Source organism: Chroicocephalus ridibundus, chromosome 5 (genome assembly GCF_963924245.1).
Source record: "Chroicocephalus ridibundus chromosome 5, bChrRid1.1, whole genome shotgun sequence".
Taxonomy (NCBI): Eukaryota; Metazoa; Chordata; class Aves; order Charadriiformes; family Laridae; genus Chroicocephalus; species Chroicocephalus ridibundus.
In genome coordinates, this window is record NC_086288.1 from 45559626 (window position 1) to 45703804 (window position 144179).

The window sequence follows — 144179 nt, forward strand, 5'->3', positions numbered from 1 at the left end:
AGATCTCAGGATACAGCTTGGAGAGAGTAATTTTCATGGTGGGATGCTGCATCTCGCACTCTGGTGATTTTTATTTGTCCTAGAGGAGGTGGCACCCCAGAGCCTCTGATACAAAGTGAGTGCCCCTGTGTCCCTCCGTTTACGTTCAGATGGGGCCCAGTTGTGTATTAATGTACTTGATTTATCAACAAGATTCATTCTTATGTTAAACTATTTCTTCAATAAAGCGAAAGGCTGGGAGACACTGTTTCAGGAGACTGCAAGACCAGCTAGGGATTAAAAACTGATTGAATAGATGTCCTTCCTGCCTTTGCTTGGGTGGAAGCAGTTTCTCCTCCATGTTTTGGGCTGAGAGGCCAGTGCTGATGAACCATGAGAAGAATAAATGCCAGTGCCAAGGATAAGGAATGCCTGGCAAGGTATGTTTATGAGCCTTCCAGCTCCTCCTTGTGTGATCTGGAGAGTGTATCATCATCTGAAGAGCACCTCTGGCAATGACACCTCTTGCAGTAACCGAGTAGAACTGCTTGAAAATTCCTTCAAATGTGCTTGAAAAAAATGGCTACAAATAAAATTGATGAAAAAGGCAAAGTTAACAAGAAAAATCTTTGAAAATTAACTTGGGGTGAATGAATAAAGGTAATGCAACAAGCCTGTCCTGATGTGCACTGCTTAAACCTGTGGCAAAGCATCCAGGGTAAAACTAACTTTCTGTGTGGAGAGGCAGACTGGTTCTCAGTGGAGCCTTAAGGTAATTACCTGTAACAGTCGCTATGGAAAGAAACAATTCTGATTGCACAGTGTCAGAAATACATCACATAAAGGGTATTTCTATGGAAGAATCTCTCAGAACTGGGGTTTTCCTATTCCAGCAATGTAATCCGGACCAAAAAGGTCCGGTTAGGACAAGGCAAGCAGGACTGTGGTGAACGGGGAACCATCTGTGTGCTGTATTCAGGCTGCTGCTCAGTTAAGTGAGAGAATTCTCCGTTGACCCAAATAGGCTTCCTGAAAAGAAACTTATTTATTTTTAAAATGAGTTCTAGTTTTAGTCACTGAAGCATATGTGTGCAAGGTTTGTTTCCCTCAAAGCGTTCTCTGTTTGTGTGGGCAAGTATTTGCTGGGACATATGTTTCTTCGATAAACTGTAAGCCCAATGGCAGCCACACCAACTTCCAGCGTGTCCTGAAGAGGAGCTGGGCACAGAGTCAGGAAATGTGCACCCTTCACAGATCATCAGGGTTTGGGATCCCCTGAACTGTGTGGGTTTGGACAGAAGGCTTCGGATAATTTGTTCTGGCTTTGAGGCTTTACCCAGTTCAGCAGCGCTTGGTGCCACTACACAAATGTAGCAGTACGTGTGTCTTCTGCAGCGTTGGGCAGGGGCGTTACGAGCCACGGTGCATCGAGGCCAACGGCTCGCTTCTGAGAGTGATGCTCCATGCTTTGGTGTCACTGGGGCTGGCACTTGAGTCCTCAGAGGAGGCTTTGCTGGGAGGCTTTGTAGCGTGAGGGTTGTTGACTTGTGCTTTAATTGTGTGTCCTCCAGCTTAGCCGGAGCATTCTCCCCGAGTCTGAGCAGCCCCTGAACTGTGCAGATGTGTGTCAGTAGGCACAGACGTTAGTAACTGGCAAGGTTTTGTCGTGACCTTGGGAAAGGTGCCTTCTGGAACGAGAAAAAAACATTTTTTTTCCTTAGATATATAAATCCTGTTCTTTTTTTAAAGTCAAGGAAACAAAATGTAGCCATCATCATAGTTTTAAACAGAGTTTTTCCAAAAATAAAAGTTTTCAGGATGAAGAAGACCCGTGTTTAGCTGTTGCCTTATCTCTCTGCATTTCCTTAATCCATCTGGCTGGCTGCTGGCCAGGGGTTCATGCAAGGAGTGAAGAATGTGTCTGTTTTGGCATCTGCGAAGTCTGCATCCTCTCTTTGTGCTGTCCTACGAAGCATCTGGGGTGGGAGTCACGTTGCTTAACTGCAGCTATTTCGAAGTGGGATGTCCAGTTGATAAATTAGTTGCAGAGGGTTCTTCTAGAGACAAAAAAGAGAGGGGAAAGGGGCAGAGAGAGGGGGGAAAAAAAAAACCTCTCCAGAGGGTGAGTCAGTGCATCCCAAGATAGATGTCTGGAGATGAGGCACTGTCTCTGAGTCTCCAACCACAGCTAAGCTGTGCTGATTCCCTGCTGTTGTGTGGAGGTGGGATGCCTTCCTGGCTGCTGGAAAGCTGGAAAGGACTGCAGTACATTGATTTATGATGTTTTTCTCCCGTTTTATCTCAGAAGCAAACCCCTTTTCATGACATTACTGAGTTGAGAGAAGTTGTGCTGCGGGAAGGGAGCGCAGCGTGCTTGAGTTGAAGAGAACAAAAGATAAAAGATCTGTCCAGCTTCAATCATCCAGCTTTTACCAGGGCTTAACCTCAAGGAGTCAGAGTTGATTTCCCAGCAGCCCGATCTATTGCAAAGTGGAAGCAGAGGAGAAAACCAAATCCTTTGGGCATATGAGGCCATGACCCAGGAAAAGCCAAAGGGTTTTGCTTTCTCCTGTGACTTCTTTATCCTGGGACAGCCAAGAAAAGCTGCTATGCTGGTAATCAGGGCTTCAAAGCTCCTTTTTCTGCTTTGTGCAGACAATATGACGATGGTGTCTGGTTTTGCCAAATAGGGATCTATGTCAGTACCCAGTCAGTCAATATGCCTCAAGACACATTAAGAACTGAATGTCCCAGGACCCTGGCTTTTAATAATGGGTCTTCTCTCCATGGCTTGTTTCTCTGTGTGCCATTCAGCCTTGGGTCCTGGTGTACACACCACGAGCGAGGGGTGTTGTCCGGCTCTCACCACCCAGTTCCACGGACCTGCTTTTGCCTGGAGAGGTTGAGCATTTCTCACCGAAACCTACAGTGTTCCTGCTGCCAGCGCAACATGCCGTGGTGTTGCTCTCCCTTGGGCAACCCCGCAGAACTTGCAGCGCCAACAGCTGCTGGACACAAACAGTTGGACGTGCAAACTGGCAGCTCTGGTCGAAGAGGGGTGCGCAGGCAGCGGTTTGGGAGCCCTCAAGGGGATGGGGAGGGCTGGTCCTGCCCCAAGTTGCAGCACGATTCCTCTCTTTGCTGGGGCTTTGCTCTGCCTGAGAACTGGAAACCTGTGCGTGGGCAGGTTGGTGAAGGAGGAGAGGTGAGGGACGGCGCTGAAGGCTGCACTGAAGCTTCGCGCCTCCTGGCCTGGTGGTGCTTTTCATGCTCCCTTCTTATGGGGGCTTCAAGCTAATGTCTCCCTTCTCCACCAGAAAAATCATGCAGGGCAATCCCACTTCGCTCCTTCACTCCTCTGCCTCCGTCACCAGCAGTCCATCCTTTAAAACGAGGCTTGTGTTTCTCTCAGAGGCACTAAATTTAGCAATTGCTTACTCAGAGGCACTTAAAATTAGCCGCAAAGGCCACCTTGAGCATGAGGTGACCCCCCGTCCCTCACCCTGCTCTCTCCTCTTCAAAACCTGCAGCGTCCTCTCTCCTGCTGCGTCAACCACACGCTCATCGGTAGGACGAAGGTTGGTAGAAAGCAGACACGGGTGCTGTGATGGTATGAGGTACCCAATTACCCAGAAGTAATTAGAGAGAGCTCCTCCTGGCTAGCTGGGTTGGGAAAGCAGAGGGTGGGGAGGGCAGGAGGTGGCAGAGGTGTCTCCAAAGCCCCATGGGCGATGGTGCCAGGGGGGTCCCCAGCTGCCCATTTCCTGACTAAGTGGCCTCCAGTTGTCCATGCTGCCACGCAGGGAGGGGACCATCTGGACTGCATCTCCACCAGCATGTTTAATGCTCCCAGCACCACGTTTTGGCACAGGGCTGTGAATGTTTGCAGTGTTTAACCCTTTCCACCTCGCCCCGCGGGAATGGTCCAGGACCCACACTGGTCTCTGAACTCTACTAGTGGGCACAAGCCAGGCTGTACCGGGGGATGCTAATGGCACAGTGCTGCAAAGAATGGCGTTTGGTGGCCAGGCAATTTCCCTGGTGCTGATTTATTATTTGCAGTAGCAAACACAGACCCAAAGCAGAAAAGGACTGTGACCTCCTGAGAGATAGTGAGGACACGTAGCAGGAATTAGGAGAGGGGACAAGAAGGAACAGCAGCGGCTTGGGCTGTCCCTCTGTGTCTGACCAAACCATGTCACTGCCTTGGCTTGTCCGTATTACTCTGATTTTGCTGCTGCTCAGGGCTCGCTGCAGTTGTCGTCTCCTCTTTCTCAGCCCAAACATCCCCCTCTTACAGAGGCTTTTTTCTGTGTGGGGATGCAAAGCTGGAAAAAAACCACCAACAAAACCACCCAGTTTTCTGCTGGGTGCCCTCAGGACTGATCTGCTCAAAGTTCAGCGTGTTAATGCCTGCAGGCTTTGTTTGCCTCATCTGCAGTGACTAACATCCCTGAGCACATCAAACCGGCTTCTCCAGCACCTTGGTGCTGTGGGGTGAAGGGAAGAAGCTCTGGGTGTCCACACCAATGTTAGAGTCACCTCGGAGTTATGAAATGCATGCCTGAAAGATGGACGATCTCAGCAAAACAAAAGTGCTTGCAATGAGTGGATGGTGATGGTTAAGTGATGAAAAAAAAGTGGGTCCTGGCCCTGCGCTTGGTGGGGCTAGGTATTTTCTCCTCCTGTGGCCGTCCCTGGGGTGAGACCACTGACTTCTCCGTGGGATGGGCACTGGGGGACCTTCTGCAAACTGAACGCAATCTGGGGAAAGGTGTTTTTATGCTGCCATCTTGTGGCATTAAAAACCTTGTCTAGAAATATTAGAAATATATGCTGTAAGAAATATGTGCATACATACGCACGTACATGTGAAAGAGGTGGGAGCCCAGAAGGGGGAGCACAGGCACGGTCTGGGGAGCAGGTCGTTTTTCGGTGAGTTTTGTTTCCAGTCACTGGGGCTAAAGAGCTCCATAGCCTGAGATGCCCTGGGGTCTCAGACGTCTCTGAGGGGCTGGCGGGAGCTGTGGAGGTAAGCTGTGGGCTTGTCCAGTTTGGGAAAAAGGAGGCTGAGGGGGGACCTCATGGCTCTCTATAGTCTCCTGAGGAGGGGAAGTGGAGAGGGAGGTGCTGAGCTCTTCTCCCTGGTATACAGCAATAGGACACCTGGGAACGGTTCAAAGTTGCACCAGCAGAGGTTTAGACTGGACATTAGGAAGCATTTCTTTACCACAAGGGTGGTCAAACACTGGAAAAGCCTTCCTAGAGAGGTTGTCGATGTCTCAAGCCTGTCAGTGTTTAAGAGGCATTTGGGCAATGCCCTTAACAACATGCTTTATTTGGTCAGCCCTGGAGTGGTCAGGCAGTTGGACTAGATGATCGTTGTAAGTCCCTTACAACTGAAATAGTCTAATCTCATCATCTTTTAATTCAGTGTCAGACGACATCTCAAGAAAGTTAAGGCTCGAATTAAGTCGGCTGGCTTCAGTTGTGCCATGCTGATTTGTGGCCATTGAAGAGGCGGTCCTCAGTTTCTGACATCAGAATACTCAAGATACTTAAGCAATTCTGGAGAGGTGGGTTCTCTATGCTGGGTGTAAGGCCTCAGCCGAGTTGTAGAGTACCAAATTTGAACTCCATGCTCTGCCTGCACCTGTGAATTTTCTGATGCAAAAGGGGCATGGAGACTGTTGGAATAACTTAAACTGTACCACACTTTGAATAAGCAAAAGGGACGTACAGAAAGAACTACTACAAAAGATACCTTTTTCTATTTCCCTGAAGTTGTTTTTGGAAACTTATGAAGTCGAATTACCTGAGTTTAAACTACTTAAGTTGCATCTCAGTAGAAACTGTAACTGCAACATTAGAAAGACGGGAGAAGCTGGATGACCTCCCATCTCTCAGAGCCTGTGTGTGCGCATACATGTGTGAGGTGTTGGCCATGCTGCAGGCTCCTGGGAGCCCTAGTGCCAGTTACTTGGTGTCTCGGGCAATGGCAGTCCACCTGCTCCCTATCTGCTTGGCCCACGGGAGCTTCAAGGTCAACATCATTGCATGACTGTAGCAGCTGGCACGTGAGCCTCTGCCTCCTCCAGGGTCTTCAGGTGTCCCCTTGTAGAAATAACAGTAATTAATCAGGTCCTGTATGAGTGTCCAACAGGGGTGTGATGAATATTGAGGATTTCCGCAAGTTACAGGGACATCTGACAGCTCAGCACCTTCCAGGATCTCCCTCCCTCCTCCCACCCTCTTCACCTGTTGGCCTACAAGGAAAGCTGGTCACATGTAGTCATGGGCTGGTGACCATGTGGACTGGCCTCCCTTCTCATGAGCAGGTACTGGTGGCATCTCAGTAGAGGGACGGGCCACAAGGGCTATGCAACTGGCAGGAAACTGGCCCGAGCAAAGGATTTGAATCCCAGCAACGCCAACTTTGTCCAATGCAAAAAAAATCCTTTGTGAAGGATTCCAACCTAAACCATTCTGTGATCCCATTCTATGAAGCACTGGGAGACATTTCCTAACCCTAGTTAGCCTGGCGGCTTCACAGCAGGCTGTTTTGCTTTGGGTATCTGTAAGATAAGTGATGTGAGTGTGAAAGCAGCAATAAAACAAGCAATTATGTTCAGAATAGAAGCAACAGCGTCGGTTTTCTCACGGGCAGCATGGCCTCAGCCAGGGTGGCTGCCAGCGGGCAATTTGCGAGGCATTTGGCAAATGAGCATTGCCTAATGGAAAGGCAATAGCACAGGCAGTGATTCAGGGGCTGGAGAAGTTGATTTATAAGAGGAGAGATTTAAAAAAAAAAAAAATGACCAGAGCTAAATATGTCGTGTTTGGCTGGGCAGCGGGCGAGGGCTGAGCTGGTGGGATGCCAGGAACGTGGGAGGATTTGGCAGAGGCGCAGGGGAGGATTTGTGGCCGTCATGGGTGGCGTGGTTGGGTGCAGGGGATGACAGCAGAGCAAGGAGAGAGGGCATGCAACCATCCTGCCCATGGGAACGTGGATGTGCCAATGTCTGCACTAGTGCTGTGCTAAAACTCACCAGCTGAGGGCCTTAAATGTCCAGAAAACGTCAGTACAGGGACACAGTACAAAACCTCTCCTTCCCTGCCCTGACTCACTTCATTTCAAATGCAGCTGGAAACCCTAAAATTACCCGTTTTTACAGGTAAGCACGCTTCAAAGTCCAAACTGGTGCTTTCTCCCGGACCTGGGGATGTTCAGACCATCTTGATAACACTTGGACTTGCTTGTGCTCATTAATATGCCCAGAAATCATGGCTTATTCCTGGTCACACTGCTGCTTCCCAGGTGAATGTGTTGGTTTTTTACCTGCTTTTGTGATGACAACCATTGTGCTCCTGCACGGTAAGAAGAGAAGAGATTTAGGCAAGCCAGGAACTGTGCTCCTCTCCAGTCCTACACTTCTGTCCTCTCTCATCTGGACAATACCTGCCTGCTCCTTGCTAACCTGAGCGTATATGAATGTCCACCAGTCATAGAGGGACGTCTGTTAGTTGAGTCAGTGACCTTGTGCTACCTCGCTCATGTTCCTGGACGCTGCAGTGCACAAGGGGGAGGCAGCAGTTGACCCTCACAGCTGTCGTGTAGGACCAAGCAAGGGGTATTTTGGCCTCAGGGCAGAGACGTGGCCGCGCTGTATCTTGGTTCGATTTGCAGTCACAAATAGGACCATGATCAAGGACCTTGTTTTTGGCTGTCCTCCTTTGTCACTGGTTTGTCACAACATTTGTTGGGTGTCACCACTCACAGCTTAGCAGGAGAATGCGTCTCGTCCTGGGTTCTCTGCTCCTGGATCACTTTCTGCTTTTAGTGAAGTTTCTTCTGAGGGGCCATGGTCCAGGAGGGTGGACTTGCTGCTAAGCTTGGCAGTGAATTTCTTTTGATGTGTCCCTGAGATGGTCCATGGACACTTGGAGTGCTCTGCAAGCAGAGCCAGAGTCTGAGCTGAACCTGTTGGCATAAGGATAGACCCAGGCCCCTGTTTTGAGGATACCTATTTTGGGATGGACACCTCAGAGGCTGATTTTAGCCTGTCAGAGCAATTACCTATTGCCCACCAATAGGTGGGCAACCAATAGGTGTTTGTCCACCGTTTTCATTATGGGAGGGCTCTGGCACTCATCTGCACACAAACAGGAACACTTGGTGCACCGTCTCCCCCCTCTCCCAAGCAGAGCATGCCTTTTGGATCTTAAAAATGACCCCCCCAACAAATAAACTAAAGTTTGATCCCTCCAATTCCTGTTGCCCTTGCAATTAAAACACCCACCCGATTCCCACACAGCAGCCTTCTGATGGGACTGCTGGGAAGGGCTAGGTGATTTTCCACAGCCATTTCATGATGCCGAGCCCACGGAAACCTTTCTGCTATGACTTTTAAACAGCGAAAAACTTTGCTGTCCCCAAAGAATAGGAATATCAAGCTGCCTGCTGACACAATCGACTCTAAATGGGCCAGGCTTTCAGCACAATCAGCACGGAGGAATGACAGCTTTTTCCTGTAATACCTTTTCAGGCAAGTATTAATTTTAGGCCGACTGTCTCCGCTGCCTGAATCATGTCTGGAGACAACGCCGTCAGTGTATTGTGCGTGGCCCTCTTAGCAAGGGACGGCTCCTCTAGTAAAGCCCACTTCTGTCCCGCATCCCACAGGACCACATTTTCAGATGGAAAAGCTGTATTTGAAATACTGCGCAAAGCCCCACTTCATGCAAAGCAGTGCTAAGGTGTCCCCCGCTCTCAGATAATCTGCACACAAATGAGAAGCAGCCGGGTAGGGAGAGAGCTGGAATAGATAACAGCAGATCAGAGGTGGGTGGAAAGGGTGGATTTGGATAAAATGCCCCTTAAATTATCTGGACCCGTATGCAGTTGTCACTGCAGCTGAGTTACAGTTTTACTTGCTTGGACTGAAAACTCTTGGTAAATATATATTTATAAACATCTATTTATATATAATTTTAAATACGTTTTTAGATATATAAAATTGCGACGACCCTAATTCCCAGGGCTTTCCTAAGCAGAGGGTGCCCATGCGGTGGACTTTGTAAAGTGGCTGCATGACCTTGAACTCGCCAGACGAGCTCCGAACTCATTTTCCAGCAGAATCCCTTCCCAAAGCTTGCTCTAGCCCTGCACTCTCCACCCTCCTTCCTATTCCCTTCAGCCTGTGCACAGTGTAATGTCCTTGCTATGCGGTAGCGTCACTGCAGCCACGCCTGTTGTCCAGGACAAATACTTCCACTGGGAAATGCAAGAGTGGGAGAGAAGGAGCTTTGCTGAGCCAAGCGAGGCTCATCGCCGCTCGTCCCCTCCCTGAGGACAGCTGAGACACGTTCTTCTCGACCTAAAGCGACCCATCTCAATTGATCCTGGTTTGGGGTAGGCTCCCTTTTGCTGGAGGATTTGGTTCAGGATGGATGCGGCCAATCCACAGACCAGTCCTTCCAGGGGACACAGAAAGGGCTTCCTCAGTGGGTAAGGAGAAAGGGAGAGCAAATAACAAGAAAATCTAGAGGGAAAGGGGAAAGGATGTGATTTTGGAATAGATATCTCCAAGAGACAGGAGCTCTGAAGGCAGTCCCAAGCATGCTAGTTGCTGGATGAAATGCTGTTTTTCATCACCCTGAAAGTGGTTGATATAAAGGCAGATGTTTTTGCACTGCATTTCAGTGAGAAATTCGCAACCTCTTCCTTTGACCTGAAGGTAGATGGCCATGTCTTCTGATGATTTCTCTTTTGTGGCATGTTCCTGACCCAGTGCTGGATGCAGTTTAGCCCTTTAGCTTAAGAAGACCAGTCTGTGGAGGCAGTTGTTTATCGAAAAGTGGGATGGCACCCAAAGTTGCCTTGTGATTTTAGTAAAAAAATATGTGCGTGCCCATCTTTGTCCTGCTGCTGCATCCCAACGTAGCTTGCAAGGTGCGCAGCGCCCAGTCTTCTGATGGGCAACTGGATCAGGCCCTTCCTGCAAATGCTGTGGAGAGTAGCACACCGCGGGTAGGGCTGTGCAGATGGGATGTCTTCCTTGCCGTCAGTCCCGTGTTCGCTTTCTGTCGGGGTCCTGAGAGCAGAGCTGACCTGAGCGTCAGGCAGAGCTTGCAGGAGCAGGGGATGGCGCGGAGTTACTGTGAATGAATATCCACGTGGCTTTTGTCTGCTGGGCTGTACCTAAGGCAGAGCCTAACCGTGCTCAAAATACATAGGACTATTGATCTGAGCAGGAAAATATCAAGCCTGCAAGTGTGGAAGTCACAAGGAAGAGAGGGTTGCTAAATACATTGAAACAGTATCTGGATTCAGGGATTTTTACTTTGGCATGTGGGTCTTATGGCACAGCAGGTAGCTGACCTGCACACCACCAGGGCAGAAAAGACTGCTGTCCCTGCTCCCTTCTCCCCGTGCCACCTACCGCCGTGCTCTCGCCCCTCGATTAGGTGTGGGCTGCTTTGGCCCATGTGGAGAGAGGAGAAACTCTGACCAGGGTGCAGAAGAAGAGAAGAGAGGGGTGAGGTTGCGTTAGGTGGAAAACCTCTGGAAGGGCACCGGCTGAAATTAATTTTTTTGGAGAGCAGATGGGTTTTAGGAGGTTTCCAGCAGCTCCCTCCCCTGATGGCTGCTCTCTGCCCAGTGCTGAACTGCCCCTGTGCTGTGGACAAACTTATGTGGATGCTTCTCTAATGTAACACAAAGTGCTTGACAATGGGTAAAGCACTCATGTTTTGGTAACTTAAAAAAAAAAAAAGAAGCAAAGTTAAGCAGGAAAAATTATATTTTACACTGGAATGCTGGGATGCAAGTCAAAGAATCCAAGGCCTTGTCCAAAGACCATTAATGATAAGGGAAAGACTCAGGATGACTTCAGGATATTGAGGGTAGCAGGTTGTCAATAGCTCCGCATCATATAAACACTTAGGAGCTAATTCAATGATTATCTGCCTTCTGCAATACGGCACTATTTCCATCTCCAATTCTGATTTTGCTATGTACTTCCCATACTTCCCTTGTTACATGCTCTTTCTGGCTTACCTGGCGCTTTGTATTTGCTGGGCAGAATTCCGTTGACCCAAGGATGCAGAATGGGAATTATTTATAGGAGTTTTTAAAGCCAAGCCCCAGATACAGGAATAGTTTCATTACAGAAGCTCACAGTAAAGCACGGGGTCCTGTTTCCATAAGCCACATAGAACATGTGAACCATATATAAACTGAGCGGTTCCTCTGATACTGGGAGTCCCTCTGTGGAAACTGAGAAGAATAACTGGAGAACATGTATGTCTCAAATCCAAATAAATGTGTGAGTGCGGTGCATGCTGGGGGTGAAGGGGGTATAAAATTGCCAGGCACTGTGACTCCTCTGACCCTCCCTGGGCTTCAGTAGAAAGGGAGGTGGCTGAGAAGGAAGACAACTCTCAAAACGGTGCTTGCAATCTCTTTTTGATCTCCCTATGAAGCATTATTAGCTGAAACGTCACCCATGCTAATATTTCTGCATGGTTTCCAGAGATGAGCTGGCTCACACTTGGGTCTCTCTGCTTGATACACCTTGCAGTTTTAGTTTTAGGGTTAAAAGCAGGTGAAATGGGCATGTCAGGTATCTGCCCTGTGGACCTGCCTGCACACCATCAGAGAGAAACCCAGCCATGAACCGCAAACATCCACAGCTTGTCTCAGGAGGCCTTTTCTGGTGGTCCGGATTGTCCGGGCAGACATTTTTAAGCAATGTAAATAGACTTCATTAACTTACCAAGGAAAAGAAGCAAGGACTGGGATATAGGGCAGGTTACATTTATATTCAAAAAGCCGTAAGGTGAGATTGGGAGAATTAGAGGTCATCCCTCCTTACACACGTCCTGGGGAAATTAGTTTGAATTTATATTTAGAGGCAGGATAATGAAGTTTCAGAGAGACAGCTCACGACAGGAGAGTGCAGACCCAGCAGCTTGCGGAGAAGAAAGGTCTCACAGAGGGATTGTGACTCAATGACCGTGCCAGGAAAACAGTGGATGAAGGAGACTTGGTAGACATGGTGCATTTAGATACCCAGAAGGTCTTTAGCAAGGTCAAACTAAAGAGCCTCCTGAGGGAGCTAAGGGGTCACGGGATGATTGGGAAACTATTGTCGTGGCTCCACAGCTGTCCTAGGAGAGAGCAAAGAGGAGGATTAAATGGTCAATTATGGCAGAAGGTCACAGCTCAGTGCTTAGTCCCAGGCGTGCAGTGCTGGTTAATGTGCTGATACCTGGCTTGCAGATAGAGGCAGATGAATCCACTGATGACACAGAACTAATTTAGGCAGTCAAAAGCAGGCAGGAACTTCACAGACACCTAAACAAGCCGAGGGAATTAGCATCACCAGAGCAGGGGCAATTAAGCATTGATAAAATACAAACTAACACAGAAGAGAGAAGAAATTAGGCAAACCCTGAGCTGGACAGGATTTTCAGATAACCCGTGCCTGGTCGAGAGTGACACCGCTGTATGAGGACAGACCAATGCAAACCTCTTTTCAGTCTGTAATTGCAGGCAAGAAAGCAAACAAAACAGTATATTTTATAAATACCGAGATGCTGACTAATACTGATAGCGCCTTCATGTAAAAATCAATGTGTAGTCCTCAAAAAATGTATGGCAAAGTCACTCAGATGGTGGTAACTGGGATCCAGGACCTTGAGACAACTGAGTCGTTGGGAGAGACTAAAAAGCCTTTGCATTATTTACAACACAAATAAGGGGGTTATTTTGCAAAAGCGTATGAAATAATAGAGCCTGTGCAATGTCGCAGGATGCAGAAGTCCATAGGTGTGCTGGGACTTGCTGTCCTGCTGGTTCAAAATGAAAACAACTCCTTGGATTAGGTTACCCGGCCAGCTCTCTTTCCAGAGGAGGCTAACGAGCACGGTGGTGAGTCTGCGTTGCCCTCCCGCAGTACCATCAATATAGCCCCTCACTGGGCCATGGCACGGCAGGACCTGCTCCCACTGTCAAAAAGAGGTGTTGTTTTTTTTTTTTTTTAATCTCACATCCCTTCCTTTCAGTGCTTGGCATCTAAAAATGTCAGATGGACATTGACAGCGGCAAGCCCTCTGGAGCCCCGTGTCTCCCTGGTACAGGCTGTTTGCTTCTGGGAGCTGCAAAGCCATAGAAGTGCTGCTATTCTGACCAAATGCAGTTTTTATGTGCCTGATCATAAGCACTGGCTGTTTTCCAGAAAGTCAAAACCTCTTGAAACAGCAACCATATGATAAATTTGACAGCTTCTCTGCGTAATTTGAGCCATTCGTGGAGGGTCAAAGATACTTCAGGAGAAGTATCCTGGACTAGCATCTTTGACTACTCCTGGACTTCAGGGGAGCAGACTTTGGCCTCTTCAGGGATCTGCTTGGTAGAGTACCATGGGATAAAGCCCTGGAGGGAAGAGGGGCCCAAGAAAGCTGGTTAATATTCAAGGATCACCTCCTCTAAGCTCAGAAGCGATGCATCCCAACAGAGAGAAAATGGGGCAAAAACACCAGGAGGCCTGCATGGATGAACAAGGAGCTCCTAGACAAACTCAAATTCAAAAAGAAGGCCTACAGAGTGTGGAAGCAAGGACAGGTAGCCTGGAAGGAATACAGAGAAATTGTCCAAGCAGCCAGAGATCAGGTTAGAAAAGCTAAAGCCCACATATAATTAAATTTGGCCAGGGATGTCAAGGGCAACAAGAAAAGCATCTAAGGTATGTTGGTGACAAAAGGAAGACTAGACAAAATGTGGGCCCTCTCCGGAAAAAAATGGGAGACCCAGAATATGGAGAAGGCTGAGGTACTCAATGACTTTTTTGCTTCAGTCTTCAACAGCAAGGGCTCTAACCATGCCGCCCAAGTCACAAAAGGCAAAGGCAGGTTCCAGGAGAATGAGGAACTGCCCACTGTAGGAAAAGATCAGGTTCAAGGCCATCTAAGGAACCTGAAGGTGCACACGTCCATGGGACCTGATGAGATCCTCTGATCTACCTGATGAGATGGAACCTGAGGGAAATGGCCGATGAAGTTGATAAGCCACATATTTGAGAAGTCGTGTCAGTCTGGTGAAGTTTCCACTGACTGGAAAAGGGGAAGCATGACCCCCACTTTCAAAAAGGAGAAAAAGGAAGACCCCCATCTTTGCTGGAGACATGGACAGTGGGTTTGAGTGCACCCTCAGCAAGTTTGCTGATGCCACCAAGCTGCGTGGTGCCATTGACACGCTGGAGGGAAGGGATGCCATCCAGAGGGACCTGGACAGGCTTGAGAGGTGGACCTGTGTAAACCTCATGAAGTTCGACCAGGCCAAGTGCAGAGTCCTGCTCTGGGTTTCAGGGCAATCCCAAGCAGAAATACAGGCTGGGCAGAGAATGGATTGACATCAGCCCTGAGGAGAAGGACTTGGGGGTGTTGGTTGATGAGAAGCTCAACATGAGTTGTCAATGTGCGCTTTCAGCCCAGAAAGCCAACTGCATCCTGGGCTGCATCAAAAGAAGCATGGCCAGGAGGCTGAGGGAGGTGATTATGTCCCTCTACTCTGCTCTTGTTGGGACCCCGTGTGGAGTACTGCATCCATCTCTGGGACCCCCAACATAAGGACATGAACCTGTTGAACGAGTCCAGAGGAGGGCCATGAAGATGATCAGAAGGGTGGAGCACCTCTCCTAGGAGGAAAGGCTGAGAGAGTTGGGGTTGTTCAGCCTGGAGAAGAGAATGCTCCAGGGAGACCTTATAGCAGCCTTCCAGTACCTAAACGGGTGCTGCATTTTGGCCCTTTATTGAACTACAACTATTTTAGATCAGAGCAACAGCCTTTCAGTAATTGCAACAATAGTCTTCTTAGCTCAGAGTCATTAAGAAGGAGGATATAGAGAAGCGGAAGGCTATGAGAAATGAAGTTTTGCATCTCAGCAGTGAGAGGCAATCAGTGTCACACCAGTTGCAGGCGACCAGGGACAAAGAAGATGGAGGTATGGACCCACGTGAGCCAACCTCTGCCTTTATACAGCTGAGCAGATATCTCTGCTTGCTCTGCTTGAAAGCAATGCTTTCCAAAGAGAAAATAATGTGAAGTTATGGAGAACAAAAAAGGGAGAGAAAAACAAGTTTTTCTGAATAGCTGTGTACATACATAGAGAGTATGAAAGCACTTTTATCATAAACTTCAATTACAATAAATAGACCATTTTACGTATTCATTGGGGAGATCTGATGAAGACGTATTAGCATAAAAGTGACTCAGTCTATTTATGTCTGGATGCTCTGAGTGCACCCCATTTATTTTCCACTTTTAATGACAAATTTCACTCTCAGTCATCAGCAATTTTTTGTAGCTGATGATATTTACATGCCTTTTGTTTTGGAGTGAGTTGAGAGAAATCCAAGCGAGACTGTCATTTTTGGTTAAATTCCTCCGTTCTCTGGGCAAATGCTGTCTGTGAAAACAAATGGTGGTGGGTCCTGTCTCCCAGACCTTGCTGAGCTCAGAAATGTCGTCTATGGGAGATGTTGGCTGTCACCCATGTAGGGTGTCCTGGAGAAGCCAGTCATAACCAGCTCCTGCTGTGCACCACTGATTCCTCTTCTCTTTCCTGATACCTGCCTTGGTGAGACTCAAACAGTAAATACTGGGGTGTCAGGGTGTGAACGTCCTTCCCTTGGACATACATTGATTGACCTCGGTGCCCTTTTTGTCACTGGTCCTTCTGATGACAGAACAGAAGTAATGAAGAACTATAACCAGTCAGAACAAAGCTGGGTGATGAAAAGTTAGGTCATTAATGATTTACAAGCAACCTCGGGGTGCAGGGTGTGCCGACCTTAAGAGCACATCTGAAATGAAACAACAGGGACTGTGTTTTCCCCTTGATATAAGTAAATCAAAACCAGCAGGGACGAAGAGCATTTTTACTTTTTTATGCTGTTTTTAATATTCTGGATGGCAGCCAATGTTTTTCAATGAAGTGTCTTTAAAAAAACGTGCCCAACCAACTCTGAGGCTGTTTGAGGGGTGTACGTATGGCTGCTCTGCAGCCTGATAAGAGCTGTTTCTTCAGAGGCTATTCAGAGCCTCTAATCGTGCCCTCCTGTTGCTTCTCTCCAGAACAAAATGACCGCTGTAAAACTCTGGGCTCTGCATGTCACAGAAAAAAGGATGGCATTTCTCACTGGAGCCTCAGAGGAATTTAGCCCAACACAAATGGTAGCCTACAGAAAAAGCATCTCCTAAAGGGGAGAGCTGGAAGCCTTACACATATGTGATCTATTATCCACAGAATCACAGGCTTGAGGAATAAACAAGGTTGGAGGTCTCTATTTCAGGCTCTTGTTTTCAACACTGGGCCAACCTCACTGTTGCTCAGGGTCTTGTTCAGTCTAGTTTCAAATATCTCCAAGGATGGAGGCTTCACAGCCTTTCTGAATCCCTGGTCCAGGGCTGCACTGTATTCAGAGGAAATATTTTTTTCTGTGTATCTAGTGGGAATTTCCCTTGTTGAACTTTTTGAGTCCATTGCATCTGAGGGGAGCCTGGTTCTGTTCTTCTCTGAAACCCTATTAGAGCAGTGCAACGAGATGCCCACCTAAACCCTTCTTTTCTCCAGGCTGAATGAACCCAGCTCCATCAGCCTTTTCTTGCATGCATGCTCCGAACTCCTGATGACTGTCGTGGCTTCCTCTGGACTTGCTTGTCCGGGTCCCTTTGCACAGCAGCCTGGCCTTCCAGCAAATCGACAACCCTCCCAAAACTGGTGGATCCCAGAGGCGTTGCCTAGGGATCTGCTGATGCATCAGGGTCAATGCCCAGATGCCTCCCCTGGGTAGGGAAGCAGAACAGTTGTTTAACTTTTTGTTTCTTTTCCTTGATTAATTATTTAGGGCCTATGCAAATGCAAAGGTGATTTTTTTTTTCTTTTTCCTTTTTTTCCTCCTTTTCTTTTTCAACTAGTGATGGTATTCTGCCTGCTCTGTTTGGTCTAAGACTCTCAAAGCAAGAGGTTCATCCAGCTCCTCTTTCAGCCTCTCTCACAGTGAGCTGCAGAGCAGGAAGCCTTTTTCTCCTTTGTCCTGCACTCAGCTGAGAGATTCCAATTTCATTTGAAGATATTTCCAAATCCTTTTTCAGTTATTTTGGTACCTGATCCCTCCATTAGATATTACCTCTTGAAGAGACCTAGGGGTTGGAATATTTTTAAGCTACATTAGGTATTTGTAACCTAGTGCAATTATGGATTTTGGTTTTTTCATATTTACCTAAATTATTAATGGGAATAAGCTAGTTCATGCAAAACCTGAGTTGTATCTGTTCACTGCCCATAACTTTTTTTTTTTCTTGTGCTGCTAGCAGTATTTTTAGGAATACATTGGCACAAGCACTATTTTCTTCTCTAAAATAAATACGTGACACTTTTACTTTGCAGTTGCCTGTCACATTGACTTTTGCTATTAGGCTGTCCATTGCTCCCATGGAAAAAAGTATTTGATCTACTGAAGTTGGCATGTGACGCACACTGTACACAGTGTCCATAAGCTAATGGCCTTTGCAAATTCCTCTCCAGTGATATCACCCATCATTCTTCCTCTTCTCTTTCCCATATAGTCAATATTGCCTTCTTTTACGAAGGTTTCATAGTGTTTACAGTCTTGTGTGCAATATCCAGCCTTCTATCCTGAAGCACTTCCTAGCTCTCTCTAAGCTCTCATGGGATGAGGTAAAAGGTCTTCTGGTTTAATAACTGGTGGAATAAACAGAGAAGAAGCAAAAAAAACCCGATTAAACAGTCATTTCTTACAGTGGAGGAAGGCTATTAGAATTTCCTTAAGGTAGTGCTCGGTGTCATAATAGTCACTGTATTCCAAAAAGGTCTCGGAAAAGGTGTAAATAGGCTGGTGACAGTTTGCTGACAATCCTTCATTATTCAGGGTAGCCAAAGCTAATGCTAAATATGAATATTTGCGGAAGAGATGTCATGATATTGGATTAGCAGGTGGTGAATTTAATACTGATGAATGCAAAATAATGTAGATGAGGAAAAATCTATGCATAAGTGGTGATGCACTCAAAAGTAGTCATTAGCATTCAGGAAAGAGATACTGAATCTTTGTGAATAACTGAAATGGGAACCCCAGCTCTGTGCTCAGCAGTGGTCAAAAAGGCCAATAAAATGTTAGAAAGTACTAGGAAAAGAATTGAGAATAATTAAAAATATTGTGCGAAGTACATGATGAAGTTACGAACTTAATGATATCCCTGGTGGCACTACAACGGAAATAGTCAGGTTAACTTCAGACACACACTTTCAGAAAGGATGTGATGGACCTAGAAAAGGTCAAGGGAAGGAGAGCATTAAGAGGTCTGGAGAAACTTCATATTCAGATACGCTAAATAGGATAAGATTCCTTCATTTGAAAAGAGATGGTGAGGATGGACATGACGGTCTATAAACTGCGTATTAATTACACCCATTTACAGACAGCAGGTAGTGAACAGTTATTCCTCTCATGACAGAGTTGAAAATGGGGAAGCACTGGGCAGCCCACCCACAAAGAACAGAAGTTATTGCCACAGGGTAAATTGGACACCGAACATAGAGGTGGCATAAAAAAGGGATCAGACAAATTCACTGACCTGAGGCCCATTGTTGACCAATTCTTTACATGGCCTGAGTGTCAAAATTCAATTCCTTGGCTTAAAGAGAGGACAGAGAGAGAGAGAGACCTCTCAGGCTGCCAGTCAGTTTCCTTTCTCTGCTAATAAATCCTTCCAAACTAAATACCTAAATGAAAAGAGTAAAAAAAGAACTTGCCTGGCCAATTTCCACCAGCTAAAAATAGCTGCAGGGGCCCTTGATAGAAAAATATAATGTAAAGAAAATGGACACTAAAAATAAAGTAAGAAATAAACAAATTACTCAGAGGCAAGGAGAGGAGAGGAGAGGAGAGGAGAGGAGAGGAGAGGAGAGGAGAGGAGAGGAGAGGAGAGGAGAGGAGAGGAGAGGAGAGGAGAGGAGAGGAGAGGAGAGGAGAGGAGAGGAGAGGAGAGATTTCCATCCGGGTTCCTTTGGGTCAGTGGCAGATGCCTCAGCAAAGTATATTTTCTCCTTTCAGTAAAACAGGTGCAGCTTTTGGGCAATATTTTGAGCTCAGAAGGACTTGCCAAGTCAGGCAGAAAAACGTTTCTTTTTAAGGCCAGACAGCATATTTTGGTAATTTAGCCTGACCTCCTGTATAAGCAGGGCAGAAGAGCAAATTTTTACATCAAGCCCATTACTTCTCCCCGAGACAGAGCATGCGTTATAAAATAATTCCCTCTTTTCCTCTCTCCTAAATTTTTCATTTCAAGAACCTTTCATATTTTTGAGAAAATACACTCCAGTTGCTAATTACTCCCTGTGATCACTTTGTTTTTAATTTTAATTTGCTTAACTTTGGCTGCCTGCCAGTGGATTTAGTAGTCCTTTCCTGTTGAATGAAAGCGTCCTGCTTACCCCGATCCCAAGAGGTCACTGCTGTAGATGTGGGCTGTGGCTGAAGCATGTACGACTCTCGGGAATAGCACTGTGCCAGAGGAAGGACAACCATTTAGAGGCTAATAGGAGAACGTGGAGACTAGAAAGAAAAGCTAAACCATGTCTACTAGTAAATTAATCAGTGGGACAATGTTAATTCCTTTTACAGGCAGTTTGTTGGCACAGTTGTTCATCCTTGCTCAGTTTTAAAAGGGGGAAGTAAGGGGTAATGTCCATAGTGCAATCAGCAATAGGTGGCCAATTCACAAAACTTGAAAAAACCTTTTTCTAATTTCTAGGGGTAGGATAGGGGAGAGAACATATGGAACAGTATAGAATATGGAACGATATGACTCATAGGAACCTCAGAAAGCTAAAATTGTCCCACCACCTGCAGCAGGATCCGTCCTATCTAAAATGCTACGTAAGACAAATATTTGCCCAAAATGCGGTGATGGAGAATCCACATCCTTTCTGGGCAAATGATTTCAGTAACGGAATATTAGAAAACTCATTATTGATTTCTGCATCACCCACCTGGTGATTCAGCAGCTGCACTCACCATGCTGACTTTTGCGTAGTAGCTTCTGTCTCAGGAGGACATGGGACACAGCCTGGGTATGAAGTTAGCCACCGACAGAAGAGTGCTTTTGCCAAGAAAGCACAAAAAAGTATTTGAAGGACAAAAGATATACACATTTATATGTGTACCTCTGTATATCTCTGTAGACATATCTATTTATACACATATTTGAATACATACTTATATAAAAACATATTTATACACTCTCAAAAGCTCCATATCCTAAAGCTTTGAGAAGTAACATCTAAACTTACAAGCCTAAAACAGGTTAGAAATGAAAGTGCCACAGCAATCAAAGTTAAATTGGATTTGTACTGTGAATCATCTGTGGAAGACTGTAGTAATAAACATGCATAAAACAATGGCAATTTACTCACAGATTAACATTAATGTTGTCAAGTTAGCAAACCTTTTAAATCTATAAAACTGCCTTGCCGTGATAAAAACAGGGTCACCCAAGGGCATTCCCTTTTTCCAGTAATTTGTTGAGAAATTCCAATCTGTGTCAAGGCAACTTGTGAATGACGAATAGCTTTTGGGATAACTCAATGTGGCTATAGTTTCGCCTTGCATGGTCAAAGCAGTGTGTACTGGGCTTTGAGCTTTTTTGTGTCTTTTTTTTTGTGTTCCTGCTGGGTTTCCGTATCTGAAACACCTTCTGTGAAACTCTGGAAATGGAAACTCTCCATTTCACAAGGAGAAAGGCCCTTGCAATAGTATTCCTCTTCTGACCGTGCCACCTGAAGCCTCCTGGGCATAGATGAGGCTAGGCTTTGGGACCTTCTCTTTCCAAAAACACCCTCCTGCCACAAGAGAACTCAAATTTCTGATCCATGTGTTATGTTATCAGGCTTTATTGCAACTATAGATCTGCTGGGAGGCAGCAGTGGGGTTTGGACAGGCAACGCTGTGTCTCTGAGCAGTGCTGCTGCTACTTAATTATGGTCAGATTTCAATGAGGTTTCAGAATCAACTACAGCCCTTAGGGAATTTTGTTTTCCATCCATAAGGTAGCAGCTGCAGAGGAAAGAATAGTAAAACATTCATCACAGGAGCTGGATTGGGCCTTGATGGTTTTTTTGGTGAAATGTCCAAATGATTTTCTTAAGGTCTAAGTGAGATTTTTAACATTGAACATTTATCATATATATTTTTAGCAGCTGGACCGATTGTGGGCAGATTCTTTGTCTTGCTTCAGTCTTTTTGAAGGTAAAGGAGAGAAGTGCAGAAAGCCCGGCGGTTTCCAAACTGTGCGAAATGTCCTGCTTGAGGCTGTGTTGTGAAAATGAAATTGGAGAGTTGCGCATAATAAATGGTAGAACATGTTTCCAGAAAAAGCATAAAAGTTATTTTTGATGCCTACATCCTACCCTCCAAACCCCAAGACATCTATTATCCACCAGCACTGCACGCAGGAGATCTTTAAAGTTGGCTAAGTTTGGTTTATTGAACTGAATGGAATTAATTTTGCTCTAAATCTTTTTTTTTGGCTTCATGAGACTTCAAGATGGGTTACTATCTCTGACTTGTCCTTCCCACCCTCTTGGCAGGACTCTGTCTCCCAGGATACCGTGGGGACTGGGTGGTGTGGTTCACCCTGCAAGTCAAGCCTTCATCTGACTTTCGATGATACGTTCAACCACAGTGAATACCCTGTGTCCTTTTTCCCCTAGGGAAAAGAGGGGATCAGACCTTCACTCTCTGTCTGCTCTTTGCCTGATATTTACTTCTGCTCACAGCTTACAGATCAGGACCTTCTGCCATGTTGCTGAGTCAATATTGCACAACAGGTTTTCTGTCCTATTTCCTGGCCATGTACCTATCTTGGATAGCCTAGGATGGCTCAAAAGGCACGATATATCTATATTCAGGCAACAATTTTTTTTTTTCTCTAAATCTCCATAATGGAGTTTAAACACCTGGTTTATACATGGAAACCTTATTGAAAAGGAGATGTCTTAATCTGTGATCTGAATCCCACTAGGAATTTACCTAGGAAAAGCAAACCTACTTGTCAGTGGCCTTAATGTCACTGTGCACGATGTGTGTCTCCATGGAGGGACATTTAGAGGTATGAAAGTGGAAAAGAAATTGAAACCTTTGCACAAGATGGCTGAATTTTCTTGGGAAATCCCTGAGCAACTCCTGGGCCCAGCTACTAGCCTGTCCTCTGTGGAAAAAGTCAGTCTATTGAGGAGATGTTTTTCAATTTCTGAGTGGTGTTCAGTAACAGAAATTTCCCTGCAGGAACTGGCACACAGCGATGGCAAAATGGTATGATCTCGTTGATTTAATGTGCATTGGAGACTAACCTTGAGCTTTCTGTGTATTTTCTCATTTTAGCCTATGGGCAGAGAAATGAATGATGTACCTGTGGCATGGATGGGCTACCCAGCATGCAGATGAAGGGCACATACAAAGGGCCATACCAGTTCAGAGTCTTGGTCCTTCTACCTGAGTTCCCGCTGTCTGATGATGGAAACTTTGGGAGGGATAGAAGGAAAGAAAAAGCCTACAGTGAAAAATGCCTTGAAATATTCTCCCAGCTGACAGCAATTGCTGCCTCGGGGACTTCCCAGCTCAGAGATTATATAAATGTTTCCAACAACCCTTGATGGACTTTTCTGTCATGAAGGCATCTAATTGCTGTTCTAACCCCTATAGACTTTTGGCAGATGCAATATCTTGTGGTGACGAGTCCCACCATTTAAATATGCGCCATCTGCAGAATTACCTTGCTTTACTCATTTTGATAATGGGTTTGATGTCATTTAGTTCATGTATTATGAGAAAAACAGAGAACAGTCATCCACTGTTCGTCTTCTCCCTGACAGTCCTGATTTTATAGACCTCCATTGTGTTCTTCCTCAGTCATCTCTGTTTTCCAGGAAAGTGCCCTTTGATTTAATTGTTCTTTGGATGGAAACTATCCCATGTCTTTGGTAACTTTTGTCAGCCTTTTCTTAACCCTTTCTAAGTCCTTTCTATTCTTTTTGAGCTGGGCTTATCAAAAAATCAGACAGCAGTCAAATTACAGATACATCATAGATTTATTCAGAGGTGCAAACATATTTTCAAGGTTATTCTCCACCTATTCTAGTCTCCATCTGTTTTCCAAAATTACCTAAAATGCAGTTTTTGCCTGTGACTGCTATGAAGTATTGATCCAATGTTTTCAAATTATGTTCCCTTTTGATTTTCTGGTTTGCCTTTCCCTTTCCTATCTCAGATATATATTTTATATATATATATATATATATGTCTCATATATCCCAACAGGTGATCCTCCACAAAGCTTCAGCAGGCCCACAAACCCAGGGCCACCTGGGCTTGACCAGTGGTGTGTCAACCCTGGGGTGAAGGATGGGGTGAGGGAAAGAGAGCTGTGGGACTTAAATAGGCAAAACAGCTGGGCAGGATAGAGGAAAGAAAGCACAGACTTTGTAGGGTGAGATGATGTGTTGACTGTGAGGCCAGCCAGGTCCAAAGAAAGCTACTGGAGGAAGCAAAAGGAGACCCAGATGAGATGACATGAGAAAGCAGAAGCTGCGTAGGGGTGTCCAGACATCCCCCAAAATGGGGATGAAGAAACAGAAGAGTCAAATTTATCCAGGTGCTACCGATCACCTTTGCCTTCTAAAGGAGTGATTAGCTTTTTGCAGTGTCTCTGGGCTACCTTCTTTAGCTACCATGTGTCACCAAGGTATATTGCCTTACCCAGGCTATTTGTTAGGCTGGAGAGGGATCTGGAAGAAAGTATACTTAACTTTGTGGAGCCTGGGTGATCAGGCAGAGATCACAGGGCCTTGTGTACTCAATTGCTTTCTCTAGCCTCAGAAAGGGTGCTAAATTAAGAAGCCTTCCCCAAAAGTATACTGATGGTCCGAAGCGACTGCACTTTAGATCATGGCCAGCAGTAGGAAGGTGAGTTGCAAATCACCTGCCCCACTGGTTGCCCACCGGAGCAGAAGAAAGCCTATTCTGCAGCCGGAGCTTGCTACAAGGGCCGTAGCGTGGGAAAGGGACGCCAAGGGTTCAGGTGAGACAAAGGAACCAAACTCCTCCCAGGAGCAAAATGCCCCAGAACTCTTCCCCTTCTGAGTGGATCCACTCTGCCTGAGCAATGCCCAACCGGCTCATGGAAACTGCGAGGTGTCATAACGTGGATTTGGGTGGGCAGGAGGAACAGATTTGGGGATGCATGGGGCAAAGGAGAGAAGGAGGCACTGGCAGTTGTGCAGGTCACATACGAGCCCCACGAGGCTGCATTAATAGATGCACTGTCTTTTACTGGGTGCTGTGAGGTGAGCCAGGCGAGCAACAACCCGGGCTTTGACAGGCACTAGGACAGTGTAGCCCTGGCCCTTGACCTTGTCTGTGTAGCTCAGGGCACACAATGTTCTTAATGGATTAAACTTGGGACGAGGAAGGATGCCAAAAGCAACATGCCCAGACCAGCCTTGTGGCTCTGAAGGCTCATTCAGTCTGTGTGGCCATGGCATGGGTCTTTCTTATCATACCCTTGGGGAAGTCAACAGGAAAGCACCTAATGCTTTCTTCCTGGCATTTGAGCAGGACAGCAGCCTGACTTGACAGTCATATAGAAAGGAAAAACATCACTTTTAACAAGTATTAGCAGTATCAGTCAAGAGCATCCTTTTCTGCAGGCTTGCCAGGGGACACACCGTCCAAACCCTTCCCCAGCATCAGTCTGACTCAACCGCACACAAGCATTAGCAAAACGCATGGTAAAGTCATGACAATCTTCCCCTGGAGCTGTTGAGTTGCACTTGGTGGCTGCTCACTTTGCTTCTGCTGGGAGCCGTCCCTGAAGGACAGACAGCCTTGGGCAGTGTTTGGTCATTTGCTTTGCAAATAACTATTTCTGGGATAGTTGTTGTTGGATGTTTTCAGAGGTCTGTTTCTCCCCTCACTGCATTTCAGACTCTGATGTATGATCTTGCACTAGTGTCCCAAAGGTGAGGCAGGTGTTTTTTCTTCTTTTCCATTTTCCCCTTTGAGCTTTCCAGCTTAGAGTCATCATCCCATGATACCCACCCCTGAGACACCACTGCCCAGCATCTAGAAGTGCCATCAGGCTGCATTTCTCGAAATGGAGTATCTGGAGTGAGACAGGAGCATGAGAAAGCCTATTTCCATTTCAACATGTTTACAGGTTTTGCAACTGATGCTAGAATTTAAACTTTAGAAGAAAAATGAAAATTTTCCGGAGAAATCTTCAATGAGCTGAAATGTCAATTTTCATTAAAAAAAAACCCTGCTCTGATGGAAATTCTTTGACCAGAGCATGTTCCTGACCACCAACCACACAACAGCCTTCCCTCCTCCTGCCCTCCTCCACTCCTGTGGGTCATGACTGCATCCGGATTCCTCCTGCTCCAGGGAGCATCTCAGAGAAGACACGTCTGGTACGACCCCTTCATCCCTGCATGGCACAAAGCTGAAAGTCCCCTTCTGACTTGTTTTTATCATAAATTCTTGCAAGTGGGAGCAATTATCCTTGTGAAATTACAAAAAAAGTCTTTGAGAAAAAAAAAAAGAGATATGATAATTTGCAGGTTTTCCTTCCTCCCTCCCTCATCCCCTGCAACCCCTGTTTTAAAATTCAGACACGGCAACAATACACAACAATGTTTTAGACAGGCTTGTGCATGTATTTGGTACAAACAAACAAAAATATGTGCATTTTGTTTCATAGAGCTTACATCAATCTGACAGAACTTGAATCACAAAACAGAAATACTCTGGCTAATAAATACATCTGGGGATGAAAAATAAAAATCTATACATAAAAATTTCCAATGTCTGCTAAAGAAAATGTACACTTATATACACACTGTAAACAATAGTAATGCAACCCAATTGCAGTCCAGCTCAGACTGACAGAGACCTTCTTTCCCCCTTAAATAGGACTCGTGAGAGTCTACTGACATAAAAGCTGCTGTTGGCCATCCTGCACGCTCGGTTCGTCGAAGCAGCAATGAGGTGAGAGCTGCTGCAAAACCAAGGTACGGGTGCTTTGGGAAATGGCCTGCTCGGCACATTTGGAGAAATGGGGCCATACCCTCAGCTGGTCACATCCTTGTGAGTCCAGAGAAGTCAGTGGGATCAGGCCAAATCTACCTCCTGAAGGTCTGAGCCCGTTTTTCCAAACTTGTGGGAGCTTGGAGGTTAAGAGAATCAGAGGGAAATGCACAATTTTAGGTACTCAGGTCATATTTCATGCAACATTGTCCTTCCTTCCCTGACAGCAAAAGCAGCTCTGTCTACTCTAAATGAAGTTCTACACCAACAGCCTCAGAGTCCGGTCCTGGCGTTGCTTCTTCTGATGCAAGGTGCTAAATGAAACAGGGGCCCTGGCTTAGGTGAGAAACAAGTATTTTGCCTGAATGCAGCACAGAAGAGCTCAAGGCTTTCCTACAACACCTTCTAAGGTATCTCTCGGGGACTGATCCAATGCAGTAGGTAAATGAGCCAGAGTTTGGGCATTTCTCTGTGTATATGCAGATGTGTGATTAAACTGACTTTATCATCATTTGCTCCCTGTAGGTCTGTAAAGAATCGGGATGGAGAGGCAGTAAACCTCCAGACTAATCTTTCTTTCCATTCCAGATGCTTTCAAGGGGCTGGAGACTGTAAATGTAAATATTTCAAAATTGGAAAAAAAGAAAGAAGTATATTTAAAAGGTCAGCTAGAAGTGTAACCAATACTTTCAACTCATTTGTGGGAATGAACTGCTTGCCAGCAATTGCTAAAAGCCCCGGCAAAGTCTCCATTTATAGGAAAATGTCTGCCATTTTGGAGATGACATTTATATATATATATAAATGTAGCAAAATGTGTATGTGTGTCTGTCTGTAAGGTGATGGATGCACCTATTACTATGTGCTATGAATGTCTGGAGAGACATTAGAAAAATCTGCTCCTGAGCATCAGAGAACATTTAATGGCAAATGTCCATCTTACCCCTTGACTAGACTTTCACTTCTGATGATGTCTGTATCACCTTGTCCTAAACCGTGCCACCAAATTGCTTCTATTAGACCTGCAAAGCCGTGTCACCAGGGGCCAAAAATGCAGGTCTGTGTGCCTTTACTCAGTGCCACTAACAGTGGCATGTGTGCACATGCATCTTAAGAGGTGGGTGGAAGGTGGGAGGAGCAATGCTTTCACCTTGACCTTCCAGGCATTTCTGCTCTTCAGTGATTGCCCTCTCTCTGATGCCTTCTCTGCTACGTCCCCAGTGCCAGCAGTGTGCTCTCCTATCAGGATCCCAAAACTGCCCAGGAATCCAGTGGCAGCTGCAGTCCTTACATTGCAAAATGACTTCCTGTGTCACCCCATCATGACAGTAGGGTCTCACTTTCCTTGAAGGCCAAAAGAAATGGGGGAAAAAAATGATGTGTTTCCCTACAGATGTTCCCAAGGGTTATTGGGACCTTGCTTTGGTAGGGTTGAACCTCTAGAGCTGGCAACCTCTGGCTCATTTTGCAGACACTGGTGAACATGCAGGCAGTACTGAGTCTGGGTTCAGTGTTAAGTGCAACAGTGCCCATGTGCTTTGGTGGGATTTGCAGATGGGAGGAAAATATTTGGGCAAAATCTGCAGGTCTTTGTGCAGTAATTTGTCCAGTTCTCATTGAATAAAGGGCAGATGGGTGCTAAGGGTGTTGAGATAGGGCCAACTCCAGATATCATGTCTCAGTATGCACTGCACAAAAAAAGAAAAAATAAAGGAAGTCCAAGTTTTTCTCTGTTTCAATTTCCTTTCAAGCAAATGAACAGCAGAAAGAAAGATGACATTCTCTTTGCTACACCTATGAGTCTTTAATCTCCTTTGATATCCACCCTATCTAGCTAGGGATTAGCTAGATGGGATGGAGGCATGTTCATGAAAGACTGCTAATGGGTTTGGGGGATGGTGCTGATGTGAATGAGTTTCCATCCAGGACGTGTTCAGTGTCATGTCTCCACTCCTCAATTTCATGTTCCTGTTCTTTACTCACATGGCTTGAGACACTGCACCTCAGATCCAGACTTCGCCTCCATCACCTACGTGTGTTCTGCCTCTGCCCACAGCTTAATCTAATATCAATTTGTGGCTCATTGCCTATCTGAAATTTGATAAAACCAGTGCCTGCAGTACATCGCCAAGCAGAGCTTGGGTGACCATTTTTCTGAGTTGCAAAGCACGGTTTGTGTCAGCCTGACCGAGGTGGGCCTGTCATGGCTCACACCTCCCTGCGGTCCCCAGAGGAGGCCACAGTGCCCTCCTGAGGGGAGCTTACATGCTGGGGCTGTGCGAAGGGGAAAAAAACCTGCTTATTGACATTGCTTTTGACCATGCTAGAGGACATATCCAAAGGCAATTGTTGATAGCCACCACAGGCTTTGATGTTTCAGGTATGTGGGAAACCACTTGGGAGAAGAGTCATGGGCGTGATCCTGACTCGGGTGGAGATCTGTCTACACAAGGGAGCTCCAACTGCACATCAGCTCTGTTTTAGCGTTGACTCTCCGAGTAGTAGAAACAGGCCCCAAACTCAGCCATCCCACCTTTCCTGAGCCACAGCCCAGGTTGACTATGGACCTGAGTGAAGCCCCTAGGATGCATCTTTATTCCATGTTGTTTGAGAGATACAACAACAAGAGCGAGAAAGGGACAGAAAAGGCTGGGGATTACCAACACCAAAAGGAGTTGCTTTCTCTCTGTATCACAGAGGGATGTGCACCAGAGCAAGGTGGGTTGCAAATGTTTCACTGAGAAGTGAAATGAGAAATGCATCACAGGTTGGAATTAGAGACAAGAGACCTGCACACCCATTGGCATCAGTGTATACATCTGGACTGCTCCTCAGGCCTAACACCAGGTTACATACAAGGTCACTGCAGACATGATGGCTGAGAGCCAGGATCCTCCCTCCCTGCTTGGGAATACCACAGTCTGCTCACCCTCCAAAGCAAAGGCCTCAGCTGGAGGTCTTGCCCAGCCCTGTAGACTTACAAGCTCCCAACCCATTATCTAAAGGATCAGCTGCCGCCTACTGCTCAGCAGCATCCTTTCTGGGTGCTGCCTCTGGATGGAAACATGATCACATGTACTAAGGCAGGGTTGGCATCTTTTGGGGTTTGACCTTTCCATTAGATTTTGTGGTGGTGTTCTTAAGGCAAAGGAGGCATCCTGGTTTCTCTTAATTGCACAGCTTCTTCCAAAGTAAAAGATAACCATCCATTGGAGGAAACAGCCCTTCTTCTAAGGCCATATCCACCGCACATCTTCCCCTCCTGCTGTGGCTCATAAAAATGGGGTATGCCATTGGTTCTTTTTTGAGGAACCCATAATCCCAAAGAACAGGCTGACCTCTGCATGGGGGATGCTTGTATAACCTTTGGGCAACTGCATTTTATACCTGATTGCTGCTTCCAGTCTGCCTGACAGACCCACAGATGGTATCCCTTCAAGTTTCTGCTAGATACCTCTAAAGAAACCATCGACAGATGTCCCAGTGGATTCAAATATCTGTTTCTCGCAGCCCACAGCAGTCTGCTAAATCATAGGTTTGATAGTCGATGGTTTCTGCAAAGTCATGAGGGATCCCAATAGAGACAGACTCCACCTCTGTTTTGTAGGTGGCTGTCACCCCGCCTTTGCTGGAGCCACCCCGGATTTTATTAGAAAGGCTGTTCATCTTCTCCTTCAGCTGTGTGGATGCTGGTTTCTGGAAAGGAGTGAGCATTTTCCAGCCCTTGAAGCTGAGTGTTCGCCTCTTACTGGGTGTCTCCTGCAAGGAGGAGTTAAATATGAACGAGCTGTTCAGGGTGTTAATCCTGGGCCTCAGGTCCGTCTCAGGGTCTTGCACTGAGCTGTTAATGGAGGCCCCTCGCCAATGATGGTCGTAGACGCGCCAGATGGGCCGTCTTCTCCGGTGGCACTGGCACTTGAGCAGCCTGATGAAAGCTCGCTTGAACTCTTTGCTGGAGCATGGGTAGATGATGGGGTTCACGCAGCTGTTGAAGTATCCCAGCCAGAAGATGACCTTGAAGACAATTTCAGAGGGCTTCAGAGATGGGAAGAAAGAACCTTGGAAGAAAGTAAAAGAAATATGGTTAGAGGAAGGGGAAGGGTATGACAGTGCACGGTAGCAAGGGTGGTGGTCAGCCCAGTCTGGAAGAAGTGACATCTGCAGAAAAGGCCGAAGGTATCATTCTGCTTTTAGGTCCTTGGCTAGTTGCCCAGAGAGGTGGTAGATGCCCCATCCCCGGAAACATTCAAGCTCAGGTTGGAGGGGGCTTTGAACAACCTGTTCTAGTTGAAGATGTTCCTGCTTATTGCAGCAATGTTGAAGTAGACGACCTTTAAAAGTCCCTTCCAACCCAAACTATTCTTTGATTCTATGTTTTGCAGAGATCTGTTCTTGGTGCCTGCTTCTTCCTACATGTTGCACTGTGCCATTCCCCCTGCAACGTAAAAGGTTGGGTACATCCCTGTCACCTGCATTAATGGAAAAGTAACACCCCTTTGCCTCCTACACTCGCATATTTTGGATTATCAGCGTCACACACCCTCTGTTCAAATTTGGCAGTGATGCTAAGGCGGACACTTCAAGTGGACTCAGACAATATCCACTACGCCAAACTTGGACCTGCTGCTTGAAAAAGCTGTTTTGTCTACCCTAACCCCTATTTACACTTTCATGCTGGAGGTTCCCGGTGGTTTTTTTTGTGAAGCTGGAGATTATTTTACAGCCAGAAGATGTCAGTGTTGCTCCCACATGGCCCCATCACTTAGCATTCCCCACTCGGATCTGAAATAACTTTCTGACCCAGCCTTAATTTCTTTTAATTTTAGCTCTGAATGACAAATTGTGCTGCCATGTGACTGAGCGTTAATTTGTATTTTAGTAAATAACATTAGCTCTGGATATCATTATTATTTTTGCTGTGCTCAAAAGCCTGGTGTCAAAACAGTAAAACAAGTGCCAGGAGCCGGGAATCTGGGACTGACACTATATAAGATCTCCCCAGGCTATTTGCTGGAGAAAACCCATCATCCAGGAAACTCAGAGCACTGGTTCCAGCAAAGCTTTTTTACACTCATCCCTAAAAAGTGCAGAAATTACAGCCAGACTCAGCATTAGGTACATGGGCTACTCCATCATGGGAACATGGGAAAAGACAGACAGATCTCAGCATTTTCTGATGGTGAGGCAGGAAAAGCACAGATGCAGCTTAAATATCTGCTGAAGGTCAACTCAAGTTGGAGGGCTGGAGTACATGCTGTCTGTCAATATGTGCTGAAGGAGGCATTGAATAAGGACAATAAGCAGGACTGACATCTCTGAGCTGGAAAGACCGGAGGCCTTGATGGAAATGAATGGCATTTGCAGTTTAATGAGCAGCCACTGGTGTTGTAGCCTGTGGTTTTGAACAGAGCAATAACACCGGGGTTAGGTTTTGTAGAGGTTGTTTTTGATTAAAGATGTTTATTCTTTCTGTGACAGTGGTGAGCTTTATATGTTGGCGCTAAGCTGCTTGAGTCACCACATCTAACCACAGCAGAAACACCAGCCCCTAAGTGTATAGCCAGGAGCTTTCAAACACCTCGGTGGTGATGGGGACAATCCCCCTTTGCATTGCATGTAGCATCTCCGTTCATGGCTTTGGCCTTCCCCTTTTCTCGCACTGCCCTCAACCCACCACCCTGGACCTACAGGCACCGTACGACGCTTTGGGTAATGTGGACCAGCAGTGTCTTTCCAAGCCCGGCATCGATTCCTCTCCTCAATCTCAGGTCTTGGCAATAGCGGATAGGTCTGTTTTCCTGCCCAGACCCCCCCGCCCTCCATCCTGCCCGGGGACCAGCCTCTACACAGAGCCCTGTGCTCTCTGCAATGCCATCTCTGGCCCTCAGTCCTAAGACATTGTGTTGTCCCTGCTTGACCCTGCCATGGCTCAGTGTGAACATTTGGGGCCAAGACAGGTGAAGGACTTCATTAAGCGTGAAATCCTGCTCATTCCCTTGCAGGGAGAGGTTTCCTGCCTCAGTTTCCCCACTGGAGAAAGGGGCTAATTGCCATAAACTCTTTCAGTAGTGTTGCTGTGAACGCTGGTTGCAGGGTGCACTGGGTTCTTGGAGGAGCTGCAGCTTTATGTAGCATTTTTTAACTTTAAGAGAGAGAAAAAGAACACAAAAAGCTATGGTAACAAAGCAAATAAAAGAAGGGTCTATTCAGAAATGAGACTGGTAATTACTGCTTGAGCCAGGCTACTTAAGAGATTGGTGCTTGCTTAAACAGCCTCATGGTTGTTAAAATAATAACTTACATCTAGTGTTTAGCGGTTCATTGCACAATGCAGTTTCTGTACTACATGCTTTGTCTTTTGCATCCAGACAAAAAATACAAATTGAAAAGAAAAAAAAGCTATGAATTCTCTGAATTTCAACTTTGGCTGTTTTTCACCCGCTAGAACCTTGTGTACATCTGAAGACAAGGGGCTCATTACCATCCTCATTACCATGCAAATAAGCGTGCCCCTTAGAAGAGACGTGTACTGAGTGCATCCATAGTTTCCTCATTTGATCACACTGGGATGAACAGAACTAGTCAGGGAGTTCCCAGAACAGATCTTTGGCTGGTAACTTTCTACATGCTGGAGCATCAGACTCTCTTGATAGGCACTGGGAGGCTGCACGTAAGGAAGAGTTGCGGAGTCTTATTTAGGGAATGAGTAAAGAATGGAAGAAATTAGCTCTTGCTTTCATACATTTTGAGAAAGGGAGGGTTTTGGGACTGGGCTTTGTAACAGTTACTATATAGGAGCATAGATGTTGTTAAGATGCGTGGAAGACAGTACTGGGTAATGGACGCTTGAGGAGGTCAGGGAACACAGTTGGATGTGCACAAGGTCCACAGACAGAAAATGGGAGTAAAATATCAGGCACAGCAACCCAGACTGATGCACCAGCACTTTAGCCCGATATCTCAGTGTAAGAGCAATTTTTGATGATCTGGCCCCAAAAGCATCAAAGCCAGAACAGGGCAATATCAAAGAAAAAGAAGCCCAAGTACTGTAGGACTTGTGTCACAGTACAAGTTTGTAAAACCTGGCCTTGTTTCAAAGAGGAGCTCCTTCTACTCACTCAAAATCAGCCCTTTGGACAACTCTTTTGGGCATCCAGCTCAACGCTTTATGGCAAAGCTCTGTGTACTTTCCGAAGGAGGAGGTGCTGACATCCCCCTTGGGGACATCCACCTGTGGCGTGGTCTTGGTGTGGTGAGCACTGACATTATGTGCAGTATATGTGCTGGGGTCCAGCAACCCCCTGCCATGCTGGAGCACCTGGGACCCCAGAGCCCTCACAGGGAGAGGACAATGGAGACTGGCTTGCCCTTGCTGTGCTTGAACAGGACTGCTGCTTTTGGGGGTAGCGCTCCCAGCAGGGAAGTCTCCATACAACCTAACCAAATCATAGAATCATAGAATCATGGAATTATAGAATGATTTGGGTTGGAAAGGACCTTAAAGGTCATCTAGTTCTAACCTCCCCTGCCATAGACAGGGTCACCTTCCACTAGACCAGGTTGCTCAAAGCCACATCCAACCCAGCCTTGAACACTTCCAGGGCTGAGGCATCCACAACTTCTCTGGGCAACGTGTTCCACTCTTACTGTCTGACCACCCTCAGAGTAAGGGTGAAAAAGTAGAAGAGTACATCCACATGTGAAACACAGAGACAGCCTGGGGAGTAGGGACAGACCTCTGAGGTGCCCCTTCTCTACACTGACTGCCTGCCCAGTGATGCTCGATCTTCTGGTGGATGGAGGAGCCTGGTTGTATCTCAATGGAGGATGCTCCCAGGTAGGGTGGGATGCAGAGCCTTGTCTTTCATATTTCCCACTGCCCTGTTGAGAACGCTCCATGTTGGCTTATGGAGATCTTGCTGAGGACTTTGTCTTTTCGTAATAAATAAAAATGTTATAATAATACTGCTGGGGGCTTGAAAGTCTGTTTGGGGCCTTTATACTTTTTGTCATTTTATAAAAGGTCATTCCACATATTGCAAAGTCTGAATTCCAGTGATAGAGCTACGTCTGAGCAAGGGCTGCAGATCCTATTGTCACTCTAGATAATTATCTTCAGGATCATTAAGAAATTAAGAAAGCTGCAGCTGAACTCAGGGAAAGCCTGGCGGCACCGTGCAAACTGACTGGACTCACAGACTAAACATGATCTGAAGATTGAATTTCATTTTTTTGGTGGTGCAAAAGTTGAGCCAATAAAGTATGTGCTCTGAAGTGAAAGCAAAAAAGTAATTTATTTGCTGTTCTTACAGCATGTGTGTATGTGTGTGTGTGCAGGACATGTATATCTGTTTGTATGCTGTGTTTGTGCTTACATGTTTTTTTTTTTCATAGTTTATGTCACCCTGCTCATATCTGGGGAAAAGCCATATATGTACAAATCTCTGAAGCCATTGGCATTCTCCCCAACACTGTGACACCCTGTGTTCAGTGGCTAGTGGATGCAATCTCCCCTCCACATATCCAAACACATATTCTATGTTTTTTAGGTTTTTTTGGGCTAGCACAATCTCATGATTTTTCCTTGTCTGCAATTCTCCACCCTGCCCTCCCCATGACTCACTTGAAGGTGATATCACTGGATTGTTTGGAGAGTTGCTGGTTCCAGTGTTCAGCGCTCAAAAAAACAAAGCAAAACAAGAAAAAAGACAAATGCACAAATGAAAATGGACCCAGTCCAATCTAAATCTGGCCCCAGCTCCCAGTACGCAGCCAGAATCTGTGAGCAGTTGGCAAGGGCATCTTTGTTTTAAAAGGGCCCTGCTTTACAGCATGTCCTGAATAGTCTGTGGCACAAAAATGCTGCAGACGTGATAGCAGGTGGGAAAAACAGAGTGCCAAATTCATGGCCCAGTGCTGTCCTACCATGAACGGGAAATGCGAGGACCAGCGGGATTGCTCACACAGACAAGGAGCCTCACTGTTCCTTGGTGTGGGCTTTGTATGAGGAATGACCCTGGACAAAAATAGCGTATGGAGAGTTGGACCTTGCAGGTGTTGATGGAATACCATGCAGAAGATAAACAGGGAGATATTATTCACTGCCTTTTCTATAAACGTCATCACAGGAGATGGAGGTTACTTCACAGGTGGTAGGTTAAATGCAAAGAAGAGGAGATGGTTCATCTCACGGCATGTTGCTCAGCTGTGGATGACCCTGCAGCAGGAGGAGGCTGTGGATGCTAAAAAATGATTAGCCAAACTCATGGAAAAGAAAAAATGTACCGAGGTGCAAACCACTCTGTTCTTAAGTTAGGAAGCTCCAGAAATCCATATATAGGATTAGGCCTGTGGTGGGGACTGATGTCCCATCACCTGAGCTTCTCACGAATGTGGCCTCAAAGGTCAAGAGGGGGTCTGAGGACTCCCTCAGGATGTATCAGAGCAGCAAGTCAAGAGAATTGCAGCTGATATAGGAAAAACCCTGACATAGGATGCACTGTAGCTGTCGAAGCTCATTGTGGGCTCTCCTGGCCAAAGAAAGAGTCAGTCTCTTCCTTCTTTTTTTCTGGCTCTCACAAAGTAAATTAATTAAATCTTGTCCAAAGTAATCATGAGCTGTCACTTTCTGTTCATTACCCAGCTTGCATCTCTCCTTGCCAGCTCCTTCCCAGGCCCCCATGATGAATAACCTCCCTGATGCAGCTGCCAAACTATGGGAGAACGGGATGGAAATCAGCAAGGATTCCTGCCTTTGTGTGGGACTGCGAGTCTCAGCTTCCGACCAGTCTTTCCTGACCTCCTCCATCTGCTCCCAACCACCTCCACTGGGCATCTGCAAGAATATCAGGGTCTCTAGAGGGTTAACACCTCCTTGCAGTTGGCGGCGTGTGTTGGAGTGCTGAGGGAGTTCACTGCCCTCCTAGGATGGATCCAAGAGCTGCTTGGCGTAGGGAGGAGGACAGCGTGTTCGCAGTGACTCCAGTGTTTTCCCTGGAGGACGATGGCGTTGGGATATCGGGTGGAATTCCTCAGGCCTGTGAGCCTTCCAGCTGACCCCATAAACAATGTCGCAAAAAAGCGACAGCTTCTGTCACGCCAATGAAAGCCCCAATGATCTGCCTGTGTGCCTCTCTGCGCGTAGGCATGCCTGCTCGCTCCAGCTTCTGCACCCTGATCTAGCCATGAAGAAAAGCAGGGAGAAGCCCCTGGCCATGCCAAATCCCATGGTGGGGTGTGCATATCTGGCATGCGGGGTCCCCATGGGGAGGGAGTGCAGTCTGTGATGTGGTGGGCCTCAGGGAAGCATGGTTTAGTCTGGGCGTGGTGGGTCAGTTGCAAAGGCAGGAGAGACTAGCCTGGGGGGGGTCAAGGACTCTGAAAAACACCAACACTCTCAAGCAGGATCTCCAAGTTGAGGTCTGAGTGTAGTTTGCCTGTCAGCAAGAGAAGGATAATGCAGCAGAGCCTTGTTCTGATCATTTATTGGTCTAATTCATGGTCCTCAAGCCTGCCCCCTAATCTCTAGGCAGTATGGTCCCAGTGATGTCTCCAAAAGCTTCCCTCTAAGTTGCAGCACATCAGTAGGACTTTAACTGAAATTGCCCTTCATTCCCCTCAAAGCTCACGTTGGAGCTTTTCTGAAAGCAATCCCGTGAATCTGGACCACTGATAGGAGTCATTGCCATGAGGATGTTTCTGAGGCATCAAATTTCCTTAAAATTGTGCATCTCTTTTGTGAATCACCTAACTGAATTTAGATATCTGAGCCGATGCCTGGGCTCCTCTTACAGTAAATGGTTTAGTCGGTAGACTGTGGTGAGAATGGAGTGACCCATCTCATCCTAAGTGTAAGCCTTTACTGGGCAGGTAGATCACAGTAGGTCTCAGATGATTGGACCCAGACTCCTGTCCCTTGGGCAACCACATCATGAGCATCCAAGGTTACTCCTGATGCATTTCACTCTTAATGTCACTGGCATCTGGTGATCTCCTCCTCTCCTAGGAGGAGTTGCCAAAACTTCCCATGCATCGGTTTCTCTCCTATGCAGGATAGGACTTTTGTCACTGGAAGAATTTCACCAGTGAGCATCCCATAGTGGTGAAGGGTGACACAGTGAAGAATCACACAGGTACATCTACACTGTTACCTAATAGAAAGCTAACAAGTAATTCCAAGTCTTGTATTGTGCACAGTGCTAATTTGCTTAGCATGGTCCAGTTAGACCTCTCCAGTTAAGTTTGGTCCAGGAAAGAGTTCACTTGAGAGACCATTCCTAAAAGGCTGGAAGGACTTGACTGTGCAGTCCTCCAGCAGGCTCTACATCCTTAATTACTTCCATATGCCCTCATACCACATCACAGGGCATGCAATGCAAAGCATGTGTTTCAGACTGAAGATACATTTTGGTGGGCTGCCACACAACACCCCCTGCTCTTCCAGAGATTCACAACTCCACAAGACAGTAATTATGTTGTAGGACCACTGGGGCACTGCATGGGGCCCAAGAGAGGCTTTGTGACAGGTCCAATAAAGTACTTAGTCTGCTCTAGTCTGCTCTACAGCCCTTGCTCTGGGGTTTTGTGACCATAAACTGTGGCGTTATTTTTCCTATCTTTTTTTTTTTTTTAGCACTATAGTTGACCTCTAATAGTTAGTTTCGTTCCTCAGCAATTCATAGCAAAACTTGTCGTTTGCTGGATACCATTGGGAATATGCTTATGTGATACTATTCTAGACAGGTGAGGAGGCCCAAAGAAGGTTCAATATGCCAGGTTTCTTGGGAGGGCACTGACCTTTCATTTGGGGACACACAGCTGAAAGCAGCAGCAGCAAATCCCCTGAAGCTCATTACATTCATTGCATTCTCCTTCCAAGGACCTGGATGTCCCATGCTAACACATGTACAAAGCTTCACTGTCCTGAACTGAATGTAAAAATTTTTCACGATGAGAACAATCAGCCATTGGAATAATCTCCCCAGGGAGGTGATAGATTCCCCATCATTGGACACTTTTAAGATTCAGCTGGACAAAGTAAGGGGCATCTTGTCTAGACTCTACTTTTGCCAAGAAAGGTTGGACCAGATGATCCTTGAGATACCTTCCAACCTGGTATTCTATGATTCTGTGATTCTTTGAGTTTTTCCCTGCTTCTTCATTTTTAACAGGAGCTCTGTGGACCTTTTTCCAAGCCTCAGGTCTTTTTTCATCTGGCTTCTAGTACAGACTCCCTTAAAGGTAATATTTTTGCAGCGTTTCTTATGCTTGAGAAAGATAGATGTGTACCCAACTGCCTATTCCTTTACGATTCACAGATAATAGCCTGACTCCAGCCTCAAAGAGGACTTAAAAACAAATCTGAAAATTTTGAGCCTCAGTAAAAGGACATAAATAAAATTATGAAAAAATAAAAGTCTAGAAGATTGCCCAATCTGGCAAATCCAAAGGGAGGTATCAGGAAGATTCTTTATTTGCCAGATGCACATGAAGAAAAAAAAGTATAAAAATGTCTCCTGAGAGAAGGAAAAGTCAGGAAAAGTCAGGGTAACTGAGTTGCATGTCAAGAGCTCTTGTCTTGCTGTCTGAGCAGGAAGAGGTCTGGAATCCACGTGCTGACGTTAGAGTGAGCGCGGCAGAGACCAGGGCGAAAGTCTTGCCTGGATAGTTCAGCAAAGGAAATGCACTTGGGGCAGTTTTGAAAAGAAAATTTCCATCTGGCTGAGGATCTGAATGAACACAATGGCCTTGCGGGGTTGCTAGGTTCCCTCCAGGGCAATGCCAAAATCAGCGTGTCATTCAGAGAGGAGCACTCCCGTGGCTCTCCATTCTGCAAACGCGGGAGCGTCCTGAGCATGAAGGTCTTGCTGCATCTGCGCCTGGGAGTCTCTTCTCTGCACGATGGCATCTCGGGCACACTTCTGGGTGACACAGCCAGTATGACCAGCCCTCGGGCAAGGGGAGCATGTATGGACAAGCTGACTAGCTGCCATCTGCAGCAGGAGTAAGCCATAGGTAGAGTGTGTCATGGGCAAAAATCCAACCATAGGCATAGGTCACAAATAATAACAAGGAAAGATTATGCTTATTCAAGTCCTGTGTGAGCTTACCAGTGTCTCAAACAGTACAATGGCAAACCATGAAAGTTCTTGGCCTTGGATAACTTTGTCCTTAACTGCTGGCTCGCATAATGCTCTCTTTTGGTGGACTGTAACTCTTTGCAGTAGGAGGCTATGTCCTTAGCTTCTTAATGTTTGCATTGCTGTCTCACTGGTGTGACTTGGTTGGTTAAACGTAGGAGGCTAGAGCCATTTTAGACACCCCAACGTATCTTAGTCTACTGCTAATGTTTCAAAAGGGTGTGGGTCCTCTGTAAATTGTCTCATATCAGCCAGATCTGTGCAGGTGCTTCAGAGACCTTGGGGTGGTTCAGATGGCACTAGAGACTGGTGTTTAGGCTACTGAATTGAGCCCTGGATGTCTGGCTTTTCATCTAGCACAAATCCAGCTCAGCAAAATTAATCTCATACGACTGGTGATAAACTACCTTGGGCTTTGACCTATCCATCTCCCAAGCAAACCTGTGCTATGCCAAGTCAGTGTCAGGGCCACAAAGACCTTTTGTGCACAGAGGAGCAAGGGAGATCCGGCTACTACTAACTTCTTGCTTTGGAGTCGTGTGGCAGTTGGTTTGGGAGCGCAGTAGGTCACTCCCACGACAACCAAAAGTCTTCCTCTTCTCGCTCTGTGACTTGAAGAGTTGCCTCAAGTGATCCTTTTTTAAGAGATATAAGCAGAAGCTACCCAGCAACACAGGACTTCTCTATCACCAGTGACTGCTGCAGGTTTTTATTGCCTTCGTGATGGGCTGCAGGATTAGTCAAGAAAGTAAATTCTCACATGGGATTTCTCAGGAGTGGAGGCAAAATTCAACGTGGGGTTGGTTAGGAATATAGCCTTCACATCCCTGTCTGTCCAAAGCCCCCTGTAAAAGGAGGTATATGGGTTATGGGGAAATTTCTGCTTCTTTGAGGTCCCAACCAGCTTCCATTGGCAAGACTCTGGAGGGTCAGCTGAAGATTCTCCACAATAATCTACTTGAGAAAACCCTAGGTATTATGACAAGAGAAGCAATGACAAACTTGCCAGAAAGGTGGGTAAGTTAGTAGAAACATTGCTGTGATTTATCCCTGTGACATCTCCTTTGACGCATATATTTCACGGGATGTCATCAAAGCTTTTTTTGCAAGAAAATAGCAAAAATGTTTCTTCAGCCTTTGCCACAAAGAGGTCTCTGCGTCTGTATCTATAAATAGTGAATGGACATAGCACAGGGCTTTAGACTTCTCCAACTGTTCTGAACTAAAAACTGTTAATGCTCATCATTTTTCACAGACTGGTTGGCTCCCTTAAACTCTGGTTTTCCATGAGCCATTTACCAAGCCTTCATGGACCATTCAGATCTGCAGACTACAGTTTGGGAACCACTGTTCTAGACTACTGGTTCTTGCATTTATTGGCAGACACAATGGCACTTTGCGGTGAACACTCCAACTGGCTGCTTCTGTGCAACTTCTTTTAATAGCTTCCTTAAACTTCTCATTGCAAGTAACTGATGTTCCTCTGTGGCTATTGCAAACAGAAGCCTGGCTTCAACTCACCTCCAGGATAAAATGTCCCTTTCTATCAAGCTGTCTCCTCCATTCTGGTCAGAAACATTGAGAACATGTATTTTTTTTCCAACTAAAGAGTGAGCTTGGGAAATCCTGTAGAAAAGGAGTGGAGGGGAATGATTCTCAAGCAAGTCATCCAAGTCTTGGAAAAACCACTGTGTTTGCTGGGTCGGACCCAAGACTACTCTTTGTTTTTCCAACTCAGAAGTTCTTTTCTCTGCATTTGGTTTTCTAAGAATGTGAACTCACCCGCCCCGTCCTGTTTACAAGCTTGTAAATATGTAGATCAGATTTGGCTACAGGGTAGGCCTTGGAGGGGCTGAATCCTGCTGGGAACACATGGCATTTTATGTACAGTGAGGCCAGATCTGAGCTGCACAAAGGAAAAAGGCAATTTTTCATTGGGCCAAACCCAGGAAAAAGTTCTTCTTCAGAACAAAGTGCGTGAGTCCTGACTTTATTTTATAGCGTGGGGTCAGCAGAACTCAACTTGGGTGGGTGAGCACCACCAGGACCCAAACAGAGATAAGTCCATTGATCTAGAAGGATGCTACAGTGGAAGGTTTACTTAAGCCAGTTGCTGGCAAAGCTGGTGGCCCTGAGTCTGGAGAACTTGCTAGTGGCGGGATGCCAGCGTTTGGAAAACACACTATCAAGCGGAGGTGTGGGAGCTTCCTCAGCGCATTTCCACCGTGCCAGTCCCAGGGACATTCTGTTTATATCAGAATTGGGCAGACAGCACGTCACCGGCCGCGGAGCCTGGCACCGCGACGCTCGTAGCCCATGCCCCCCTGCCGGTGTCGCTGGCTGTGAAGGACGCTGAACAGAGAGCCGCAGCGCTGGATCCTGTGGCGATGTGACGTCGCGGAGGAAAGGGTGGGTAAGAAAGGATGGGGGAGTTTGATATTTTCAGCTCTGATGAAAAATCAGGACTGGCTTTGCAAGGTCAGGAGGGGTTATTCAGACCAGCCAGCTAACTTCTTGTTTCTTTTCAGGCTTGGAGGGGAAAATCCTCCAACGCCTGCCCTGTTTCCGCAGGCAGCTCCAAGGCACGGCCCTTCTGGCTTTAGCAGAGTTTCTCATCGCCTGCCTTCTCTTTCTTTTTTTTTCCAATTTTTGTTTTTTTCAACAAGAAGGGAAACTTAAAAAAAAAAGTAAATCATATTTCCTTCTTCTCCCCCAACCCGGAATTATTCAAGGGAGATAGCAAAGAGCTGCTCTGTCTCTCCCCATTCCTGAAAACCAGCTTTCAGCTGATACCAAGCTCTAAAAACATCGCACTTCAAAAGGAGACATTTTCCCCCTCTCAGAAAACAATGGGTCAGTGTAACGGGGCTCCAAAAATATAACAGGAATGGTGAGATAACAACATCCTCATTGCTCCCGACAGTTCCCAAAGCCCTTAACTTGAAGGGATAAAGTCTCCTGTTTAATGCTTCATCGGTTGCCTGCAAAGGATCTCGGTCCTTTCCCCTGTCCTCCACTGGGGAGGGCCATGTCATCCGTCTGATGTGACCAGCTGTACATCTCTTATCTGGTTATTTGGCAGTGATGCACTTAAGCCATAGCTCTGCGGGTACAGCAAACAAAGCACAGGGTAAGGGACTGGATTTTGATCGAGGGGCACACAGGCTTTTAGCCTGGACCCTGGCATTACTTTGGCATGGACACGGTGCATTGGGTAGTGGAGCCAAGGTACGTACCTGCACGCGTATCCTTCTTTGGGAGGATTTAGTTGTGGCAATGCCAGGCACATGGCTAGCAAATTGACCCCGATGCCTTTCATTTGCTAGCATGAATGTGATGGGGGACCACACTTTGTGCTAGGTGCTATACAAACACAGACTGGTGGGAAAACCAGTCCCCGAAGGAGGCCTTTGCTACCTGACACTGGGCAGAGGTTTCCTGCATGCCCACAGCACAGACAAGGTTTGTACCCCAGGATTTTTGAACCAGCAATACGTCTGGCAGGGTGGATGGGAGACACTGCCTGGGTTGCACCGTGTCAGGGGAGGAGGGAGCTTGCAATGCCCAGACTAGAGCAGTCTCCAGCAGTGTGATACAACCATGCACAATGGTGTCAGGACCTGTCAGTGGGAAGGGGTGACAAGCCCAGAAAACCCAAACTATTGATATTTTTTGTTGCCTGAGCGTTCCACCTAGATGTCATGGATGAATGGAAAGTGAAATGACACAAGAGGCAAAAACTGGCTGCCTGGTTGTCTTAGCCACAGAGCTGAGCCTGGGACAAGCACGAAGAAATGGTGGGAAGGACCAAGAAATGTAGCAGCAGAGCAACCATCATATCACGGAGGTTTACTTAAAGCTTTACAGCCACATGGAGTTTTAAGGAGACGTTTCAAGAGAGAGAATGCAAGAAACTTGCTGCATTGCCTGGTTTAAATGCATGCACAGGGCAATGGGATCTCTGCTGAGAAAAGATGTGCGTCTCAAAGTGCCTCATTATGGTGATGAGGCTCATTCTCCACTGACATGCTTCCTGCTCCATCTCTGCCCTATCTCTATTTCTTTTTTTAATCTCTGATCCTAAAGGGAAAGGACGGAAATTTGCATTCAATTTTCATGGCAATTTGAGTACATCCCACGAGGTATCTGCCTGCCTCTCTCTCGCCTTTTCATTAGATAAACAAGACTTTTTGCCTCCTGTGCTCTTTACTCACTGCTCGGAAGTAATAGCCATGGGATCTCGGATGCACCCCCTGTTTTAATGCAGCCTTGATTCCAAATTAAGTTTTGGATATGCTAATTTTGCATATTCACTTCTCATTCCAGGGACGTGACCCTAAATGGACTTTCTACCTCTCCTTAGGAAAGTGCTGTTTCTGAGGACAGCCCTTGTCAAGACCAGTGTCATCCCAGGTAATTATTATCTCCTCTTCTTCCATCATCACCGACTAGCTTCTGACTTGCCAGCTCCCTCTTAGGAGACCTTGATGGGTCCTCATGTCAAGGCAACACAAAAACCACACCATGTAAAACTTGCTTTGCTTGTGCATTTCCACCAGTGGTGTTGTCTAAAGGTGAGGTGCCTGGGTGCCCAAAAAGGTGCTCCCAGTGGGTCCCCAGAATGTCTCAGTCAGCAGGTCTGCAAACACGTGCTCAGTATTATCTTGTGCAATGAATCTATGGCTGGGTAAAGAGCCTCTATGTTTGCCGTGAGACAGGACCCAGCTTCCCTACAAATGCACATTCCCCTATTAATTGCCTCCAAATATTCAAAATGCTGAAAAGAGCAATTTCTCTGGCAGCTGAAACCATCTGTCTCAGACAACACCAGTGATGTGCTCCTTCAAGACTATCAACTTGTTTGTACCTAGAGACAAAAATATCTTATAATACTGAGTGAACCTAAGATATCTGACGACCCCTAACATAAATGTTATGGCACAGATTTAAAGGTAGCTACACATTGAACTCTCATTGAACTCATGGGCATTAAGCATGAAAGTATCTTCTGAACATGAGGGTTCCCAGTATCAAACCCAGTATGGCATACATTAGCAATACTGTCAGTGCTGGACCAGTATTCGTGCCTGCCCTGAATAGTAGCACATGGGAACATTTTGGTGAAATCATTCTTTAGAGGAATATCATAGAATCATTTAGGTTAGAAAAGATCCTTAAGATCATCAAGTCCAAGTGTAAACCTAACACTGCCAAGTCCATCACTAAACCACGTCCCTAAACACCATGTCAACACATCTTTTAAATACCTCCAGGGATGTCTTTCCTTCCAGTAACAGTTGATGACTTGCTCTTACAGCTACCTCCCTGACAGAAAGGCTGTCAAGGCTGTTGGCAAAAAGGCATGCGTGATCCACCTCGGAGCAGTGTTTCACAGAGCTTTAGTAATAATAAAGCCAAGAACAAGAACAGATGAACCAGAGCAAGGAAGACTGAAAAACTGAGGTTGCTCATATGGAAATTCATGTCCCAACACAGTACCGAAAAGAAGCCAAAGAGACAGAAAATGCTCTGAGGAGCTCTACGAGACAACACAAAAGTCTGGAAAACTTGATTTAGAGCATGATATTAAAGGATCTCGATCTATTGGGATTGTTTAAGAGAAACTGAAGCAACTCGCTTATGCACTGCAGTGAAATACAGGAGAACCTTTTCTGATAGCAAAACCATGTTTAATCTAGCCAAGAATGGTAGAAAAAATTAATAGCTTGAATTTATAGCTAGATCGATTTACCCTAGAAAGAAAGCGGTCATTTTTAATAGCAAGGATCTAAAGCAACTGGAGAAAGCATAACTAGAGACATGGGTTCTCCATTATTTGCAGTCCTGAGTTAATGCTGAGTGTCTTTCTAAGGAGAAAACTGTTTCTGAGTATTGTGAGAGGGGAAGAGATTATCGAACGCGGTGTTTAGGGTTGCAGTCATCTGTAAATCACAGCAGATAATTGGAGCAGTCCCTTCTAGCCTTGCAAACTACAACTGCTATTAGCAAACTCTGTTCCAAAATGTGGTAGGTCCTAAATATAGAAGAGTTGTAAAAATTGCCATGTCACAAGGGGTCTGCAGACAAGATAAATGCAAGAACTGTTTGGGAAACAGTTGATATGGTCCAGAAACTGCTTTAATTGAGAAGAGCAGTGGACCTTTATTCCCTGCTGCAAGATCTTTCTCCGGGTTTGTCACATGTATGCTATGATGTATACATTTCTATGCATTTGCTTTTAATTAGAGGGACTGACAATGAGTCAAGCATCTGTGTCAAGGGGTTTAATTGAGTATAATAAAGGTTTCGCTTGTTGGGGATCATGTCAACATTTAATTAATTACAATGAGCTACAATGTTGGTATTTGAGACCAGTTAGTCTCTCTGCACTCCCACATCCAGAGCTAATATCCTTTGGTGTCCTGGTAATTACCCAGAGCAAACAAAGCTGGGAAGAAATAAGCATCGCAGAGGGCTTTCTGGTCCCTCCCCTCAAAGCAAGCTGCTGCCTCTTGCTGGCACAGGTGGCAAGGTCTGCAAGGACCTGTGGATGCCATGAGCAGAGACCTGAGCCAACTGTGAACAGTCGTTCAGGTCCCAGCAGCGTTAAAGCTGCATTTTTTGTGCTGCTGAAGAAATCAACATGTGACACGCTAATACTGCTTTATAGCTCTGGGGACAGCTGGTGGGAGCAGCCTGGAGTGTCCTTGTGCTGTGCTGCTTGGCGCCTGCCTGTCCTGCCCTGTATTTATGGGGCCCACAGCCCACCTGTGAATGGTTCTAAGGACTCCCCAAGGAGCTGGAAGAGCAGATGTATCGATGTAAAACTCCATGAAAAATAGCTTTTCTAATAACAGACCTTTCTCCTGACCTGTGAGCTTTCCTCCCTCAGTCCAGCAGAAAATGTAAAACCAAGATCAGGAGAACAACCAAAATGGCTTATTAAAAAAAATATCTCCCTTCTCCTTCTTACACCTAGTGCTTTCTCTGCGGAGACTGTCCTAAGGCCCCCATCAAAATATCCCCTGCTCCCTGTGAAGGCAAGCAAACAGCCTCTGCCAGTGACTCTCTCCTGTGCTTCCCTCTCGACAGTTGCGTCTGACTCTTGCAGGGACAGGTGCCAAAGGACACACTCTCATTCCTGGCCATGCCCAAATGAGGAAAATCAAACCCAGGGCAGCCCTGCCTGCAAGCATTTGGCAAACTCTGCCATTTGCTCAGTGGCACTGGAGTCCTGCACAGCATCAGCACTAGGAGTCGGGAGGCTTTGCATCCCAGCACTCCCATCACCCTGCATTGCTTCTTCTTTTGGAATTGGGTAGGTGACCGCCTTGTTTCTCCATCCCCTCTACCTGATTCCTCTCCCTAAGGTGTTTCCACCTTATTTCCTTGGCTTTTTGCTAAGGTTTCCACCTTATTTCCTTGGCTGCTTATGGCCTTTTCCTTTGCCATGCCCCTGCCACCCATAAGGAGTGAGGTTGACATCTGCTGAGAACTTCAGAAATGGAGTTTAGCCATGCCAGAAACCAGCCGAAGTCTTCGAGGTAAGCCACGGGGACAAAAGGAAGTGATGGGATGGCATCACAGCTGCTCTCATATTTTCCAGGGAATATACTAGTTTCCCTCAAGAAGGATGTCTCAGCTCCATGAAGACAGGTCAGGGAGAAAGCAAGGAAGGTCTCCTCAAATGTCTCTCAGGGTGAGTGCATCTGTCCTTTTCATGCCTGCCCATATAGACCCATGCAAAAGGAGGTTGTTACAGTGGCTTTTTTTCCACCTTAGCTGAGTCCTTTGACTCCAGGTGTCAGACCCCTTGTAGGAGATATGGGCTTTCTCATAAAAAGATCTCAAATGCCATGACTGTAGCACAGAAGCATCTGGGATATTACTTTATCCTATCTGCAGATGTGAGTCATCAGTAATCACCACCTTGCTTCTGTCTTTGACATGTCCCTTTATCTCCTGCTGGTCCAGAGGAGATGGTGCTGGTCTCCTTGGTGACTTAGTTGGGGCGAATGTCACCTGGACCTCTTGCTGCAAGGTGCTTTGGGAAATCCTTGAGGCGTGGTACTTTGAGAACCTGACTGCTCTTCTGACTCAGACTGGGTAGCTACAGCTGGTCCGATCTCCAAAATGAAATTAATATTAAGAAAATCATAATTAAAAAAAATCTCTGGTGAATTGGGCAGGATGCTTTTTGAGATATAGAAGAGATAGGCTGAAAGCCTGAACGTGAATGTGGAAGAGCAGTGGCTGGGACCTGAGACTCTTCTGTCCCTGGGAAGCATGGCAGCATAAGACTATGAGAGAAAAGGATGGCTCTTTTTCAGCAAATATCTTGAAAACCACTGCAGGCCAACAAACACATTTTCCTTGGTGCTAGATCTCCAGCTGGAGCTGCAGTGCTGGGGTTACCATGGATGGCTGGGAAGTGGAGTACATGAGGCTGTGAAAAATCACACCTGTGTCTCAACACTCCGCCTTTCTGTCAGTCACATCTGCAGGTCCAGCCAGCACTCCAGCTCTCTCTCTCACCGCTGTGCCCCTGTTTTGGGAGGAGCAGACTGCTGTGCTGAGGAGCCAGCTGCAGCTCTAAGAAGCTTTGCTGAGCCGGGACTGGCCTTGTGTCGTTACCGCCTGCCAAGAAATCACTGCGGATGAGTGCCTTAATAAATATAATTTATTCTAAACGTACCTTGAATGCTGAGCTCTCTGTTGGGCTAAGCCTGATGACACACAAAGTGACCTCCTGGCATTTATCTCCAGAGGAACGCAGATAAATCCCCTGATCCTAGCTCTTCCAATACTGTATATGCCGATGGATGCTGTCTCCCAATTATCCTTCAGATCACATAGTATCACTTGGATACCCTGGTCTTTTCAGCGTATGCATCTGATTTCCAGAGTGTATGACCCAAGACAGCAGGGAACAGGGTGTTAATTACCGTTTGCAGCCAGACAACTCCTTTGCTGTTTAAAAAAAAAAATTGCTTTTCTAACTGAACCAAGCTCTACTAAAAATCTTGGTGTACATGTGTGTGTGTGTGTTGGGGTGTGTGCATGAAGAAAAAGGTGTTTGGGCTGCTGTTCCTGTATATGGGGCCCAAAACACAAAAACTATATGAGGCTTGGCACTTCTGCCTTCAACCTTGTATATCTGGAAGTGAGCACCCCTGAGTGTTTTTTGATCCTCCCAATACACTTGGAAGGCCCAAATCGCTCCACTCCACAGATGAATTTTCAATGAAAGTAGGGCTTATTTGGTTCCAAAACTGCACACAACATCTGTGGTTGCCCAATGTCAAAAGGGTCTTTTCAATGTCTTTTCAGGTGTAATTTTTTTCTACTGTCCTCCAAGCTTGAAAACTCAGATTAGCTCCACTGTGCTTGCCCTGGCCTGATAACCTCTTTAATACCTTTTAGAAGTAACTACAAAACATCAATACACTGCCATTACTAATACCATTAAGTCCATGTCTGAGCAGAAAAGTAGCTCCTTGCAAGGCATGGAGTTAAGTCTGGACTGATCCTGGATCCAAGCAAACCTATTTCAGCTTTGTTGACACATCTCTCCACACAACATCTTGCGATGGACGGTCTATAGATGAAGAAATAGATAACCAGGACTGTGCTAAGGTGCATCGGTAGTAGAAGAGACAATAGCAACAGCAAAACAAACTAGATTGCAGAAAGGGAGTTAGGGGCCCTCGTGTACCACCATAACTCCCGTGAAGATAAAAGGTCTGCTTGTAATAGGCATTTCAAGCTGTTAGGTTGCTCAGGTTGTTTCTGAAAAAGTGCAGTCCCCAAAACTTTGCTGTTTCTCTAGACTTCTACCATGAAATTCTCTCATAGACCTGAACAGCAGCTCAGAGCAACCACAAGTTTCATTGCAGGCTCACCGGGCAGTAGGAACGTTGTCCCATTAGGGCAGTCAGATCGTTCCCCCAGCTGTTTGCTAATAGGGATGGAGACAGGGGTGGACTCCTCTTGAATTCAGCTGGATTTCATCCCCTTTGTGCTAGCAAAGCAAGCATGAAGGAGCCAAAGATCAGTATTTGCACAGCAAGTAAGCTGTTCAGCAGATGTGCCCTTACTCCATGCTTAGGGCAAAACATAGACAGATGGAAAGATTGACACTTCAGAGCTCTGCTTCAGTAAAGAAATAGAAATGTCAGCTCAAGAGTCCTTCCTTGATATTGGCACATCCATTTAAAACAAGGATAGGCTCAATGGATCCCAGCTACCTCTGGAGGTGATGGATCCCATAGCAAAGAGCCGGAGAATCAAGAGACCTGCACAATGTTCACCTAGGTGCACACATGAAGTCAAGTTTCACTTGAAGGTGGAGCTGGTTGAATAAATACAGACAACGATATGGAGGGAGCAGACAAAATATTTGCACAATACTAGAATTTGTTAGTCTTCGTTGTTGGACTGAACCAAACTGTTTGAAAAGAAGGAGGTCTGTCAAATGACGGAGACGAAGCATAAGAGAGATGGTTTCAATAAGCCAGAACAGCTGGGACCCATAATATTAGGGGTCTTCAAGGGTAGGATTCATCTCACAAATTGACACATAAATTTAGTCATTTGCATGTGAGCGAAAGGCTCAATTCCAATGCCCATGCAGAGGTGCCTCATGCTGTTTGGCATGACACAGGACATCCAAAACTTTCACACAGGACTGGCAACTGTGGCACAGGACCTACAGGAGATCTGCCACTTTCTGCAGTAGAAATTGGAGGCTAGTTGGGACATCCCAGTACATCTTCAGTGGAAACAGCATGACGCCCCATACCTCCTTGCACAGTGATGAGAGTTTAGGTACCTCCCTCCCTCCCTCCCTCCCATGTAAATGCCTGGATGTGTACACCTGTCTTCTAGAGCATTAGTATGCCAGCCAGTTTGCCCCGGTTGCATATTCATTGAAAATATTAAGCTTGCGTAGGAATATCCCCACCACTGGAACAGACACTTCCATGAAAGCAAAAACTGGACAACTTTGGCCTGTGCAACCAACACAAGGCACGGTGAGGGAGAGGAACATCCCAAGGTCCGCTGCCAACAGGTGGCTTGCACACAGCCACCCTGTTTTGAAGGCTAAGGGAGTTCATTAGCTGAGATAAAGGCTGTCATCTGCCAGCTGACCTCAGAGTCTGGGAACTTTCCAGGCACTTAGTTTACTGGTATAGACGCAGCTTACTTGACTGAAATTTGGAGACATAGGTGGGCATCAACTGTCTACTGATATGGGCCTAACATACTGGAACAAAAGGCCAATAGTGGAATAGATGAAGTATAACAAAATAGGTCAATTATAACTTTACAGATTTGTATGGCTCTCCAGTTGCATCTGATTTTAGAGACACAGTATGAGTTTGGAAGGGATCTGTGGAGGTATTTGGTCCAACCACTACTAAAAACATGGTCAACTAGGTTTTCTCTGCAGACAGCAAAGAGCCTGGCGTTGGTGCCCATCTCTCCTATTGGGTTCCAAGCATCTGGTCAGAAATTTGGAGATTTTTCTAAGCCACTAAATCAACCAAGGCAGACCATGCCGTGGTTGAGGGTGGCAAAATTCCAGCATCACATGAATGACGGTATATTTTTAACAAGTGACAATAGTCACCAGTTGTGCCAAAAAATAGTATCAAATCAGGCTTTAATCTGTTTTAGAGATAAATAATTACTTCTGAATAACAGATACTGTTTTCATGCATTTAACCTATATATGAGATAACGTGCACTCCTTTGAAAGTTCCGCTGCTTGGAAACATCTGCTGGCAAACCATACTCTCAGCCAACTCATGCCATAAGACAATAAATCAGCTCAGCTTCAGGGAAAGGGTGCCGATGTGTGTGCTCTGTGGAAGGGAGTCCGAGGATAAAGAAAGCCGTTTAAAAAAGAATGGGGCAATGGAGCTATTGGGAAAGAGGAGGCAAATTTTGCAAAGACTGACGTTAATTATCAGGAGTTGGATTTAGGGTCAATTTATGTCCCAGAGTTTATACTTGCACTGATGTTGGATGATAGAACCTTTTCCTCAACAATAACCCATATGGAACAGACTGCAGATACTGCCTGAATTACGCGAAGCAGCATGAGCAGACCTGCACGCCAGAACCAGTTTCATAGCACCAGGGCAACCAGAAATTCCCATGCAGTAGAAATACTCTTCCACATACTCGTTATATAGCCTAGATCCAGTTTCTCTGACCTGAGGTCAAGGGATGGACTAGATCATCTCTTAAGGCAATTTCCACCCCCAAGAATCTATATTTCTACAAAGCCAGTGGCACAAATCCCCATGATTTTAGTGGGACAAGATGGAATTGCTAAGACTCAGTTTTTGTTTGGGAACAGAACTATCTGCAAATACAGATGCCTGGTTTGTGGGAAATTTCAGTGTTTCTTTGTTTTCTTTCAGAATGCAATAAAAAAATTAATGAAACTTTCCGAGGAACTATAAATTAAAAAAAATTAATTCTAAGAACCTCCAGTGCACGCTGTTGTCTAAAAGGGATGTATCCCTGGAAACCTGACAACTACCAGCTGATGTGGAAACACTTGTTAATCCATGGAGACAGTCATGCCAACAGTCAATGACCACAAGATGAATCTCCAACATGGGGCAGTCTCCCCCTTCTCAAGCCTCCCCAGCCACAGGGTACAGAAAATGCAAAGTCCTTGGCCAGCTACATTCCCTGGGCTTTCCTTGGGCTGAGCAACACAGGAGATCAGTCAATGGAAGTCCCGTCGTCCTTGGAATTTATGAATCTGAGAATCTGGAGTGTCTTAAAGTCCCCAGAATTAACATACTTGTAGCGGGAAGTCTTGAAGCATGAGAAAACCCTTTCTGGAGCCAGCATGCTCAGGGCTTCCAGGTTACTTTTGTTGGATCCAGGAGTCGACCATGGGCTAGCACAGAGCTGCCAAGGTTTTCACTCTGCTGGTTGCTTGGTAAGAAATCCGTGGAAATTTGGCACAAACGGGCTCTGCCTTGGAGCTATGACTAGTGATTGAAGTAGAGGTTGTTAAACGTGGAACTTTTCCGCTTGGTTTTCCAACTGGCGTTTTCCAATGAAATCCTCCTTCGCTGGCCAGTGTCCGGACCCACTACTTGGGAATCTTGTGAGTTCAGCATTTGCTTAAATGGTTTGCTTACTTTGGGCCACTGCACCCAGAATGGCAAGTGCTTTGCAGATGTGCAGGAGGCTGAATCAATGCCCCAAGCATTACAATGAGAAGGTCAAATGAGACTGATTTGCATTTGCTGCTGACTCTGGAGTGACACTGGAGAGCACACGGACTTCTGGCATGGCTGAATACATGAAAGAGGAGGGGGGAGGTTGCACAGATGGGTCTTTTCTCCATCCCTGTTTTAACCTCTGGCTAATGGTTTTCTTTTCTTGTTTCTCACTCCTCATTCTTCACTTCTGTAACAAACCATCTCTCAGCAATTTAATGCAAAAAGATCCCAATCAATCACCTGCAGGCAGCTGAACTGCCAATTTTGTACCTGGAATAGCCATTTTCAGGTTTGCAAATGCAAATACACACAGGTCTGCATGACAGTGTTTGTGCTTTGCAGCAGCATAGATGCCATCAGAATTTCAGCGAAGGCCAATACTTCCACCCCTAGCCATGCTGGATTGGGCACAAAATTAAGCTGCTGATTTGGAAGTACGGAAGTGATACAAGCAATGGGAAACAGAGGTCTCTTATTCTTTTGATAGCTGATGAGAATGGAGGACAAAATGTTTCTACTCAGACAATTTCACTTTCTGTTTGAAGAAATTCATTCCAGTTACTGGAGAAGATCAAAACATGCCTTGACAAATCGATGCTGACTTTCAAATTGTCCTGGGGGTGGATTTCCTGTTTGAGCTCTGTAATAAGGTAACTTTTGCTCCTCTGCAAAATCAAAGCACAGAGACATTCTGCTGAGTTGCAGAATACCCTACACTGACCCTACGGAGGAGGCAGGGAAGGAAGCATGGCAGTTCCTCTAAGCCACAGTTTCCAGAAGACTCCCAGTCACTGTTGTGTCTGTTATGACTGTTATGTCACATAACATCACAGAATCATACCATGGTTGGAAGGGACCTTTAAAGATTATCTAGTTCAAACACCCTGTCATGGGCAGGGACACCTTTCACTGGCTCAAAGCCCTGTCCAACCTCATCTGGAACACTTCCAGGGAGGAGGAATCCACAACTTCTCTGGGCAACCTGTTCCAGTGTCTCACCATCCTCATCATCATCATAAAAATTTTTTTCCTTATGTCCATTCTCAACCCATCCTCTTTTAGTTTAAAACTGTTTAAAACTGTCACTACAGGCCTTGGTAAAAAGTCTCTCTCCACCTTTCTTATAAGCCTCCTTTAAGTATTGAAAGGCTGCAATAAGGTCTTCTGGAGCCTTCTCTTCTCCAGGCTGAACAACCCCAACACTCTCAGACCCTCTCCATTGCAGAGGTGTTCCAGCCCTCTGACCATCTTTGTGGTCCTCCTCTGGACCCCCTGTAAAAGGTCCACGTCTTTCTTGTGTTAGGGACCCCAGAGCTGAACACAATACTCCAGGTGGGATCTCACCCAGAGTGGAACAGAGGGAGAGAATCACCTCCCTCGATCTGCTGGCCGTACTGCTTTTGATTCAGGCCAGGATACGCTTGGCCTTCTGGCCTACGAGCACACATCACCAGCTCATGTCCAATTTTTTCATCCACCAGTACCCCTAAGTCCTTCTCCACAGGGCTGCTCTCAATCCCTTCATCCCCCAGCCTGTACTGACATTCTGTCCTGCCCTTGCACTAGGCTATTTAAACAAGAAGAGGAAGAAGTTGGGTGAGATATTTCCGTGGGTGCTGGGTGACAAATCAGTCCAGATTCCACTGATAGACTGTCCTCCAGGAAGGGGGAGCATTGGACCAGGGGGGAGATTGCTTCCCAGAGGACACCACGGGGAGAAGGTGGTCTCTGCCCTCGTTACATTCTGGGACATTTGTGCTCCTTTGTTCATTCTTTTTGACCTCCCTTGGCTTGGCTCCCCCAGAGACTTCCCTGAGGAATAAAGAGGCCTGGTATGAATTAGCTGCATGAGACAGCTGGTTATAATCTCCTCTTTGATGTCCTGGCATGGAGAAATCCCTGGATGCTCCCTTTGAGAGAGAGGAAACTGTCCAATTTATGAAGTGGCCGTGCAGACTGTGAGGAATCCCTTGCTACTTAGCCTGGGAACCTCCATGGTCACGAATCTGTCCTTGCTTCTCATCTCCCGTGTCACAAGTATCCCAGCTGTGGTGCATGTGAAGAGGTGTGGGTGATACCATCTATGCCCAGAGCCTCGAAGAGGTATTCTGAGGTTACACTGGGAAGAATTTGGCTCCATGGCTGAGCCTGACCTGTTGCCTGGCCCTTGATATTGCTCCCACCGCCAAGTGCACTGACAACTTGCAGGCCAACAATGTTGAACTGACCCTTCCTGCCTGGATTTTGGAATAGCTCAAGGGTAATTGTTTTTTAAGGGCTGGGTGACATCCTTTGTCACTCTCTGCCACTGCTAACATCCATGACTTTCCTTTGAAAGAGGTCACTTGCTCCCCTAAAATGGCTTTTGGGATATACAGAGCAACAAACGTGCATTTCAGGACTTGTTCTGCAAAGGGAAACTAAAAAATTGGTACAACTGAGAAATATCATGGTTCCATGGCAAGAACATGTGTCTGCTTCATTATTCAGCCTTGTTAATCATTTTATACACGCAGATTCCCAAGAGCTTTCCAGGCTGTGCCAGGATATCTCTCCTGACACTATTCTCATGCAGCCTGCCAGAAAAAAAGACGCCTGATGATATCAGGGCAAAAATTTATTGGTTGCCTCTTTCATTCACTGAAAAGCATACAGATTGGAGGAGACAAATACAAATTTTCATGTAGGGCAAACTTGTCAAATTATTTTGGCCAAAGCAGATGAGGGAGAAAGAGGGTATTTGAAAAACAAATGCAAAGTTTTAATGTTGAAGCTTTTCTAAGCAAAACTTTTCTTCTGGGGCAGGGAGGAACAGGCATGTCAAAGTACTTTGTATCAGAATTTGCTTACATTTAAGTTTACAAACCAAACCAAACCTAATCAAAACACAACAGGAAATAGGACACCACGGGTCAATTTGAAAAACAGAGTTTAATTTTCTTTTGTTGACCCAAGAATTCTCTCTATTCCTTCACTAGATCCTAAACCTGCTGTTAAAGGACCATTATCAGCCTTCTGGCTCTCCCTTGGGTGATTCAACAACCTCATTATCCAACTTTTCACTGAAAACTTACACATTTTAATGCTTAATATTCTTCCGTGCATCTGCTGTGGATCACCACTTGTGATAGTCCCACAACCTAATGGTGGCCAGAGGTCAACAATTTGCACAGTTAAGCTCACAAAACCAAGGCAATAAAGTCTTTAGAGTGAGGAATTACCATTTTGCTATGGGAATTCCAGCTCCTACATGCATGCTTCTGGATGTAACTACAGTACAAACAGATTTTATTAGTAGGAATAACAAATAATGAATTGTCCACAAATGATCACATTCTTTCATTCTCTGTCATTTTGGGGGGTTGTTTTTTTTTTTTCTTTTCTTTTCTGTTTGCTAATGGCAATAAACGATTCAGTTTGCTTTTCATTTGTAGGCCTTTTCTGTATGGTTTTCCCATGCATCAAAAAACATATGAAAATATCTGTGTAGAGGGATGCTTTTTGCTCCTTATGAGTATTTGGGGTAATAGAGGCACAGCTACCGCTTAGCTCTGGTGTTAGCCTTGCTGGTTTCTGCCAAAATCTGCAGGATTCAAACTCCTGCAATAGTGTTCTGTTTTGTGTAGGGAATGACATGGAGCGACGTGCAATAATGATAACCCAGGAGAGGATGAAATCAAGGGAAAACTTGCTAGCGGTGAAACATTTCTGAGTGACCAGTCTGGCACCAGCAGAGTTGATTAAAAGAGGCATTTAGAGTGGTGAAGGATCCAGCCTTGTGAAGGATGGAAGGAAACAAGCTCTGGGTACAAGGTTCTCTGCTGGTATCAGGGTGACAACAGTGGTGACTCCAGTGCAGACACCTAAACTCAGTGTCTTACTTTGCAGCGCCATTAAAAATGCTCCCAGGTGAATAACGACAGGACTTCAGGTCTGAAGCTGCGGCAGGGGAGGTTTAGATTAGAGATTAGGAAGAATTACTTTACTGAAAGAGTGGCCAGGCACTGGAACAGCCTGCCCAGGGAGGTGGTTGAGTCACCATCCCTAGAGGTATTTAAGAAACGTCTAGATGTGGCACTTCAGGGCATGCTCTAGTGACAGAGATTGTAGGGGTGGGTTTTTTTGTGTGTATGGTTGAACTTGATGATCTCAAAGGTCCCTTCCAGCCATGAAGATTCTATGATTCTATGATCGCCTGGGTATGTGACAGACCGCTGAATAGGATTTTTTCCAGGATTAAGTGATAGAAGTGTCCATTACTATGACAAGGGGAGGAGGGAGAAATGCAAAGCCTCCTGCCTGAGGCACTAGGAGGGGCTTGCAAAGAGAGGTGGGTCCCAAGGGACATTTTGGGGAGCGTAGATGGGAGAGGATGGGACAGCACGGCTAAGCATAAACAAAGAGGTTTCTACGTTTTTCATCCAAGGGGGGGTTTCTAACCTTGAGATCCTTTGCTCCTGTGACTGGTGCAAAGGCGTTTTATTTTTCTTGGGTACTGAGTGCTAAGAACTGGTGGAGGTATGATGCATGATCACCAGTGTTGAAGAGATCCTGCTTTATTGCAGTCCAGGCTATTTTACAATGCCTGCCCACCCGAGAACCTTATTGATGGAGCATTTGATGGAAAAAGAGTGGGGAAACCAGGTTCTGACGCCAACTATGGCTGGCCCAGTCCCTCTGTCTCTCTCTTCACAAGCAAAGTGATTTCTCATGGATGGTGACACTTTTTTCACATGCATATGGTAGAATTGCCTCCTCGATGATTGCAGTTTGGAATAAAATAAATTCTCCTTGGTCCCCTGTGAGCTACTTTATCCTTGAAATGCAGGCTGGAGAAGAAGGGTAAGAGTCAGCCATTTGGAAGTGACAAGAAATAAATAGGGAGAAAGAAAAATGGACTTTCCCAGATCATTTTTTCTGAGGTGCTTGACCCAGTCACCATGGTGACCATAAGCAAGTGTTGGAGAGGCAGGATGATTCACATCTGGCAGTGGAGCAGCATTTCCTAATCCACATTTCAGTACTGGCTGATGGGTACCTTGCAGCTGCGAGGTGTGCCCCCTCCAGTGACCTGGGGAGGTATTTCTAGCTGAGTTTGGAAGGAGGGTCTTTGGAGACACCCTTTATGAAGCAAAATGGCAGTGAAAAAGATGGGCTTATGAAATAAAACCTCTGGTACAATCCTGAGCATGCGCTTGGACATTGGCAGGTATCATCCATTTATTTTTTTAGACACTCTTCCTTGGAGATGTCTGTGTCGTGACTCAAAAGAGTCCAAACCCAGTGCTGACTTAACAGCCAGAGCACCAAGCTGCATGGGTTGCATGTTGGCAATCACAGGGGACATCCACCAACACAGTGCAGGTTGTTGCCTTTTCCACCTCTTTTCCAGGCGGGAGGTGTGATCTGCCACTACTGTTGCTAACAGGGGCATCAGGATTACCACAAAGGATTGCTTACCCAGACACGCATTTGCCTGTTGCATCTTCAAGAGCGTAAAGTACAGGCTGGTCTCCCAAAGCATCCAAACCACCAGTGATCTTCTAAAGGGGCAAAAATTCAGATGGACCAGTGGAGGAATATGGATGATAAAGGCAAAAGGGAATTCATTAGGTGGGACGAATTTTCGTTTGTTCAATGCAGCAAAAGGGGGCTACAGGGGAAGAAGACCTCTGACCACCTGACTACCAGAAGGGTGAAAGCCAAGGAAAGAACATAACTACTTAAGGACGAAGATGATATGGACACAAAACTAAATGTTTGCAAATGAGGCATGGATGTGATCCCACTGCAAACAAGAAAGTTTCTAGGAGTTGGATGCAATAAGATCCAAAATGGCCTCCCCAAAGGCACAGGCAGCAGAGGGTCAGGGACTGGGACACACGTGAAGCTCAAGTGATTTTGAAGATAATGCAACATGGTAATCTGCAGTGGCAGCCACTCCTCTCTTGAAATGGTGACAGCTGCCCATGGTATTTGCACACCAGAGCCAGAGGGCCAGAGGGGTACAGATAGGAGGAGAAACAGGGAGAGGAAGAAGAAGATGAAGAGCTACAAAGGAATAAGGCGCTTGAGGGATTGCCAATGCACTTGGTGGGATGGCTGATGCCATCACATTTCTGGCTATGTTGCTCTCCAATGGCTTGTCTGAGTTCTGCTGTGAGTCACCCAGTTCTGCTTTGAGCAGTAAATGCACGGTTTTGGAGCAAATTATTTTTGTTCCATACATTAGGCCACTAATTTAATCACCTGTGGTTTCTCTAAGTGCATGCTGATGGGTGTGCAGTGAGAGTACACAGAGAGAAGGAACAGACCTTTTCCAGCTGAACGTGTGGAATAAACCCTGACAGGCTGACGGCTACATTCAATGTAAACAATCTCTACTTAGCTCCCTACCCTTGCTGACTTTGACTCAAACAGCCTCAGACACTGGGAAAGTTATGGTTTGTATGTAAATACTTTTCCTTGCCCTGTCATTGCGGCAGAAAAATGAAAACACCCACGTCCTGATTCCCCTGACCTTTGGGGGAAGTTCATGGATCCGTACTGTAGGAAAGCCATAGCCACGCTGCCTGCTGGGGTCATCAAGAGATGCTAATTAAACCCAGGAAGAGCCTGCACATCACATGTGTCATGCTGTGTGTTTCTGAGCTTGTTCTCACATCTCAGCATTAGCAGGTGGGCAAAGCTGTGATGGGACAAGTTTTGTGCACACCACCATGCTATCCAGCCATACTACCACTAAATCGCCTAAATGGAGAGGTCAAACCCACCACTGGCAGGTAACTCCATGTTTTCCATCTATTTGGCCAGCTGGGTCCTACTTGCCAGGATAGATGTGCAAAGTGATGGAACCTGCAGGAGAAACAGACAGATCACCCCAGTAAAGTCACTTGGATGGCTTCTGTGTCTCTACCAGTCAGCAAAGATTAAGCCCTTCCTTCAAAGACTTTTCTATATATTTCCTACTAATCCTGTATTGAAGCATTAGGTGTGTTTTTTAATGCTTGACAGTGATGTAAAGGAAGCCAGATTGATTCCACAAAGACCATCTGAGAAAGCAGCAGTGACCCCTTTATTTATATTTTCAGGACACCGCTTCAGAATTAGCCTCTGGAAGGGTGCATCTGAGGGGAAGGTAACGACACACCAAGATACCAGGCTTCAGGGCACAACCTACAGTCCAGTTTATGGGAAAGAGAAAGAAATGTTTGTGTGGGCAGGTTACCAGAAGTATTTTCTATGAGGATGTCTGTTTTTCTTTTGAATTTCTTGGGAAAGTAATCCAGGGTGCAATCCAGGTCATCCTAAAGTAGACACAGAGGTTGCCTACGTCTCATACCACTGGCGGTAAATGCCCTGGGATGTTCCTCCTGGTATCTGGATGTCCCTCTACCTAGAAGCTTCTCTAGGTCCTGCCTCGCAACCAAAAGCCCCACATGATTGCTTCATCTACCTTGGGGGATCTTGGAAAGCACTGGGCATCTCTTAGGGAAGTAAACTGCACTCAAAGTCTGGTTAGCAATCTAGCTCTCTAAACATGGACAATACTGGGAGCTGAGACATCCAGCTCATGGCAGACACCTCCCCATAGACAATTCTACATAGAAGTTTTCATTTGTGAGTCCCGTCCTATCCCTAACCTCTTTGCCTACCTGCAAACCATAAATAATGAGATGTCTCAGTTATCAGAGAGGCATGGATGAGAAGGGAAGCACTGGTAAGGAGGCATTCAGGGCAGGGGACTCAGGGAGGAAGGGCAATGGTCACGGAGGTGATCAGATACAATGCAAATGGGGCCCTTCTCCTTGGTTGCTTTTCTAGGCTAGCAGAAGATACCTGCCAATACTTAGACCACTATTTCCTACTGCTTTGCCCGCATGCCGGAAAAAATGCAGTCTGCCTGCACACAGATAACACTGGATGCTCTCCTGCCTCCCACATCCATCTGGATCCATCACTTTGATCTCCTCTGGGCTAGAAATAACTTTACTGTTTGTACAGCACCTGACACAAGAGGGGCTGAAGCCTATGACTAACGGGCTTGTGCATCATTAGGATATCAAATAGACCAGCCTGCGGAGCCCCCTGAAATGCTGTAACCCTGTAGTATCACTGGAAGTGAAACACAGTGTGATTAATCCCAAATAACTCTGCTTTTGCAAGGCAGAAGAGAGGGAGATATGGAATATCTGGAAACCTCTGTGCTTTGCTCCTTCCTCCCCTGTCTCTGCATGCTCTCTGAATAAGGAATACGCAGAAAGCAAACCCTGTGACGTGAAGTCATTCTGTTTTGCTTCCCCAAGTCCCCAGCCTGAGTGCAATAATGAGGGAGGCAGACAAGCCCATGGCTGGCCGCCAGCTTGACTTCACAACGCATCCTCACAGCTTTCCAGATAATTCCTATGGAAGGGACCCTGGGAACAAAAATAGCCCATGGCTGAAAAACTTTTCTGGTGCAGTTTGACAAGTCTCTCCTACAGGACTTGGCTTTAAAGGCGGAGGTTCAAGAGCTGGCAGCTGCTCCGAACCCAAGGCCTCCGCTGTCTGTGCTCAGACTAGGTTGGTGAGCAGCTGACAGTGTCTTCACTGTTGTGTTGCGCATGTATGTGTGCCCCATGCCCTTCCAAATTGCGTTTCTGAAATCACTTGTGGGGTGGAAATACACACGCCACGTTCCCCGCCTGGGACACAGGTGAGAGGGATCTCACCTAGGGCAAGAAAAAGCACCACTGCCAGCTTCACCTGGTGGACCTAGGGGCTTGAAAGTGGCTCTGAGTCCCTGGCTTTTGGGGCCAGTGCCCTCCACGATCCCCATCATTACCCATGGGCTGTTTCTCAGCGATCTATGAGGCTGGTCTGAGGAAATCTGCAGCTGGAAAACAGCCAGGGATGAGACGTGGCATAAGCCTGCTGTGCTGGTTGCCTCCTCCTCTCGGCCCATCCTGAGTTGGCAATGCCTAGCTCCGGACCATCCTCCTGCTGCAGAGAGGATTCGCATCCCTTTCCTGGTCACGTTGCCCTAATCCACTCTTGGCTTATTGCCACAAGAAAGGAGCACCATGCCGTGACGATATCCCCATTCTCTATACTAGAAATCTGTTTTAGGTTAGGATACAAATTTCTTCTGAACAAGTTTCTTTCTTTTTTAGCTTTCCCACATTTTAAAAGCTTTCACAAAGGTCTTGTCAATGGCAGAAGGCCTGGACCCAGCTCCAGCATAAGCCCTCCAGCAAAGGCTGGGGCAACCTTCTTTCATAGCGGGGGCTATCCCTTGCTTAGTGTTCGCATGATTGATCCTTGCATGGAAGATCTCTTGCAGGGCTTCCATATGTATTTTTTTTCTCCATCATGGACATCTTTTGGAGGATTTGCAGCCTGGATCTTGTCTTGTGCTTTTTCAGCCCTTGCAATCTTGCATGGCAACAGTCTTGCATGGCAATGCAGCCAGCAGTTGTTTAATTCAGGAGATCAGGCGGGATAACTTCTGTGATTTGCTCTAGCCTTTATCTCACTGGGGGAAACGCACATCCCATTAACTGTGATAAATAAACAAACTGCTGAACAGAAGAGGGGCAGGTCTGATTCCAGATCCTGAACTCGAGTGGCACCAGCCACCTCATGTTCATACTGCTCCGGGCATGTTTCTTTGGCAGATTTGTATTGTAAAGAGTTGACAGGGGCCAGTCCAATACTTGCTATCTCCCGCTGGTCCTGCTTTACTGAGCGCCATCAAGGTACCCACTGTGAGCAATGGGAAAGGCAGCTTGGACTTGTCTGGGGCAGGGATTTCTCCCTGCAGGAATCCCTTGCAAATGTTTTGGGGTTGGTTTTTTTTTTTTTCAGCTACTGGAGGGGGTAAATATAAAAGTTGCATTTCAGGGGCCTTAATGACTGAGTTGTGAATTGCCTTGGGTTGGAAATTTCCCAGGAGGAGGAAATGCCCTCTCTTTAGTGAGCTGGCAGTTGGTTTTCTGCCACTGGACCTGGTGGTTCTCTGGCTCAGCTCCAAATGCGTTAGCTAAGGAGCCCTCTTAGAGAAAGGCTATTCATTAGGAGTAGCTAAAAAGCCATATCCTGTTCCAGCCACTCCAGTAAATCCATCCTTGGGCTAATCTCACCCATAAATTATGGTGCAGGGAGAAGTACAGTCTTCTGTTTCCATGTGACAGCACCGAAACAGGGAAAGCAGGACAGGCAGAAGTGGCTGGTGCATTAGCAGTACTGGAGAGCTACCAAGTGACCAGAGGTGTGTAAGTGGTTTCTCAGTTTCCCGAGCCAAAAATGATGATGAGCAGTGTTGAAACAGACGGGTGGTCTCCCTCCCTGATGATTTTTGTGTGTGTTCCCCGTCTTCTTATTTAGTCATTTGAACTATGGAGCTGGCACCACTGGGATAAGGTTGTCCCCAGCGCACATTGGGTGGGAACGTGTGAATGCTACCTCTGTCACTCAGGCAGGTTTCCTTATCAGCCCAAACAGCAGATAGTCAATGCAACAAATCAATACCCACCAGAGACTTCATTTTTGCACTGTGGTGGCTGGAATTTGCTTAGGAAGAAGGAGGAGGATGATCATATTTGGGGATGTTTGTTCAGGTACAGGCGCAAAGGGCTGAGAGATCTCTGGATGGAAAGTGCTCATAAAGGCAAAGCCTTCAGACGGAAGAGCTCATCACTCAGTGTTCCTAACAACATTTTAAAGGAAATATTTACAGCAAATAAGAATGGCAATTAACTGCCAAATCAGAAAGCAGGTCTCCTGTGAAAGCAGCCAGGTGCTGAACTTTAATGCTGAAGCTATTCCTCATGAACTACCCTCGCTCCCAAATCTCCAAACCCTTTCAGCCACACCAAATCAAGAGCAGGTGGGTAAACAAAAACACCACCATAAAATACATTTGCCTTTGGAAACACTCTTGTGAATTTGAGCATTAGGAGAGAGAGGGGATGGTTCTATTTTGGGGCTCAGCAAACCCTCTGTTGTGGGGTCACCTCAGGGAACCTCGAAGCCCTGCCACCTCAGAGCTGCTAGAGACAAGAAAGGCTCCCAGTCGAGCCTTCCTGGCACCTTGTTAGCCTCACCGCACCCCAAGCCTCCTGCTTTTCCTCCTTATCTCTTACCATGCCTTCCAGATCTCCAACTCCTTTCCTTGCCCCTCATCACAGATCTTGCATAGAAACAATCTACAATGGATGAGGGGCTCCACCATAGCTACAGGGAACCGGCTTTCTCCAACCCCATGGTCACATTCAAGAGGTCCTTTGTGAGGGAACGGTGAGACATACTCCCCGGAGAAGACCTTGCCCGCAGGGAGTTACCACCCAACAGGTGCTATACGGTAACTCGTTGGGACACATATGGATGGGCCCCATATGTGAGGTCTTCCTGAAAGACAGGACACTTGGATTACCTAAATCCTTCTTTGACAGATTGCCAACAACTGGTATGTTACTGTAGACCCCTTTGCATTAAAAACAGCTCAAAACAGTAATTAAGTCTTAGAGCCACTGAGATACCTTGTGAAATCCAGAGAAGACCCTGTGTCGATGTGGATGTGCAAGTCCCCTCCAAAGAGGACTAGCCCTGAGTTATGCGGATGTCAAGCACTCTGCACTACTTTGCTGGGGAAAGTGCAGGGTTTGCTTCCTGAAATGGGTGCATTTATCTAGAGAATATAGCCATAGTGATAATCTTGGTTGTGGAATAATTACTAAATTGGCCAAGAATACAAAAGTACGGCATTGTTCACACATTAAGGAAAGTCATAAAATCAAGACGCTTCTGAGGTAGAATACAGCCACAGCCAGCGTACGAAGAATGCAACATCTGCGATTCCCTGTACAAGGTTGTTTACAAAACTACACGAGCGATGGAATGGAATGCGATTGTTCCATGGCCTTCCCTTGTGATGAATAGCAGATATGGGAACGAGATGGTACTACGGAACAGATAAGCTGCCTACTTGCTTACTACAAAACAGATAAGTGACCTACACGCTACCTGAGCCAACATTTCATCAAATTTTGATGAAATGCTGTCCTTTGTGCGAACTTTGCTCATTACAATGTACCAAAACACACCTCCATCCCGGAGGCTACCCGCCCCCAAGGTACGACCACTCCTCCTTGAGTACACCAATCATAATAAAAGTATTTATGACTAAAGTCACTCAAACTCCACTGTGAAGATAAAAAGAAATAGTATAAAAATAGCCCGAGAGCGGGGGGATATCAGGGAAGACACCATCGTGAACAAGTCGAGGAGAACTCCATCACTGACTTCCAGGACCAGTCGACGGGCTGAGCCTTTCTTCCCCCCCATAGGGACGCCTTTGGCTAAGACTTAGATTATACCGAGTACTTCCTCGGGGAACTTAGAAAACTCTCTAGAGAATCTCTCTCCTACATTTATAGCCAGGCTGTATTGTTTATAACTTTGTCGCGCGTTTTGTATATGTAACACCACTTTCATTTGCACGTGCTTTGCAGACAGCGTATTTATCACCGGCAATCCTAAGAACCTATATATCTGTTGTTTAAATAAACTGCACTGTTTAAGTAGCTAGTCGTTTCGGTTTCTCACTGAACGCGACCAAAGACTCGAGAGTGGCCGTGCTAGTTCAGGAGCACGACGAGACTGAAGGTGCAGTCCACTATTAGTGTATCCAAATCGTAATAGTTTAATACATATTAAATGCGATTGGACTGATAGTGCTGAATTGGGCATCACTCAGAATTTAAACCTCGCCGCACCTGGCCACCCACCTCTGTGAGGAGTGTTAGAACGCAAGGGGGTTTATCTTCTGCCAAAACCGCTTTGCGCCTTTTCTCGCAACATTGGTGTAGCACTTGCTGTGAAGAACGAAAAAACAACACCCTGAACTGATAACAGCAGTTACCCTCCTCTAGGGCCTGGCCCATCAGCAAAAGTCACTGATGCCTGCACCACCATTTAACAGCCAACGTACAAAAGAAGAAAACACCATCTATCCTCAGAAGAGCTCTTTTGGGTTGAGGCAACAGATCTGCCTTGATCTGCAAATGACAATCTCAGGGTTATGAGACCACACTTAGCCATGCCTCATTATCACATGACAAGGAAAGGAGGTAATTAGTTCACAACATAGAGCAGAAAACCAGATTCACAAAGTGTAGTTAGTACCAGGCTTTCCTGGGAAAAGGTCTGCTCAGAGAACAAAGCTGATTCACAATCTCAAGAGAGCCCACTCAATACAAGAAGGGCCAAGTTACCTTGTAAGGAATGATGGATGAAAAAAACCGCTTTGTACCCTCAAAGCTAGATACCTTAGGAGAACTTTGGAATTTTGTGTGTAAAAAGAATAAGGAGATAGAACAACTTGGGCTGGTCAAAAAAGTCTAAACATCTATTAATTGGAAAACTGTACTTTTCACTAACTATGTTTCATGCCAAAAGCTCTTTACAGCCTTGTTTTGCCCAAACACCAAGCAAAAACCCCCTGAAATATTTCTACTGTCAATGATAATATCGCTTTTCTGAGACTTGCTTTTCTATTACTACTTGTCTGGAGGATGGTATAACCCGTGATACAACCCAGGCTAGTACCTCCATCTTGGCTAAGTGGGAGACAGTGGGGTATACCAGGAAATGTAGATGAATTAGAAGGATCACCATGTAAAGTATAAAGGCAGGAGACATACAAAATATGTACCCAATGATGTCATGCATCATATAGAGATATCCAGGGATGGAGCTGCGGTTTCCTGAATTGAATTTATGTGGAAAGAGAAATATCAAAGAAAATCCCTGTTTTCTCAGGCTGCTCCTCTCCTCATCAGCCACTTGAATTTGGGACTTGATATTAAGAAGTGGATGTTGCTGCAGGCACCACTCAAAATCCCACCAGTGTCCATGGAAAGGTGATTGCTGAAAATGGGGTGCGTAAACCACAGTCTTTGCAACTGCTGATTCTGGGCTTCAGCTGTTGTAAAGATGTATTTTCTCATACAGAGGAAAAAAAAAATATTTTAAAAGATTTTCACATTCTTTGCTTTGCAATGGGGTTACGTGTTAAAAATTGTCTTGTTTAATTCTACCACTATGGTGAACACTGATTTCTACTGAACACACAAAAAAGTAACTTGCAGACAAGTTATACTGTATCCTGTATAATAAAACTGCTAAATGAACACTAAGGAAATTGCAAAGTTAAGGACTCAAAAGATCAACAAGGTTGAAGTGAAAATCACATTTGCAAAACTCTGGTTTCTTACATTTACAGAGTTTAATTTCTGGATCTATGCTCTATTGTGCCTTCAGTGTCCCTGCCATACCAGTTGCAAGGAAAAGTGGGTGCTCAACTGAGTGATAGCTTGGTTGAGCTATTCTGTGTCTCCTCACTGGTCAGTATGTGGTTCCACACTTTACAAAGTCACCCTGCTCAGCTCCGCTCTGATGACAGACAGAACTGTTTGCTTCTTCATGGATATCTGAAAGTACTTAGCTCAGTTAAGTCCAAACATTTTGCAAACATGTATCTTTTTCTTTTCACAAGTCTCCAAGGAGAAAAAGTTGTTTTAGAGCCATTTTACCACCCCATCTACAAAGCAATGCCAAAATATGTCTGTATTTTGAGTGTGGATTCCTGAGCCCTTGCTGATATGGAGCACTTCACATCCTTAAAGCATAAGTCCTATCAGCTCCAGCTGAAAGTGTGTCAGACTTTGGCAAAACTGGTCCCAAATTTGGCTTCACAGTGAGATTCATCTCAGCTAGTTTAGATGTGTACTGTGCATCTTGGAGCTAGGGATCTTTGGCCTCCCTCAGAGGCACTGAGGAGACACTGGGGCTTTTGGGCTGTGACTCATCTGACCAGTTTAGATAGCAATATTAGAATGAGAAGAACTGCAGCCTCGAAAAAAATTATTTTTCATTGTTCGTTACATAGAAAGCTGAAAAGCAATTAGCCGAAGTCCGTATACTGTTGGCGTCCAATGTCAGGGACTGTCTTGACTTTGGGGAAGACGGGAACAGTGTGGGAATGAGCAGTACAGGCTGCTGCAGAGGAGCAGAAATGCCCATCAGACACTATCAGGTCATTGCTCTTAAACGCCCTTCCTCAGCAAGCTCCCGTCTTCCTAAACTGCTCATCCTTGACAACACCTCAGAAACTTGCCGCCTTCTCAGATGCCTGTAACTTCACAGAAGTTGGCCATATTGGGCCAGCTTTACCTAATTCCTTGTGATATAAAGCACCCTCCCAACCCCAACAGAGTGAAATGTCAAGTTTTTGCTCTGACTCATGGTACTGCGAGAGCTTTTTAAACTCAAGGCTGTCCTCATAACATTTCTTATAGGAACTGAACGCTGTGTTTTTTCCCGTCATCTTTCTCAGATATGGCTATCTCGTTTTGTCTCACATTTGTCAGAACACAAAGACATGGCATGGAAAACTTTACCTACTAGATAATGTTTGGCACCAGAAACTGGGACTTTATTCCAGAAGGGTACCGTAATGTTAACAGGTAGTATCAGCTCTTCCTAGAATACAGCACAGTAATCATACCAAGTAAAAGTCCTGATTGATCGATCGATCGGAAGGTAATTCAGGCTGCTTTCCCAAGGAAATATACTCATTTTCCGAAGAGCCTTGAGCAAAAGTGCCACATGTACTAACTAAAGTGAGCACACATCTAATTAAAACCCTACAGGTAGCATGAAGCTTTTACGTTGCTAGTTACTAACATGACACAGTTGCTAGTACCTAGTTTGTGATGTTTGTTGTGGCAAAATCAATTAAAAACAAGTTGCTAGCAAGAGATTAAACAACCACCTTGCATGTTCATACGAAAGAGCATCCCCACCTTTCCGCCCAGTCTTTGCTACATCTCATTAACCAGATTATCAGAATTAATGCGCAAATATTTATCCACATATGAATTAATGAAGATAGATCTGTCTAATTAAAAGCTCCTTCCCAGAATAACCAGGACAAAGTTTTGTGTGTGCAACTACAATAAAACCATCAGACGCAGCTTAATATAGATGTATTTAATGTTATATGGCATATTTTGGTATTGGTTCCAAAACTCCTGTTGGGAGATTTTATAACATTTTGCCCACTGAATCACAGTACTTTTAAATTTTTCAGGATCTATTTTTTTCCTGTTTCTGGTACATCCATTATAGCAACTGCCTCCAGATGCGTCAAGCCACTGCAATATAAAAACAGACATTTGGCTTTAAATAGTTTTATTTGGTGGTGTGGTGGGTGGACTGGAAGCAGAGTAATCCCATACATAGGTCATGGGAGATCTGGGTCCTATTCCCAGTCACTTCACTGAATCACTGCATTGCTTTGCCCAGGCAGAGGCAAAGCATATGTTCAAACTTGGGTGCCCAAGTCACTATTTGAGGTCCTGAACACACCATCTCTTGTGACACCAAAAACTGTACTAAACCCCTCCATCCGCCTCTGTCCATTTACACAGGATAATGGGTAGGAAGGGAACCACACACACTTGTTTGGGGTCCAAATAATAATTTCTTGCTGGCTATTTCCAAACACACATGGACTGTTTCCCTGTTGTTCTGCACTCTGGTGGCTTCTGCACTAGGGCACACGGAATGAACCAACACCGTCAAATGCTTTAGCTACATAATTTACTCACAGGCTTGTGAGTAGGCCTACTTGTAATTCTCTCCTGTGTCCTTCTGCAGGATGTCAACATATTCTCCCTGGAGAGAAACCCAGCTCACAGGCTGCTATTCCACTATATTATCTTTAAACAGACACAACCAGTGCAGATGACTCCCAGCCAGGTCCCCTGAGCCGGGATTATTCGTCCAGTGCTATCCCAGTGGGCTGTATACCCCCGTGTACACTCCCTTCTATCATGCTGCAGAAATGACATTCTGGTAGGCTGCAACATAGCCCTAATGTAATTTCAGACACTCTGAACTGGAAAAAAAAAAAAGAAAAGAAGCCGAAGTCACATTTGAGGGCAACTTAAGCAACAGTATATTTCGCTTGGGAAAGCAATGGATTTGCCCACACTGCAATGCTTTAAATTTAGTCTTGAAAAACAGGTCAAGAATGGTTTAGGGCCAAGAGATCTTTCCCTGAGAAAGGGAGATGGGCTGGAAGACCCATCCATCCCCTATGATTTAATGAATTTATACTAATTTGGCACAAGCCCATTTGATGGAAACATCCTGTGGTACAAAGCAGATTAGAAGAATCTTGCCTCTTGTCTGGATGATGTCCAATAAATCAAATCGAAGCCTGGTATCTAGCATGTTTTGAGACCGGATCTGTGTCTTTGCTGGCATTTTTAAGGAATGTATGGTTCCTGTGGACCAGGATCAACAGGGGACGTGTGGCAGATGGAATAGCTCATTGCAATTGCTCTTGTTCCAATTTGATTTGATGCTCTGGGCCATAGCTAATTATTTCAAAGCAGTTGCCCATTCCTTTTTCCATGACAATTCCACCATGACTTAGAAAATTCCAGGAGATACAAGAGACTGCCCTAACAATCAAAGTAATTGAATTGTCTATCTTTCATCCTCCTCCTTTTAAATCATGCTTTTGATCAGGTCCTCCTGTGCAAAACAAAACTAAATAAGTTTCGTTTTCTGTGGAATTGCGTGTCGTGGTGGATTTTTAATGAGCATTTTGTGGTGTCTAACCAGAGGCTGAGCTCACTCTGCAACCTTCCCTCTGTGGAGGACAGTGCAGAAGTTCCCACTCCTTTACCTATCTGCCCATTTTTATGGGAACTTGATATATTGAGGACTTTTAGCACTTTCTCAAATGTGACTGAGATTGATGAAACAGTCCAACAGGTGGTGGGGAAAGGCTTACATACACACAATCAGAGTGATGACATAGGCCCTTTTTTTCTTAGGAAACCATGCTAAATGCTAACCAGGATAGAATTAGATTCTCCTTTTCTACCTGAAAAGACTTCGACTCATCTGAAATGTGCTTCTACCTACATGGTCTTCCTCATCGTTTATTTTACAAGTGACAGTTAGTGAAGCCTGAGCCCTGCTATGCCTCTGTGAGCCCATCTTCTGCAAAATGATTTGTGAAAGGACTTCTGCCCTGTGAAAAACAGCACCTACAAAAATATTTCTGTTTTGTCTCGAAGGAGACCTTTCTGAGCCTTGTTTGTGTAGCAGCTGCCTTTCCTTCAGGATGCAGGTAAAAAAGCCGGTACACTATTTTCTTGAATCATACTTGGAAAAGAGTACCAACTTCCACTGGAAAGACAGGCAAGTCACCACTCCAAGGCAAGCATAAGACCATGAATATGGAGGGGTTTGCTTACGCTGAGGGATCTCTCAAGTATTTCCTTGTCTGGGTAACCTGCCTCTTGTGGAGGGACAGGGTGACGGGAGCCTTAGGTTGTGGCCTTCACACTTGTGTGGTACTAGCTATGGGTGCTGTTGTGCCTTTCTCACGCTGTCCTTGATTTCTAAGCAAATCCAAAGAATAACAGACATGTCAGCCCACCACCCAGACTAGACTATGCTTCTTAAAAAATAAGGGCCATTAAGGAGTGTAAATTGCCATCCTGGGTACGGGGTAGTGCATTCTTGATCCCAAGGGATGGTTATTTTCTCTCGGATACTTCTGGGGTGATGATGGAGAAGGTCTTTGCCTCCACTCCTGAGATGGTCCCATTTAGGGTCCCACACTGTCTTTACACACTCCCCAGCCACTGAAAAGTGGCTCCATCTCTCCTCCTATTCTTACTTACTTCCTACTGAGTCAGGTTTGAGAAAGCAGGTAACTATCTATAGGTGTTTTATAGGGCATTCTGGTTCCTTGACCCATTGCATAGGTGCCTTAATGCAAGGACAAATCCAGTACCTAAATTTTAGCCGGATTTTCCATTAGCAGAAGAGCCAGTGAAGCCTCTATGCTTGAGTGTCTTAAGAAAGAATTTCTGTGTTGATTTTCCAGTGTCAAATAAAGGCTTGTACCAACACAGGATTGAGCTTTCCCTCAGCCGGGTATCTTGCTTCCATTAGATTCAAAAACATCCAGATTAGATACATCCTACCTGCAGTGCAGACACCATCAGCTGGTTAGTTGCCTCTGGCTACTTCAAGCAGCCAGAATCAAGGGAGAAGAAGAGGCAGATTGACACCACAATTCATCTCATCCTAAGGAGGATGTCCAAAATAGGCCAGATGAGTCACACCTTCAGGCACTTGCCTTGGAAAGCTAAAGAGAGCTTTGGGTGAATACGACTGGTCTGGTATCGGTGTAAACGTTGCTCAGAGAGGGAGTTGGACCTTCAGAGGTCCCGGTCCCTTCCAACTAGCACCTCCGTGATGCTATGACTAGCTGAGATGAAGGCACAGATGTCTGAGACAACCAAAGGGAGATGAATCCTATACTACAAAACACCCTTAAACTCCTGCCCCACATCTGTGAGAAGCCTCCAGTTATGTTCTCTTGATAGGTCTTTGCTAAGGGAAGAGGCACCCTGGCATAAACCACACAACCACCACTCCCGATCCCCAGACAAAGCAGCTCAGTAGAGCTCTACTGCACACCCGGCAAAAAATACAACCCACACAAGAGTTCTGTGGGTAATTAGGATTTCATCTCTTGTTGAACAGCCAGCTGCTTAAAGAGTCTCATTAGCCATGCAGACTGTTAATTGTGTTAAAACTCCTGGTGATGGCATCCTGTGCTTGGGGACATGTATCACAAACCCAAGCAAGCTAAATTACTCAGTTGATAAATAGGCTGTGGAGGTACTGAGGAGTTTGAGCTGATTTAAAGAAGTATCTTTGTAGGTGATTCAAGCATGGAGAAATGGCAGGCAACATTCAGCACATAAATAGGTTCTGTTATTTAACATTATTGGTTATTTCAGCTTCTGAACACCGATGGGATAAATATTACTCCTTTTTAACTAAGCTGGAAACTATTCGGCAGAAAGATGCAAAGACGCGTGCAGACTCACACAGACACCGATGACAGGGCTGATACAGAAGTTTCTGATTGCTAAGTCCATGCTAAGCAGAGCTGGGAGTCTTTTTTCAGTTTACAAATTTACTTATCCCTTAAAAGTATAATCAGACAACAGTCAGACAACAGTGTAAGTCACTCAATGGCAACTTCTTGCAAATTCATGTCAAATAGAAAAAAAATAAGTCAAAACATTCCAATATTTTCAGAATATAATAGATCACTTATTCATTTTAATGTGACAGTTCATTTTGAAATGCATCTGAGTACTCATTTTTTAAAAAACTTCCTCCTTTCTTAAATTGAAATAATATGTTTCACTTCAACTGAAAGTGATTTTTGTTTCTCACTGGTGTTTCATTTTCATTTAGAACGTGTATCAATATCATTTCCAGTTGGCCACAAATGATTTCATGTAAGTTTGTCTAACAAGCCAATAAAAAAGCCTTTCTACCTAACCATTTAGAATCTTCTTTTCAAGGAGAGTTGGCCCCAGCATGTTTCAATTTGTGGATTTACTGTGAACTTTGCTGATTTCTCTGAGTTTCAGACCTGCCTCCTGAGCTGTAAAATCAGAGATTATTCCTTGCAGAAATTTCTGTTCTCCTTCTAGGTAGCATTGAATGATTCTCAGATTTGAATAGGAAATTGCAATTAATAAAAGGGGGGTGAAATCAAAGGCAGTGTATTTTGTAGTCGTAAAATAAATGAACTTTTGCTGTGTTTATACTATATGTATAATACAGCAGGAAGTAAAGATCAAAACTATGTTTATAAAGAACTCGGCAAGTTACGTGCTTGGAGGAAGCAAATGGGTTCATGGGACGTACTTAAAGAATGAAGTTTGGATTTTTAGCTGGTGTAAATCAGCATCTCCTTTGACTTCAGTGCAACGGTAATGATTTACATCAGTGAGAAACTGGTTCACGAGTTTCAAGGAAGGACAGATATGGTAAAGCAAAATAAAATATTTTTTCTACTGAAAAGTATTTGCCTGATGTTTGTTCTCTATTTCCAAGTACTGGGAATAACTGAGAGGAACAGGATTCGGATTACCAGCTTTATTAGCTGTAAGGTATAAAGGTGTGAATGAGGTTCAGAGTTGGTTCCTGCCCTTCTGACCGGCCAAGGAGGTGAGTGTCACGCTAGGGCTGCCCAGAGAGCTCAGCCTTCGGGTACTGGCATCTCCCTGAGCCCCATGATCCCCAAACTATTTATTCGCAGGCTACAAAAATCCCCCAACACACCTCATCAATAAAATGGAAACTGAGGCACAGTCAGATGGGATAATTCATCTCAGGTCTTGCAGTGAGAGAAGTTCACAGCAGCCTTATGGCTCCCTGCCTGAGCTATACCATGAACCCCCATGCTCACATAGGTTGAAAACTCTTCACAGCCGCAATTTCACTCCTACAGAGAGCTGCAATAAACTCACCAAATGCCACCCTCACCCAGAGAGAGAAACTGAAGCAGAGAGGTACAAGACAGCAGCATGGTGAGACCAGGCACCCATACCTTGATCCACCACCCTAGGGACACCTCTGCTCCGGAGGCACCATTGATCCTGGTGAATTATCCCCCTGGAGGGCAGATGGGGATTGTTTGGCCGCAATTAGGTGTCTAATAGCCTTGGGCTCCAGCTGTCCCCAGGGGGACAGCCACAATGCTGGAGGCAGATCAGAACCTCAGCAGGTGAAAATTAATCTTGTGGTCACGATGCTATTTCCATTGACTTTTTTAAAAATCCTGAGAAAAAGTGCAGAACTAGCTATATGTTTCCCTGGCTGCAGGGTTACTTGGACACAAGTCCCTGGGGGACTGTGGGACATGCAGGTGCCACCGAGCAGATGGAGTGACAGACCTCTCTGCTTTGCTAAGCTCTGCGCAAAGGCCATCCTCTATATTCATAAGTTATTTAAATTTCTTCGCCCTCCCCACCACTCCCAGGTTTGTACACCACTCCAGAAGGTTAATCTGATCCCCTGAACCGGGTGCCTGATGAGGTGGTGATGAAGAGGCGCGTTCCTGCACTTTATGGGCTGTAGGTAGCACTGGTGCTGAAAGGGGACGTCATTTTGGACATCACACTTCTCCGGAGGGCTGTGTGCCTGCTCGGCCTCCTCTGTACGTAGAGGTCTACGTGCTTTTCAGACGGGCAAACAACTTGCCAAAACTTCAGAGCACGAAACCTGTCAGACAACACCAAAGGAGCACCCGGTGACACGGGCACCATGGCAGGGCCAGGAGCTGTGGGCACGACTCCTGCAGGAGGTGGATCAGACCCAGGAAATCACCTAGGACCATCACCCTTGTAGGTAAGACCTGGTCCTGCTCCAGGTCCCTGCACAATATTGTCATCCTGGGAAGTCAGTGAGACTTACGCTTCAGACTCTGACATGCTCCTTGGGGAGATCAGACCTCACTGATCTCCAACATCGTCACCAGTTCAAAACAGAGGTGAGAGCCCTGGGCCCACAAAGGCAGATCCAGGTGCCCTCCCCAAAATCAGAAGGAAGGGAGGCTGGGGGCAGGGACTGCAAAGCTGTTTGGAGACCACTGTGCCACAGTTACAGCCTGTTTGAAACAGAGCTGCTTCCTCCTCAGCCTGAACTTCATTAATTAAGCCGCTGAATGCAGAATAAATTAATTAAACCAATTATTATGCTGCTATTTTATTCATTTGCTATTTACTTTGATTGATTATATGACTCTGATTAATAAATATTGTATAAGTGTTAATTAATTGAATTAATTCCTTGCTGGTTTATTCACCTACCAGTTACCTATCCCTCACCTCATGACCTGCATGAGTTGTGTCCTGAAAGTTTTTCCCAAGGAGCAGGTTCCTGGGGGCTCAGACACGGGCAGTGGGGCTGACATAGGGGACAGGGTCACTTACCAAAAGGCAGGACAAAGAAGAATGGGAACCAGCAGAGGATGAAAACACCCACGACAATGGCGAGAGTCTTGGCTGCTTTTTTCTCACGGGAGAACTTGAGGAGCCGCACGGAGAGGGAGCTCCTGAAGTTGTGCCCCTTGCTCCGGGTGCTGGAGAGAGGCTCCTCCAGCACGCTGCGGCAGTGGATGCGCAGTACCACCTCCATGGATTTATTCCTCTCCTTCTTGACCCCTGCCTCCAAGCTCCGGGTGGTCCGCCTGGCCACCACGTAGATCCTGAAGTACATCACCAGGATGACCATGAGGGGCAGGTAGAAGGAGAAGAGGGAGGAGAACAGGGCATAGCCCGGCTCCTCCGTGATGCTACAGATGCTCTCATCCGGTGGTGGCGGCTCCTTCCATCCCAGTAGCGGCCCAATGGAGATTACCATGGAGGAGAGCCAGACCACCACGAGGATGACCCCAGCCTTCCTCTCAGTCATGATTGTGGGGTACTTGAGGGAGTATTTGACGCCGATATACCTGTCCACAGAGATGATGCACAGGCTCATGATGGAGGCAGAGCAGCACAGCACGTCCACCGCTGCCCAGATGTTGCAGAAGATGCGCCCAAACACCCAGAAGCCCAGCACTTCCAAGGTGGCCGAGAAGGGCAGCACGGTGGTGCTGAGCAGCAGGTCGGCGATGGCCAGGTTGACGATGAAGTAGTTGGTGACCGTCTGCAAGTGCCGGTTGCAAGCCACCGAGAGGATGACGAGGATGTTCCCCACGATGGCCGAGAGGATGAAGACAGCCAGGAAGACCCCGACGCCCACTGCCTGCACGTCCAAGGCGAAAGTCAGCGTGGTGCCGTTGCCCTCGAGGGTGTCCTCACCTTGCAGCCCCCAGGACCGGTTGGCACCGCTCTGGCTGCCCTGTCCCGTCTGGTTCCCACTCAAGCTGCCATTGCTCAGATCAGGGAAAGTCATTGTAGAAAAAGTCCGGGCTCCATGGAGGGCGAGGAGAAAGCGATGCCGAGGCGCAGCCCCCCCGGCATGATCCCCGCAGCCCCCTCCAAGGCTCGCTCAGCACCTCGCTCTCCCCCCGACCCCGGGGCAAGGCTCGGTCCCCCCGGCCGGGGTGGAGGGGTGGAGGGCAGGCGGGATGCGCTGCTCCTCGCCCCCCGCCTTAGCCCGCTTCACGCCGGCCGGCCTCGCTTCCCCCCTCCCCGCCACCGGCTCTGGCCGCCGCTCAGCCCCGCCGCCGGCCCGCCCGGGGGGGCAGCGAGGTCGGTGCCCCCCCGCTGCCCTCGCATGCTCCGGGGGGCTGCGCTGGGCAGCGGCCGGCAGCACTCGGCGGCTCCGCTCGCCTTCCCGCTCGCCGGGAAGAGCTCCGGCGGGGGCGAGGGGAGGGAGGGAGGGAGGGGAAGGGTGGGCCGGGCCGGGCCGGGGGCGGGGGGGCGGCTGTCGGGAGCCCCGCGCGTCAGGTGCCGCCGGAGGAGGAGGAGGAGGAGAAGAGGGAGGAGGAGGAGGAGGAGGAGGAGGAGGCGGCGGCGGCTGTGGGACGAGGCGAGCCCGGGGCAGGGGGAAGCCGGTAGCAGCGCCGGGCCCTCGCAGACCCTACGCGGGGTGGCGAGACCACTGCTGGGGGCAGGCACGTACTTGGGGGGCAGAGATCCGCTCGGGGGGCGGGGGGAGGCACTGCTGTGGGGCCCAGGAACCGACGGAGAGGCCAGGAACACACTTGAGGGGTACGCACCCGCTACGGCCACTACGGGGGCGATGTCACTCCCTGGGATGGGCAGGCACCCACTCGGGGTGGGGGGGGGCGACACGCAGCACTGGGGTGCAAACACCCCTGCGGGGGGGGGGGGGCAGGTACCCCGAGGGTGCAGCCGTCCCGCCGCGGCGCCGCCCGCCGCCGCCAGGGGGCAGCAGCGCGCAGGGTTTGCCCGGCGGGTCCCGTCCCCCCCCGCCCCGCCCCGCCCCGGGGGTCCTGGCGCCGCGCTGCTGGGGGGCTGCACCTCCTCATTGGAGACAACAGGCACCCGCACCCCGCCTCTGCAAGGCTGTCAAGTCCACCCCCTAGTCCCGGCATCCCACCAGGAGGGATGCTCTGCAAGGCTGGCAGGTCTCCTCCAGCCCCAGCGTCCCACCCAAAAGGGTGCTCTGCAAGACTGGCAGGTCCCCCCCCCCCAGCCCCAGCATCCCACCAGGAGGGATACTCCTCAAGGCTGGCAGGTCTCCTCTAGCCCCAGTGTCCCACCAAGAAGGGTGCTCTGCAAGGCTGGCAGGTCTCCTTTCTTGCCCCGCATCCAGGGCTTCCCAAGGCAAGCATCCTTCCCAAGCCAACCCTGGTCCTCCCGTCCTGCCTCTCCAGCCCGGGCATGCTGCCTGTGCTGCAAGCATGGGCTGCCCCTCGCTAGTTCCTTGCAAAAGCAGAAGGGACAATCAACGTCTCGCATCCAGCGACAGTGTGTGATGGGCAGCTCCATGTCTGTGACAACCCTGCCGCAATACTTGGAAACGGCAGCTTGTGATTAAAACATATAGGCACATATTTCTGGCTAATTTAAATAGGGTTGTTTCTTTTTTCCCACTGATAAAAGCAGATCCTGTTTACACTGGTTTCCTCCCAGTGACCCTACTCTCCTGCCTCCATACATTGTGATGGGGACTGACCCCAGTGTTGAACGGGGGCTCTCCCTCAGCTCGTTTCTGCTGTACACAGGAAATATTTCCTTGGAGTGTGTTTATCCATGATTTTTCAACTTTTCTTTCTTAAAAAAATACTTTAAAGGGCAGACCAAGTGGACAGTGAGGTGATTTAACTGTTGTGCTGTCAGAGCATGGGACATCTGTTGATTCATTGGATCTGAGAGTGGTCAAAAATATAACAGTGCATTTATTCTGTTATTTTCCTTGATAATCATTGCAGGAAATTACATATTTTTTTCATCTTCCTTCTTTCTTTCATGCATTTTTCTCTTCCTTAAGATTTCTCCGTCCTTCCTAGGAGGGACCCTGCTGAGAACAAGCAAAGTAGAGCAACTGGAAAACACAAGCAAACAGGAGCAAATACTGTACAAGGAAAATGTTCAAAAGGTTTTTTTTCCTTAAAAAAATCCACCCAACAAGCCCTTTATTTTTTTAATGTGAATTAAAAAAAAAAAAAAAAAGCTCAAACAACCAACACTTGAGGTCAAATTACTCATTTTCTTTATGTTTTGATGAAAACATGTCAACCACCAAAATGAAGTTCTGGGATGCTAAACAGCATGGGATGATCTCAACCCATGGAATTTTGTGGCTGTATCTTTGCAGCTACGCAGATTGCCATCTAGATAAATATATCTCATCTAATCTATCCAGTGACATGCAGAGATAAAAAAAAACACGTGCCTTTCTCCAAAGTTAAGACTGGACTGAGCTTCTCATGGGTTTTAACCACCTTTTTGATCAGAAAAGAGAGGTTTCTCCTAAATGATGTGATACCAAATGCTGCTAGGTTGAAGATTGCCTCTACCCTGCTTCTTGCCCTCCTTGGGTGAACTCTCCTCCTCCCTGCTCTCAGGAAGCCAAAGGCAACTTGCCCACATTGCTGACAGGCTGGAGCTGTCATGGATGGCAGGGTTTGATGGGGTGCAGGGATGGGATAGCTGAGCTGAAGGTGCAGCTTTTGGTGAGGGTAAGGCTGGAGCTGCCGCCTCATGTGCTGCTCAGGACTGATGGACCTGCCCCAACCATGAGTAAAACCTTTGGGGTTGCACTGATGCCTTTCCCCTCCTGAGCAGGGCAGGGAGAGAGCACGTCCCATACCGTCACCACAGCTCAGCAAGTGAACATCGACTTACTAAGATCTAGTTACCTCATTGCTTTCCATCTGTCTCCTTGTTTCAGTCTAAACCACGGTTATTACAGTTAATTTAAATTAATGAGGAACAGGTTTATACTAACGTACTTAAACCCAAATAAAAGTGTTTGGGGAGGTCTGCCTGGAACAACTGAAGGGCTTGAAGTAGACACACACGGAGATCCCTGAGCACCTGGGACCTTGACAATCTGTTGGGCTTGAGCTGTAAGGAGGTATGGCTCCTTCCTCTCTTGATGTGTTATATCTCTTTCCTCCTTCTGTTTTTTAGCCTTTTTTACCCTTTTGGAGCAGAGTTTATCCTAGGACTTGGGTAGTGCCATATAGTGGTATGAACAAGGCTATTTAAGTAAAAAGAAAGTCACGCACACCTGAAGAAGAGTGTTTGTCACACTGTGATTACATGTTACACCTGAGTCTTGGAAAGGCAATTTTTCGGTGAAAAAAACCACAGCTTAAAGGATTTTGGTCAACATTTGCATGTACTCCAGGTTTATACAAGGCTCACGAAGGACAGTCTCATGCCCTGGGCGCACCCTTTGCTCTGCAAAGCTGCAGTGCAGCTGCCTGCAGCATCTCCCACATCCTGATCTGGCTTGTATCAGGAATAGCGTGGCCAGCAGGAGCAGGGAAGCGATACCGTGCCTCTGTACTCGGCACTGGTGAGGCCTCACCTCGAGTGCTGTGTTCAGTTCTGGGCCCCTCTGCACAAGAGGGACATTGAAGTGCTGGAGCGTGTCCAGAGGAGAGCTACCAGGCTGGTGAGGGGTCTGGAGACCAGGTCATGTGAGGAGAGGCTGAGGGAGCTGGGCATGTTTAGCTTGGAGAAGAGGAGGCTGAGGGGAGACCTCATTGCCCTCTACAACTACCTGAAAGGAGGTGGTAGAGAGGTGGGTGTTGGCCTCTTCTCCCAGGTGAATAACGACAGGACCAGAGGAAATGGTCTGAAGCTGCGGCAGGGGAGGTTTAGATTAGATATTAGGAAGAACTACTTTACTGCAAGAGTGGTCAGGCACTGGAACAGCCTGCCCAGGGAGGGGGTTGAGTCACCATCCCTAAAGGTGTTTAAGAAACGTCTAGATGTGGTGCTTCAGGGCATGCTCTAGTGACAGAGATTGTAGGTTCTTTGGTTGGACTCGATGATCTTAAGGGTCGTTTCCAACCATGAAGATTCTGTGATTCTGAGCTGGGAAAGATGGATCTTGTTCACATTCAAAGCAGAATAGCGCTGAAATGATAATATTTAAGTGATTGTAAAGAAGGGCTTGCCTTGCCGTGGGCAGGTGATTCAACAGCCCTCTTGGGAAGATGGGATTCGTCTTTGCTGCATGTCCCTCTGAGGCTGTATCCAGCTGGAGGTCAGTTAGCTCTGCTGGCTCGTATGTCCAGCTGACCCCTGGTCTTCAAGCATGTTAAAAATATGCTAGAAGTGATTGCAAGAGACCTGTCCTTTGCAGCACCCAACATGGGTCTCTTGAGAAATTCCAATACGGACAGTAATTGGGAGAGGTAATGGGCAAAACATAGACTGGACATCACCAGAGAGCATTTGCGGGGAGTTTTTCTTTTAATTGTGGTTAAGGGATGAAGGGTGGAGTGTGTGTAAATTGTCCACCTTTGTTGGTGTTGTGATGGTGTTATTTTGACTTTGGTGTGGGGAATTCTTTTTTTGTCGATGCATGTGGAGTTTGTGAAGATTGTGTGATGAATGTATGTTTTAATGATAGTGTTGTACTGTTGCAACTTTATTTGGATTCTGTGAAAAATCAGGCTACACTTTGAATTGTTTTATGTCTTAATTAATGAGGCAAGAAGAATAAAGAGAGGAAATAGCTTGTATTAGCTGACTGCTAAAGGTAGGGGAAAAGAAAATCAGACAATTCTCTTGTGAGACCTACCTGCCCAGAGATGTGTTATACCTTCCCTTTCCCCTTGTCTTCCCAGTCCCCGGAAACATCCCAGCCACTATCACATCAACACCGTTACTACATTTACTACGTTTGCCAGTTTTTACCTTTGCGTGTGAATGTGTCTACTTTGGATTTGGTTTGTTTTTTAACTGTTTGCTACCCTACTGCAGATCTGGTGGCCATCAGTGGTACTCAGACCACACGTGGGAGGGACAGTGGTGATCTGGCCCAAGCCCCTTTTACTGAAGATGGAGTTGCCTCTTCGAAACCTACGCTTCATGGTGGCTTTCTCCTCCTGCAGTAGACTGCAATGCCTCCCTATCCTCTCAGTTAGAAAATCTCCCCTGGTCTAGCCAAAACTTTCTTTGCTGTTACTTCATGGCTTGTTGCCAGCTAGCGCAGAGATTAATTTATTACTTTCCTCTTATGGGTTTTAATTTAATTTTGGGACAACTGAATAGAAAAAGGTAAAATAAAGGGAAAAAGAAAAAAAAAAGCAGGAAAGGAAAAGGGTTGCCAAACACATTAACTCCTTATTTCTGACCACTCCCTTACTGCAATGAAGGTGCTTTTACAGAGCCTGGCTGTGATTGACAGTGAAGACCCTCAGAGGCAGAAATCATTTTGACTTCCTGGGTGCAAGAGCTGACACAGCAAGAGGAGGAGCGAGGCTGAAGCTAACAGGAGTCCCTCTGAACTCAAAACGAGAGGTGCCATAAAACAAGGTGGCAAAGCATCTTTCAGGCCATCAGCACTCAGTGCCTGTTGACATGAACGGGCTACAGGCATTTCAAGAGGAGCAAACCTCCACCCCAAACCTCAGATACAGCCTAATACACTGGACAGGAGCCAAGGAAAGAGGCCGGATTTTTTGTGTGCAAGGAGCCCAGCTCTTGCCGGCACGCACAAGGAGTGCCATGCTGATATCTGGGCAGCCAAGGCAGGTGGGATGGGTACATAGAACAAGCAGATAAGTGTGGTTTATAGGGCTGGTTGGACATGTTTGTTATTTCAGTGGGAATGTTGATGTGTTCAAAATGACGCATTCCTCAGGGATGTTCTTTTTTTGTCTTTTGCTCTGTTAAGAGCCATATAAGAAAATACTTCAATACCAAACAGAACATTTTAGTACTGCATTTCAAAACACTTTTTTTCAGGAGGGAATGAGCAAAACATAAGGCAAATTACTTCAGAAATTACTAACAGAATTAGCATTTAGCAGAACAATCACTAATGATTATGTAAAAAGAGCAGATGCCGATGTATAGCATAAAACAAATAATAGCATAAAAGATAAATCACAGCATAACAAAATTTTAAATAAAAATGCTACAAAAGGTCAAAATTGCAACAAAGGGTTTCTCTATTATCACAGAAAAATATTTTTGTTGGCAGTTTTGTTTCTTTGAGAAATTTCACTTCCCCCAAATGTCAGCAATTATTTGCCATTACTGTATTTCGTCCTATCAGTTAGACTATCAGCCTGAAATGGCAGGTACGATTAGAGCCTTGAACAAAAGCCCCTCTGATTTGTGAAAGTCTGCTTCTGAAGATTGACTCTTTTGTTTATAAATAAAAGTCCTGAGAAGCAGCTTTTGGAAAAGGATACCAAACTAGGACTTGGCCCACAAAGAGAAGTTGTCATGATGTTGTTCCATCCCGGCAACCATAAGATAACCATAAAACTTGAGAAAATCGTTTTCCCAACAGCTGCTATTTAAATAAACAGAGGATATAGGAGCTGGATAGAAAAATGGAGTTGTCCGCAGCACTAGGAGGAGGGGAGGGTTAGCAAAGAGGGTCCCGGGTATTTGGCTTGAGGACTTCCCTTTGGCACTCAGGAGCAGGGGATACTTGCAGGGCCTGAGGGTCTTTGGGCTGGGAGACCACATGGTGTCCAGCATGGTGCATGGCATGTGAAGGCACCTCCAAGCTTTGTCCTTCTATAGACCTGTCCATGTGTCATCTTGGAAAGGAGGGCATGACAGGATATGGGCAAAGGGGACGGCAGCGAAGGAGGAGGGACAAAGCAATGTGGCCACAAGGAGAGAAGAACACAGGGAAGAGGGTGGCACTAGGTGGCTGTGGGGTTGCACCCTTGGCAGAAGAGGGGCAAAAAGGTGAGTTGACCTACATGTGTTAGTCAAGGCCAGGAGTGTGCTTTAGAAGCAAGATAATGATCTGGATTTCAACAAAACCCAACAGCCTAAAACCTTTCTAGTAAATTAGTTTGCATGATGCATAAATATAAATATAAAGAAATATATACTATTTCTATAAATTGAATTGAAGTTACTTATTCCAGTGCACAGGGACCTCCCAGGCGTCAACCCTCTAATTTAGCACAAGTAAATACAAACAAATATAAATACATGGCATGAAAATGTGTGGTATAGGCTCAGAGTAAAATTAAACTCTGCAAACTAGGTGCTGTTCCTCAACTTTGCCTTCAGTTAGAAATAACCAGAGTTACTTTAGCAGCTACCCCATGCCAGATTAGAAAGATTTGGGTTCAATGTGTGTAAAGTTTTGTTTTGTTTTGTTCTGTTCTGTTCTATTCTGTTGGTTTTTTTGTTTGTTTTTTTTTTTGTGTGTGTGCTTGTTTTAATAAGCCACCTAAAGTATTAGAGGATGAGGAATAAATGTTGAAGTAATTTATTTCTGTGTCATTAAGCAAGTTCACCCCCTGACTGGCTTCCTCACCTCATGTTCACCTCAAGGTAGGAGTCAATAAAATGTGTGCTTGAAGCCAGCTACCTGTGGGCAAGGACACGTGACCTGAGGGTGGCTCAGCGTGACAGTTTCACCTGGAAGAAAATCTCTCTTGCACTAATATCTTCAGTTGCCAGCTTTGTTTCTCTCCTCTTTGCTGGTGGTGTTTTTTCCGTTTCCTTTTCAATTTAACGCCGTGCATATTACAGAGACCAAATTTTAAACAGTGGAAGTCGAGCTTGTACTTAGGTAAAAGCACACAAGTGTCTTGTCTGCATGAAATGTTTGCAAAGCAAAGTGGTGTGGGGGGAAAAACACCAATGCATCATTCTTTTTCTTGCTTTTAGTGCCAACAGCGAGTGGCAATGCCTAACGGAGGCTTGTTCCTGTAGTCTCTCTCCGTACAAATAAGGGCATTTACCAGCCCTCTGGGAACAAATCCTGACACCTTTCCCCCACAGAAATAATGGCACCATCCTGTTTTACATCTTCTGAGAAATTTGGCCCAATATACCAAAATGCTGTCCAGCTGGCTTTTTTCTTCATCCAGCTCGAACAAAATCCCTCCTGACAGAGGTTTGTCTTGCCAGTTCTGGTGGCACGCAACACCAGCCAGCCTGGGCTGTGTTTGCTTACCCAGTGCTCCTACTCCAAACGCGGCTGCTTCAGGAACTCCTGTGGTGCCTGGGAGCGTGCAAAGGCTGGACTGAGCTTGGTCGCCTCTCTGCTTCAAAATCTTAAAGACCTCTTTGGGTCTATAGCACATGTAATTAGGGTCTGAGGGAGTTACAGCTCTTCTGGATGCCTCACTTTTTCCTTCTGTTAAAATGTAATCCATTGCAAAATGGAAGCCACTGGCAGCACTGAAAGCAGGAGAAGGACATCTCCTTATCCATGTTTCAACACCTCGTTGATCAGCTCCGCCTTCCCCGACCTCCCCATGAAAGGTCAGAAATGCATCTCTGGGTCTTTTTGCTTGGAACCTCACGTGGTTCAGCTCGGCTCCTCCCAATCCCCCCGTTAAACCAACAAAGAGCGTCCCCATGAGTGACGTTAACCCACCAGTTTCCTAGTCTGGGAATATTATTTCCAATAAAGAGGTCACACATGTACAATTATCCAAAGTTATTAAAAGAAGAGGAGAATAATATCTCTAGCTGCTGGCCCAAGTATTGCAACCTGATGCAACCTGCAGAGTTAAAAGTGCTGATGAATTTAGCAACATGCCTAGCGATGGGCATCTAAAAGCATTCACCAGATGTTTGCTTTCAGCATGACACATGTAAGATAGGCTTGTTCTCTTCCCCCTGGCTCTAAAGTGACTGCATGACTGCATTCTGATTTAGAGGCCAGAAGCGAACACCAGCTTCGTCATGGCCAGTAAAAGTGAGAAAACATTGCTGATAGCTCTCTAGTTCGGAGGTGAACCAGGTCAGAGTAGTCCCATTAAGGCCAGTTTTGCTAAAGCAATGACCTTACTGCAACAGCTAGGCTATTTGGATGAAAGCATTGGTTTCTTATTACTTGTTACCAAGTGATTCTGTGGTGCTTTGTCATTGCAGACAGTGAACTTGGCCTTCCAGGGCAGGGCTTTCTTATAGCAAGCACAGACAGGTTGGAGAATGGGCAATGATAGATAAAAATATGCCTGGGACTCCAGAGCTTGAAATAGCAATTTCTTTGTGAGCATAAGCAGGTGTATTTACCAGGTGAATGCTATCCAAGGATGTAACACATACGATGCCCTTGCTAAGTTTAAAAGAGATCCCCTTGTGCGGCTTAAATGAGATACCTTGAGTCAGACTTCCCCGTTGTCCACTGTAAGGATGCCTCTTTAGATGTGAAATGGTTCAGAGCTGCAGTTTCCCTGTTTCTGCAAATGACCTTCCGTAGGGTTTGGAAGTCTTCCATGTGGTTCCTAAAGCCTATGGAAGTTCAGCAACGTTACCAGTGGCTGTGACACCTGGCTGCTGTAGAGAAGGGGAGGTAGTCATCTCCTCTTCTATGACACTCCAAGGTGCTTTAGACAACACTGCTAGATGAACTTTTTATCAGGGTATTTCTGAAGCTGAAACTTTTCAAGAAAACCACCTGCAGCATACAACCTATTTCCTGATCTTCCAGGGAGGAGAGTGGGAGATCCAAATCCCAAATGCAAGAACAGGTCTCAGTTCCCACTGTTGAAGGTCCAGCCTCATTTCCTGAGCGTGTCTTTCAAATTGCACATCCCAACTGGAAGAAAGAGGTTAGAGATAGATTTCAAAAATATTTTACATATTATCCCGCAGTTAAAGACAAAGAAACAGAGGTATTAACCAAAATCCTTTGGGGAAAGGAGCCAAATTTTCTGTCTCCACTGTTAGATTTCCTGGATCACCATGGTCCCTGGTGAGCCAGGCTCAGTTGCCTCACAGGGCTGCAGGTTGCAAAGGCTGGGAGAGTTGAAGTTCAGTCTGAGGACATCTCGGCAATGTTCAGTGTGCAAACAGCCACCATTTTACAGAGACTGTTTTTGCCTGGGGCTATCCCACGTACCTCCCCCCTTTTTCTTATGTGAACATTTCCTTGGAAGTCAGAGAGTCTTCTTGTGGAGACACTGGGAGAGGGTGAGTGTCACACAACATGCCAGCAACATGCCGGGTGTCAAAATAAATACCTCAAGGGCACTTGGTAAGGTCATGCTTTCTTCTGGTGATAAATCCACGGGGTCTGTATGGGTTACTACCTCTCAGGAGAAATCCAGGTCTGACATGCAAATCAGGAACAAACTCCCAGAAGGTACTATCCAAATCAATCGTTCTGATCTTGGCCATTAGGGATCTTGAAATCTAATGAGTCAATCAGACAGAAGACATGACTCCCAAAGACTCATGGAAATTACTTTGGAGAAGACAATGAATAATCTTCTTGCGTCAGCTAGCTAAAGAGCTAAATCAGGTCAAGGAAGATCAGTCCTTATTAAAACTATCATCATTATTTTTAGTAGGGACTAGAATATAAATATACAGAGAGGAAAAGAAGAAAAATACACTTCCAGAAAAGTGCGTGTTATGAGCAGCTTGACAGTCAATAGGAGAAAATGGTACAGATTAGAGGCAGCAATGTGGAAAGTGAGGCAGAGAGAAATTAGTAAGGCCACATTAAAAAATGATAGGAACCCAATGCAAATTTTTTTCCAGCTCTGTTCCAGGAAGGAAACAGTATTTACTGTTTGCTCTGCAGTGTTTGGATAAAGAAGCATTCATAAAATCCAAAAATATGTCTTTGCTGTAAAAGTTACATTGCAACACTGTTAGATAGGGGAAGCCTGGAACAGTTTTGAAGTCTGCAGCTGCTTCCAGCTTCTGGTTTGGAGCAGTGGCTGATTGCAGGCCACAGTGCAGGAGCGAAAAGGAAAGTGCAGTAATCTAATACAGATGTTTCAGCAGTGAGTGAATCCTTGGTTTTGACAGCAGTTCTCTGGCATTCAGGAAATCACTGTGGTTAGAGATTAATGATTTCTACTGCTTGGCTTTCCTTCCAGGATGGGGGAAAAGAAAACATAAAAATTGAATGCAGAAGTTATTGAAAGCTGAGAGGCGGTCTTAGAGTTTGTTTTTTCTCCCCACATTTAAACCCATATTTGCTGGAGAAAGTGTGAGAAGCTAATGTTTGCCTTAGGTTGTATTTGTTTGTGAAGAACATAACAGCCAATTACTGGAGCCAACAAAGACCAGAGATCAGGTCCTCACCATCCAGGGGTGCCTCTTAAATCCAAATAATTCCATGTAATGGGAGTACCTTAAGATAGCAGTGAGGGCTCAGGAGAAAGGGTGAACGTGAGCAAAACTAGCGCGAAAGCTAATAGTTTGTTGAATCCTGGGAAAATAATTTGTCTAGGAGAGCTCTTAGCACCCATTCTGTATTTTCAGAATGAGCATGCATGAAAATCCCTTTGTATAACAGCGACCCACCTCCGATCACATCTTAATTTATGAAATGGCTGGGATTAGTACTGTACTAGTGAGAAATTGTGGATTTTCCCGCACAATGGCTACGCCTTGACAGTGATGGCCGTGGCACAGCTACCAGATTACGAATATCTGAGGGTGGATATCCTCTTGGCAGCTTAGCTGTTAAAGCCAAATGCAGCAAAAATTGGCAAGAAATTAACTAGAAGGGAAAAGGGCTGCTAAGGATATCAAACACAGAGATATCACCTCTGCTTGTGGTTGGAGGAGGAGTAATACACCTATATAGCCTAGACGGTCTATAGGTGTATTACTACCTACCTGCTGTGCTGTTATGCTCTTTCCTAGGCTGCTTGCTACTCTCAGAGAAAAGACTCTAGACCTTTTTCTTGTCTGAGCAAGGCCACTCTTCATGTTCATACTGGGGAAACAGGAGGAGTGAGGCCATTGCATAAGAAGATATACTAACCTCTTCCCCCAAGGATTTCCCATGAAAACAGAATCAAGAAATAGTTGGAGATAAACCAAAGATAACAACAATTTGCCATAGGCTAAGCAGCAGCACTCTGGTGACACTAAGAACAGACTTCTGGTCTCCTGAGTTTCCAACAGACTTCATCTTCTTCTTATTGCATTGATGCAATGAAACTTAAAACATATGAAACTGTTAAAGAAGGGAGCTGATGGCATGGTTTAGTGTAAAATACCCTTTGTGTTCATAGTCCATGTAATTGTTTTTTGAATATGTCCAGGGACATTGTCTAAGTCTTTAAAAGTAACTAGATGGATTCAGATTGAGAAAACCTCCTTGGCTTCATGGAGGCAAAGCTAATTTTGGCATTTTTTACAGCATGCTGGAAGAGCTGAAGCAGAATGTGGTGAGGATAGTGTGATACATTCAGCTGAAGCAATGCCTTCATGTGTCAGCTGTGGGGACTGCAGAAATGATCTCCTTTCACACTAGACACCTAAAAACGCAGTGAGCTCTTGAGGTTGTGACAGATACTTCCATAAACACCTAGGATTTCTATAAAACAGCCCAAAGCTCAATAGAGTAAAACAAAAAGCACCACAAAAATTTGCAGTGGAAAAGAAGACACAGAACATTATGACACTGCATAAATCCTTAATACTTGGATTTTCCCACATCTCAAATATTATGTTTAAGTTTGGCACCCTTGTCTCAAAGGAGATATGAGAGAACTACAGAGGAGGGCAACAAATCCATGCAGCTTTTAGCAACAGTTTTTCAATGACGTCTGATTAAATAGGATAGGACTCCTCAGTTTGGGAAAGAGATGCTCAAAGGTGGGGTTCAAAAATCCAATGGAATGGAGGTGGTGGAGAAGAACCAACTATTCCTCATGTCTCCTGAAGTAAGAACTAGGGGCCATTGTATGAAACTGGTACATGTCAGATCAAAAAAAGACAAGAGAGGGTGGCCATTTACGCAACCAGCTTCCTTGCCAGAGGATGTTGTAGTGTAGGAAGTTTATATGGTTCCTGACAGAGTTTGTACAAGGATCTGAAGAAATAGATTCCAAAATGAGAAAATTGCACCAGATTCAGGAAATCTTCTTAGCTGGATGCAACGGTAGACAGGGGGAATGCGCAAGGCAAGCATCATGTTTTCATGCCTTATTCTGACTCTCCCCTACTCTGTACAAGGCTGACAGAAACGTGGGCTCCTTTCACAATTTTAAAGCCAGCTCCAGGAACATCACCAACAGAGTCCTTCCCAACCAAAGGGACACCTTTGTGCCTCACTAACCTGTGCTGCCCCATCCATCCCCCAAAGAATAGTCTAGGGCAAGAGTGATGTATTCAGTGCTCAGATGCAGTGGGTGCCAGCACCGGCAGGAAGGGAGGCGGACCTGACATCGTACTGGTGCCACTCATGACCCCATGACAGGCTCAGTGGGTGCTCAGGTCTCTATGGCAAGCTGAAGGACATGGGGAGGATCTGGTACACTGCTGGGAAGTGGCCTTCAAGATCTGTTACAAGACTAAGACAAAGGGTTTAAAGCTCTTATCTGAAATTTGCCTTGGTTGTCTTCCCTTTTCTGGCTGTAAGTGTTGCATTTTCCCAAAATGACTGGTTCAGGATCACCAGACTGGTTAATGACCTGGAACAATTTCATAAGATATGAACCTGAACTGGAATTCAGACAAGAAACATAAATGGTTCAACTACCTGATTAGGAGATGAGCTTAAGCCAATTTGCAAGCAAAAACAAGGTCTGTGGGATTTAAGTCAATTCTTATTGTGGTCATCATCTCAGGACATGAAACGTAAGACAGATGAATCTCCATGTGGTTGGCAAAGATTAGAAAATATGTTGTTTCCTTCTCATATGATATACTTAATTCCTAAGTATCTGCTGGACAGCTTGAGTGAATTCTTTGCAGTGCTGACTTTCCCAAAGCAGTGTTACATCCTTCAAAACAATGTACTCAAAGCAACATGTTCCTATTAAGAAAAACTACACAGCTGAGATATTTGCTTAATTGGAGCTTCTCTGCAGAAACTAGGTCAGCTCCACAGTAGCAAATCACAGTGATGGTCATTTAATTGAGATACGTAGACAAAGCAGGGAATGCCACGCAAGGCCTGTGCAGGGTGTGATACATGTTCAGGTTTCTGGGACATTCATCCAAATGATGAACAAGCTGACCAGCCCAATACCTGCTGATTTATTTTGTATATTTGCATTGGATGCTTGCCTCAAACTCTTGGCGATCACAACCACGAATCGTCATAGACACTCCGATCAAACTGTTTTTTTCAGTTAGATGCATTAAAATCAAGGAGGAGAGACAAGCCTGGCTCACCTAGCAAACTCATAAAGTTACCAGATTTGAACAAAATTCACAGGCAGCAACATTTTGCCTAACAGAAAGCAAACTGGAAGCTTCAAAAGGAGGTTTACATTTATGGTGAACTATATAATACAAAAGAGTAATTAGTGATTGGATTCTGAGCTGAAGAAGGGTTTTGGCTGAAATATGTAGAAGATCAACAATATCCATCAAGTGAAAATTCTGGCTAATGCTTTCACTCTTCTGATTCAATGAACTTTCCTGGAACTGGATAAAATTCCTCTTGTTCATAGCAAAAAGCTGTCAGTGAGGCTCTTGAGCTAAGGAACACCGTATTTCTTTCCTTTGATCCTGACTTTTTAAACATCAGTGTATAGCAATATGTCTGATGCAAATGGAGTACTTAGCAAATAAGTTAAAAAAAACATGAAAAGACTCCATGCACACAGTGGAAGAGAGGTGAGCATACAGAATAGAAGAAGAAACCAAAGAGATAACCCATGCAGTCAGTAATATTCACCTTTTAAACCTATCAAAATAGCAGGATCCAACCAATTTTCATTTTATTGTTCCTCTGTCAGTTGAACACAGAGCCCTAAATTAAAATAAGCAAAGTGTGAGAAAATTTCTAATTGAAGCATTACAAGAAATTTCCTAGAGGATATTAAAATACCCTAGAATCAGCTTCTACAGGAAATACAATGCAAAGAGATTCGAGCACTAATTAAGCAGACAAATAAGCCACAAGGAATATAAACAACCCAGCCAATAAACTGGGAAAAAGCTCTTCTCCATGGAGCTTGGTCATAGTCTATGTAAAACTATCTATCCAAGATATGCAATCAGAATCGATGCCGGCAATTGGAACAGTCTTTGGGTTTCCTATAAAGCTAGGATGAGAATGACCCCAACACTCCAGCAATGGCCCAGTGCTGTGGAAAGCAGCCTTGCCTGCTGTGTGCACCAGTTGGATTTGTTTGATGTTTGATTTGGTTTTAGTGTTTCTGAGAGATGCCAGAACTGATATGCTTGTAGAGAGGTCTCTTGTGTAGCAACAATTCGCTTCTTTGCTAAACACTGATTACATCTTGGTCGTGTGCCACATCCACCTTCCAGCTCTCAGTGTGAAAGATTTACTTTACAGCTTTGAATCCATTTCTGAAAAATTAACAGAATTAGTCACAGTGATACCTATTGGTAGCAACTGGGAGATGCGAGAAAGGAATTCCTTGACCCAGACGTGTCTGGAAAGAAGAGTACAGCAGGGTACATAAAGAAACCAGAAAAATATAGATGTTAATAAGCATAAATTTTTGATGAGCAACTAAAAAAAAAAAGCCTAACCAAAGAGAAAAGGAGACGTTATGACTTTTAATAGAATAGGTAGGAACATACTGAGAACATGAAGGTAGAGGACAGCTTGGTTGAGACTGAAAGAGTACAGATGGGTCTTAGGAAAAGAAAACAAGATATTGAGAATGGTCTTCAGAAAAATGCATTTCCTCAAATGGAAGCAGTTAAGACCCAGGAGGGAACTATTTTAAGCGGAAAACATGTGGAGAACTGGCAATGCCTTGAGAAATTTATGTTAAAGGAAGACATACAGACTATCCCAATATGAAAAATTACTTAAGAAAGTAGAAAGAAACTTACTTGGCCAAACAGACCTTTAGGGATCTCAGAGACAGGAAGAAAACAAACAGGATCCAGGAACTTCATCAAAGCACTGTGGACACATTTATTAGACAAGCACAAATATATAGGGAGAAAAATCAGATAGACAAAGAATAATGAAAACCGTCTGATAAGTATATATAAAGAATGAGATGAATGTCCATGACACGGTGGTTCCTCATTTCAAGGGAGAGGAAGATGTCAGCCAAAGACGTAAAAAATAGCACTATCTCAAAGTGATTAGGTGTTTGGCACAATTAACATTACTGAAAAGAAATAGGAAGTCAGTCTATAATGGGAGAAAAAAAGATGTAGCAGGTAGCTGACTCAAATGATCTGGACTTGACAACATTCACCTATGTGTATTCTGGGAGACAGCTGAAAAATGTCACAGAGGTATGGTAACGACCTTTGAGAATGCAGGGTGTGGGGTGAAGTGGGGAAAGACTAATGCAGTGCCAATCTTTGGAAAGAAGGATGGAGTGATACAATGAGTTAGCAGCATTTCAGTTTTCAGAATAATGTTGCAATAAATACTCAGCTTGTAAGTGTGAAGAAGACAACAGAGGGATGAATAACAGCCAAAACATTATTATTTTTTAAGAACAACCTGTGTTGAAGAAATTTAATTATTTTTTTTTAAATATTTTTTTTATTTGACAAAGCAATAGGCATGGAGGATAGGAAAGAAACCATAGATGTCAAATATTGTGAGTTAAGGTCTGGACATTATTTCACTAGATAGTCTCCTAAGCAATTTTGGGTAAGAAGGATGCTACTATCTGTTGTACTGGCCTTTCACTGGAAAATAGCAACGTATTAATAACTATTCTATGAGAAGTATCAGACCAGAATGATGTATTAAGAAAAAATATCATATGTCTGCTGTAGGACACATACCAGTCAACATTTTTTATTAATGACTTTGAGATTCAACAGACTTATGGCATTTAACGAGTAGGAGGACAAGACTGAAATGCAAAATTGTCTTGACAGATTGGAAAAATTGTCTGGAAAAAATAAAGTCCAATTCAATAAGCCCAAATGTAAACTTCTAGCCCTCAGAAGAAATAATGAGCTGTGTGATACAGGAGAGTGGATGAGTAGCAGCAGCCAGTGGAGGAGAATCGGGTCCACAACAGGCACCCAAGGAACATTTGTCAGGACTTCACACTGCTGTGTAAAAGGAAACTACCCTGCAGAGATGGGAATGCACTAGGTTGTAAGTAAGTAAAAATTGATCAAATTCATAGCAACTCTTTTTCTCACTTAAACCATACTAATATGACATAATGCTCTTAAAGTGTGTGGAATCATATTGCTGTAAATGTACTGGAAATTAATATAGTTTACCCCATTCTAAGATTTTTCAGGAGCTGGGATATTCTCATTATGTTATTACACCTCTAATTTGGACACTAACTAAAAAAGAACCCAAGAGAGACAATCAGATGGTCGTCTAATGATATGGTCATGGCTAAGACTGATTTGGCACAGAAATCCTGGTAACTTTGCTATACAGAAAGTTTGTGGTTTGTGATGAGCTCTACTATTAATTCAGAAATGAGATGGTGGAGGACTCTTGATGGTAGTGGGTGACACAAGGGCTATCTTTATCTCAGCAACATTGGCTGCTCAGCTGGTCTCCCAAATTTCGGATAGTGCCACGCTTCTATGAAGGGGGTGACAAATATCTCAAGGTGAACAAGGATTTAAAAGTTAGGTACTGTGCCACACTCATATGATTGCATTCCTTAGGTCCCAGTCACTCTACTGGGAATGAAGGTGTTGTCCAGTATATTGATATTGGCCATTTTAGGAAAATTCCATTTCAGCTGGAATTTCATAGAATTGTAACATCCAATTTTAGGTTGGAAGGGGCCTCCAGAGGTCATCTGGTCCAACATTCTGGTCAAAACTGGTTTTGTTAGATTAGGTTGCTCAAGGCCTTGCCGCTTGACTCTGGAACACCTCCAAGGACAGAGTATTGCTTTTATCACCTTACCTCTGTTTTTTCAGTGTTTCTTAGAGGGACTGAAGGGGTGAAAATCCTACCAATACTATGATAATCCCGAAAGCCAAAATTCAAATGCTACAAGCTGAAGATACTGAAAGAAATTAATTGCAAGTCTAAAATAATTTAAGCAAAGAAAGAAAAAAGGATGGGAGGGAAGGGGGAAAGAGTTAATTCCTCTTTTTTATGGATTGCAATATGTACAGACAAAGAGATAACGGGGTGCTAACGTCCTAAGTTCTTTAATATTTTGATTGGCCTGAACAATGTAAATAAGTCAGCTATAGTTAGAGCTTGTTCCTACATGTCCAGACTGCTCTGTAAAAATGTAGAAATTTAAGGAGGAGTGAATCCTGCCAGCGCTTACCCAGACATGTTGAACTGCTGCGTTCAACATCGCTACTTCGGTGGAGAAAAGTTTTCAGGACAGTGTGCCAGGCATGTCCCTTAAACAGATTAGTCTGTGATCCTTGGTCAACACTCTTTCAAAAGCATATCCAATTCCCAAGCCCTTTGGAAACCTTACCTGGCATTAATTCTATTTGTATTTACCAATGCTGTAAATTATAGGTGCCACATGGACTGATATCTGCAAAAAAGGCTGTTATTTTTCATACTCTGTGGTTAGGAATAACAAGTCTTCTTACGCGCCAGAAAACATGATTTCCCATTTGGAAGAATTCAAAGAATTAATTATTTGGCAGAACAAATGTACTTGTAAAACTAAGCGTCAGAACACATTTTGCCCTTTGATTCCCTCTTTAATTCTCAGATAAACCAATTTACCCCAGATACACAAATCATATAGATCAGCTGTCTAGCAGGGAAAAAGGAATGCTACGTGTAAATGAATAAAAAATTTCTGGATCTTTAGAGAGAGGAATTAACCTGAGTCGCCTGAAATCTTTGTCAGTCCACAAACAATTTAAAAATGTTTGAAATGCAATTTTTATTCTTGTTTTTGTTCATGTTTTTTCATGGTTATCAAAAACCTTGTGTCTGGAATATGTGAGAGCTGTTCAGAGAGTTTGTCAAGAGCGGCATAAATACATCCAATTCTAATCCAGAAATCCAAATAAAATCACAATAACTGGCAGAATTCAGTAAGAACCATTCCTGTTCTTCACCACCATGTTGAAAATCCCAGCAAAGCATATAAGGAGGATTTATGTAGATACCTATATATGTTTATGTATGTATGCATTAAAAAAATAATTATTTTTGCTTTGGATCGATTTACAATAGATTGCATCAAGCAAAATAATATTATTTTTTTTTTTTCTGAAACTGGTGAAAAAAAAGCAAAAGAGCAACTTCTGGACTGTGGAATCCACATCACATTTTGGAAACACTAAAGATTCCCAAGATGAAGACCAGCTTGTTTCTGGGACATGTCACCCAACTTACAGTTGGAGCAGATATATGTAATAGTAGATGAAAGCTTAGAATCTTAGACTGCTTTTATTTATTTTTTTTTGTGATGTATCTCTAACCTGGCTAATGCTGCTAGAGATGACATGCTGCCTTTTTCTCTTACTTACGAAGTAATTGTTTGAACCAGGTGTTTTCAATATTGGACTGCCAAAATTATGACTAGATTTAGATGTCGATCAATGCATTGGTACCCAGAGGGTTTTCTCACAGCTCATACTAATCAGAGTGATTAATTAGGTAGTGATCAATGAATCAACTGCTAATAGTGTTTGCACTGTGATTACAATTTGGTAATTATGGTTAATTTTTGCATAATCACCCAATGCAAGCCATGCTGTGCTGACATTGACAGAACTTGCAATAGCACCAGGGATAACCAGCTGATTGAGTTACTGCAGCAAAACATTTCTGTTTGGTAAAATGCCTTCCAGTCAGACACGGGTCACGCTGAAACGCTTTACAGTGTTAAAGTCAGAGCAAACAAGAAACTGAAGCACAGCTTCCCTTCAGGGTTTTATGTTTTACCCTATAGCTGGCCATAGGAGCACTTTTAGTGTGGGTTGCAGAAGATACCATCTTTGTTTCTCCTGAAAACAGAAAGTGGGGTGGTGGTGTAGAAGGTGAAGCCAAGGAAAAAAATCAATGGTGACAGTCTAGATTTCTATACTGATAATAAGAAAATGAGGAGTGAAAAAAAAACAAACAAAGCAGTCTGAAAGTATCAAGAAATCTTAGCCCTGTTAGCCTATAGTCTGCATAGAGAATGTCAGGGAAAGGCAGAGGGTATGAAAAAGAATCCACAGGAGAACTTAATTCTGTGGTTGCATTGATATAGCTAAAGAGATGGGAAGATGGAGGAGATGAAACCAACTTCTTGCTTTGCTGGTGAAGAAAAAGTTGAGGACAGTCACAGAGTCTCTCTCTTATACCTGGCCTCCTGTTTTTGCACAAATTAGGATGTTTTCTGTGACAAAAAAAAAATAATCTTTGGACATGTAACAGGAGTTATAGTAGAGTTTTTTATAAAGAAGTTACAAGACACGCTCAGCAAATACAATTGTGGGCAGTCAACAGTCTGGAAAAACCAAAAGAGCTGCAAAACCATGTTTGAACCTGCACCAAACAAAAGGATGCTGAATAAAAAGTGAGAACAAACTTCTTCCTTTAGTGTTATCTGCCTTATACTGTTGCGTCCCTTGTAAGTTATAAATAGAATGATCATCTCTGTATCAACTGAAAACCAAGAGAGACAGTAAGGAAGACACATCATTTGAATCATCCCTTACAGCTACAGGAATGGGACCTGTGGTGGTCAGGATGAAGATGGTCTGGAGCACCAGAGCTGTGGTTTGTGAATGCGACCACCAGAAACTACAAGACTGTACAAAGCATAAGTTTCTATGAACTGCCAATACACTAGATTATGTTCACAAATTCCTTTCAGTTCATAAATTGGGGTCAGTAACATCACAGTGGAAACTGAGGCACAGGTTGCTGCAAAGGCTTTTGCTCAGAATCAGATCTCTGGCTATTTCCTATATGGACGCTAAACTTTGTTGCCAGAGACCATGAAAAACAGAATAGAATAGAATAGAATAGGATAGAATAGAAAAGAATAGAATAGAATAGAATTATTATTAATAAATAATTAAATGCTAAAAATTAAACACAACACTTATTTAGCTTGGTGTTTTTTTAGAAGAAAACCACTGCAGAGGACATCTGGATCTACCAGAGCTGGTGAAGTTTCACCAACCGTTTGGCGCCCCAAGAGGGCTGCTGGCAGCCTGCTGCTTGCCAGAGAAGGATTAAACCCTGTGATGATGTTGTGGCTTTGGCATGGATCAATATGAGGGATGTCAACACCACTTATCTATTAAACCTCACCAAAATTATATGACCTGGAGGGAGAACAGCTTTCCAGAGCAGACAGGCTGTAGCAGGTAGAAGCAAGTCACCAAGATTTTGTATGGCCATCTCGCTTGCAAAGGAGTTCTCCTGTGGTTCTGTTTTTGCTCCATGGGCACATAGTTTAATTTGCCAAACTTTAATCACGCCAGTATTAATTATCCATAATGAGTCAGTCAAGCAAAGTAAAACCTGACCACCGGGGAGATATTAGAGGTGATGTGCTTATTTTTTATGTGCATATTATTCTACTGACTTTAAATGTGAAGAACATTGTTAGACTGAAAAGGCACTCATTATTAAAATTAGGCTGAAACTTATAAGGCAGAAAAGATGCTGAATGATCTCATGTGGCAACAGTGATTTACAAATATTCATTATTAAAAACAGAGAGAGGTTGTGTTTCAGCACTTTAATTATTCTGTAAACAGTATCTGATTAACTTGTATTAATCTTATGTTTGCTTGTTTTCTTGACCTGTGTGAATGACACAGGAATTTGTTAGCATTTGTCATTTATATTCATTTAGCAAATATGTCAAGACAGAGTAACTGAGGTTACAGGGTTGGGAGGGGAAGAAATGCTAACCAATGTCTACTTAGCAGAGTGTACTTACGATAAGCAAGTGACTGTGAACTGCAGCCATACAATGTTTTTCAATTATGTTAAACTTGTCTAAAATTGCAGCATTTCTCAGTCTTCAGTGTGACATCAGGCATATGTACTGCTAGTACTGAAAACAGGTTTGTTATTTTAATAAGTAGTTAATCTAAGTAAACTATATATTTGCTGACTTTGAGATAAGTTAAATTCCCCCAAAGACAAATAAGATAAGGGTATAATCTGAAGTATTTTAGGAATCTTGTGGCAGCATGCTTAGATTAGTCCAAAGGGATAACCATGTTTCTTTTTTGAGCATCCTTTCCTGAGCAGATTCAAGATAACCCTCGTGACTCTGCTCTCCAAGGACAGCGCTATGTCTAATCCATTGCAAAACTGTGCCTTTTACTAATAGTCTAATAGACCGAGCCCAGCTCTGAAATTTGGAGTGCCGTTAATATTGAACCATGCATTTATGGCTATTAACATAATATGAAATAGTGCCGTTTCATAGTGGCTGATGATTTGGAGAGCGGAGAGTGTCACAGTCCAGCAGAGAACAATAGAGGACTTATAAGAACGCTTCAGTGTGCAACGAATAACTATTAAATAGCCAAATACATGGGAGCAATTTGCAGAAAAAAACCCACCTTGTATGTAATAATAAGAGTCTCAGCACGCAGAAGGTGAAGCTGAAGATAGTTGCGAAAGGTGTTAGGTCCCAGACCACTTAGAGGGCCCAGTATCAAGGCTGAAATGCCTTTGAAAAAGCACAGTCTATTAATCAGATAGATTGAGATAGAAAAACCGTAAGGAAAAGGGCACATGAGCAGTGCAGAGCCACCACAAGCTGCCAGCCAGCATAATAGTAATAACGTTATAATAGGGCTTTTGCTCAAAGACTTTGAAAGACTATGAGGTTTAAAAAGATCTAAAGGGCTTATGGCAAAAGCCACATGACTAGGAGATGGGTTGTTGACTTCTAACTCCATCTGTCTCAACCAATTCTTCAAGCAGCTCTTCCAAGGGCACACAACAGAAGGAGTTCAGTGGCAGGTGTAGCAACCTGGTTGGAGAAATCTTGTCTACATGCATGTGGCTAAAACACAGGTAGGAGTTGAAGTATCTCTCATGGGCTCCCACAGTGAAGAGAGAGAGAATTGGTAAATGAGAGTCCTCTTAAATCATTTCAGAGTGCACAGGGAGCGGCAGGGCTTTTGCTGGGCTTCCAACTGGGAAGACACACAAAAGAAAAAGTCTCATATTGTCCATACAGTGAAGCCCATGGAAGAAAGTACCATGACTAAGACTTGCTTTCCTCTTTTCACAAATTGCCTTGTAGCTGCTAACAAGCCTAGCAACCTTTTTAATTAACAATCATGAAGGTGAACTTTCAGTAAATCAGTTCCTGGTTTCTGAGGAGCTTAAGAGTCAATATTGCAGCCTCCTGACTTTGGACAAGAAGACCATTTCTTGGAAGGATGGATGGATGGATGGATGGATTGGTGAAAAGATCAGTTCACAAATCCAGCTGAATTTATAAATATTCACATCTTTCTGAGTACACCATTTTTTACCCCTCAAAGACTGTGGTTCATCACTTGGCATAGGGCAATAAACATGTAAATGATGGTGACCAAACCTGCATGTGAAGACTCTCAGCTGCCTAATTACCTGGCTTCAGGTTACCTGAGTGTTTCTGAGAGCAGTGTGGAACCTGGAAAGGCCCTGGGATTTCACATGTGCTTTACAAGTCCTTGGAACTTCAGGCACATGGGTAAAACTCAACTTGGTCTATCAGAGGCAGAGACACACTGCCAGACTCTGGACTATATAAAGAGACTTTGGTTTCCTGGGATGTAGACCAATGATCTCCTTGAGATGTCTGAGTCCACGAGGCTGAATTATGGCTAAATTAGGTCAAATCTTGAAGTTCAAGCACTGCATGAGAGAGCAATCCCTTTGTGATCCACACATTTGGAGGATACAGGAAATGTCTCCAGCTCCAGCTCCATTAACCAAAACGCTTTAATACGCTTTAAAGCGTACTAGCAAAAGTGCACTTTAAAAGACAGCACAGCACGCAGCATTCACTTTGCTATTTTAAACTATTTACATATTCAGCATCATGGAGCAGCTGAGCACCAGGACATGATATTCACACTGGAATATGTTTTGGAGAGGTTCACCCATGTAGCACTTCCAGAGGATTCCAGAGCAGTGAGATTTGATCCAATTGCCTGGGCTGCAGAACAGCTCTGAGCAGACCCCTGAAGGGTCAATGACTGGTTACATTAAACGGCTAGAAAAAGTGGCTATGTGCCACAAAGCACCAAGCTGTACTTAGTAGCTGTTATCTGCTGGAAAATGAGACTAATTATTCAGATATGCTGATAATGATTACCCCTGAAATAGTTTCAGTCAGTGAGTCCTACGAAAGCTTTGACGTGTATCCAAAGCTCTTTGTCTCTGCCATCAGCCATGCAACCCAGCAATCACGACTGTCCCTTCGGTAGCTTATCCTTTCACAACAAAACAGGGAAACGACCAGGCAACAAAAATGACCCCAAAACAGCACCTGAGCTAAGTGCAGGCTCAGAAAGTTGTAACGTTAGATTTTATTTAAGCACAGTCAGAACAATATTTTATTATCCATTTGGGCAATTCTCTTAAACAGCAAAAAAAAAAAAGGGCAAAACCTGCAGGAAACCAATTTGAAAGCTTCGCTGCATCACTCCAGAGAAAGCAGGTAATGAGCTCATATAAGTTCATGCTGGGATGTGTACACGTGATGGGATCTAAAATTTTAGGTTTCAGTGTTCACATGGAAGTCCAAGTGCCCACCTTGTTTTTCTACCTCACATTTCCTGGTGAGTGAGAGCCTCCTTACTGCTGTTGATTAACGTACGGCCTTCTGGGTGGATTTCTAAAGGAGAAAAATAAGGAGAAAAAAACCCCATACTAGTCAAGAATCTTAATTGCCTCAGCTGTTACACATCTACTGTTTTGCAGGAAAGTGGCTATATCACAGCTTTGCAGCAGGTTACTTCTGCATTATAATATCCCCCTAGGCTAAGGTAGCTGAGCATAACATGGAGCTTGCTGGGTTGACTACAGGGTCTACAGGATGTGGTGGGATGTGAGACCCAGGGTAAATCTCCACGACCCCAGAGGTCCCTTCCTGCCCAGAGTTCCTATGAGAACATCCTGACCTCCTTCTCCCTCTTCTCCACCATCCCCTTCGCCCTCCATCACATTCTGCACAGGCACAATTGCCCCAAATTCAGCCATGCCTGGGTATACAGTCACCTGAACATGCAGCAATGGGTCCCACCAAGATTCTTGCTAGGCTGTGCTTCATCTTCTGCCTCCAGCATGTCTCTCATTCAGTAGAAAAGTAGGGAGAGATCAATCTTCACATATTTTTTGTTTGATCCTTCCCAAAAATCTTGTGTTTTCTTTTCCAAAAGGCAGAATAATTCTTGCCCCTAGTTTCAAATAAATGTGCCTGCTTGTGGGCAAAGTCACACCTTGGGAATTTGTGGGAAAAGTCACACCTTGGGAGTTTTCAGTGGGAAAAATAGAAATTTAGGGGAGGTCTGAGTAAGGAGCACAGTGGAAAAGCTAGAGATGGCATTTATGTGTTTTTAAAGTTATCGCTGCCTCTGTTGCTCTTTTTTGCTGCCTCTGAGGAACATTCATCTGCAGAATGCTTTAAAGCAGCTTGCTTTAGTAATATTTTTTTATGTTGATTTATTATTTTTTTTAATTGGTGTATCTCTAAACATTTTTATAACTAAGTAAAGCAAGATTCCTTACCTCATTTAACAGTAGGTGAAGTGAATTTCCCCCCATCATGTATTTTATGCCATTGTCAGAGCTGGAAATAGAACTAAATCTCTTGTGCAATGCACTGCCTACTCTGCTCCACTGCCTGAGAAAGAAAAAAGTATCTTTTAATTCCCCAGAATAGTTTATAAATAAATGCTCCATAACACATTGGCATAAAAATGGTCATTTGTCATGCTGGAAAGGCCCTTCTGGCACTTGCTGATTAGCAGTCCCATAGTCACATCCAAAAAGAACTTTGTGTCATCAGTGACCCATGGTGCAATGATGTCCATGTCCTGCCAGGTCCTGGGTGTGAGTGGGGACTCATCACGGGGAGCTGCGGCCCTGGAAATGGCAGCAGAATTTGGGCAAGGTAGCTTGAAAATTAGTTTGCTTTTGCACAGGCCCTGGGGGAGACAACCGCTCGCCCGAAATAGTCACAATGAATGTTTCATGGACCATAAAGACTGTGAGGGGCCATTGCACATTTCTCCCATGAGTTCCTTTACAACACAGGGCAAAGAATAATTTTGGCATTCTGATGCTAAATACTTTTTGGTTGTATGCTGCGTTTGCCTACTTTATTTTATTTTTAATAAAATAAATACTGCTGACAGATATCTGAGCGGGGGGCTTTTCTGCTTATTTCACACTGTGGCAATGCTTGCCCAACTTAGCTGGCCATGGAGGACGCAGTAAAGAAAATCAAACCAAAATGTGGCACACAAGGTCACTGTGCTTCACTTCAGAGAAGGGTTCAGGTGCAGTTAAAGCAGAACATGGGGAAAAACTCATCCCCATCTTAAATACACTTTCCTTTTCTTTAAGACTCCAGTTGTCACTTCAGTGCCTCCCATTTAATTGGCCTCTGACTCCCCGTCCAGCATTGTCAATGGTTATAAATGCAGAGGGGCAGCTTGAAAGAAACAACTCTTTCAATGCTTCCAGTTATCTGTCAACAGCCTCTTACAAATGCAATAGAATTTTCTCCCAGAAGAGACATTGGGTTTACTGGTGATGTGCGTTATTCCCCGTCTCTTGTACATGACAAGAAAATAGAAACAATATGTGGTTTTGATTTGCCTTTTTCTCCCTCACTTCAGTAGTCTCTAGAGGTAGAAATGAGACGTATGAAATTCCCAGGGCAAGTTCTGCTCTCTGCCGGCTTATCGTCAATCCTAAATGAGAAATCCTGACTTTGTGATTCTGGGCTGGCCACCTTTATACGACAGAGATCTCCGGGACAAAGCTGGAGTTAATGAAGAGCTCCTCGTTGAAGAGTCCATCACCAGCACAGGCTGAAGATTGCTGTGCATCGCTGCAGACAGCCAGGGCTTGTTCCAGCCCCCAGGACATGGCTCATTCATGTCTGTGCATCCCTGCGCTGTGCAATGAGCTGGTTTAGGAGTGCTATCATGCCCTAGTGGATTATATGTGTCTGAGTCCCTAAATAGCCCCAGGGCACAGCCTCCAAGCCTGGCTCACCATCCTGTACACCCTGGTGTGATTTTGCCCTGTGCTGGTACTTTCCTAGACAGCACAATTTCAGGGGATGCCTTCTGCCAAGGACCATTCCTGAAAGGCAGGACAGACAAGATAATTCTGTTTGGGGAGAAAACAGTGTGAACACAACGTGTGCCTTGCAGCCAGAAAACACTCTCTGGCTCCTTTTACTCTCCACCGTATATGTTGATAATAGAGAAATAATTTGAGAAATTAGTGTTTGTTCCTTCTTTATTACTGATGCAGCAACCGGGAGCTGTGGGCAACAGGGTGCTTAGCACTGGCAGATCGCATTCAGGCTGGGAGATTATTAGGCCGCATGGCTTATTGGCAGATGTCTCCCAGTTCATCCCCATGGCATCTCCAAGCAGAGGTGTGCAGGACAGAGCATAACAAGGGAAGGAAGCCGTATGGCTTAGCTGTGAAAAAGGGCAGACCTTTCATTAGGGCAGTAGGAAGCTACACTTCCTATTTCAAGAGTATTGGCTTAGTCTGCAATAAATTCACAGACTGCTTCTGCACCTCAGTTTACCCAGAACAAAACCGAGGCAATTCCAGGGTGTGAGGACTCTGCATGCTGACCTGGCCATTAGCAGGACTGTTCTGCTTTGGGGATCCTCCAGAAGGGTATTATTGATTTTCTGCATCATGTGGCAAATGTTTAGCTCAGCTCTTGAATGTGTGAAGTCCTTTCATGCTTGGAAGAAAGCGTGACTGCAGGAGTCCCATCCACAGCAGAACAGAAAGGCCTTGAAAACCATTTACAATAAAAAAGGAACTTTTAGAAATGAAACCTTTTATTTTATCTCCTTGTGTTTTTAATTTGCCAGACAAGTGGGAGAGAAGTGCTGAGAAAGACAGCGGCATGAATAACAAGGCAAAGATAAGAGCCATACTCTCCTGCTTACGCTTTAATTTTTCTTAGCCTTTAGCTCGCATTATAGTGTCTGCAGCATTTTGCTGTTCTGGGCTAAAAAGGACGGGCAGAAAATAAAAGCCCTTTTTCCTTAAAGTGAAATCCTGATCATGTGGTTAGAAACATCTTGCTCAGATGGGAGAGATGCAAAGAGGAAGTCCAAATATTGTCCAACTATTCTGAGTGGAGCATAACTGATATGAAACAAGCTACAGGCTCAGTTGCATCACAGAGGCACTGGGGATCATTTCCACTTAGTATTTTTATGAAAATTTAATCTTCAATATGACACTATCTCTCAGACTTCACCCTGCTTGTCAAATTTGGTTAACACTCTAAAAATGGCTAAAATTTTTTTAGGGCTGACACGGGAAGAGAGATAACATACACAGTGTGACTGTGCAGCCTTATTTCCTTCAAAAAGTAGGTTAAAAAGCAAGAGACCTGGCTTATAGTACTTTATTCCTCAGCTTCCCTACTCTACAGGGATGCTATAAGATTTCTATTCTTTTCTAGAGAAGTGAACAGAAACTCCCTGGCTACCACAAATCAATAGCAATAAAATGCACTTAATTTTATTTGTTCCTTCGGCAAATGAGTGATAGCCTCACTGGAGCTATTCTGATTCATATGTCTGTGAGACATTGTTATAATTACTGAACATCTGGCCTTCCACAGGTTGGGAGACTTAACAGAGCCCTGCAAAAGTTTTTTCACAATGTCAGAGGCTCCAAGAAATCACTTCAAGCATGCCATTCCTTTAACCTTCAGCGTTGTTTATCAGCATTTCTTTTCGGGTTCTGGTCCTTACCATTTCTGGAGTCATCATAGCAAGTGGGTGGATCACTGGTGTGATGAGCCCAGTTTTATCAGTAGCTGTTATCCACTTGTGTCTTTCTTTCCCTTTCCTCTACAGAAAGTCCCTTGCCCCTTGCATGCTGTCAGTCATGTGGGAAGCTTCAGTTCCCTCCAAATATGAACAATTAATCACTATCTAGACCATTAATGGTGCTCTACAAATGACGTGGAACAGATACAGTCTGATGCTAATGACCTCACAGGTCCGTTGGTGCTGTCAGCACGCACACAGCACATTTTTGTGCCGGGTTTCAGGAGCAACAGTTTGGACATGAACTGAAAGCACACTAACAAATTCTGTTTTAATGAGGTGAAATGCAAGGAGGTGAAGCTACTCATACCTTCAAAGAGGGTTCCAAAACCAGAACACCATATGAGGGCAAATTACCCTCCTTCAGGAGGTTATAATAGAGGTAGCCTGAAAGTATAACCCTTAGAAGAGCAAACTGCCTTTGTGCTGCTAAAACTCTTTTTGACTTGGGTGTGGAGAGAAGGCCTCCATCATGTTCAGGGCTGGGCGATGGACCAGAAAGCAGGGGTAGGGAGAGGGAAGAATCTGCTCTTTAGAAAAAGGAGATGGTGTTTTACACTGGTGATACAGCTGTAGGGAAGGCACTGAACTCAGCCCCTGGGAGGATGCCCACCTGCATATCTCTGCCTGCAGACAGGGAAAATCTGCTCAAACAACAGATGATGAATGCTACCCACAAGGCCAGCTGTCTCCCTTTTGCATGACTGAGGGCCATAGCTGTCCTGTCTGGCTACTTCATCCAAGGCAAACGAAGAAAAGCAGGAGAGGGCTAACCTCCGCCCAGCCCAAAGGAGGCAGGGGTGACAGGTACCTTCTTAAAAGTGGTCCAAGGTAGCCCATGTCATTGCACTTCAATATGAGCTGAGTTGGTGGTCATGCAAAAGTGGGGTGGAGGTCACTTTAGATACTAGCACTCTGGAGCTGTTGGGGTACACCTACTCTCAATCACCGGGGACACCACAGTAGTCCATGTCAGACTGGTTTAGTGTAGTTTTGAGTCCTTCCCCATGTTGGGGAAAGGACCACAGGTGCAAGCAGCAGTCTGTCCTCTAATTCTCTCCTGAGAAGAGGCATCAAGGAAAGGACAAAAACATGTGCTTTTGAAGAGATGAATGAATCAAAGAGATGGTAGATGGGGCAATAAAGGTAAGAGAAGAGGCAAGATGCCTGAAGAGAGGCACTTGGACAGGGATGGGTTGTGTTGGGTTTGGAGAATAATGGCTGCAAGAGGAACAGAGCCTGGAGACCACCATGCCCAGCACAGGTGCAGCATCAGTCGGCAACCAAGGCTGCAGGATTTTTAAAAGTGTGCTAGTGAAACCCTGGTGAAAACCTAACATTGCACCTTGATCTTCTTCCCCAAACAAACTAAGCGGGGAAGAAAAAACTACTCATGATTTTTTCTTTCTCCAAAGATCTCTTTTCCTTCTGAAGTGGTGGAAAATGTTCTGATCTATACTTTTCCTTAAAAAAGACAATGAACCCTTCTTTCTCCTTGCAAATAAAAAGGAGGATGCACAATGTAAGTGAAAATGACACTTGTTTAAGCATTTTATATTGAAACCATGGAGCAAAAAAGATTAAAAAAAAGAAATCTGGGGCTATTTTCTCTCATTTTCATCCCCCATTCTTGTTCTGAGGAAACAAACAATTCCGTCTGATCAAAAAGACACGTTCAGAACAAACACATAGGAATCTGATTCTCTTCTCACTAACATTCAACTGGAAAAAGCGGAATCTCAAAGGGTATGTCTGTGCTGGTAAATAAAAGAGGACCAAGGAACAATCCCAAGCCTTGAGACCAAGTAATGCACCATGCCTCATGTCTACATTTTTTCATGTTAGTCCCATCTTGAACAGATCATGTCCAGACCGCAAAGCTCTTGGGGGGATTTTTTATCAATAATGCCAAGTGCAGGTTCTGCATTTCATATCCTGCGTTATTGCTACTGGAGGGTCCTCAGGGACATTTAAGCTGAGTAGTAGTGTTGAAAAACTGTACAGAGGGAGGAAGATGAACCTCAAATCTAGTCTCATGCATGCTGCCTCCTGGGAGAGGTGCTTGCAGTGAACTGCTCACCAAACCCGGCTTCGCCTTGCAGAGAGCTAGAGTGATGCAAAACAGAGCCAGGGATCAAAACGAATGGTTTTGCTCTGTGGGAAGCTGGAGAACAGGCCTCAAGTCCACTCCTTGGCAGAATTTATTTAGCAATGTTGATAAACGTATCACAGCAGGGCTGCCCAATATATGGAGAATCACATGGATTCCACACCTTGGAACCTCACACCTTGCATGGAAAATGTATGATACAGAAAGAGAAAACTTACTGTTGGAAGAAAATGTGGATTGTGACTCTATTTATTGTCTTACCCAGTGATCTCCCACTACAGGGTAAGTGAATCAACCCATCTGCAGCTGTTGGTGTCTGAAGACAACTAGTTTATGCACACTGGGTAAGCACAGCCCAGCTGGGAAAAGCTGCATCATCACATCAAATGAAGCAAGTGTGACCGGTGGAGGTTTGATCACCACCTCAGTTACAGTGGGGAAAACGCACAGAGACAGAAGATGTCCTTTGGGAAGCTCAGCATATTTGAGAGGAAAAAGTGAATGGTCTTCCCAAGCTATTTTGGGAAAGACTGACAGGAGAGCTAAGGTGACGTTATCAAAAACCGATCATCCTCTGAACGCAATTGGAGTTGCAGGAACGGTGGGGACCAGGTAGGCTGCGAGATGGGAGCAGACAGAAGGTCTGTCCATCTGGAGTGCCTGCCCCGGTCCTGCAACTCACCAGGCCTTGGGGATTCACAGCCCATTTGCTGAAAGATTTATAGTTAGGAAGATTACCTTCATGTCTGAAGAATTGCCTTCATCTTAAAATCTCCTTTCCTGCAAAGGAAACTAATTACTTTGTGTCCTGCCCCAAAAAGTATTTCCCAGACACAAAGAACAATGATCTGTCTTTTTATATGCAGTATTTTTTCAGATGGGCAGAGAATTATATCCTCCCTTCATTCTTCTTATTTTGAGACTAAAATATCTCATTTCTTTCAGTGATTCATTCGGGTCACTTTTTAACACATCTGCCACTTTTGCTGAACCCTGGACTTCCTCCAATTCATTTCTGACTTTCGTAAAGTCCCCAAAACTGGCGTGGGATTGCAGGTGAAACTTTATCCATTTCTAAGCACAGAGAATTAATTTCTTCTCTCATATCTAACACAAAGGATTTTTTTAAAATTCCAAGAAGGCATTATTAGCATTTTTTTCTGCCAACAGTATGAAAAGAGACTGAAAGGTGATAAACAAAAGGAGAATCCTTTTCACAAATTGTCCTGTCACCTGCAGCACCCCTCACTGCAAGACGCTGCAGATGCCCAGCAAAATGCTGCAGATACCCAGCATTTACACAGCTTCAGAAAGCAAGTAGACAAAATTATGGAAGAAAAAAAAAATCATTGAAGAAACATCCACCCAGGGTTATCAAAGTATGCCAGCAGTCCTGTCTGAGGAAGGTGTATCCTTATACGTAGTCAGGCCCCTTCAAGATCAAGAATTTGTGAATCCATGTTTTAGAGGTAGATTTAATAGTCCATCAGGGATGGCCCCCTTGTTGAAGGACTGTCCTGTACAGTCTTACACCTGACTGTGCTGGGTAGTGGTTTCTTCTCTGCAACTCAAATGGAAATGGTTTCTATCTACCTTTTATGAATGGGAATTTTTTTAATATCGTACAGACACCCCAAGTCTACATCAGTGAAAGCAACTTACGGGACGTGGCAATGGGGAGAAATTCACTGTTCCAGCACCAAAATGGCTGATGCACAAGGGAGCAAGAAAACCACTTCTGCATGAAGGGGGATGACATTTCAGTTACAAGGAAAAAATGAAAAAGTAACAGGGAGAGCAAGAAGCAAACACACATCTGATAGCAGCTAGCCCATGAAAATCAGCACAGACTATAAATGACATTGAAAACCACTTAAGAGCAAAAGACATCCAAATCCCAGACCTATCATTTCTGCTGGGTAGTTTTTATACCACTGAGGAAAAAAGAGTGTGCTTGGTGGTTTCCACGTAATGTCACAGCAGGTAAAAGGCAGAGGTTGTCCACCCATGGCAAGAGTTGCAGGAGTGCAGCTATCCCGCAAGGGTTGTGGTGCACTAGGAGGAAGAAATGCGCTATCCTGTGCAATATTCTGGTTAAGTGAAGGTATTAGAATTAACAGTTTCAAGAGAGGGTGATGCTGATTTTTGTAATTTCTGCACTTTCCCTAGTGCAAAAGTTCTCAATATTTTTCTGTTTTGCAGGTAGCTTGGTGTTTTCTGCTGAGTGGTGGATCCCTGAATAGCAAACTTAAGCTTGCTGACAATAGCTTTGATTTCTTAATTGCTTTTCATGGGCTCAGATGAAGTCCAGGGACCACGTTTCCCCCTGGGTTTTGTAGACAACAGCCTGAAGGCAACTGATAAGTTTATTAAAGTATCTGCTATTACTTTGAAGCCCTGAAGTTCCTATTAATAGCCTAACGATACCACATATGTGCTTAGGGGGAGGAAATTGCTCCCCCCCCCCATCATCTGCTTTTGAGTAAAGCTAGTGGGACTCTGACACTGTTCATATGGCTCTCTGGAGGATGGGGCCTTGCAGCACGAGCATTGTTTCATGCTGGTATGGCTGAACAGCTTTGGGAAGGTAGACAACTCATGCTTCACTAGCCTGGACTAGTGGCAGAGCAAGCATGTGACTGTTTACCCCACACATACACCAATTTTGCAGTGTTTAATCACAAGAGGCAACATCGTGTCTAACAACCTCTGGCTAACAGCAGAGAAAGGACTTCCGCTGTTGACTTTTGAACTGAGTCCAGTCGTTTGTTTTCTTAAGCAAGTACTTTCAGCCATGTCATTCAGGCACGATAGTGAGACTTCAGGAATGAAGAGACTGTTTGCCATTGCCCTTCAAAACTTGTCTTTAACTCCTGCGGTTATAAAAAAGAAACTAAACCTTAGTTCTCATTCAAAATCTCTTGTTTTAACTCCAGAACCTAATTATGCATCTTCAGAGAGAGCTAATGGATAGGGTCAGTGTCCTCTCCACTAAGAGATGTGTGGGAACACACTGAATGTTCTCATTTTGCTCTTCATTTAGACTACGCAGTACTTTCAGATCCAGGGGGTGAGTTACTCAGATCCTGCAATGAAACAAATAATTTGCACTATCACAAAGGAACTCTGCCCTCTCAGGAGCACCTGATGCTTGCTTTTTCTCCTCCACTTTTATTTTCATGCTGTATGGCATATATGAGCACCAACCTCAGTGGGTCCAAGTGACGAGCAGCACGCGTGAGGAAGAGAGGATGTGGATGTCCCTGGCTCTGGCCTCTGGGTCAGATTTGTCAATGCTTTGCACCTGGAGCAAATCCCAATCTCATTTACACCACTGCAAACCAGCTGCATTTGTGGGGCTGATGTTATTCTTCCCTTTTACCAAAGAGGCTGTGAGCAGAAAACGGTCCAACAAGGGCCTTGACATGTAGCAACATTCCCTGCCTTTTTGGCACAAGGATGAACAACTGCAGAAGAGAAGGTACATTTAGAAACCAAGCATGGTGAGTCTGGCTCCTAGGATTTCAGTGATCAGTGCCTCTGTTGGGAAGATCTTCAGCCAATCTCAGTAATTGCAAAACAATATATACTTGGGGATTTCTGCCTCAATTAAATTTCATAACAGAATTTAATAAATGAAGGGTACAGGGGACTATAGTTGAAAGGCGGTCAGATTATCAAGTCCTCAACAAAGAATCTTATTTCCTTAGGCTGTGGCTCATGTAAGAGATAGCATCTTTTTCCAGCCTCAGCTATTACTGCAGAGTTTAATGAGAAAGAAATCTTTGTGACCTGGAAAATGGACTATTGGCCACAAACGTGGCTGAGTTTTTTTGTTTCTTTTTCAGTCATGCTAGCTAACCTAATAAAAAACATTGCCAACACTTACAAACCTTGCCTCTTCTATGCCCTGTGGCCATTGCCTGCACTTCTACCATCACTTTGCCAAATATACCACTGCCATCATCCTACAGTGGACCACCAATCAGTGCCTAACAATATGACTCTCACAGCTTGGACTTTGCACGCGAGTGCAAGAAGGAAAACAAATGCCTGTCCTTGTAGTATTTCACACTGTGCTCATTAAAAAGCCTTGTGCCCAACAAGCAGGATGCTATTTCTTCTCTCGTCTTTCTCTCACTGCACAGATCTAAAGCACGAGCCTTTGTCTAACATGGAAATGGATTATGGAAAATGTGTTGCTGAGAGCAATTTTGCAGTGCTGGGGGGAATATCAGTAAGAGATCAGCTATTTCCCGTCTATGTGTTCTATTATTCAGCATCACAGGCTTGATTTTTCTAAAGCTCTCAGCCAAATGCTCACTTGCTCATCACCTACCATCAAAGCGAGATTTTCAGAAGGGTTCATCTGCCATTTAGACTCTGAAACAAATTTCCATAAGAAAACTCCTGTATGCCTCTCTGCTTCTAAGCCAACGCCTTTGAAAATCAGCATTAGTGCTGAATGGGAGGGAAGACTGTTTGAAGAGTCTTCTGGAAGCCAAGGTGGGCAAACTTTTGGGTGTATAGCAGAAAATGTGCAGAGATGGATTTTCAATGAGATGTCTCACCACTTCCCTGCAGCTGGAGTGTCAGTGTTTCTATTTCATCACGCCTCTATTTTCCTCCAATATTTACCACTTCCATCCACGTTTGAGGTGACAGATGTGGGGAGAGGTGGGTTTCATTCAGGGCGAGCAAATCTCAGGTTTCCCAATAGTGTAGCAGTCCTGAGGACTCTGTCTGTGACCCAAAATCTTCCTCTGTCACCTCAGAATAAATGTCTACTTGTAAGATTTACAACCGAAAAGGAAAACCAGCCTATTACCCGTGACGCAGTAACACAAGTCCTTGGTTTTCAGGGTTGTTGAAAAGATAGAAAGCATTGCTGGAGCACTGATAAGCCCACATCTGTTTGCAGTTCACAGGTCCCAAAACACACAATATTACAATCTACAGTAAAAAACCCCCAAACCTACCAATCCCGGAGCCCTACTGCAATTACAGGCAGATGAAGTGAAACCAGCTTCAAAACTGCTTTGTCCACTCACTGACTCTCTCCCAGGCTGGGGGAGAAATACACAGTTTCTTGTACATTTTTCAAGAAATATGTAGCAATTCCCAGGACAAGGCCAAGGTTATGTTTTCTGGGGTCACTTTTTTTGCTGTACCTGGGATGAAATATCGTCAGCAGTAACCTCCCCGCCCCTGTCTCGCATCTGCTCTTCTTGATTACACACTGCAGAGGGAGATCATCGCAAGAATGTCAACAGCCTAGTGTTCCCAATTTCCAAATAAATCCTTAATCATCCCTGGTGATCTGAATTTGTCCTGGATCCTTTGAACTCTGAGCGTTAAACTTCAAGGCAGCTTTTATTTTTCAAAGGAAAGTGCTTGTGTATGGGCTAAAATTGTTGCCATTTTCCTTGCTCTTTTCTTGCTCTCCTATTGCTGTGTGTTCTCTGCTTATGCAAAATACGAACAAGGAGCAGAGTATCATCATGAGGTTACTTGTTTCCGGGATAATATAGTCTTTGAGCTGTTCTGAATCAAAACAGTTTGGTTTATATCATAGTGAATAATTTTGTTTTGGTGGCTTCTGCAATCTTCTGTGCTCACCCAAACTGTTCCAATTCCTTCTAGGAGCCATAATTCAGGTTCCTCCTGTTGCAATTCCTTGATGTTTTCGGGTCCTCACAATCAGACTGCATATCCCATAATGTCCTACAGCCTCCAGGGCAGAAAGTCTTCTCTTTTGGCAGGGGGAGGCAAAGAAACAGAGGGATGTTTTGGAAAGTAAAGGGCTACTGGGGATCCTTGCCTATAGAGAATAATATACATAAGAGATGTTCAAATTCAAGCCTTGGGTGCATTTGCCAACTGTTTTGAAATAAAATGAAAAGCCATTTCCTACTAAAACTTGTTATATTTTTTCTACACGGGATATCCTTTGTGTGATCATTAAGACTTGGTTCAGCCTAGAATTGAAATCAAGCTTGTATACAACCTGGCCTTTCCCTAACAGTGCATCTAATCACCAGAATATGTCACTTCTGTCTGTTGAAAGACATTTTTCATCTGCTGCTTCCCTTTCCCTGAGCCAGAGGGCTTCCTGCTGCAATCTTTTCTTAAAACAAGGGCTGCAATGAACCCTGCTCGTCTGAGTGTAATCATGATAATGGCAGCTATCATTCTTTGTGGAAAAAACGCTTTATCAAACCGCTTGCTTCATTTTTCATTTGAGGTGTTTTCCTGGTCACCACTTCTATTTGTCCTGCTGATTATATCCCACAACTGTATAAATCATATGTTTTATGCATTCCTTGTATTGTTGGTGCAGATTTGGTTTTCAGATGGAGGAAAAAATCCAAAACTCACAAACAAACAACTTAGTAATTAAATCCTAAAGCCATCTGGATTTAAAGGCAAAGGCCAGACCAACCTTAATACCTGCAGTGGCTGTCCCATGGCGATAAGGAATAGCTCTGATTTCCCCTCCACCCTTCCGAAGCCAGACAGAAAACTCACCCTAAATTATGTGGACATTGAAAACGAGAGAGGACACAAAGAATAGCCTTCCCACGAAGCCTGTCCTCTGCCCAGTAATACTCACTCTCCAATCTGCTACAACAAAAAGGACTTGTTGGACCACTGAGCACCCCTGAAACAACTCTGAGAAAGTGATGGTCTCTTTCTTCAATCCAATATTAAGGACATCTATCTTTATGGAGAACCTTCACCCTTTGGCATGCAGATATGGACTGCCCTAAGAGTATTACAGAGTCAGTATCCCTGCTCATCAGGATGTCAAGCAGTTTAGAGGAGGTATGCACATCATCCATGGGAAACAAAGCCAAAATCTTGGATACCTGCACGCAGCACAGGACAGTGGATGTGAAGTTGCTTGGGTGATCACCAACCTATCTGGCTTCATCAGGGAGCCATTAGCACTGGATTCCCAGAGAAAAACAGCCTCTGAAGCTGTATGGACACTTCTCTGCTTCTGCAAGCATTTGGTAACTTTGTGCTGCTGACAGAGATCAACCTGTTCCCTGAATAGTGGTGAGACAGGCCAGGTAGTCTTGTGTGGAGTTACATTTCTCCACATGGGATAGAATCTAAGTGACTGTGCCTCCTTTTTTTCAGCTCTGATTGCTTGGAGGAGGCTGCTTAAGGATAAATTTCTTATTCAAAGTGGGAAACAGAACAGAATCTGACCATTTGGCATTTTTTTTTTCTATAAGGGAAAAAAGGTGCAATTTTGAACACATTAAGCAGCGAAGCAGAATTGCAGAGCAGGTAGTTATAAAAAGATATGGAAAAGTTCTCCCTACCTAGATGGGGAAGTCTAGCTCTTCATGGCCTCATGGAGCAATAGATAGTTAACACTCAGTGTGCTTTTACGTCGTGGACATGCAAGGCAAGGTCTGGCGTTTTTCTGAACCTTTTCAGTAGAAACCTGGAGATCCAGCCAATGACATAGGATCCCAAGTTGAGTAGCACCGAGTGTCAGGGAAATCAGACCTTGCAGAGGACAAGGAGCAAGGGCTTTCCCTCCAAATGTGAAAATAGAAGGCGTGAAGATGTGGAGCAGCTGGGTAGCCAAAAAAGAGAAGAAAAAAAGATGATTTCATATTGGCAACGCTTGGTGAATGATATGGTTAAAAGTTTCAGCAAAGGCCAACACCACCAAAAGGAGGAAAAAAGCTGGTGAAAGGAAAGGGAATGAGAAAGTCCAAAAAGGGGCAAATCTCAGAGGTTTTACTGATCACCAAGGAAGAAAAGTCAATTATATCCATCTCAGAGATGTGGAAGAACTCCCACAGGGAACTGCAAATGAAAAGGTACCATAAACCCAAACTTAACTTTTGTAGCATAGGGGAGATTTGGCAGGACGTGATACTTCTGACTGTGGTGCTGCTTGTTTTGCCCTTCCGTGCTCTGCAATATTTCCAGACCTGTTCTCTCAGTGCAGCAGGCAACCCTTTCGAATGTCATACCCCAGCATCTGCCACTACAATGCTGCTGTTAGTGATGTTCCAATAACGCATGGTCAGACCGGGACAGACATGGGGAAAATTAGTACTGCTTAGCCCCCTGGAGCCAGAGAACTAAAAAAGGGTGAAAGAAAGGAGAAGATAAGACCATTATTAGCAGAGAGAATTACCCCATGCTCTGAGGGATGCCCTCACATGATATGGACTGCATTGAGGCGTTAAAAGCCTGAAACATCCAGAGGCAAAGGAAAGAAAATAAATACCATTGACTTCACTTTGTTGGTGTGGTCTGGGAAGGCAGAGGATTAAGCAAATTATCCATGCTCAGTCGATGGCTGAGTTTGTAACTGAAACTGCCTTCCACAAGTTAGGTTGGTGGCAAATAGAGTTGATTTTTTAAGCGTGCACAGAGAAAATCAGAAACTCTCAGATCATCCTATTGCTGCATCTCCTAATAAACTACATGGAGCCAGGACACAGCCTATGATTGGCCAAACTATCTAATTTTATTATGTTTCCTCAAACATCTTCAGCCTATGCTAACTAAGAGTCTTCCATGTAATACTGGGGAAATTATAAACCTGACTAGTCTTGCCTTTATTTATTATAAAAGGTGAAATAGCAAGGGCTTTGCAAAGGTCTTGCAGTTACTTAGCTTCTTCTCTAGTGTGATGCTGCTGAGTGTGAAACCTAAGCTGCATAGTTTTGCATTTCAGAAGAGACTGATGATCCCAGGAAGATAATGACCTGCATCAGTAGGAGCTGCTATTGTCTTGGAGCCTTGGAAATCTTTTTTTTTTTTTCTTTTTCCTTGTTCTCTTTCTTTCTTTCTTTCCATTTTAGAGATTATATTTGAAAACCTCTAAGGAAGTTCTTATAATAGGTACAGAAAATAAGAACCTAAAGCTCCATCCCTGCCTATCAAGGTTGTGTGATGTTGTTTTCTTGAGCAAGAAAATGCACAAGGATGGTATGGTTAAGAGGTGTCCTTAGGACATTCCTTACCATCTGACCTCTCATGCAGATTTATGGTTATAAATAAATCACACACAAAATCAAAATATAAAATTGTCAGTTTAATGGTGACTGACTATTTCATGTTCCTTCTTACAAGGAGGAAATTCCTTCAAGTGGAATGTTCAGCAAGAACACCCAAAATAGTGCCCTTTTTTTTCCCTAACCAGCCTTGGCTTCGAGCTTCGGACTCCTCCCAAGCATATTTCATGTAAGGCTCCAGGCAGTCTCGCCCCAGTAACTGGGCACTTGATTGCTTGGCTGGGTTGTCTATACCAGACTTGTTTGGAATGACAACAGGTAGACAAACAGGCTGAGGACTGAAATCCAGGGTCACTTCCAAAAATCCAAGGGAGCTGTTTCCTCAGCCAATGTGTGGTCTAGTGACATTAATGAATTGCATTATATGCAGTGAAATGAAAACTAGTTTTGTTTAGGCAATGGTATGAAGAGATTAGCTCATGGGGTGATTGAAAGTACTGAGTGTGAGTCATCAAGGTCTCATGCAGCCCTTTATGTAATGACTGCATAACTAGAATGGCAGACTCATATTGCTGAAATAAATAGTTACGCCAAGGCCAGTTTATCGGGTACAACTGTTCTCTGACCCTGTTTATGAAGCCATCTTTGTTGGACACAATTTTTGTCAGTCCCCTCAGAAGCTGAATAAAATATTTTTGCAATTTCTTCTGCCTGAAGCCATGGGAAAGCTTTGCAGTTCTGTAAGTACAGGATCATCAGGTGCAAAAAAGAAATGCACAGAAGTTGAAGAACTCCAAAACCTGTGTTGAGATTGTCACAGAACAGAAGAATCAAAAGCAACTGTGCCAAGCTCAGGATTTCTTGATACTCACATCCATCAACATGAGAGCTGCTAGCTAAGGTAGAACTACTTAAAGCCAGGGAACTCCAAAACTCAAAACCAGCCCCAAACAAGGGTCCATGTCCCAAATGCACTTGGGGAAAAGCAGGGCTGAAAGAGGATTGCACAGTTGTATTTTCATGCTTATGTTGGAAAAGAACATCCTCAGTTGTCAAAGGGACATGAGTCTACATTTGTATGACACTACTGCACTTCTCTTACACAGAGACCCTGTGCAGCCAATGGGAAAATCAACTCTATTTGGCTCACGGGACTGAGGAACTGGGTGAAGCCACATAACTGCACTGGAAATGTGTATGTGCAAATAACAAAAATGCTGGGTTTAGAATATGTGTCAGGATGTGAGGAAGATTGTATATTAGTTGTATGCAGAAACCTGATGATTTCCCAGAAGGGGAGGGGTGAACATAACACCCTAGTAAAACTGTGTCTGCTTACCTGTTGATCTGTCTGTAGGGTCTGTATAAGTCACCCCACTTTTGTGGATGATTGGAGAGGAGAGCTACGTCTTTACAAGGATTTTACAGGTCTTTAAGAGAAGGTCTTAGCCACTTATTCCAGACTTCGTTTCCTGGATGACAGGACATTCTGCAAAGCCCAATCTGGAGATAAACTGTGTTTCAGCCTGCTGGGTTACAGAGATTTATTGACAGATAATTCTTTGGGTTGGAGGTTACAAGGAAGAGATGGTTCAGTATAAATGCTTTGAAATGTGTCCTAGAACTCCCTTTGAGCAAAGAAAAGCTGAGGTGTTGTCTTGAACAAGGATGCAGGCCAAAAGTAAAAGAGGGTTATCAAAAAGGGACACAACTGGCTGTGCGCCAGCAGAGGTGGGTTGTTCCCACTGTCTGACACAAATCAGATACGGTATTGCAGCAAGGTGCTTTCCTCTTCTGTATGGTAATATTTTATCTATCTGTTCTCTGATTAGGAGCAGACTTTCATTGCTTCCATAGATATCAAGGCCCCAGTCTCTGTTGGGATTTCAGAGCACTGCTGCACTCCTGATGAACGAGGATCATTCCTTTGTTATTCCCTACAAACAAACCTCATCTCTCATCATGAGGGAAGGGATCATTTGGAAATTTCCACCTCTTATTGTCTCCTCTGGTCATTTCTATATATTTTGTCTCCAGTGAGCAACCCAAGCATCCTGACAGCAGTTGAGATGTGAGCTACGAAAAAAATGTGTCTTGGGATTTTAATCTTCCTTGGGACATTTGCTTGCAAACATCTGCCTGTTTGTGCAATCTGGCTTCTTGCAGCAGAAAATTTATTCTTCAGAAACACTTTGATGAACCCTGGGACTCTGGCATGGGTGGTTTTTCTGTCCCTAGAGCAGGGGGAGGGATGGGAAAGGGGGGGGTGACTCTGGCAGATGCAGGGAAACTAGCTCTGACCTTCCCATCATTTCAGGGTAGGATGTGAGCAGAGGGTTTCCCTTGGGCTTCATCCGCGCCATCCCTGCCTCCCTGCATTGACAACAGCATAAACAAGAGCAGTTCTAAAGTCAGAAGACTTGCAGCTGCATCCTCCATGTTAGTGAAGTCACCTTGCAGGTTGTTGTGGGTAGAAGGCAGCTGAAGCAGGGCGTGTTTTGCCAAGAGCAAGGCTGCCTCCTCATCCCACTGCAACCCAGCTCGCCTTCAGCAGGTCCTGCCAACTGCACTCTCTGCTCCAATTCCCAGAAAAAAATGTACCAAATGCACCAAATGCACCACTCTCTAGCTGAGAGGCAGAAACCCCAGACACCAATGGGAGTGGGTGAGCAGACTGGTGAAGGGGCAGATGTGCTGCTGTGGTTGTCCTCCACCAGTTCAAGATTGGAGGAATGATGTCCCAACAAGGGCAAACTGAGTGCTAAGTGATCTCCTAAATCAAGGTCATAATTAAAGGAGGACTTGTAGACGCCCCTCAAGACAGGCTCCGGGGAGCAGTGTCAGCAGAGGTAGGGACAGGTGTGAGAAAAGCTGCTCTGCAAGTTCCCTGCCACCTCCCACCGTTCACCTGACGATAAGTTTCTGTCCCTCCAGGCTGGCTCTGAATAATGCACCACAGTATGGCTGCTCAGCAGTCCTGCTCTCCTGGCCAAGCACTCCTGATCACCGCAGTCCTGAGTATCTTGTTCTTCAAATCTACTGATGAGATCAAATCTCATGAGCTAAGATTTATCTGGCTTTATTAAAGTTAGGGTGACATACATCATTATCAAAAATTTCACATTCTTCCATGAGGCTTTCTTCAACCATTCCCTGCTGAAGCTTCCCTGACTTGCACAGAATCATTATTCTCATTTTACTGATATGGTACCAAGGGGAGGTTACATGGGGGTATTCATCTCCCTTAACTCTCAGAAATCTAAAATGAGATGTCTTCCTCTAAGACAGTCACTGTGACCTTCCATTAGAGTGAAAGAGGAGAAAATGATACCTCCAGGAGAAAATTCATCCGACAGACTGACGATAACCCAATTTAGGAAGAGGTGCATCACCCTCTACTATGTCTGTATCAGCAATCTGAGGGTGACTAACTTGCACCATGCAAACTGGCGATTCTCACAGACTCACCTGCAGAGTCTGGAACAGACCTAAGAGCCCCCAAATCCCCATCCTTATTTTCCAGGACTGCTCAACTTCATCCCAGTTCTCAGCAGCTTGCTTGAGAATTTGAGACAGACGTTTAGACTCTGCTCCCAGCTGACTGAAGTCAATAGCTATCTTTTATCTTGTTAATAGAAACTAAGTTGAATACAATACTGGAAATAGGGAAAATAAGGATCTGTGTGGTCTCATGTGTTATGTCAAACTGCAACAAACAGAACCTATTTCAACAGAAAGCACCTGCTATTACATGGCTGAGTAGTTATGCTCTCTGTCAGTGCAACGCTGTGCTTTAGTGCTGATTTCCTGACTGGTGCTACATTGGGGTTATTCTGCTTTACTTTGAGATCTGACACAGCCTCTCATGTTAAATCGAAACCTAGGAACTGTTAGCTTTGACAAAATACTCACTTGGCTTACTGCAGGGAAGCATGGATTTACTCACTGTGGGAGGAGAAACGGGGAACGTGTTTCCCTTTTTATGTTTTCTGTCTTCTGCTTGGTGAGATGTGTTGGGATTCAGACACAGAAACTCTTCCTCCTCCCAGCCAGTACAAGGCATAGTTGTACCTGTGCCAGGATCCGCTGGATGGCTACATCACCCCTGTGACCTCAGGGGTGTCTTCTTACAAGAGCACGAAAAAACCCTGAAAAAGACCCAGCCAGGCAGATGTAGTGAAATGAGAGACAGTTTCTGTCTTATTTGGTCATAAAATCATAGCCAGTTCCTAAATAACCTCACTTTACAACCTGCCTCCCACTTGTGGTTTCTCTTCCTGAAGTAGCTGTTGATTCTCACCAGATCCTTCTCTTCCACTAGCTTGGACTTCACTCCAGAAGTCTTTGCCTCCCTCTGCGTCCATGAACAGGAGTGGGAGATGTCCTTGCTGCTGTCCCTGCTTGCTCCTTGCCTTGGTTATTAGCCCTGGATCATTTGAAAACAAAAAGACAATTAAATCCTTGATACGGGCACCTTGAACCTTCTTTCGAGTTAGAACAGCTCAAGAGAGTAGACAGAGTGAATGAAGACGCAGAGACCACACAGATAAATGGGCAATGGTTGCATGGTCCAAAGATGACAAGTCACTTAAATAACATCTGCTCCTCCTCAATAGTTTCCGCTCACTCCATCTTCATCTCTGTGAAGTCTACTAGGAGTCGCTGCGAAGAGGAACTTGAGGACAATTTAAAAGCACAAGCCAATGCCCTTAAAAGGTCGGTCGGATCTGGGACATTGGCAAGACCAGCATTTTTATTTGCTGGGAAGGGTTCAGTGACAAAGAGTTGAAATGAAAGAAGTGCTGAAATCTAAGCATGGGTGGTCGACACCCTGGCTGAGGGGTTGAGAAATGTGCCTGGAAAATCAAACTGATATGCAAGTTTTCCCACTATCTTCACAGCTGGAAGAGTGTTTTGTAGGCTTGCCCTACTTTGCATTTTTTCAAATGGCAATGCTGAAAACATCAAAATAGAGATTAACCTGGACAGTCTTGGAATAAAACTTTTAATTGTTATTCCTTTTTGAGGTTAATTTTCATTTTCAGACAGGTTTCCTCTTTTAAGCTGGTAAAAACTCAACAGTAATTTTTTTCTTAATTTGTTACGTATTTGGGAAAAAAAGAATGTTTGTAATTTACAAATCTGAGTTGCAGTAAACTAAGTTCAAGAGGGATCATTAATCTTTTCAACAGATGTGGGCAAAACATGTACTTTCAGTAGATGGAGAAGTATTTTATTGTTGTTTTTTTTTCTTTTATGCACTGCAGAAAACATCTGGCCTACATCAGGGCAAGCAAACCCTGGTCTTACATCAGGATCTGGCAAGGTAGAGTTATAGTTAGTGCATAGAGTCGAACTTGGTTGTCAATAATTAAAGCTGAGTGAAGATTTCGATGTTAATATGCCAGCACCAGCTTGGAATGAAAATCAAGGACTAAGACTATTCCTGTTGTAACCGGTTGGTGCAACTGTTCCCACTAGCTAGGGATGAGTTGTCCCACCCTGACAAGAGAAGCTCAGCTTTATAAATTGAGGTCCCAAGGACATGATAAACGAGTCAGGGAGGAAATCATCATGCTTGTTCTGCCGACTTGCTGTGTGCCCAGGCTTCCCTACTCTCTTCTGTCCAACTAGACTGCAAAGTCTTTAGAGCACAGTCCTTCCTGCCAATTTTTTCTAGGAGCCTGTGGGATGAGATCTTGATACAGTTTTGGTCATTTTCTGATAGTGTCATGCCATTAGTATGGCTTCAGGAAAGAACCAAAGCACTATAAGAAGCTGGAGACTGAGTGTGTGACAGTGAAGACCATCTCAGAAGAGGAAGAAGGAGGGGCTGGGATAAGATAAGAAATTTTCCCACTCCCAACTTTATGTCGTTTTCTCCTAGTTTCCCCTTAAAGCAGTGTAAAACTCCTCACAGTGATGGTTCTGTGTTGGGTGACTCGGTGTTTTTGAGGCAGAGAGGGGGAGACATGGAACTTTCCTTTTCCTGCTCCCATGAAGAGCTTTCAGTAGCCCCTTCCCTTCCTTGACACAGAGATGCTTACCCTGCCTTTCTTTACTACTGGCTCTTCTGGCTCTGTGCTGCTTTATGTTCTTTTTGAAGCCAAAATCAAACCAGAATCAGCTTTAACTAACTTTGCCCACCCACAAATTGTAGCTTTTGTTTAGCGTGCATCAAAGCTGTGTATGTAAAAGGAATTGCAATCTGGAGATGGTTTTTTTGACAGCATGGTATTTTCTGCTCTGTCTGGATAGAGATATGACAGTCCCCTTTCAGAGGAACCAGCACTAAATGCTGGCTCAGGCCCAGTTTTTATGGTGTAGTTGCTCTCTCTGACATACAAATAAATGGTGTGCTGCTGATGATAATCTGCATAATTGACCTATGAGAAAAGTGCAACACCTTCACCTACAGGTAATGCAGAAATTCAGAGATGAGCCAGAGGCACCATCCCCAGCAAATAGCATTTCCCATTGGCAGACAAAAGGTAAGGTGAGAAGTTGCTCTAAAAGCTGGGGTCCAGCTAGTCTGCTGACAGCTGCCTGTGAAGTGGGATGGAGTTCTTTTGTTCTTGGGCTCCATCGCCTTTGTGGGACAACCCCAAGTTGGTAAGAAGGGGAGGTTTCTGAGAGGGGCAGCCTTCACAGACCTTTTCATAGAATCATAGAATCATTTGGGTTTGCAAATACCCTTAAGATCATCAAGTCTAACCATTAACCTAACACTACCAAAGCCACTACTAAACCATGTCCTTAAGAGCCACATCTACATGTAAATAACTCCAGGGACTGTGACTCAACTACCTCCCTGGGCAGACTGTTAGGATGCTTGATAACCCTTTCAATTCAATTAGGTCCCAAAGCTCCAGTTATCTGATGGCATTTCTACATCTTCTTGGGGGCAGTAGCCAGTTTAATTCCCTGGTGTATCAGGTTGGAAGACTGGGGTGTACTCACAATCTCCTCTCCAAAGATGACCATGTGCTGCCTGATTTGATATCATACTTTTCACAGGCCATTTCCTCCCCAGGATGACTGTGCCTGAGCTTTCTCTGCAGCAAATCTTCTAGAAAGACTTTTGCCAAGAAGACTGCAGTATTGTTTGCAGTGCAAAGCGTCCTTTTTGGAGGTATGTGGCCCTGCCCACAAACCTCAAAGGATGTGAGAAAGGGGATTTAAGTGTCAGTTGGTACTGGGATGGTGCATCCTGAACTAAGGTGGATGTTAGTGCAGGAAGTGATCCACTAGCTATGGCCTCACCCCAGTGTAAGGTGGGTAAGGTGAGCGTTGCTCAGCCAATTTACAACCCACTTGGAATGCAACCTTGTCTCTCCTCATCAACCTGTGCTTTGATAATTTTTCTTTTGTATTGCTTTGTATTTTAGAGGATGAGGCCAGTCGCACACAGGGCTGGAGATCATCTTTTGTTTTGTGACATCCCTATACCTGTGGGTTGCTTCATGATGGATTTATAATCAGGAGACTAACTTCCTTTGGCCAGTGGAGGGGCGTTAAAAGGCTGTAGTTGGTGATTCAGGGCAGATGAATCAGACTATGATCCTCCTAAATTCCTCATTTTGAGGAACAATATTCTTCCACAAACAGCATGGAATCCACTATCTGCATTCGTTAATTGCCTACAGCAGGGTCTGTAGAATATCCCCAAGAATGGGGTTTCCTCACCAGAAAGAAATTTTCTGGGGAAAAATAAAGTTCTACCAAAAAATTTAATTCACTAAAATACATTTTTTCCATTGTAAAAGCTCCTGTGGCAGAAGCAATGATGCAATGTGTCAGAGGCTCTGGAATCTAGCTGATTCAGAACAAGGTTGCTCATTTGTTCAGACTGTGCTTCAGGGTAGCCTAAGGGAGAAATCCTCAAACACCTTCCAGCTTCCCTCTCTCACTCACACACTTTTTGCCCAAAAAAAAGGCAGAGCATTTGGCTTTGTGCCACGCTTTTTGTATTCAGCCCTTCGGATATATGAATACTGAAATGTTCACAAAGCTGTGGACTTCACTGGTACTGTAAGAATCAGGCCTGCCAACATGTTTGCCTGATTTATTGACCATTGCTCGGGTAACATTGACCCTAGATGCACCGTAGCACTGCAGCAGAGTCTTGTCTGCCTGGCAGATGTGGCTTTTTGATTAAACATGTTGTGCTGAATAGCTGCGAGTACAAAAAGCTACATGAAGGCAAATGATGAGATCTTTCCTGATAGAGCCAAGGAGATACAGCCAAGCGTGCTGACGTTGAAATGGAGTACTATCAGCTTGCACCAGCTGAGCATCTGTACCTTGTGATTTCCAACCTTCTCCAGCTTGTGCAGCTGTAAAATTACATTAGTGGAGCTAGAGGCATCTGTGTTATGAATTTCAGCTGCCTGACAATAGGTAAGGATCTTTCCCACACCCATCAGAGACGTCCATGAACTGCAGCTGGAAACCACAGACGAGTCAAGAGTAGTGGTTCTCTACTTCCACTGACACTAATACTAATCCAAACGAATGGAAGACTTCCAATTTAACCTGGAGTAAACAAAGGGAGATATCAAACCCCATTATTTTCTATGGTTCTTTGTTCACAGAGTATTTTTAGTCCAGTTGCTGATCTTTATATGTATCCAGAATGTTTAATTAAATACATTCATCAACATGAACACCCCAAGGAAATTTTCATAGGCATTGCTCCATCTATCATGTCACCTCCTTGCAATGCCAATTTTACATGTCACTGTGAATCCAGGCATGGTTTTATTATCTTATTTCATTATCAGAGTTCAATAATTAACAAAAAATCATCATGTCCCTCTTTCATTTCTGGAACCAAAGATCTTCAAATCCATGGTCTCATCTGTCGTTCATCCGAAGTAGAGAGAGGAGCCACAAAATCTGCTTAACAAAAATTCCTGTACTTTCAGGATGCATTTATGATGCAAGAGGTGCTTGTTACATCACTTGGTGCTTTCCAGACTGTGTTTCAATCCCAGATCCTCTTCATCTGTTCCCCAGGCTCCTATCAGTTTGCTGAAGTGAAGATCTGTAGGATACAGAGGTGACAATATTTCATGGTGCCCCTCAAATCTCAGTCCTGTTAACCAAGAGGGAGAAAAAGTATCTGCCTGAGTCCGAAGCAGAGGGAATGCATGAGAACAGAGCAGGAATGTCTGGAGAAACATCAGAAAAAGCAGGTGGCCGGTGGGCTAAAATATGCTTCATCTTCTGCAGTAAATCTACACCTAAAAGTCTATAAAGACATGAAGGGCAGACAATATGTGGTGTGACCACAACCAGAGGTGATGTCAGTGGTAGAGCTTGTAACACCACCTGTCCCAAATTGGTGCTTCCACATCCACACAATTAATTTAAGGTATACCTACTTGCAGATTCACAGGATCAGATGTGGCAAGTGCTACGTCAGACACAGAGGGAGTTTTCCCCATGGCCTGACTTCGTCAAACCACAGAATGGAGGGCAAGAAACACCCCCGTTAGGCAGTAGAGTTGCCCATATGTTGTTACCACTGCTGTTGCCAGGTTCAAGCTTGGAGAGGTTCACTGGATAAAATGAAAGGACTATATTCAAAGGGCTTAAATTTAACCTAGACCATCTCACTGCTATTCATAGCCTCTTCACCAAACTGGCCTGAGGCTTTAATATCCCAAAATGGCCCATGACACCGAGTTTTAAGAGACCTCTTTTTTTCCTTTTGGAATCACCTGAAAATTAATTTTTAAAGCTCTAATTCATGAAGACCCATCTCATTCCTTGAGATTGTGCTGCTTCTGAAGCAGTGGCATATGAACTGTGGCAGGCGAGGGAATGAAAGACTTCACTTAAACATGATCCTGCTGACTCCACCACAACTGGAGTAGAGCAATACAGACTAAATCGCCCCCCCCCCCCCCCCGTTCTTTTTTTTCCTAAGGAAGCCAGAAAGCCAGGCAACAGCACTAGTGTTCATTTGTTTAAGCATAATCACAAGATTTACTCTCTCCTGAGCTTAACCTCCAGGCTGTTTGGAGTTCTGAAATCACAGCCTGGCAAAGGGCCAGCTCATCACTTCAGCTTGTTTCCAAAGAGAAAGATAAACAAAAATAAACAAAACAAGAAAGCTACACCCATCCTCTCTGTAATTCCAGGCATTGAAATATTCAGGGCTGGCTTCTCCTCCAGACTTTCTAGCAGACGTTAGAATACAGCAGATACATACAGAGGGGACGCTGATATTCTTTGCTCTTCTGTGTTTCCCAGTAAATTTACCTTGAAGGTGTAACGCACTCTCTCTTTTTTTTTGTCTAATGTGAAGTTCAGTGGGTGGATAACAAAAACACAGCATAAAGCCCAGCTTTTTCAGCTCATAAAACTGATATCTCCTACAAGATATCTCGAAGGGAATGAAAGATTACAATTCTACATATTGGAGCACCTCTTCAGAAGGTTAAAACTCCCCTGAGCTCCTCATCTCCCTGACTCTTGGAGAGCTACAGACCATCAGCTGGGATCAAGTGCTTATACAGACCTGCCACCCGAGCCCACCACGTACCAGGGAGTTCAGCTACCAGGGGGACAGGGCAATGGTTCAGTGACAGAGCATTAGATGGCCCCTTTGCAAGGTTGAGAGAACCTACATCTGTGCTTCCTGAGTGTTGCATGCTTAATCCCGCAGTTTTACTACTGGATTAGCATTGCCTTTTCATGAGCAGCATCTTATATTGCACTGGTGAGCATGGCATGAAGGGCCTCAAGAGACAGGGCAGGCAGTCCAAGTAAATCCTAAAATCTAGGATGGAAGACCAAAATATCACCCAGTACACTGAGTTTTGTTTTCATTTCAGATTAAGGTTGCTAGCAAAGGTGGGTGCTGAATAGGTCTGCCAGGGGCTTTCTGGTGCAACTCTCTGCATATAGTTCAAAGCTGTAAATTGACCTTGCAAATCACAGGGCAGCTGCAAAAGATGAGGAAAGATGGCTCTGTTTATCCTTGTTTCAAACTTTAAGAGTAGTTACTTGTATGAAGCACCAGCTGTTTTATCATGAAAGTTTGCTTTGTATGAGAAAACATCAATTTTTCTTGTGGAAATGTCAAAGATGGAATGTGTAATATCACACAGTTTTCCTCCTGTTTTCTCACAAATTTTCTGTTTAAAAACCAGGCAATTCACTGAAATCAGGTGCTTCCTGTAAACAGTTTTGATTGCACAAAATTGGTATACTCCTGAAAAGAAATCCAAAATAGCCTTACTTTTATCCAGTGGGATTGTTGTCTTTGCCAAAGTTTGATCAACTGAATAAAGGATCAAAAAAAGAGCCCCTTGGTTTTGTGTAGAAAAACATAATTCTGCTTCAGCAATAAATGACCAATCTGAATAATTTTGTAGAATGTTTTAGTTCAGTTTTTCTGCTCCTAAAATTGGTAGTTAGTTGAGGTCGTCACGGAAGTGTCATATACTTTGAAGGAGCACAGCACTTCCCCTGCAGATGTGTAATGAACCGAAGCATCACATGGAATAAAAAGGTTACTCATTTTTTGTCCTTTATGGATTTACAACAGCATCATCAATCTGTGTTTTTCTTACACAGCCTTGTGGTGTAATTTGGGTGCCTGGCTTTTGCAGAGGCCTTTAAGTAGGTTGTGTTAGGGTGAACTGGGGTATTTCCTGGTAGCCAGCGAGTAGTTTATGGAATGGAGGTTGATGCAGGTTGTGGAAAAGGAATGGTCTATGCAAGGACATGGGTGGGACAAGAAGGACAGCAACAAGCTTGAGGAAGTTGGTTAGGTGTACCAGGCTCCATGGAATGACATCTGATGGTAAGGGAACAAGGCAGCAGCAGGAATGTATGAGCAAGGAGGAGTATGTCTGGGAGCACAGCAAAGGTGTGTCAAGAGGATATGGCAAAATTAGGATAACACTCGTGATAGTGAGACCGCTGCCCATTGGAGCCAAGGGTTTGCATTAATGAACCCAAGAAGTGCTCTCACAAAAATGGTAAAGGAACATCAGAGGGACTTAGAAAGACTGAGTAGAGATGGATACGTGTGCTTGCATCTCTATACCTGATTAGGGCAGGAACAAAAGGTCAAAAAGTGCAAGATACATAGAGGTCAGTGTGGGCCAAATGGGAAAAAAACATTCTTATTTTGTTCAGAAAAATAATTGCTGGTTGCTAAAGCTGCTGCCTGCTTCCAAATCCACTCCAACCTTCAGGGAGGATGGCGCTCTCTCTTCTGCTTGCTTTGCTGCAAATCATGGTATCTCTTCTTGATTTCCCAAGATGTCATCAGGAGGCCCAGATGCTTCTTCTGGTGACTGCAGAAATACTAATGCTAGTAATTACAAGCCTCAGCTGTGTCCTCTGAGCAGTTCACGGGGTTCATTGCATCTACAAGCACAAATGTATGTCAGCAGCTTCTGTTTTTCCTTTTGCAACGTGAGGGATGAAGCCAAGTCAGTTGTTCAGTCACCTAACTGAAGACTCCTGCACCTGGGGAGGATCAACCTCATGCACTTCAGGCACTAGTACCTGCTAGGAACGACCTAGCATGAAAGCAGCTTGTCAGAAATGGATCTGTGAGTCCTGATGGACACCAAGTTGACCATGATCCAGCAATGTGCCCCCCAAAGAAGGCCAGTGGTGTCCTGGGCTGTGTCCCTCTGAACATCAGGAAACCTTTTTAGAGTGAAGGTGACAGAGCACTGGCACGGGTTGCCTAGAGTTGCTGCAGTCTCCCTCCTCATCTAGACGTGGTCCTGGGTAATCAGGTCTGAGTGGCCCTGCTTGAGCAGGGGAGTTGGACTATATGGCCTCCAGAAGTTCCTTCCAATCTCAGCCACTCTGTGATTCTGTGTCTTAGTTGCGCACAGCATCTCCAACCCCGTTTCTTCATGCTGACTGATGTCTGTACATTCACACTTGCAGAGCACACAAACAAAATAATAATGAGATATTAACATAGAAAATATTAGTCTTATTCTGATCCCAGTTCCACTGGCACAAATCTGGAGTTATACCACTGAAACCAAGGTGAGAACTGAATCTTGCCCATTCAACTAATGTCCACATGGTACTAAAAAGATGCAGTGCTATTTTTTCTTTACATATCTGAATGCTATTTTCCTTTCTTTTCCTCTCCTTGTCCTTCCTCCCCCATCATCCCCTGAATTTCTGGAGTAGAGCTAAGACAGTTGAGAGGACAGCTGTGTGCTGTGAGTGGTAGCGTGGGTGTGATATATTCACACCACGCAGGCGAATAGGTATATAAAAAATAGTATAAATAAAACACTGACAGACTCCTTTTGTAGCCGTCTTCATCATTGCATATTACAATTTGGTGAGATTATTTCACACGATGTTTGACATCAGTTTGATACACATTGTTACCATGGTGACAGGTCTTTCTCAGACTTCTTGTTTTGCTTTGGTTATTTCTTGAATATCTTCTTCTTCAGGAAATAGCATTGTCTCAGGGATGCTTACCCCTTCCCCCATATTTTCAAATGAATTAAGCTAATTAGTGAAAATTTTTTAGTCTAAATGATATTGTATTCTCTCATCGTTTTCCAGGGTTTTTCTGGTTTTATTTGACAACGCGAAGTAAAAAGCCAAAAATATCCCAATCTAGCAAAAAAAAAAATAAAAAAAAAAATGCCAATCTCAGTGCATTGAGGGGCAGAACTCACTGAGCCCTATGTGCAGAGGCAATATAGTGTGTTGTGCTATGGACTGGGACTTGTGCTACCCCTCGTCTGCCACTGATGGAAAGCAGAGAAATGCCTTGTCCCCACCAGGATTCTGGATGTCAGCCCCTCGGTCAGGGCAGGTACATCACTGCTCTGGTTTATCATGTTCTGACCATGCCATGCTTTCTCCTTAAATGATATCCTGTGATACTGTGCTTTCACACTTCATCCCCTAGTTGTTATTAAAAATACACCCTGCTCTTCAGCAACAGTGCAGACTGCATGGAGTTGCAGGGCACATATGGGGAAGTTTATTTCTCAACCCCTACTGTCTTTTGATAACCTATAAGATCATTCTTTTCCCCTTCTCTGCCTCTGATAGTGTTGCTTCAGAAGTAAAAATACAGCAACTAGATGCTATATTTTTGTGAGGAGCAAAATATGCAACTGAGAAATGCAGTATTTTGTGGTGGGACGTTTGATTGCATCTGTGAGCAGGAACCTTCATCACAGCACCAGCACTAAGCAAAAGGTTGTTTGTTTAATGTCCTAAATATGAACTTAGGACCCATCCTTCCAAAACGGTGAATGGCGCAAGCATGTCACCAAATGGCCAGGAGGCCTGAGGATGCCAAAGGATCCATCTGAAGCATGTGAAGGGGGCAGATACCAGCGGGAAAGGAAATGGTGAGGGTGTTCCCCCAGGGACAAACACGCAGAGTATCAGGAAACATTTTATAGCAGCGAAAGCTATTTGGCTGCAGAGCTGGCTCCCAGAGGAAGTCCACTTGGAGGGTCTCCAAACTATTGCTTGGGGCTGCACAAGCTGCACAGGAACACACTTCGAATAATGATATTACTGATTATGTTTGCTGTGATGGCACTAAACAAACAAAACCAGCGCCCGGTGCAGAAAAGGCCTTAATGAATGCAAGGGCTGCAAAGAACCATAGCAAGTGTGTACAGAAAGGGGCTTTGCAGCAACACAACCCTCCTTCTCTCAAGCTTTGCCAGACTTGTAAATGTACTTCCCCTAGGACATCCGCCCCAAACAGAGCGAGCCACAAACAGATCAAGTCATAAAGCTTGATCACAAATGGATCAAGTCATGAGCCCCCCAGAAAAGGAGGTTAAAGAGGTCTGGTGAAGTTTGGAGACCCTTCTCCTGGTACTCAAAGCGTGCCCTTCAGATGCAGCCTTGGGAACCTGCCGGCAGTGTCCAGGTTTGCAGGGTGTGATGCCTGAATGCCTCTGGGAAGGGATGGTTTTCAGCTAAGAAGGATGAGTTGCATTTAGGAACTGGGTGAAATATTTAGGAAGAAAAAAAAGATGGAAAAGAACAAAAGTGTTTTACAGGTGGGAGCAATTGCCTTGCTGTAGTAACTGTCCTCTCTAGCAACTGGAAACCTCTTTAACAAATATCTTATGACATCCTCTTCTTTGCATGCTATGCAGCTTTCCTTGCTGGAGACTGATTATAAACTCATCCCCAAACTCCTCAGCATGTGGGCAGAGTTACTTTCAGTTCCTCAAATCTAGCTAGAAGGTCCCTTGCTCTAACTAAGCAGTTGCAGTACGGCTAATGATTAGAGGCTGTAGAGAAAGGGTTATTAGCAAATGATACTCAAAAAAATAGAACTCCTGTGCATAGCAAGTTTTGTGCTTTTGCAAGCTCATTATTCTCCTCATATTCTTCTCTCTACTATTTGTGGGAACTGATGAAATCAGCTGCTTAATTTATCTCCAGAATGACAATTTTTATACAATTTTTGAAAGCTCACAGGACGGTCATAAGAAAAAAACCACAAAAGTTCTCATACTAATCTCAAGCAAAAATATCTTTCCAATTGTAACATGTTTATAATGACCTTTAGTCTGGATGAGGTTTGACTGCTGGGCACCCAGTGAAGTACCTCCCCAGCACACACACACACGCTACACACAAAACCAGCTTCTGGCAGTCTCTGCTCACTTAGTGGGTCTTCCTGGCCCTGTCTCAACGTGAAACTTTCACCTGAAGAGGGGGAAATGCCCATTTTTGTGGAATGACTTTGTACAGCAAGTGAGGAACAAGCAGGCAAGAAAGGATGTGATGGGACAGGACTTCTGCCTGCTTTTTTTTCCCTCTTCTTGTCCAGCTTCAAGCATTTTCATTATGCAAACAAAGGCTTAGAGCTTGGTATATTGTCTGCCACTTTTTTTGCAGATAAGTGAGAAAGACGAACTTTAGATACTGAAACTAGCTGTATTTGAACCTTTCAGTGCAGTTGCTTAAATGCCTTGAGTTGAACCATTTTAATGGATTTCCTTGAAACAAGAAATTCAATTGGTCTCCTTATGTCTTCCCAAAATGGAGAGTTTGTCAAAGAGAAACTTCACAGAAGACATGCTCTGTGCAAGGTGTCTTTTCTTGTCCCCAGGGCTTGCTTCAAAAGCCACTCACTCATCCTTGGTACTGACAGGGTCCTCTTACTGATGGGCATGACCAGCACTCAAATGTCCTATATCCTTGCAACACTCCTGTAAAGAAGAGCAAGAACTGCAGCAGAGGTATCACTGAGCACTATAGAAAGCAAAGACAAAGCCCCTGGCTCCCAAAGGTACATGCCTAAATTTTGCCTTTGCATTTTTAGGCAATTAAGAGATCATAGGGTGCTTTTTTTTTTCTTTCTCTCAGAAAAAAACATTCAACAAATTAAATTCCGCTTCTCAGCCTAGCTGGAGATGTGATTGAGGAACTCCACGTAACTATATCAAGCCTGAATACTCCTGAGATTCACAGAGTAGATCTTTCTGCCCAGACTGCCCCGTGTGATCATATCACATTTACAGACTGCCAGCAGTGAATGAAGCAAAGACCAGTAGACACAATCCCTCTTCTTCAAGCCATATCCAAGCGCAAAGGCACTGGTCTCCTTTTTGTAAGCAGTGGTTTGGGTGTTGTAGCTCTCCCCTGTCTGTGAATGTCCTCCTTAACCTCGAGCTTTTAATCTCTTTCTCCAAAATCAGTGTCCAGGACACTGTACAGCAATAGACTGAAACATAGTTGTGATCCTTTCTGTCCATTAGAGTGGACTACCAGCCATGTGAGACTGAAGAGGAGAGAAAGAGAAGTTACAGGAGCTCTTCTTGGCTTACCAGCACACTGTAGTGAGCCCCGAGAACACTTGACAGGGCTAGCAATAAAAAAATTAGTATATTTCACAGAATCATAGAATCATAGAACCACAGGGCTGCAAGGGACCTCTGGAGATCATCTAGTCCAACCCCCCTGCCAGAGCAGGGTCATCTTAGAGCAGGTTGCACAGGAACGCGTCCAGGCGGGTTTTGAATGTCTCCGGAGATGGAGACTCCACCACCTCTCTGGGCAGCCTGTTCCAGTGCTCTGCCACCCTCAAAGTAAAGAAGTTCCTCCTCATGCTTAGGTGGAACTTCCTGTGTTCAAGTTTGTGCCCGTTACCTCTTGTCCTGTCCCTGGGCACCACTAAAAAGAGCCTGGCCCCATCCTCCTGACACCCACCCTTTAAATATTTATAAGTGTTGATAAGATCCCCCCTCAGACGTCTTTTTTCCAGAATGAAGAGACCTAGTACTGACCCCTGGGGAGCACCACTCGTCACTGACATCCAACTAGACTCTGTGCCCCTAATCACAACCCTCTGAGCTCTGTCTTTCAACCAGTTATCTGTCCACCCTACTGTCCATTCATCTAACCCACTCTTCCTAAGCTTCCCTATGAGGATGCTGTGGGAGACAGTATCGAATGCCTTGCTTAAGTCAAGGTAGACCACATCTACCGCCCTCCCCTCATCTATCCATCCAGTCATGCTATCATAGAAGGCTATCAGATTAGTCAGACATGATTTCCCCTTGGTGAATCCATGTTGAGTACTTCTGATAGCTTTCTTTTCCTCCACATGCCTTGAGATGACGCCTAGAACGAGCTGTTCCATCAACTTTCCAGGGATGGAGGTGAGGCTGACCGGCCTGTAGTTCCCTGGGTCCTTCTTCTTGCCTTTTTTGAAGACTGGAGTGACATTGGCTTTCCTCCAGTCCTCAGGCACCTCCCCTGTTCTCCAGGACCTTTCAAAGATGATGGAGAGCAGCCCAGCAATGACTTCCACCAGCTCCCTCAGCACTCTCGGGTGCATCCCATTGGGGCCCATTTCCACCGCTTATTGACAACTGCACGTTGTCACAGACCCTGCTCAACAGCTAGTTCTGGTGAGGATGGAGGGATAGGGACACTGTAAGAGAAAAACAGCCACAAGAGAAAAATAAAAGAAAAACACAATGAAACACCTTGTTAATATATCCAGGATTTAGGAATAGAGGAAGGGGAGGAGCTCCTTTCAGTCTATTCCAACCTCTCAGTTATCAACCTTGCTTTCCGCAGATTTCTCCCATGGTCCAGCACAGTTTTAACCAGCAAGCCTCCTCCACATAACCAAATTTACTGAGAAGAGTTTTATAGCGACATGGAGAATAGGTGTTTTGCAACCCCTTCCAGGTTATGTCTGCCACAGTTCATGGCATCACAGAATGCCTGAAGTGGGAAAGGACCCTGTGCAAACATTTTCTGTGCAAACAAATGGATAGCTTCTGGCCCAAGTGGACTGATCCAGTTCAACAGTGCAAGGTGAATACCACCAGTAAGCCCATCTTAGAGCTAGTGATGTGTCCTGTCACACCCCCTTCCCTAATTTCTCTTCACAGGTACATCATAAAATTTACCAAAAGCATCCCGTGTCACAGTGACGTATTTGATCTTTTGCTCTTTGCCGGTGCTTCAGGGCTGATCAGCATTTTGGAGGGGCTGGCACAAAGGGATTAGAGGTGCCACTCTTGCAGGATATTTGAAAAGAAAATATCTTTAGCACCTGCCCCCTAAGAGAGCATCGGTCTCTTATCAGGACAAAGAATATTAGCAGTTTACTAAGACGTATACAATCCAGGCTTTTGCTAATCCATCACATGGGTGTGAAAATAAATTCATCCCATGATACAGGACATTACAAGTAGATGTGACTCATTATAGGTTTTTATCTTCCTTTGAAGCAGAGAGCACTGATCAGAGAACGAAGCCGAATAACAGTGGTAGGAATCTGGAGAGGAGAAAAGAGGGGGGTTTCTGAGACTCTTCACAGATTAATTACACTGAGAACAGATTTTCTTTGTAATCTTGCATGCAGTGAAGGTGCTGTGTGACTTTAAATCCCTCCTATTAGTGTACCATCTGTCTTTGCTTGGAAATTCCTCATTTGCAGCAGCCTTGATAGATACATAGTAAGATGGATCAGGTTTAAAGATCAGAGAAAGCAACGTCTGTGCCATTTATGACTTGACTTCTACCAAAATGAACTTATTTGTCTAAATTAGGTGCTACAGCCCAGTATAAATAGATCCTGTCTAGACAGACAATATAATAAAGAAGCAAGATAAAAGGTTTTAACTGTACCAGGCTCCTGAATTTAATATACTGATCCAGAGGCATTTCCAAACTGAACTAGGCTATCAAGAATGGACAGTGGAAATGGTTCACTACGCATTCATCTGTTAGGATTTCGTTCATTGAATTAAAATGGCGTGAGGGATTAGACCCAAAATAAAGGGAGCCCCACAAAACCAGTGCAATAGCAAAGGAAAAGGGAAACAGCCTGCTGGGCGACTGATGCTGCACCCAAATTCCCATGTCAGGCATCATCACAATGTAACACCACGTCACCAAGAGCACAGTGAGGAAATAGCACTGCAATGTCTCTGCTGATTTAAATTAAAGCATTGCAGATGTTAGGCAGCTGAAATGAGAGGTGAGCTATCAACAGGCTGATGGATCTGTCATTCCCATGCTGGTAGGTTTTGTTTGGCCAGGCCCGATCATCTTTCCAGGCAGTTTCAGGGCAGGCACTTTGCCATAACTAAACAAGGAAAGACAAGAACAGTAACATCATCAACAAACTCAGTGTCATTGAACCCTTAAATAGAATAAGAGTTCAGAGGCAGTAAAATCAAGCTTGCACCTTCTTCCATTTTATGATCCACCCATTCTCAAGGAGAACTGATACTTTCTGCACTTGTGACTTTATTCCACCCCTGTAGGAAACAGTATTTTCTGATTAACAGGGGACGTAAACACCAATATTTTCCTGCATCTGTCAGGCTGTATTAACCATTTCCCTCTGGAGATTTAAAAATGCAGCACTAAATGGGTCAATAATATCTACTGAATGTTACAAGAAGGTCATGGTAGAGAAACAGTTGAGTAGTATGAAACTGTTGCATATACGACCAATGACGTGCTTGGACATATTAACAGAGGATTATCAGATAGGTTGTATTATCTTGAATGCAGCCTTAAACGGACAATTACAGATGTTTTTATTCAAGCCCAATATTTATATTTCAATGAGAACACTGAAAACAATTTAAATGGCTTTTTTAAAAGCAGCAACAAGTGGTCTTTAAATTGCAACTTTCATCAAGAGATTTAGAAGCTTTCTTCAGTTTCACCATGAGAGTTAAGAGCTGACTCAGTCTCATTTTTGGAAGTATCTCTACAGAAACACCCTTCCTGAGAGAATACAGCTCTTTAAGCTAGGAGAAAAGGACACTGTCATAGGTGGAGGTCAGGCTAGAGTGCACTTCTGGAGAAATTCAGACTAGAAATAAAGAACAGATGTTCTAATAGTGACAGAAACTCACCACTGGAACAACTTCCCTAGAGACTTCAGGATTCTTCATCAGCTGCTTTCTTTAAATCATAAGGGAAATTTTTTTTTTCTAAAACTCATTCACTCAAAAGGGAAACTGTAGGCATTTTGTCACCTGCCTATGCTATCTGGTATGGGTCATGTAGTGTTGGCTTGTATAAAGATACAGGTTTTTAAAACAGGGGGATTGCATAAGTCAGAAATTGCGCTAGGTGCTCCAGGAGTGGTCATGTGCGAAGCAGCACAGATGTTCGCAAGGGTCTTGTCTGATGTTAGGAGTGCTTTGCTCATTTTTGCCTAAACTTGAGTGCATGTGGGACATGTCCTTGATTATGCTTGCATAGACAAGAACATGAAACCAACTTCGCATTGCCTTTTGAATGTGTAAAGACAGCTTTTACTTTTGGAGGGAGGAAACATTGATTACTAGAATTAATTAGAGATGCAGTTCTAAGACAACAAAGAGCAAAAGAGCCACAGAGAAAAGGAAGGTTTATTTCCTGGCAGTTTTTAACTGCAAAACAAAATCAGCAATTAGAAAAGTAAAAAGTCTCATTTTTCTGCTTCAGCTTTTAGCCTGGGCAGCCAGGAGTAGTAAAATGACTTTCTGATGTGACCACGCTCCCCAGATTGCATGGCATTGTGCAGATAAGGTGGCAGGCAGGATGACTCACTCATCAGCCAGTGCGTAGGATCGTGCATGCACAAACAAGTGATAGTCCCAGAAGACATCCCTGAGATGGAGATTTAAAAGTCAGTTTATTTCCATTTAAAGTATTCTCAGACAGATTGTAAAAATAGTTCTGTACCTGGTCTCGTTGGAACTCTTCAGAAATTCAAGTGGGCTAACGAACGTCATCTGAAAGTGATTTATTCAGAGAGTTTTTATCCTGACGGCAAAATTGCTTTGAACGTATAAAGTAATTAGGAGACGCGGGGTTGATCTCCCACCACATGGCTCCATTTGGCCATTGAAATGACAGTTACTTTTAAAATGAGCAAATAGTCAGTCCACATATCCCTGATTGTTATAACATTGTAGGAGATCAGAAAGTGGTTGGCGTGGGGGACAAGCTGATTCTGAGTGTTCAAGAAAAAATTTTCCATGAAGAAAAATTATTCTGGAATCTCAGTTATGGGAATGGATGTGAACAAAACTGACTGTGATTATTATTCTGTTTAGCAAGATGACAACTTAACAGTAAAATCATTTAAGTTTCAAAAAAATCGCCTGGAATAGTGTCTCTAAGGAACATATAAGAGTTTTATAATTGATTTCACACAGAAAAAGATAGGGGATTTTGAAATCAATACAGGGAGTTTAGCTATTTTATAGAAATGGCTAAGGGTAGTCTCCTTGTCCTGTAAGGCTGTTTCCCAAAACAATGATCGGGAGAGGGAAAGCACTTGATAATTGGAGGTATTTGAGCTGTCTTCCCAAGCCCATTAATCTTTTTCAACTCAAGTGACAACTGCAGTAGTCTCACTGCCTGAGCTTCAATTATGTTTGCAATTGGTACAGATCACTGATGACATCAGAGGAAGGCTTTAAACCTCAATCAAGTCAAGGATAATCATGGCTCTACCAGCATTGAAGGAGTCATGTGGATTTAACCCAAGTGAGCATCTGAAAAAAGCTCTCGTGATCAGTGCTTGTTTTTTGAGGGAGCTGAGAGGTTTTTTTATTATTACAGAGCACCCTTTATTTAAAGGTTGGAGAAGAAACAGAAAGAACAAGATGATGGATGAAATTCAGAAATTCTGACTTCCATGGAGACAGGATCTCACCTCTGATACGCCAGGCAAAAACCTGTTTTTATCATGAAAAACTATAGCAAACACTTTACAAAACCAAGGATATATATCACCTTTTATGTCTGATTTTGAGGTGTTGTTTTAATCGAAAAAGATGCACCTTCTACCTGAAATCTCAAGCACAGAGGTCTCCAGGGTTGTTTCTCCTTCCCCCATAAACTTGATGATTCATCAGGCAGGGCCTTTTAGAGACGGCAGGATTGAGATGTTACACTTGTCACTTCACGAAAATACGTCTCTCCCTCTGTTTAAAGGGAGAAACATTTTCCTTTACTTCCATTAGTGGTAGGAAATTAAAACGTATTTTGTATTCATATCTCATCAATGGGAACTATTGAAGTGTGGCTGGGTATTTTTAGGAAGGCTGAACAGTTAATTTTAGAATTCTCCGTCTAAAAATACCTCCATATATTTGAAACACTGCAAAATCTTGGCAGGATTCATAAACAGAATATTTAACCCTTGCTAAAAGAAAAAACATTGGAAAAAAGGCTTCCCTGGCTGTGTGCTATTCATGACTTAGAAATGGATATGCCCAGCAGTTACAGAATCAGAGAATCGTCTAGGTTGGAAAGGACCTTTAAGATCATCAAGACCAACCATCAACCTAACACTGCCAAAACCACCACTCAACCATGTCTGTAGGCACCACATCTACCTGTCTTTTAGATACCTCCAGGGATGGCGATTCCACCACTTCCCTGGGCAGCCTGTTCCCGTGTTTGATAACCTTTTGGTGAAGAAATTTTTCCTAATATCCAATCTAAACCTCCCAAACCAGGCATTGAGCTTGAGGTAAACCGGGGAGAGCCCAAGTTTGGCCTTGTTTGCTCTTTGAGGTCCTTTTTATTGTCTTGAAACCATATTGTGTAAAATCTAAATTTCACAAGAGGGCTGAATGTCTGTGGTCAATGGCCCAAGTTCCACGGTTGTCTGGAGGAGAACAGACTTGCTATTCAGAACTTTATACTTAAAGCTACTTGTACATGATGTCTTACACATCTCATGAGCTCAAAGTGCTTTTAGCCATGCTTTGTCCACATTCAAGTCTTAATGTCTGAGGTTAGGCCTTAAACTCTGGTCTTCTGTGAGTGTCTCAGGGCAATAAAGATTTCACACAAGTCACAAAACGTTCTCCATTTGTTTTGCGCTGGCTTGAGGCTCTAGCTGAGCTTGATATGCAGGAGCTGAGATTGTCAGAGGGAATGTATTGGGTTTGTGTGGCAAGGTTTTGGTAGTGGAGGGCTACAGGGCTGGCTTCTGTGAGAAGCTGCTAGAAGCTTCCCCAATGTCTGATAGAGCCAATGCTAGTTGGCTCCAAGATGGATCCGCTGCTGGCCAAGGCTGAGCCAACCAGTGATGGTGGTAGCACCTCTGTGGTAACATATTTAAGAAGGGGAAAAAAACTGCTGTGGAACAGCAGCTGGAGAAAGGAGTGAGAATATGTGAGAGCAACAACGCTGCAGACACCAAAGTCAGTGAAGAAAGGGGGGCAGAAGGTGCTCCAAGTGCTGGAGAAGAGATTCCCCTGCAGCCCATGGTGAAGACCATGATGAGGCAGATTGTCCCTCTGCAGCCCGTGGAGGTTCACAGTGGAGCACATATCCACCTGCAGCCCATGGAGGACCCCACACTGGAGCAGGTGGATACTTGAAGGAGGCTGTGATCTCCTCTCCGATGGAAAACCTGCACTAGAACAGGCTCCTGGCAAGACCTGTGGAGAGAGGGGCCCATGTGGGGGTGGGTTTGCTGGCAGGACTTGTGACCCTGTGAGGGAGTTCCTGAAGGACTGCACCCCGTGGAAAGGACCCACTCTGGAGTAGTTTGTGAAGAACTGCAGCCTGTGAGAAGGACCCATGTTGGAGAAATTAGTGGAGGACTACCTCCCATGGGAGGGACCCCATGCTGGAGTAGAGGAAGGGTGTGAGGAGTCCTCCCCCTGAGGAGGAAGGAGCAGCACAGACAATGTGTGTGAACTGACCACAACACCCATTCCCTGTCCCTCTGTGCTGCTTGGGGAGCGGAGGTAGAGAAATCGGGAATGAAGTTGAGCTCGTGAAGAAGGGAGGCGTGAGAGGAAGGTGTTTTAAGATTCGGTTTTATTTCTTATTACCCTACTCTGATTGGATTGGCAATAAATTAAATTGTTTTCCGTGAGTCGAATCTGTTTTGCCCCTGATGTAATTGGTGAGTGATGTCTCCCTGTCCTTATCTCAACTCACAAGCCTTTCATTATATTTTTCTCTCCTGTCCAGCTGAGGAGGGGGAGTGATAGAGCGTCTTGGTGGCACCTGGTGTCCAGACAAGGTTAACCCACCACAGGGATTTACACCAGGACCTGCAGCTAAAATATGTCCATTGCTATTGGGAGTGCACCAAGGTGTTAGTTCATTTGCTGCACCTGAAGATGAAGTCTTGCAGTGAATGCCTACCATACTTGTTCCACCAGAAGGCCCTAAAGGTCTTCAGGGTTTCTGCAATGCCTGAAATGGTTTACATGTTGTATAAAGGCATGTGCTAAATGTGTCTTCCTATTTCCACAGGCTGGCAGTGTTTTAATGACCTTGCTCCCCTTCTGCAACCCCAGTCCTCTATCTGCTTGCCTTTCCATCCCTACCTGCCAATGTTTTTTATTGGACTTGGAGATGAAGGGACCTCCTCTGGGAGTTGCTTCTCCTTTTACCAGAGTATCCTTTCCTGAAGGCCTCACAGTCTCATGTCCAGAAGGGCTGTTCTGCTGGAGAAGTCATTTTTACACTCCCACAACATTTTTGCATTCATCTTATTTTGGGGAACCATGAACCGTGGATGCATTTGCAGCCTTGGATACAGTCCAGGCAATTCCTTTATGAACTCCCACCCATTTGATGCTTTATGGTTTCCTCAGGAGTTCATGTTCCAACTTAACAACAGCAATTGTCGTTTTGTGCCATCACAGGATGATCTTGCATCCAGACGGCTTTGCTTTGGCTAAACACTGTGTAGCAAATCAGGGGGATCCTGGGACAGAGGCAATGCACTTTTCCTTCCCCAGCCCTTACAAGGTTTCTGTCTCCTTCTGATAGGATGAGGCTCTTGATCTGATTGCTTTTAAAAGACTATCAGGAAATTTTTCCAGCAAGTCACTGTACAGTGATAGGGAAGAGGTCTACTGGTGGCTTAGCATACAATAAAATTCAGACTACTTTTTTGGTGCTGGATCTCAGGGTTACAGATCAAATATTCAAAGGCATGTAAAAATAGGGAAGGTAAGATTTATCCCAGTTTACCATCCCTACATCTTGGAAATCTGATGATTTTACTGGCTTTCTGAAAGTAGATAGAAAAACCCATGAGAAGGGAATTTTGTTCACTTTTGTGAGACTATTTTAATACAGCTCGAAATAACCTGCCAAAATACAACTGGGCATGAGAGGGCTTGTGGATATGATACTCTATACAGAGCAGTGATTATCATATCTCTCTGACAGAAAATTTCAAACAGTCATTCAGAGTATCCATGGATGAGGGATTCCTAGTTATTTTTCAGGAGTGCAGTAACTGATCACCAATTATGAAATTATTTTAATTGGAGAAAATTACATGCCTGGCACCTCTTAGCATTACACCTGCCACAAACTGTTAAGAGTCCTGTGGTCTGATTCCAGGTCTGCTTCATCTAAATCATGAGTATTCAAAAACATCACTGAGTCATGTCAGACCTCTATCGTTTTTGGTTTTTGACTCTAGCTTCGTTGTGCTCTATTCCCGAGAAAGACTAAAACTCATATTTGCTCCTTTATCCTGCTAATGAAATTTTTGTTTTTAGAAGAAAATAACTTAAAACATGTGCTAGTGTCTTTAAATGAAGTCGAACATAGTTCCAGGGCTGGAGATAACTCTTTCCAGCACAAGACATGGCTGAGTGCCAGGAAACCTGTATCTCTAAGAAAAGACTACAATGAGACGCAGGGGTCAGTTCACGAGCAAAGGAATGGCGGAGCCTGGTTTGCTGATGTGTGGCTTTTTGTGAGCACTTGAGTGAGTTCTTCTTTCAAAGAAGACATTAAAGAGAATTTCCCTCTCCTGTGTAGTCACATACTTATAAAGCATAAGAAGTCATAATATATCTGAGACTGCTGTCCTTCCATAACATTTTACTGAAGTTGCCTTATAGGTTCAAGACTTATAGGGTAGAGGGAGCCTCTGCTGGTGTTAGTTTCATACACACACTGGGCTTCCACAAGTCTTTTTCAAGTGTCTAATCCAGGCTTAAATAATTGACAGGTCTGAGGCATTTATTCCAGACACATGGAGGATCACTTGAAACACTTGTTTTCCCTAGTACAGCTGCTGCTTTATCTTAGTTTGATATTGTATTAAGCAGCATATAAAAGACAAAGAAACAGATTACCTCAATTGCTGTAAGTTTCACACCACTCTTACATTTCTGAGTTAGACAAAAAACTCAACTAAGGACTAGCCAAATTTTGTTCCCACACAGCTTGAGTTAAAGATTTTAAAGATATTCCTGAGACTGTTGCATGGTTTTCAGTGCATGGTTTTCAGAGCATGGTTTTCATGCTTTGAGTAGTCCTTTCTATGCCTGGGCAGGGCCAGAGTTGGATCTGGGTATACCAACATCCCCACCGACGATCAGTCATTACTATGAGTGTCTGGAGAACATTGTGAAAACCCCATTCTGGTGCAAAATCATCAGGATGCAGTGTCATCTATAGAAACGGATCGTGTGAGAACATCATTATTCCTGTGCAAATGCCAAAACTGTAAAAAGGTGCTGTCAATCTGCTGAAGAAATAGAAAAGATTAAAACAAAAACAATGAAGAAGTGTTCACTATGAAGCACAGCAGGAGAAAGGGAGTTTGAAAGACTTACTATGTAATTATAGACCCAAAGAGAATTTTAAGCAAGGAAGGGAATGTGCATACAGATACATTCATGCGCGAATAGAGAAACCTCTGTAAAGAAGCACTTTTGACCATAAATGAAGAGCCATCCATGGACCTGCTGATATGAATTTTCATCACTTCTTCAAAGATAATGGTACCAAGGGATGATAAAGATGCAAGGGGAAGAGGGTTCATATGTGGATAATGAAGTGTTGAAAGTGGTAGGGGGGAAAGAGAAGGTTCAGGAAAGAAGAGAGGCAGGGGAAGCTAGGACCTCCTTCTCCTGAATTTTTACCTTTGCTTTCCCATCTGCCTTTCCACCTTTCCTCTATTTTGCCATCATACTCTGTTCATTTTTAGTATCTCCCTGAGGACTGGGAGGAACAGATCTCATCTCTATAGGCAAGACAGTGCAGCATGAAAGACAACCCATCACTGTCTGCTCTAAGAAAACCCCTAAACATGGGTGCTTGCAGGAAAGGCACATCCTGTGTGCCCCGGCACCTCTTTACATCTTCACAATGTAGTCATCATGGAAAATGTAGCAACG

The 144179-nt window shown here is 44.7% G+C and overlaps 1 protein-coding gene across 1 annotated transcript; it reads right to left on the reverse strand.

The window, feature by feature from the left end:
• Positions 1 to 25774: 25774 nt before the first annotated feature.
• ADRA1D (adrenoceptor alpha 1D) lies at positions 25775 to 76770 on the reverse strand. Its single transcript, XM_063336633.1, has 2 exons — positions 75415 to 76770; positions 25775 to 30206 (listed from the first exon to the last, which is right to left on the reverse strand). The coding sequence occupies exons 1-2, from the start codon at positions 76379 to 76381 to the stop codon at positions 29638 to 29640; spliced, it is 1536 nt and encodes a 511-aa protein (XP_063192703.1). The 5' UTR covers positions 76382 to 76770; the 3' UTR covers positions 25775 to 29637.
• Between the last annotated feature and the right edge of the window lie 67409 nt (positions 76771 to 144179).

What these genes read in the sequence shown, in the direction of transcription:
- ADRA1D (XM_063336633.1), bottom strand. Translation starts at nt 76,381, where the DNA reads ATGACTTTCCCTGATCTGAGCAATGGCAGCTTGAGTGGGAACCAGACG. An exon ending in CTTCTTTGTCCTGCCTTTTG is followed by an intron (nt 30,207 to 75,414) that starts GTAAGTGACCCT and finishes CTTTCTTCCAAG; the next exon opens with GTTCTTTCTTCCCATCTCTG.